General features: G+C 43.2%; 1 protein-coding gene across 1 annotated transcript; it reads right to left on the reverse strand.

Annotated features, from left to right (window-relative positions):
* Positions 1-12772: 12772 nt before the first annotated feature.
* Sesn (Sestrin) lies at positions 12773-72637 on the reverse strand. Its single transcript, XM_071583832.1, has 8 exons — positions 71853-72637; positions 17544-17714; positions 17243-17425; positions 16535-16877; positions 15880-16184; positions 15571-15761; positions 15309-15453; positions 12773-14967 (listed from the first exon to the last, which is right to left on the reverse strand). Exons 1-8 carry the CDS (start codon positions 71871-71873, stop codon positions 14881-14883), a joined length of 1446 nt encoding a protein of 481 aa, XP_071439933.1. The 5' UTR covers positions 71874-72637; the 3' UTR covers positions 12773-14880.
* Between the last annotated feature and the right edge of the window lie 71542 nt (positions 72638-144179).

The following is a 144179-nucleotide window of genomic DNA, read 5'->3' on the forward strand; positions in this document are numbered from 1 at the left end:
AGGGACCAGGAAAGGTAAGATTTGAAAAAGTATGTTACAGAGCTCCAATTGGAGTGCGGTGGGCAGGTTGGCACATTGCTAGGTCTAAGGCAGAATCATGAAATAAAATTATCAGGGATTAAACCAATGTCCATTATGTTGATGTTATAGAGCCCAAGAGAATATTTCCGATGCCTTATGGGGTGAGGGGGAGAACAAGAATTTAAAACTACCAGTACATACTGACTCTATTAAGAAGTGAGTTTGGTAGGTGGGAGGACTTAGTGAACCATACCAATAATGACCAACCGAGAATGGAGACCCGAAGTACAGTGGAACCTCGTAATACGAGTATGATCCATTCTGCGAGCTTTCTGGTAAAACAAAACACTCATTTAGTAAATCATTTTTTTCCATATTAAGTAAATGTAAAATACAATAATGCATTTATTTCATGCCAAAAAAAATAAATTTTGGGTAAGGTCTATTCAAAGAAAATTACATTGTCATTATTTAGGATCGTGGTTCACATTCACTTTTTCTTCTATTGTGGAATGAAACCACTAGGAATGCAAATTAGATTTGTAGATAACAAAAAATATTAAGAATAATTAGATTATTATTTCTCATACATTCATAATTCATTTTTACAAAAAACCTCCTGAGAGACATTTGTTTTTAAAGACTTCAAATTTTTTGAAAATGCAACATAGCATATCTTCACGTAAATTTTTAGCACTTATCTTATTAGGGTGATGCTTCTCAATATATGATGCAACAGAGAATTATAGTCTTCATCTCTTCCTCTGTCGCAGAACGAACCAACCTGGTATACAAATTTGATTTGTAAAAAAAATTAATAAAATAATTAGTTAATTATTTATGATATGCCTTATTCTTTTTCACTAGAAAACTGTCAAGATACATTTGTTTTTGCCGACTCTTCAAAATGTTGCAAAAATGCGACAGCGTTATCATCATACAAATTTGTTGTGCGCCTAACAACTTCCATATTAGGGTGATGCTTCTTAAAGTAAGTAGCAACACTTTCCCTCCACAACTTCCTACATACCACACGGCAACTTCATAAGCTCTACAGTATTCAGCTACTGGCTGTGCTCCTCAACAAGATCATTGATATTATTGCTAACCACCTTGAGTCCCATGAACTTGGTCAAAGACAAAATCTCGTTGCCTACAGTCCCCATATCTGCTGTCTAAAAACCCTTTTAGTCAATTTCATCAATGCTATCCGGCCAGGGCTTCTTCCAAGCAGCAGTAAGACATCTCTTGGCAATCCCTTCCCATGCCTTTTCAATCATCTTAAGGCAATCAACGATGCAACAATTTCAGAGTGTAAAAATCATTCACCTTGACCGGCATTCGAACCCGGATCCCTCAATGTCCAGTCGAGTGCTTTAGCCAGTTAAGCTATCGAGGCGTCCTGTTAAACTCTGAAATTTTGGTGGCTTTAAAGGAACAAGATGTTGTGACAAAATACCGTACACAATATCACAGGTATTTGCAGTCGTGCGCGATGCACCACAATCCGCGAGGTTAAAGCCAACTTTTAAACACTTATGCTGTTTATACTTTGACATATTTCAAAGAAACTGCGGGAGATGCCGCAACAGTAACTTTTAACGGAGTCATCCGCTAATGTGCATTTCAATGCACAATGGAAAAAAGCAATCAACGATGTTTAAATCATATCATCAAAACTCTCAGATTGAGATTGGTCCTTTCAGTCACCTCATAACTATGCTCAAAAAGTGTTTTAGTGTAGAGCTTCTTTAAGTTAGTAATAACCTGCTGGTCAAGAGGCTGGAGGTCATCTAGTAGGACAGGTGGATGAGCAGGAGCATTGTCCATAACAAACACGACATGAGAGTTGCAGATTCATCTCAAGCAAATATTTTTTCACACAAGGACCAAACACTCCATTGATCCAGTCAGTAAAAAGGTGATGTGTCGCCCAAGCCTTGCTGTTGGACCTCCAAATCACATTTAGCCTGTTCTCCAGGACTTTGCACTTCTTGAAAGTTCGTGGAAGTTTCTGAATGGTAAACAAGCATGGTTTTAATTTTCTAATTGCCACTTGAATTGGCACAAAAGTGTAAGGTCTTTCATTGGCTTGTGGTAGGACAATGCATTATCCTCTACTGTTATATACGCTAACTTTGGCATCTTTTTCCAGGAGAGACCCATCTCATCCCAATTAAAAACCTGTTCCAGCAGGTACCCTCAGAATCTATGAGTTTCTTGAATTTACCGATGAAGTTCTCCGCTAACTTTGAGTCTGAGCTTGCTGCTTCACCATGACTCACAATGCTGTGAATGCCGGTTCTTCTCTTTAACTTCTCAAACCACCCACAGCTTCCTTTTAACCTTACTTTTTCATCCTTTGATGATCTTGGTGTTTTGTTGACAAAGTTGGCAAAAATCACTTTTGCCCTCTCACAAATAATGTTCTCGTTAATAGCATTGCCTTGCAATTGTTTTTTGTTAATCCATATGAGAAGCAACCTTTCAAAATCGTTCAGAATAGATATTCAGACTTAGATATTCTCGTCACTCCCTTTGAAGCATCTATCCCCATAATTTTTTCCTTGTGTTAGAGGATAGTGCAAATCATTGATGTCAACTGATTGTATGTGTGTGATAGATTAGCTATGCTGACACCTCATTCTCGCTTTTGAATGTTTAAACTTTTCATTTCTATGGTTATTTTCATTACCTCTTGACTGTCTTCTTGCAGCTTTTTCTCGGGGACAATTTGGGGAGAGACTGGATAAGGGCAACTAACTAGTAATCACTGGTGCATGGACTGAAAAGGTAAGTAGTGAAAATTCTCTAGATAATACTTCCGTGCAGGTCAAAAGCGAAGGAGACAGCTTATCAAGTTGATTAAATTACATTATTTTGTATATAATAAATTTGAAACTCCAATAGCCGTAAACAGTTTACCTTTCTAAACAAAGTGAAAATGAAATTAATTGGCTAGCGCCAACAAGTCAAAAAGGGGTAAAGGTAAAAAAGGATAATGAGGTAGGTAAAAGGGGTAAAAGGTAAAAAAGGAGAGGATAAGAAAGGTGAATAAGAATATGCGTATTTCGGCCACAAAGTAGCCCTCTTCAGCGTACTGAAGGGTAATCGTCACTACAACACAAGTCGAAGTGAGAAAGGGTAAGGGCAATCCGAAGAATATATAGTGTTACATGTGTGGGGGAGGGGGGGGGGTTGGTGAAAAAGACAAGAGCCAATGGACGAGGCTGATAGTGGAGGAGTTTGAAACGATAGGTTATGTAGTGCGGGGGAATGCCCTTAGTTCTTTGTAAACCTACAGTCTCTTCAACATTTGTGCTTCTTTTCCTTTTTCCTTTCCCTTCACTAACCGCCATTTTTCCGTTCTTGTGGTATTCCCTTCCTCTGTAACGGTTTTCCCACTTCCTCAACGGTTATTTGTTGTAGGTTGCCTTTCACTTTTCCCTCCCCCTTCTACGTTCGCTTAACGGTTGTGTTAAGCTTCCCTTTCACTTTTTCCCCCTCTTTGCAACGGTCAATTCTTTGACCGTGTAATTCACCCTCCCCCGCACTACATAACCTATCGTTTCAAACTCCTCCACTATCAGCCTCGTCCATTGGCTCTTGTCTTTTTCACCAACCCCCCCCTCCCCCACACATGTAACACTATATATTCTTCGGATTGCCCTTACCCTTTCTCACTTCGACTTGTGTTGTAGTGACGATTACCCTTCAGTACGCTGAAGAGGGCTACTTTGTGGCCGAAATACGCGTATTCTTATTCACCTTTCTTATCCTCTCCTTTTTTACCTTTTACCCCTTTTACCTACCTCATTATCCTTTTTTACCTTTACCCCTTTTTGACTTGTTGGCGCTAGCCAATTAATTTCATTTTCACTTTGTTTAGAAAGGTAAACTGTTTACGGCTATTGGAGTTTCAAATTTATTATATATATTACTAGCCGTAAGAGCTCATTTCTATCAATATACATTATTTTGGGTTATATTTTCAGTTATAACCCATCTGAAGACTGGTTAGTAGAAGCTATCTAAACTATCCTGTTCCTCTTTATTTCCTCAGAACTCCTTACATTGACATAAAGTAGTAAGTATTAGAGAAGGCAATAGACAACCGAGCTTATTTGTAACCATGATATTTTCAATTACCTGTTTCTCATACCTGTAATACATCCTTGGCCTTCCTTTGCAATTCTTCCCTCTGGGTTTCCTTCAATTACGGTCTTCATTAAGCTATCATACCCTCTAATGCATCCACTCAATTATCTTCTTCTTCTTGTCAGCGCCCTCCATAAGGTTCTCTCCTAAAACTCTCTCCAAAGTACTTCTTCATAGTAGTTTTAGGGGAGACGACCAACAGCTGAGGTCATTTGCGATCTCCATTAAGGATGGAAAGAATGAAGGGTGGAGAGAAACCTGGTGTTGGCATTAGCCTAGTCTTATCAAAAGGTGCCCAGGGGTCAACAATTTAATGACCCATCCAACAGATAGCGAACTCATTCAAAGTGCCCTCCACAAAACAACTCAAGTAGAGATTGGAATACAACTGAAAAATACCTGCCACTTCTGGGATTTGAACCCAGGCCCTCTAGGTGGGAAGCCAGTACATGAGCCACCTCACAATCTCGATCCCCATACTTCTTCATGTATTATTAGATTTGTTGATGCTAGCGTATTAGTTAGCAACAGGACTACAGCACAAATTTTTGGACACATGAGATAAATTTCAAATGAAAATAATTCTCAAGATAAAGGAAATTTTTTTTGAAACATAAAATTAGAGTAAATAAATCAGAGCAGGATGAAGCCTAGGGTATCATAGTTTAAGGACAAGACGGGAATAATTGCATCAGTGAAAGAAGCATTTTCAAAGAGAATAGATGACAGAGACCTAAATAACGATGAAAATATAAAAAATTAGCAAAACTTTGCGCCAATCTTTTTCTTGGGAACAGTGATGTGCGGTTCTGAAGCATTTCCATTGATCATATAAGTGTGGTGTAGATTGGAGAGTTTTAAGACTGGTGTATGAGAAATGGAGATGATTAACTGGGCTGAAAGACAAGACAGCACAGAAAAGTAGTTAGACATGAAAGAGGAAGACAAAAAGTTTCTGGAAGAAATTGTTAGCTGGAAAGCAAAATGAATGAAAGAAATGCCTAGAAAAAATGGGATGTTCAAGGCTGTATAAGAAGGCAGAATGCAACATAAAAACAGAGATGGGAAAAGAATAGCAATTTTAAATGGAATGAAGTAAGCTACGTCAAGCCCAAGTTTTGTTGTAAAGGAAGTGTTCATCTATGCTATCAAGAGCTGGAGAGAAATAGTTTTTAAGACAACCACAACACTGTATTGTACCAAAAAGACCCATAAAGTCACTGGGCATCCTTATATCAATAAATGATTAAAATAATATTTACTGGGCTAAATAATTTTTTAAGAAAAGATGCTCATTCTATTAGTCACTGCTTCCCTCCAGAAATTTATAGCGCACCTGATGATAGAATTGTGGGTGGAGAGAAACCCAGTGTCGGCATTAGCCTATTCACAGGTGACAAGGGATCTGCAGGTTAACGTCCCATCTGATGGAGGGCGTACTCATGCAAAGTGCTCTTCACAAAACATCTCTAGTAGGGATTGGGATAACACTGAAAAATATCTGCGGTCTCCAGGATTCGAACCCAGGCCCTCTGGAGGAACTAATAGCAGGAAATTAGCATCGTGGAAGACAGTGTGAGAATATGGAATGTTTACAAAGGAAGAATGAGATGGGTGCACTCTACATAAAGGTGAGAGATATATCTGAAAGTGAGAAAAACATACATTCAAACAATCAAATTCAGGCCAGAATATTATCAAGAGAACCAAAAAATACACAGAAACTATATGGTGAAGGCATTAGGACAGCGACCTTATACATATAAAGAGAATATGATGTAGATGAGGATAGTTTAGGTCAAGGCATACTTGATGGCAAAATAGAAAGGACAGTACAGGAATCGAAATGAAATAAAAATGTGGGGATAGACAACATTCCTGCAGAACAACTAATGGGTTTAGAAAAACATGGGAGTATAAGTTTTTATGGACTGATTCATATTTATTATTGAATTTGGCCAAAGGGGGAGATCAGTTTTAGTTCTTATTTAAAACAAGGGAAAGGCAGCCACATGTGATACAATATTTTTGATTTTGCATACAGCTAAAGTGGTTCTCAGGATCATCAACAAGAGGATTCCGAGCAAGATTAGGGGTTGATCAGTTCAAGTTCAGGAAGGGGAGAGAGGCATGCGTGATTCCATTGCAGTAATGAGATCACTATAGAGAGGGATGAATTTCTCTGTTTTGTAGATTTTGGGTGTTTGATAGAGTGCATTAGTTAGAAGAAATGAATGTATTGCAGATAATAAGAGTAGATTGGAGGGACTTATGTACAAGCTGTTCATGTCTCAGATTGCTTCGGGGACACAGAGAATCCAGATGGGGATTGTTAGGAAGATGAGTAAGGCAGGGGTGTCCCTTATTACCTGTGCTCTTCATCGTCCATATATTAAACAATTAAGGGGAGGGAAAAGTAAGGGAAGAACCATAGGCAGGAATGAAATTCAGTGGGAATCCATAAAATCAGTTAGGTTTGTGGATGATCAAGCTTCAGTTTTTCAGGCAGCTGAGCGATTTCATGCATTGATGAGTGCATAGGAAGTTCAATAATAGACAGGTATAGGATAAGAATAAATGCTCACAACACAAAGGTAATGGATTCGAGGAAAGAGTAAAGCCGAGTTTAATATTTAAATAGAATTTCATAAACTGAAGTAGGTGGAAGTTTACCTATCTCTATAGTGAATATTTCTCTTGTCTTTTCTTAACAAGGGATGTTAAAAGAAGACTCATTAACTGGCATGGAGCATTGTTTTGCAGAGGGGAAACATGGTCGATCAAGAAAGAACTTAAGAAAGATGCTGAAGAAAGATAAGATATGAAAGTTGTGCTTACTCCAATGGTATGTGAAATTCACTCATCATGGTAGGAGAGCCAGTTCCTTTCCCTGTGCAGCCTATGATTTTTCTAGGATCTGGTACTTGAAAAATCATTCAGTTAATTAACTATTTTAACCCGTGTCTGCTATGCGCAAAGAGGATTTGTTTTCAATAAAATTGAGCATTCAGTTCATTGTAAAATAGAAAACCTGTTTGTTATGCAGAACCAATTAAAATAACTCGAGAACAATTTTGACACAATCTAAAAATGAGGAACAGATTTGCCAATATGCTAATAATCATTAAATTCGCCATTATTTTATTGATGCATACAGTCGATCTAACACTTATAGCATATTACACATAGGTAAGTATCTTGAGAGAATTTTTCTCTCATTTTAATTTTTGATTATAACTCACTGGAATTATTGAAGTTAAGAACGATTCTCTGAAAATATGTACGCAGATTACAGAAGAAATACATAAGTTGGATCACCTTATTGTAATTATTTTAACAAGTAACCAGAAATCACGAAAATTGATTAGCTGATTTTGCAGTACGTTTGAACCTCAAATACGCACCCATACTCATATAGGACAAACATTCTGCAATTAAAATTCTTTTGACAAATAACTATAATTAAAATGTATTCAGAATTGATAAATTGGTAATCATCTCACCATTTGAAGACCATGTTTACAAATACCAATCCAACCTCCTCCGAAACAGCAAACCACAATTAATGACTAAGGGGCACCTTTCACGATCATGATTAATTTTTCAAGTGCGTGCACTGGTGAAACAAACGCCCAAGTCACAATTTTATAATATTACGGTTACCACCCAAGAAAAGCAGTCTTGGGAGAAAAAGAATCTTCAAATTATGAACACTCACTTAGACTCAGATTGACGACCAGGACAAAGTAAGCAAACTGTGACCAGAACATTGAAATATTGTTGATAAATTATAAATAAGCTATCTTACGTGAGGAATAAAATTCCACAAATATTTAACAGCGAAATATATGCACCTTCCATTGCTCTAAATACCGTTCCAATTAAATGCTGAATTGCATGACACAATGGCGACCAATTATCACTTATTTAAGGTGTCGGTAAAACTTGATAAACAGTTAAATAGAGCCGAAGGAAAATGCTAACAAACTCAGGCAATAAGCTATATTACGCGTCTTTTAAATTTACTATTTTCCGCAGTCATAACACAGCAGCACAATAAAGTCATGTTGGTTCCACCTACGCCTACGACATTTCGTCGTTCATTTTTATACAGTCCGCCATGTTCAAATAGTAAATCTCTTCCGAGTTGTGGTGCAGTGGTTAGTTAATTAGTACAATAGTTCACATTAAAGGTTAAAGTAGAGAACTTTGATCAACAGGTAATTAGATAAAGCCACAATATTATACATAACAACATTTTTATGTAATATTCTCACCAAGGGAGCAAGTTTTGTACACCACAATATGGGTTATGTTTGGGAGATCAACAAATAAATAAGGTAAATTGCATTTCTACTCAGGAGTTGGCATTTAAGACAAATATCTATATCACGGGCCGATGAAAAACATAATTGAAATATGGAATTCTAATGGTAATAGTTGTGCTGTTCAATTAGTTTTATTATTGAAACCAAATTTTATTAATGCTATTTCTCATTTCTTTGCCATTGTTAACCCCAAGTATATGTCCCTGGACCATTTTTATGGTTTTGACCTATTTCCTTACGATTCGATTAGCATTAACATCTCTGCTACCAATCATTACCTTTCATTTGTCAGTTTTAATTTAAATATTCATTTCCCATGATATCTTATAGCTCTGATTATATTTCTGATTTTTCATATTTCTTATAATTCTTCTTCAGTCTGTTTCACTATCTCATCTGCAAATCTTAACCCTACTTCGCCCCTTTCATATGTTGAGTTCTATGGAATTAAATCAACCTATGGATCAATTAATATATTGGTGGGTTTAGCCCTTATCATATACAAGTTGGAAAGCATAGGTGACAAGGTCCTGTTTCACATTTTTCTATACAACTGCCTCCTATATGTTCGACATTTATCACCTTCAATTTCTTTACATATAACATTACAACCTCAATAACTTAGAATTAAAAAGCCTGGAGTTAAAAAAAATCATACATTAATTCAGACATTTTTCATACATTAATGAAGTGTGCAATAAAATGCAGTCATAAAATATTATTATTTTAGGTAATCTTCCAGTTTAGGAAGGTTTTGGATGAACACAACCACCAAAAAAAATTTTGTCTCTCCTAACAGAACACAACCCAACATCCTACTATGCAACAAAGTCCCTCTTCATCTTCGTGTACTTCCTCCCTTTATTCTGTTCAATATCCATATCCTATTTCTGCTCCTTCCTCATTTTCCTAACATTCTCCGCTTTATCACAGTTTTCAAAAGCCCATTGCCAATCATTATGCTTTGTTTACATTTTCCATGTCTCCTCATGATTTATCCCAACAATCCCATCTCCTCCCCCACCATCCCTAGCACCTTCTCATTTGTTTCCACCCACTTCACCTTTTCCATCCCTCTCCAAACCCACATTTCAAAATCCTCCAATCTACGCTTATCATCCTGCTTCAGTGATCATGTTTCCATAATTGTTGCCGGTCATATACTATATAACTACACTTTTCATCAACGTTTTAACAAGCCTTTTCTTAAAATCCAAACTCTAGGTCCACATCATCTCCCTTGCACTTGCAATTGCTCCTCTCCCTAACACTGCCCATCTTCCTAACACTACCCATGTACTCTCTGTGTCCCCCACTTGCATCTTAGTGGTCTGAGGGATGTACAGGTTGCTGATTAGTCTTCTATGCCTCCTATATATTCCTATTTTCTGCAATATATTCATTATTTTTTCCCAATTCACTCTATCAAACGCCTTTTCCAAATCTATGAAGTAGGCAAATATGTCCTGATTACATTCTATGTTCCTATCTATTAGTGCCCTCATTACTCCAATGGCATCACACCTCTGCCTCTCCTCTTCCTGAACCCAAACTGATCATCCTCCATGCAAAAATTTTCCCTGCTCTATATCCTTTGGTTGATGATCCTGAGAACCACTTAAGCTGTGTGCAATATCAAATTATTGACCTGTAATCCTCTCATGAGGTAGTCTTAATATTTTTTGGAATAGGAACTAACACTGATCTGACAAATTCTTCTGGCCAAATTCCTCTCTTATAAATGCCACCGATTAGTCCATAAAAACTTTTACTCTCACATTTTTCTAAACCTTTAAGTAGTTCCGCGGGAATGTTGTCCACTCCCATGGCCTTATTTGATTTCATATCTCTTAATGCCTTTTCCATCTCACCATCGAATAAACCTGCTGAGCTATCCTCATTTAGGTCATACTCTCTCCCAATATCTAACTGTACTTAACTAATGTTTTTACCACACAGTTCTTCTATATATTCCTTCCGTCTCTCTTGGTTCTTTCCTTGTTCAGCTAGTGATTTCCCTTAAGTATCTCTCATTGTCAACTCATATTGTTCCTTCTCACTTCCTGATAGTGTAGGATAGATCTTCTTATATAGCGCACCAATGTCACCCTTCCTCAGCAGACATTTCATATCCTCGCACTGTATCTTCTACCATGCTTTTTTGCTTTATTTGTTACCCATCTCAATTTATTTTTTAACTCTTTGTACTTCCTTTTGCCTAACACTGTGTTAACATTCTTCCATTTTCTTCTCTCATCTATCTTTCTAAACAACTTATCCGTGGTTTCCTTGGCCTTTTCCCATTAACAGTCCCTATAGTTTCTTTTGTGGCTTTTAATATCCCTTTTATGATAAATTTCTATTTTTTCTCTACAGTACTCAGCTCTTTTCCCTCATTCATGATTTTCTCTACAGCCTGCTGATACTCCTTCCTTGTCACTCCAGTTAATGCTTCTACATGCCATTTCCTAACCTACCGCCCCTGCCTTATCTTTTTGAAACAGACACTACACTTCATAACGACTAAATTGTAGTGAAAGTCTATATCCGCTCCTGGGTAGCTGTGCGAATCGATCACACCATACCTTTCTGAGTCACCTGGCATTTTCCATGTATACCTATACCTTTTGTGGTGTCTAAACCAAGTGTTATCAACAAGACCAATCTCCTGCAGAATTCATTGCTTTCTCCCCACGGTCATTTCTCATACCTAAAACATAATAATCCACCTCATCACCATCTCTTCCTTCATCTTAACTAATGGTATGCCATATCGATTACTTCCTCCTTACAATTGCTTGGTGGCGTGTATACCTGGAAAATTACAATTTTTTTCAGTTTTACTTCTATCAGTAATATTCTTATCCATCGCTTGCTCTATGTAGGCTATGCTTTTTCCTACTTTCATTTCCAATATTATGGCAACCCCTCACTGGCTCTCGTCCCCTCCACTGTATATTACTCAATCGCTTCAGTAGTACCCATTATCCTTCCATCTCACCTAGCTGTATAGTGCCTAAACAAATGCTTTTCTCAATAGTGTTTTTTAAGTAGCACCATCACTCCATGGCCACACCGCTGGGGTAAGTTGACTTTGCAGCCACCTCAGTGAGGAGCAGAAGGGTGACACTCTTTCATTTGGCTCCTAACCTTCCATCTATCAAACCAAGAACAATTATCATTACTCCTAGCCAGCACAGCTCTAGGGGTCATCAAAACGCCCAAGCCCTTCTGCCAAGTCAAGGCGGTAGTCCATGGGAGAATAAACAGTAAGTCCATGGCAGTAATAAACATATTTCCTTTACTCAGATTTTTATAATTAATGCCATTCCTTGTTCTAATCCAAATATTTTAACTGCCTAAAATAACATACCTTTTATGAAGATTTTCGTAACAGGTCAACTTATCCAAAAATTTTCAAAAACCCCAAATAATTTCGGTCCTATGTAGTGCTGAGTTTTTGATGCTGAACTGATTTTATTAAAAAAAAAATTGATAAACCTGAGGCTTGGCTATTTGTATATCTTATCCATAATAGAGTTCTCTTTAGAAACAAACCAGTTTTCATTTGCTTAATAAAAGTAATTTCATATTAAACCCCATTAACCATTTCAAACGGTTAAACTTTTGCTGAATATCGAATTTCTCTTTTATCCTTTTGTTATATTTGATAGCAGATAATTTTTTTGTTGGACTTTATGTAACAATTTTATTATCAGATCCTGCTATTTTAATCAAATGGTCCTGAAGGTAAGTTTCCTGTTTACTTCTAACCTTTCCAAAAAAGTAATCCCTCAAGTATTTTTTTTCAAAATTGCTGATATCCGATAGCTTTTCCTCTTTTTACCCCTTCTCCCAAGAAAGCAACATTTTATGAGACTTCAATTTTGTCTATGCACATTACATAATATCTGCACAACTACTTGCATAAGACTTTTTGTCTTTAATACTATTTGATTAGTTTAGGTGCTTCTTTCTAAGTGTTATCCCACCATAGATTATATCAAATGCCATTCATACTTCTTTTTTCAGCTCAACAACGCTCAAATTACTTCCCATTTTTCACTTAAATCTTCCCCCAAACAATTTGGTATATTGGTTCATACACCTTTCAGTTTAATTCATTGTAATATTAAAAAAGTGCTTTTGTAAACAACTCCATGATATAAAGCAGGAGCATTAAGGATGTTTCATATTCATATGCCTAACTAGCAAACCAAGCATTAGGGTATTAAAAATAAGCATGGGAATAAAAAAATACCAGATATTTCAAATTGGGATATTTATTAACTCACATTACTTTCACATAATTCAAGTTTCTATTCACACAAAAGCTTCGCTGAAGCAATATATGTGTTAAATAAATAGGCAAAGTAAAAAGCTCTGTAGATGAGGCAACTGGCAAATCCTACATGGAAGAGTCAGGACCCAAGTTTCTTGGCACAGGCATCGTCACAAAAACTTCCTCTATTTTAATGCTACACATTCCTTCACAGTTAAAGACTGTTTAAAGTCAAATTCAAACATCAAGGAGCATGGACAGCTTCATCATTCTACAAATGACCACTTGAGTCTGTTAATACTAATGATATTTTTAATAGACACTAGAAAATTCAGTTCCAAGTGGTTTACATACATATGTTTTGCTCATATATACACTCGTGAGGGTTGACTTTTCAAAAGCGATTTAAATTCTAGTTAGCATTAGGATAAAAAATTCAAGGGATTTTTTTTTGTTTCCAAAACCAATGGAATAATGAGATTACATTCCTGTATACTAAATTTTGACAATGCCAAATTGATAGGAATTTAAAATTTTCCACTTCTTGGCAGCAAATTTAGCTTCTGATTACATTTACACGAGTATATATATAGTCTAGTCCAGTTTTACAAAATACCAGCATGCAGTAATGCTACAAGTGAGAAGAAGTGTCCAAAAGACAGCCTACCGTGAAGCTTGGGAGCCAACAAAATCTAATGTAGCAACAAATCACAGTCATTCAACAGTTAAAAGTTTTGTGCCATAGAAACAAACCATAATAACATCACAATCTTTTCCCCCCAATTTAGGCAGGTGTTTACTAAATTTAAAGGCCAGTTTTTATGTAATATCAATATTCATTTTATTTTTTATCACACACAAAAGCAGTTCCCAGTACTTCCTGCATAGGGTAAAACATTTTTTTAATATATCTATATTTATATATATTTTATCTTTCTTTCTTATGGAGGTACATGGGTGTGTGTTTACTTGAGATGGATCACAGTTAAGCAGTCCTGTAATCACCATTCTGACCCTGCTTCCTTAGACACCAGCCTGGCAGTAGGAAAAAAAAATGCCATCCTAACCAACTACCTGCCAATGAGGTCAACCTTCTCGTCACACCCACAAAAAAATCACAATCGATGACCAGCAAAAAACTATACAGGGTCAGCATCTTCAGAATTTAACCACAGTAAAATTACATCCAGGGCCTTCTTAGAGTTTCCCCTCTTTTTTCTTTTCTTTCATACAGTACAGCCATTAAACTCACTTTCACAACAAAACACAACGTGCCAAGTCTTTTGGAGAGGTCCAATTTTTTTTTCACAGTTCAGTCAATACACACTGGTGGGGGAAATTAGGGAAAAAACCTTTCAGCAAGGAATCATTAAAAGTCTTTTCTTTTTTTTTCCACCATGCACAGAGTATTTCATTCATATACCAATAGGCATGAGAAAAAAAATGGCGGAAAATGGAAGAGTTTTACTTTCTGTAGGACAAAAACAGAAACAAAAACTCTATTTAAAAAAACCTAAAAATGTACATTATATACTCTTTGGGGAAGATGAAAAAAGCCAAGATTATGGAGGAGGACACGATGGTTGTCGATGGGAACAATGCTATCACAGGACAAAAGGATGCTATATGTAATATATAATATATATATATAAAAACAATTGGTGGAAGAGGATCATTTCTTTTTTTTTTCGGAGGAGTGACTTTGGGAAAATTTGAGGGTCTCTTCTCTGCAAATCACCCGAAAAAAACGTTCATTACTTTTTTCTTCTTTTTTTTAACCTCAAAAAGAACCGAGTGCACTGGGAAGTATGGGCAAAAACACTTAAGGGGTTCTCTCTTTCCTTATGTGCATTACAAGTCTTTTTTTTTGAGCCGCAGGGTTCTTGTGTGCTTCCTTTTTTTTCTTTCTTCCTTTAAAAGTTCAGTTGAGGTCATCATCACTTCCTTCAATTTCACATTCCGCGCACTGTCGACAACTTCCTTCCAAAAAAATCCATTGAAAGCCCAACTGTAAGCCCTCTTCTTCAGCGGGCTTCCCCCCTGCAACCAATGCACCCCCAACTTTTGACCCATTGGCCGCTTCTCCTAACTCTACGTCATGTATCGCATCACAGCCCTCAGAGCGTAAAGGAGCTCTGCCTGCATCCTAGCTTCTAGCACCATCAGATTAACATGCACCTATGAAACAAGAAAACACTCAATTAGTCATAATCATAGGACATGAAAACAACTTCAGCTTATTTGGGTGGGTGAACTTTTTGAAAAAATAAGAAATTGAAGAAAGTAGCATAGAATAGATTCACTAGAAGAATGTAGAATAGATTCATTATCCATTCTTTACTGCATTAATAGGTTGGTTAATATGATGGAAAAATATTAAAATTATATATTATGAAACTTGAAGAAAAAAAGTGTGCCTGAACCATTTATGGGTCACAGATTGTAATATAATGAGGAGTCAACTCCAGAGCAAAACTACAACACGGTGCTTAAAAGAAAACACTAAATTAATACCTCACCTTTTCACTATGCTTAAACTCCCTCAGCACACTGTCATAGTCTTTCTTTGTAACCCTCTCTGGGAAGCAGCAAGCAGACTTGATAAAAGCCTTAAGAGATCTTTCGAGCAACTGGTTCACTTCTCCATAGTCATAGTCATCATGCCTAAAGAAAATAAAGCAGATTAAAGAGTTGGTTAAACAATGAAAAAACACAAAAAAATTAAAGGCATTTTAAAAAGTTCCTTTCAATCTCATCAACCACAGCGTCGGCAATACATACCTTATTCCAAACATGCATTGGATGTAGTTCCAGATGGCTCGACGGAATCTTGAAGTGTCAACATCTTTCCGGCCTCCCATAGTATAATAGGTGAGATTATATGCAGTCTTAAATTTCTCATCCAAAAGGTTCCCAACATCATTATACAATCTATTGACTAGTGAGTATCCATGATCATCCCAGGAGTAATCCTATGAAAAGAATAACCAATATCCAATTAGTTAACACAATCTGAAAACTATGCATACCACAAAAATCCCTCTCCCCCCCATAATTCCTTAAGAGAACAGAAAATGAGACAATACCAACCTGAACCCTGAAAGTAGGGATGTCACCCATTTCTCCACGCCTTGCAAAATCCTGATAAAGGAAGGTGGGGTCATCAACAAACTGGCCAATATCAGCCTTTATTTGAGTCGTGGAGTTCATTCCGGCAGGGGAGAGGAGAAGTTCTGCACTCTGTGACTCTACATGCTCAAAACGCTTCGTTCGCTCCTCGGCTGAGAATTCCTCGGCCCTCTCAGAGAGTGACTTCATCCTTTGCATGAGAGTCTCCACGCCCACTGCCTCCAGCTCACCACTGCATACATTCCCACTCACAATGAGGACTTCCCCTAGAGGTGAAAAAGGGAATGACAAGGTTAAAAATATGCAACAAAGGGAAAAAGTTAAGTTCAAGTTGAGTCAGAAGTCAAAAGAGTCACTTCTTTTCTCAGGTGAACTGCTTTTACATCATGACTTGATCTTGCCCACATTGTACACCCACACTTAACAATCTTTTAAGAATAAATAAGTATTGTGATTTCTACTTTTGGACCAAGCCCATAAATGTGTAATATATTAGGAACGTATTCCCCACAAAGCCAAAAACCAATGCATGTAAGTTCGTGACTCACAGTATGCATTTTTTGATATTCCTTTTAGCCCATAAATGCTAATTGACATAAAGAAAAACTATGCTTACCATTGTGTGAGATCGGAGATCCAACTGGGCCATAGTGAGTTGATGCAGACAAAGAATGGGGAGAGCCAGCCCGCAATGGGGGAGATGATGTCCCCCGAGAACTCGCTGACGTTGAATTGACAATGGGTTCACTATTGGCAGTGGGTGTAGTAGGACTGCTCCTCCCTCCTGGATGTGCAGCTGCCGAGTTATTGGACGTGGGAGATGCCAGGATGGCACGGTCTACTTCCTCATTGACACCGCAGCCAAACACAAATGATGAGAGTGAGTGGAAGTGTGCAAGGAGGACGATGGCATGCACAACCTCAGCTAATGACCAGCTATCCTTCCCTTTTGTGAGCTTCTGCAAGGTAACAAATGAAAATACATACATTACTACTTAAATCGTCCAATGCTTAAAAACTGGTATTGTGGTTGATAGCTTAATTTTTTTATGCAGTCCAATCCAATGACACATTTACTACAGCATCCTTGAAACATTTATCTAATATTCATTTATCAGTTATTCTGGCTTACCAAAGTCAGTTACATGCGAAAAAGAAGAGATGGTAATAAAGAAATGTTCTGGATATCAACAAATAATTGGCATTAAAGTCAAACGATGATGCTTCTAGTAGTTTGTTTTGAAGTTTTGAAAGAGTCTTGACGATGCACTTACGGATGAATCAAATCAATATATGAAAAATTATCCATTAATCAGAAACTTACCTCAATATGTGACTTGTTGAGGAGCCAGGGCCTGTGGGCAAGAATCTTGTTGATCTCGTACAAGTCCCTGAGTTTCTGTGGTATTTGGGAAAGACCCTTCAGCCAGGTTTGATCGCCTCCTTGAAGAAGGAACTCCTGTTTTTGCAGATTGATGAGATAACTGCACTGATGCCTACCAGCAGCCTAGAGTGCAAAGAATTGAAAAGTGTCATGTAGATATAAATACTGAAATTCTGAATTTTTAACTTTAGATTGAAGGAAAAAGCTTTCGAATTTACTAACTACTTCAATGGTTTCTTACCATTATAGCAATGAAGTGGCGGTAGTCATAAGGAAGTGGCCCATCCCCCCTGAGAATGAAGTTCTGCGTGCGTAAGAAGACATCCAGGTATGTTGGATGATATCCAATTACTTGTGTAACGTGATCCAGTCTGTTGTTTTGCAGAAACGCATCTATGAACAGCATATGGGTCTGAAAAGAAAAAAAGAGAGAAATTCATGAGCAACTGTTGTCAAAAACTCAAAACAATTGTAAGAGACATTTGAGCACTATTACTGCTGAGCAATTATTTTATGATAGTATTATTAAAATTCACAAAATTTTAAAGTTAACACTATTACTCAATGTGTATATTGCAAAAACGGAATTAGTTGAATTCATAAGGGGTGACACAGCCTCACCCTCATTCAAATCCCTTCTTCATTCGATTTAGATATTAAAGAATTAATACATTATCAAAATTGATGAAAAATCTCAAGTGGATTACTGTTATGCAACCGGACGCCACCTATTAAACTAAATGATAACAATATCCATAGGGTTTACAGGTCTTGGAGATCTATCTCATCAAACTAACCAATGCTTTAAGCAGCTGTCTATCAGCATAAGGATGTCCTTGGCTAAAATTAAGTCCCCAAACTGCCCTACCTCAAGGTTGACCAATAAGAAAGAGGAAAGGGGGAGGGAGGACGCCTGCAGGAAGTATGGGCGGCAAGAAAGAGAGTGAGAGAGAGAGAGAGAGAGGGATAGGCCTTAACAATAGCTCAATCAAGGAGGGCACAACCGGTTGAGGCAACAACAAGGTGGATTACGTTCTCCCGCCCGCCACCGCGAGACCATCTCGTCGAGCAGCGGCCGCTGCCACATTTCTTCCAAGACCACTTCCAAAACATGCCAATCGATAATAACGAAGTGGTCGGCCAATGGGACCCTCCAAGTAAAGAAAACCACCCGTGGGAGGACACGAGCCTCGCCTCGTTTGAACCCTAAGAAACACTCTTCAAGAAGGAAAATGGTGACTCTCGAGAAAACGTGGAGGGATGGGGTACGGTCCGGGGCACGAGAGAGTGAAGGTAAGGGAGTTGAGAGAGAGGGGGGGGGGAAGGTTTTGGGAAATTTCCATCGAAACACGCACGGTGCGACACGGCCGTTGATGACACTCTTCTTCGCGGGGATAAGTTTGAACCAGGGCTGCCCAATCAAATTTGCGGTGCCCCAGTAAAAATCCAACCGGGATGGAGGGGTTGTGGGGGGGGGGGGAACTTTGAGGGGGATGGGAAGAAAGGTGTTCCGTGGAGCGTACGTCAGTCAGTCAGCGAGCGCAGCAGGCCAATAGGTGGAGGGGATGGAACGCGAGGTGTGCGAGCTGCTGGGCAAGGGTAAGAAGGGTAAGTTTGGTCTGGGAGGGGGAGGGAGGAGGGTTGTCGGGACAGGGAGAGAAGTAAACTGCACCCCACGTTGCGCAGGGTTTATTGGATGCGGGCAAGGCGGGTGCGGCAGCTGGCACTCCCCGACTTCCGCCCCTCCCCCCCTTCGCTCCCTCCCCACAGCTGGTCCTTTCAACACTTACCGACCCGAACTAAACAAAAGGTAAGAATGCGGCTTTCTGAGTCAAGGTGGTGAGCCCCTCCCCCCCATTTTCGCAGCGCCCTGGACGCAAATTTCCCCAACGTAAAAAAAATTAGTCCTGAGCGCACAAACCGCGTTCGGCTACTGGATGTATTGGAAAAATCGCATGGTTGCCAGATTCCGTTCGAGTTTTTTTTTCTGTCTTTAATCCGTTATTCGATCGAGTAATCAATAGGAACGAGAAATGACTAGCACTAAGGCATTTGATTCAACTCTCCAATAGCCTTCCTTCCGCACAAATTTGAATGGGAAACTCGCACCATCTTTCCGAGGAGGCCATTTTTTTAGGCTACTTGTTTGTTGTGCTAGTTCCATAGCTCTAGCCGCGCCTACTTTTCCCATACCACATTTACTACGGGGATGACAGAAGAGATGGATAAGAGAAAGGCAAAAGGCATGCCAAGAAAATTAACACTCCACGAGAAGTGGCTGAAGTGGGGGGGGGGGTTGGAAGAGGCTGCTAATATGAAGCTCAAGCGCCGCAAACCATTAAATAACAAAAAATCTTGAAATCCAAAAAGGCAAACGTAACACAATTGCTCAGAAACACACGATAAAAAGATACTCAGAAATTTCCGTATAAGAAATTGACATCCTTTTTTTCGTCATTTCTGATCTTGAAGATTACGATATGACGGATAATAATCGGCATTTAGGATTCTTATATATTTCCAAGTGTATCTAGATGCAGATCCATCGCCCTGAACAACAATGCATGAGCGCTGGTCCTTGGTGCGCGGAGGAATGGTTTATTAGGGAAAGAAATCAGGGCGACCCAATGCGGTGGCGAACGGCCGCATCTCGGGAGGAAGTTGACCGAGACGGCGAGAAAACTGATACGAGAATTGCAACTACCGGCAAGAGACTTGAGCGGAGGAGCGTAGACAGATAATGAGAGAAATCGGGGCATTGACCGCGCATGGAGATGTATTACAAGGGAAACCTCTAACGTCGCCCCGAAGCCATTAACCGCTTATAAAAGAACGTCCAGCAAATTTGTCCAGAGACAAAGGGGTCCTTTGTTATTCCCCAGGCTTTCCCACGTGCCAAGGGCTCCACCTACCTCTCTGCTATTCCTTGATTTTCTCTTGGCACGCGAGAGAGACCAAAGTTTTTCTATTTAAAATGTTTGAAAGAAAAATAATCGCCCGGGAGGTTATTTCTTTTTAATTTTTTCGGGGGCTTCGGTCAAACTCTCTCGAGAAGAAAAAAGGTAAGGGGTAGTAAAGCACTTAATTTCCGGAAAAGTACATCGGGATGGTGCCAAACCTCAAAAAGGTATGACAAGCACGGCAGGCATTAAATTATAGTAATGTTCCATTAAATTAAGTAAGTGTCTCCCATCTTACGGCTGATTCGTTCTTTTCCGATCCGGCCCAGAGCAAAAATCACGGCGAAAGTGGAAAAATTAGACGCGCGGCGATGGCAAATTACGAGTGGTTAACGTAGAACAAGATCACACGCACTCATGATAGAACCCCGGGCAAAAAAACACGCAAACCCCGTATATAGAGTAATCACCAAGCGAATATAGTATGTGTAGCGCCCAGCGGTCGTCGTTAATTTTAAAGGAAATACTACCTTGATCAAAAAGTTCCCGGAATAACCACCGTGTGGCGGTCCCATCGTTCCGATTTGAGTTCTGTTTTTTTTGTTAAATTGGTACATCTGTTGTTGATATTCCCTTTAAATCTTAGTGTCATAACTTGACATTTGCAAAAGTTACGGTCGGTTTTCGGTATGTCCATCAGTGCTTCCTGCGATTTTTCCATTACTTCCTCTCGGCTGCTAAAACGCGTTCCCCGTAATGGTTTTTTAACTCGATTGAACAGAAAGAAGTCACAGGGAGCCAAATCAGGTGAATTCGGTGGCTGTTGGATGGTATTTGTTGCATTTTTCGTCAAAAAATTACGAATAATGATAGCACTGTGCGACGGTGCGTTATCATTGGTGCAAAATCCACGAGTTTTCTGCCCACATTTCTGGTCTCTTTCGGCGAATTGCTTCACGCAAACGTCTCATAACGCCCAAATAATACTCTTTGTTTACTGTCTGGCCTTCTGGCAAAAATTCATGATGCACTACACCGTTGTAATCCATGAAAACCGTCAGCATTGCCTTCTTTTTTGACTGAAAACGACGTGGTTTTTTTGGTCTCGGCTCATTTGGTGAACGCCATTCACTTGCCTGATGTCTGGATTGCGTGTCGTACTCATAAACCCACGTCTCGTCTCCAGTAATGATCCTTTTGATGAATGTGGGATCGGATTCAGCCTCGCAAATCATGTCTTTTGCGACGTCAACACGGTCTCTTTTTTTGCATGAAATTGAGGTCTTTTGGTACCAACTTTGCTGCTACACGACGGAAACCCAAATCATTAACCACAATGTCTTGGGTGGATCCATAGGCAATGTTCAAGTCCTCCGCTATTTCTCTGATGGTTAATTTGCGGTTATTGACCAACATTTCTTTTACTTTATCAATTTTTTCACCGACTTTCGATGTCGATGGTCTGCCACTGCGTTCATCATCTTCGATTGACTCACGACCACTTCTGAACCGCTCGTGCCACTGGTAAACGACCGTTTTTTTTAGAGAATCGTTGCCGAAACACTTTTCCAACATTTCCAACGTCCGTGCGCCACTAAATCCGTTTTTTACGCAAAATTTAATACAAGTTCGTTGTTGCAAATTTAAATCCATTTCTGAAATTGTAAAAAATCGCCAACACACACAGAGATAGATGTACTCTTGGCTACGTAATTTTTGCAAATGTCAAGTTATGACACTAAGATTTAAAGGGAATATCAACAACAGATGTACCAATTTAACAAAAAAAACAGAACTCAAATCGGAACGATGGGAGCGCCACACAGTGGTTATTCCTGGAACTTTTTGATCAAGGTAGTATTCCCACCATTCTCCCACGGACCAAATAAAAACGCCCACACTAGAGAATTGCAACTACATCGCTCCCACCGATAGGCCGAAGAAATGACTATGTTTCCACACCGGATCCCATATGTACAATCCCTTCCGCTGCCACGACTAAAACGAGTTTTGCTGGATTCGAAAGCTTCCACGGGGAGTGTCGTCACCGACGAGAACGACAGAAAATGGGAGACGCGCCTCGGCCGCAGCCGCCTCGCATACAAGACGACTCGGAATACATACAAGTATCCCGACGGTTCAACCCGCCAAGAATTCTTCTACGGACGAGTCTTGGATCGGTAACTCGTATTGAATTCAACCAAGGTCGCACCTGTCCGTACTCGATGCTCCGGAAAAAATACATCTCTCCCGAGTGTCACCGGAGCTGTTCACCGTCTCCCGATGATTAACTGCAGATAGATACTTTTTGAACGGATCATGGGAATGCGGGCACGGAAACGCAATTGGCTAGAATCATGAACGCGTTTATGTTCCTAAGCGTATTTATTTCCGTTGCCGCCGCAGCAATTCGCATTCGGCACAGATAATTCTTCCGCCAAGAAGACTAGTGACAAGTCATTTGGGGCGGTTGGTTTCGTGATACCGAGCGTTGCATCAAGCCATAACATGGGTCATCTTCTCCCGCCCCCAAAGCATGTCAGGACGCCCACCAACAAAGTTTTTGTCAGGCACACCGATAAATCCTATGTGAGATCACCCATTCGTTATCGAAGTTTCCCGAAGCTTCCGGTTGGTTTCCGCGGCAACCTTCCCGGTTACCGAGCCGCCTCGCGCCTCTCACTCATTGAAAAAACAATTTCGTTTCTTTTTTTCAAATTTCAAAAGGCCTCGCTGGAAATAAACTTAGGGTTATGCTCGGGAAGGGAAAGAGGCTGCCTCTTTTCATGGGAGGTGTGGATGGGAGGTGAGATAACGCAACCGAAAACGGAATTAATTAGCAATGAGGGGGAGAGAGAGTTGCCCCCGATCGGCGAAAGACTGCGGACGCACCGCAGCGAGTGAAGGAACACGCGGAATCAAGGTGCTCTTCGCAATTACGGGGCAAATGATCCGCTATGAACACGTATATAATTGTACAAGTAACCTCACCTACGTATTCACCTGTATAAGTGTATAGTAACTGACACACGCGTCCGTGCATACCGTGAACGTATACGTATGCATACAGTGAGTGCATATGTACATATACATACACACAATTACACACCGCGAGTGGCCTTAAATGGTTTCCCTCAGTGCATAACAAAATCTCTATTCTCTCGCATTCCCTGAATCTCTGAAAGTCCTCTCCCTCAGCCGCCAAGTTAACATCAAGGGGCAACTTTTGAACTCGTTCCCAGCAAGGTGGTAGGCTGCAAGAAAATACCACGGGCACCTAAGCCGATGTTTAATCGGCACTTAACACGTCGTAAACACGCACCTTTTTATCTCGTATTCCACGTGAGTCACAGAAAATTCACCGCAATAAACATCGGCGTTCAACGCGACGAAAAAATCACGCGGTCCCCTCGACGCGACGTCGGAGAAGAAGAAACTTTAAAAATAAATAAATAAATAAAAAGGGATGGCGCAACTACAATCCATAACATCAGCAGTATCCTTAATTGCGGATCCAATTTACGCTCATTTGGGCGATAAAAAAAGTCGCTGAAATGCGACCTGCTGCCGGCCAACGATTTCCCCATCGTACAAATAATGAGCTCTCTAATTTTTACTAAGAATTCATGCACGGAGGAACTAGAACGACACCGTTGCGGGGAGAGGTAGTAATAAGGACGATGCAACGAAGGGAGCATATTTTCAATCCATGGTCTTTGGAAAGGCCTCGGACGGACTGAATCGGTGGGTGGGGGGGAGGGGTTATAAGAAGGGGTGGGTGGGAGGTGGAATAAAGGGGGAGGAGAGATTGCGGGTAAGAGCGTGGAGACCCATTAGGAGATGGGAAGAGTGGTCAAAATTGCGGTGTGACCTTCAAACTTTATATGCCTCACAAAAAAAGCAGCTCATCCACTTCCACGTCACCATTTTATATCGCCGAGGAGGGAGGAATGCTTGCCGCTGATTTATAGAAAACGACGAGATTGAATGGAAGAAAATTTGAATCTTCAGCAATTGCTATAACGCGGCACAAGATGCAAACAAAAAAAAAAAGACCATGGGAATAAGGGCGTGGCCCAATCATTAAGGTCAAGTAGCAAAACTTCATTCGGCTAGTTACCATTAGAGCAACCCTGCCTCTTCAACAAATTTACCATACTGCAAGCATGACCACCACATTTCTTTAAAAAGGTTCTGAATGGAAGAAAAAATTAAGGTGCAAAAGCTCCGATTAACTTATTTTTGACCCCACCCAAATACGCGTACAAAGGCCGCCGAAGCCCAGTATTGCTAATGAACACGAGATAGAGAGGCAGGTGCATTTTACAGGAAGTACCACCTTAATGAAACATAGATCGTGAACCGAGGAAAAGAACATGTATTGATCATATTTCGCAATCAGAGACAAAGAGAGCAGCATTGAATACGTAATCAATAGACAACATAGGACAACTCCTGGTGACAAAAGATTTTGTCTTTATCGGTAACCATAACGCGAGAATTGTCACAAAAATATCTTCTGATATCGCGCGTCAGAAGTATTGGCGGTGGGGGGGGGGGCAGACACGGTGACTGGAAGAGTCATTGGCGACCTCGGTAATATGAAAGCAAGACGGCTGCATTGAATTGCAATTACATTGCTCACCTCAAGTCAGTATAAGCACACCCAACTGGCGCATTGAATGGAGACCACGTTCCAAGAATGGATAGCTAAGCAGGAAATAAAGCGAGGATTAAATTGAGGCCGAAAAATACATGGGAAATCGGTGTTGAGAAAACACTACCGCAATAAAAACGGGTTGGACGGTTAACTTGGAATTTCACATCACGGCGATTTAATCTCTTTTACAAACAGCCTTCCGTATTCAGCGGTTCAATTTCCATTGCGCCCCGAAGTAATTGAAACGGCAACATTTTATGCGCTCGTCTGGCTTACAAATGTATCACCGAGATCAGCTCTTTACAGATTTACCACGTTCCAAGATGGCAGCCACGCGAATAGTGTTAACTTTGGTCGCAGGATATAAGGCCACACCGCAGCCAAACCAAGCGTCTTCAAGTTCCTCCTCTCTCGCGGATATAACTGCATCCAGGCAAGCAACCTCCTTTTACGTCTCTGTGCGTGCAATGGCGTGCTCTCAAAAGTTAACGGGCTGCAGGAAGCCGGGGGGGGGGGACGTTCCACCGGGATCCGAACATGGACCTTCGGCGTGACGATCCAACAGTTCTGCATCCAAAGTAGCCTTCGTAGGGCGGATTGGGTGCAAGGCTGCGCTCCCGAAAATGTTCACACAAATGTCATATGCGCGAATTGACCTCCCCACTACTCCACCCACGATCTAAGAGACGCATTAATTCCACCCAGGAAGGCATGAGGACGACACAATGACATGGCGAAGGCGGAAGAGTCATGTGTGCACACCCACGCAACAGGAAGTACTGCACTACGGGGCCACAAGCCCGAGCCGGAGCGAAATTTCGGAGGCGAACATGTTCCGGAAGAGCCTGCCGAGGTAAAAATAGTCGAAAGAATCCGCGTGTTTATTTGAACGAGAAAGGAAGGCCAGCTCTTCTTCTGGGTTTAGATAAAGGTGGACCCGGCAGGAGAAAGTGGGAAAATTGGGAGATATCTCGTGAACAAACAGAGGAAGCTTACATCATACGAGTACAACGAACTGGTGCTCCAGCACTCCTCTCCTACTTATGACCAGTCGGTCGGTCGTTCGATCAATATATATCGATAAATCCAACAATCGAAGTCGACGCATCCAGTTGATAGCGACATCTCACAAATACTTTCAAGGACTCGCGAGGTTTTTAAATATAACAGGAGAGAAGCATTCACTGGTTTGTGCGATCATAGGAAGTTTATAACAAGACTGGTGGATGAAGGTTGTTTTCGTAAGAGATTGAAAAGAGAGGGCCAGCAGCGAGCTTGCCTGATACATGCGTGCCACAGGGTAATTAAATGCGCACTATTATTATAAACCAACCCAGGCCGACAAAATTTCGAATGTGGATGCACGCGTGCATCTCTGTTCGAAGAACGCCCCAACTCCACCCCACACTGGTTCATTATCAATATTATTACTTCCCGCGGAAGAAGAGTTGGCAACCCCGTCCATCGAAAACGGTCTCGAAAAATCACCGGCTCACGGGTCGAGTCACAGGTGGCAACCGTGCCTCGCGAGGGTGAACAAGACGCACGAAAACGCGACGGAGGGAAAAGAGCGACATGGAAGGGCACAGGGGGGGCGAGGTGGAGGCTGGCGATGGGGGAGAGAGGAGGGGGCCGTTGTTAGTTCGAAGCAGGTTCGCTTCTGTTCGCCAAAATGGAGGAAGGAAACGATTGGGTGTACACACACACAGGAAGAGAAAAACCGACGCCTTGGAAGGAGACCCGAAATATTCTCCTCCGCTCAACGGACTCAAGGTGATCTGCCTCTCCTCGACCGGCATCCTCCCTGCTTCCACCTTCGGGAAAGGAACGGAGACACCGCTCTCCCGCCGACTCGGGCCGTATAGTGTTTAAGGACGAGGATTTCCTTTTCGATAACAGACGAGCGGTTAAAAAAGTAAGCCTTTAAACTCTTATGGTGCAAGAAACCGTGCTTTAACCCGTAACACCATCGCAGGAAAACAACTCATTCCAAATATCAACCGACTAGTGAACCTAAATTTATGCTGAGAATTCGATTTTAATGCGCGAGAAAATACTTGTGGGAAGCGACAGGAACTACAATTTGGCATCGTATCAATAATCCTCAAATAAAATATAATCTTGAAACGAAACTTTCCATCACGAGACTACTCCCTCAATTACACCGAAAGCTTTCAATGGCAAATTAATGGATTTGTGATGAGTAATTGTGCCACGACAGATATCGGCACGAAGCGAATTCAACTTTACGAGCATATTAATCTTATCCAACCTACTCTTTAATCCCTATTTCTTATCTAACCAACACCTGTTACTCAATGAACCGGGGGGGGGGGTCATTTCGAACTAGAAGTTACGATAAGGATAGGAGCAACGATTAAAATGTGTGCCGAACGAACGAAAGATTACTTCGGTGCCCTATGAGGTTTAGGTTTTTAGTTAAGTTGTTTCACACGATGTCTACTCCTGACAAAAAAGACAAGTGGAAGCCGGATTGCGAGGATTGAGCTGAAGACGTGAAGAAGACCACGACCGTTAAGATAACGCGGCAGAATTCGCGGAATATGACATGCTCTTCCAGGAGGGAGAAGAGATAGAAGGAAGGTCTTCGCAAGAAGAAACGACAAAATAACGAACGATCAAATGGGCAGTGATAATTAAACTAGACGAGTCTTTGGCTGAAATTTTTTTTAATCTAAACCAGACGCGAGGAAGTAACGAAGCGATATCGTACCCAGGATACATGAGGAGTTAATTTCGACATCACCGATTCAACTTACGGCCTCGTGAACGCAAACGCCGTTACGTATCTAAACTAACGCCGGGTAGAAGATATTTAGAGGGAAGAAAAGCCGAAGAGCCTACAAATGCATGCGTAAACTGAGGGGTTTCAACCATGGTTCGTGTGGAGCATGGTGTGTGATCCTCAAAAAAACCTTCCTCTCACTACGTAACAGATAGCGCCAAACAGGAGCAAATCCTAGGACCGCCAACCAACGAAGAGGGGAAGAATAATTAAGTCTACCGTTGCGATGAACAGTTTCGGGAGCTCTCAACACGGAATACACTCACGTTGAAGAACAGCCTTGAAAAAAGTGAAAAGGAACCTCCGAAAACAAAGGACGGAAGCGGTCGCCGCCGCGATCGGATTATAACTAACGCTACAAATGCGAAGCGGGATTGAAGGAAAAAAAGTGAAGGCTCGACTAGATAGAGACACTTATCGGCTTGGGGCGTCGGCATTGGCGGGAGCAATGAGGAAGGAATGACATGGCTCGATGAATTTGTACGTCTGTTTTATGTCGGAACAAAAAACGCTTGATTCTCCCTCCGTCCCGTTTTTTTAACCTTTCGCTTTTCCTTCGTAAGCTAATTGGACGTCGCGGTCGGATTTCTCCCGCCGACTTCACTTCCCTTGAGCCGAGTAAACTACGGTAGTACTGATTTCAGGTTGAAGATACGACGGTTTTTACCTCGAAAAATTGATCGCTTTCGTGGCGTTCCGACTGACTTCCCGACTCGCTCATGTCGCGAGGGATGACCCCGGGACGAGAGGTGGGTGGATCTGCGATGCAAATCCTCGGATAAAAAGCGCAACCCCGAGTGTGACACGGCGACTGATCATCGAAACTCACACATTCAAACCGTCGAGTTACATCAAGAGGCAAGGAACTTGTTAGTATTCGGCTGATATGGAAATTTTAATCATTTTTTACCCTCACACGTGATGCGGTTTTATGATAAATTCGAGCCGCGGTTGCATCCGCGATTCGCGTCTCAAGGGCGAAAAAAAAACCCGAGAGAGAAAGTTTTTGAATTGAGTATATTAACCCAAGGCAGCGGTGAAACATATTCGGTATAAAAACTCGTATTAAGATCAAAATTTTCCAGGCATTCTCAAAGGCAATCGGCATTCAGTCCACCAGCCTGTAAGGCGAGGCGAGAGCTACTGAGATAAGAAAAAACCGAGGAAGCCTAGTATTACTATGACGCTCGCTGAGATGAGTTACATATGCATACGGAGGAGACGCTTGAGCGATGTTTTTTACACATTCCCGTATCTAGTGGTGCACCAAGTGTCAAAAATTACCTGGGCCCTCCATGCCTAGGGTTGCAATCGTGAACGGTTACTTAAACATCTAAAAAAAAAAAACGTACTAAGTAGCGGCCCTGAAAGAAACTTTACAGACGCGAATGGTTACATAAAACAATATTGCATTCTTCTCTTTTTTAAAAAATATGCATTTACTGGCATATCGCAAGTCGCTGGTCGGAGACAATGGGATTTTCACACCGATTAAGAAAGCCCTATCTTTAGTCAAGGCTCCATGCCTCCGCTTTGGTAGACGGCCGGAGGCATTATATTAACACACAACCACACGCGAACAAGAGCACACTTCCTCTTCCAAAAGCCGGATGACAACGTCTTAAAAGTAAACTTTTTTCGCCTTCTAAAACATGTGAACTGTCAACCGAGGCTGAAAAAAAATATGATTTACACACCACACCGAAAGGATTTAACTAAGAGAGAATCCGCGGTTAAAAGTGAAGGCCGTGAGAGGATCGCAAATGGACGGTTTGATTAAAAATATGAGTGTGGGCCAAACACGTAATTTACGCTCTTGGGTCTTGAAATTCAGTCCCAACTCGCAACGACGACTGCGAAAGCGTTTAATATCACCGCACGATCTCCCCACTCGTGCAATTTCACTCGCACTTGCAAGTTTCAGGATTCGACACCCCCCCCTCCTCTACCATTCATTTCGACTTTCCTCTGCACAACTCGGGATTCCACATTTCGAGGACACTTTTCTGCAGATTTTCCTCCACAATGTGCAATGCTCGATTATATGAAAAACCTGCGTCGGAAGAATCGTTACGAAATCATTATCAAAACTCTTTAAAATCTCCGTTCCTTCACCCCGGACTAGCCTCTCTCCACCTCCCGCCCATCGAATGGGACCGAAAAGAGAGCTCTCTCCCTTTCCAAGCGCGCTCGCCTCCCTTTTTCCTCGGTTCCCCGAATGGAAAGTAATATAGGCGGCGAGAACGAATGCCTCGGATTGAAACGCGGTCAGGGAAAGAGGGAAGAAGGAGGGGGGGGGGGGAAATTAGGGAATTGTGATATCCGCGATGGTTTGTCGGGGAGGAGGAAATCTTTTACGAGTCGGGCTGCGCTCAGCGTACCGTGACTACGCCGGCCGGCACAGAAAGGCAGCCCAGTCTTCCCTTACGCAACCGAAAACCCGCCCACAATGCACGCGGTGAACCCCGCAGAAGAATTATATATGTACACACACACGCAAACAAAATGATACCACGTGTATCGCCTCGATTTGCGGCATTTTTAGTCCCCTTCGCGCCTGCCTACCCATAATTCACTCCCTATCGTATACCGTCGTCTTAAAAAGTCTCCCAAAAAAAGAAACCACGGGCCAATATTTCCAGGAATCTGAGACCCGGATTTGAGTGTCGCCCCCGCTTGAAGCGTGCTCCATACCCAATGGCAACGATCGTATACAGGTCCTACTTCCTTATACCGCAGACTAAAAAAGATACTGGAGGGGTATTCGGTTCGTCGCATCGCGGGGGCGGCGAGGTTTGTGTCTTTCACGCCGTGAAGTACAAAGGAGAATATTTCCCGGCCAAACGAAAGAGTGGCGCCCACAGGCAAATGAAACACCACTTGGTATTATATTTCTGGGTCCACAGTAAACCACTTCATGCGAAACTACCTCAGTGTGATACAATCTGAACCAAAAATTAATTTTCCATTCATCCGCGTTTGTATGGGTGCAGTAAATCGCTCCTCGTGACACCGCGAACGGCACACATACGGCGGGGTAATAAAATTCAAATAAATTCGGCGGAAATCAAGCTTTAATTTTCAAGGAAGGCGAGTTTGTAAATTTCTCTTCACTCATTGGTTAAGAAGGGATACGTCGTCCTCCAGGCCGTGAGAAGTCACCCGAAAACTGCTCTTTTTTATCGCCGAATGAGATCAGACCTTCATCCAAGACGTCACTCAACGTCTCAACGTCCCTACGGACTATCACCGTGTCACATCGGCGGCCTTTCGGTGGGGAGGAGGAATGGCCAAGGAGGGAAAAACCCCAGGCTCAAACCCACACACGCATTTTACACCCCTGCTGAGGTCATCTGGAGAAGTGGGCAAGCAGCCGTGTAAGTGAGAGGAGAGACAGACCGACCCCCCATCCGTCCACAATTTTATGTGAAGCAGTAGACAACAAAAACACGTCTGTCTGCTCGTCTAACTTACCGTGCCGGCAATAGTCTGTCGCGGCGGGGGCGAGACGGTCGCCGGGAGAAGGACGACGTCTGCCCGCCGCCTATTGTGCACGTGGGTGTCAAGGAGAGAGAGAGAGATTATTGTTCCGGGGCCTTTTTCACAAAATTCGGTCCCTCCTCTCGGGGTGGGCTCAGACAACCGACCGATGCACCTGCTTCGCGCCCCCGCACGACCCCGGGAGGAATGCGACCCGACCCGGCCGTCTCCATGTGGGCGATCGGAGGAGAAAAAAAATATTTTTTCCACCCCTCCCAAGGCTCCCGACCATCTACAAAATGCTCATTTGAGGGGGGGGTGTGTGTTCTGAGTGGTATACCCGGCGAATAACCCTAAAACCCGGTGGGGATGGCGGGTTGGAAAGGGTGTGCACGTCACGCAAAACCTCACTCCTCCGACCTGAAGTGACGTGTCCACGAATTCCCACTGCGTGCTGCTGCGCCCTAAGTTCATGATACAAAATATCACATAAAATTTTATTATAGCTAAGGGACCTGGTCTCGTCGTGTCTTTCTCTAAAGTGGAAAACGGGTCTTAACTCGCCGCGAGGGAGTGTGATGGTGGGGAAGAAAGCTAATCAAGACACGAGGTGGGCCACCAAAAAATTTGAGGAATCGATTGAAACCTTCAGGAAAAAAATTTTGGCGTTAAAAACTTCACGGACGTTATAATCCACAATCGCAAGGCAATATCATCTACACCTCGGGAGAAAGACAGCGAAATACGCCAAATTTATCATCACGTCCACTTCGAAAAATCATAATTTTTCAATAACGATAGGAAAAGAGATGTGCCATTGGAAGCCTGGCAACCCAAAGACAACAACACGGCTCTTAACCACGATGATTCAAAAGAGAATGAGAACGAGAATTAGGGACAAACGCTCACAAAGGCTTAGGCGCAAACGCCCCCACGAAAAGAATATATCATTTGTGAATGAAACTTACTTCAAAACCCGACGGGAAACAAGGGCAAAGAAATCCCAATCCCAACACCGGTTCGTGCGATATATCCTGAGCGTGTTTCCACGAAGATGGAAGTCACACTTCGCCCACCGTGGAAACAGCTGTTGGACAATGCCACACTTTTCCGGGGGAAGAAAGGGCATATGCCACATCTACGGCGGCGGGTGGGGAAGGGAGGTGGATTCCCGAACATACGTTCCACTCGGGAGATCAGCTGTTCCGAGAGACGGAAGGGGAGGGAGGAAGAGGGGGGGGGGGTGTTGTGTGCCACTGTGTGTGTGTGTGTGATGAGCGAATCGAGCCTCCTTTCAGGTTCCTCCTTTTCGAAGCGGGCGATACTCGCGGAAAAAAAAATTTCCCAACGAAATTACCGGCGGGGCGTAATATTGGAATTTCGCCCGCGTGGGTGGGGCCAGGCCCGTCCTACCCTTCGTCCCGCCACACCCCACCCCCCTTAGAGCCTCCCACATCCCCGAAGTACGGAGCTCCCCCCCTCCCCGCAACAATGGAACAATGAGGAGAAATGGCAAAGCAACAACAATGGCTCCCGCAAGATGACGGATAATCATCGCCGGGGTACAAAACGCACGCCCAGTTGGTCGCACGGCAATTCCCTGCCGACTCCCATTCCGCCGTCACTGCTCTTTTGAGCCAACCTAGATATATTTATAACGCAAGAGAGACGAGGGGCGAACACGCCTAGCAATAGTCGTGTGGCCAAATTTGTGACCCCACCCACTACGGCTAGGCCTTTTACAATAAACCCTCACGGGGATATCCCACTCTAAAACCTTTTCCCAGCGCCCGGGTAAAACAAATCAAAAACCACTCAGCAACCTTATTATCTTCACTTGTCCATGACTTCCCGGCGTCACGCAGGAATTGGCAGGGAAGTTTCGACCCGTTCGTTTCACTGGCCCCTCCAACTGCGGCGGTTTGGCCTTTAGAGAAGTCCTAGACATCACGATCTGTTTGGGATACGGTGGGGGAAATGAAAGAAGTACATTTTTTCACGCCTATGCCTTCAAAACAACCTATAAATTTAAACTATCGCCCGAAGCAATCGATCATTTTGTCAAAATTACTCCCCTTCTCCAAATCCCATGATGAACACACGCCGGACGCCATGAATCACCAAGCATTATAAAAATAAGGACTGTGCCTAAGCGAAGGATTTCATTTACTGATGGAAAAGGTGTGACGGCTCAATTTCCAAGTGGTAAAAATAAGAACTGCGCTTTCAATTAATCACCGTCGAAAGTCATTGGTCGAGGCCAACGAGGACATGTTTACCATTAAAAGGCCGCCGTTAGCCGTCCCGTACATTACCAACAGAACCAGTCTCGAGCCTACAGAATTGCCAAGTAGCCAAGAATATTTCGCCCCCCCGTGACTTATGACCAAAGCGTTGAGAACAGTAGTGAGAGGAGGAGAGGAGCCAGAGAGGAAATACAGTGAAAATTCGCCACCATAATCATTAGCGTAAAATATTTAACAAACGCAAATCAGGGGGCACCTTGAATACTTTACGTACTCCTCTTCCAAGTGAACAACGCACTGCTTTAACAGTAACCCACAGTGGTTATAAGCCTGCGACGCGGATGCACGGACTGATTTCAGGGAGCGCAAATTAGAAATTCCGGCTGAGGAGCCGGAAAACGTGAGACCCGATTCAAGTTCGATACACCACACCCATTTCTCGTCGTGCGCGAGTATTTTTTCGAGCAGAAAATACACCCATCGGTGAGGATTAATTGTATATTGGTAAGATAGTCAGAGGGGAAAATCTAGCATTGCTGGGTTGGTTCGACATGTCGCGCGGCTGTGAAGCAAGCGCGGTCTTTCAGACACGCGTGTCCATAGTAAAAACTCCTCCCCATCGCCTCCCTTCGAAATCCTGCGTCCCCCGCGACCTTTTTTTTTGAGTCGCTTCCAGCAAACGGCTGGGTGGGCGGGTGAGCCTGGGTAGGGTGGGTTAACGCTAACGGTCGTTTTGGAATGAATCCCTTGGAATGCATTTGAGGCCGAAAAGAACGACTGCCCGGAGGGAAAAATAATCAACTAAATACGGGTGACCCCCGTGCAGGGGGCAGCGTCACGAGTTCCCGGTTATAAATATATTTAAGTAGGGGGTGGGGAGGCTTCAACGAAATACGAACCCGACACGCTCTGATGGAGAAATTGGATATGGAATTCCACGGCCTAGATAAATGATCAACGAAGCAATGGAAACGTTCCTTATGATTGAAATTTTGAGGCCGGGGGACCGTTCCGTTTGGACGATTCCTACGCGGTCGACTGGTGACCATAATTTGTCTATGAGCCGACTCTAGATCCCACCCAACCGATCCCTTTGGACGGCGGCGAAAAAATAAAGGAGACATCGTACGACCCTTTGGAAAATGAGCGCATTCATAATGGTGACATAATGAAGGACGGTTTGTTCAATTGCTGTACAACGCACAAACTACTATACTATTTTGGTATGGCACGAATTCGCGAATGAAACTAAGGATGAGTGTGGGAAGGTAGGAGGTGAATTTAAGTTCGATGGTGTGACCACGGATGAACTTAAACTATTGAACGATTTGGTCTTATTGGTGAGATGGTTTACGTATGAACGTATGAACAATACCACACAGCCATAGTGTTTTCATATTCGTTGAATCTGGCAAGATCAGAGGAAATGAACTAGCGCTGTTTCCACAGAATACCAATCGGCATGTCGACAAGACGGTATTTGGCGATATGACTGCTGACGAGTGGAACAGTAAGTACAACGAAAGTACAACGAAGAGTCATACTCACCGTGGGTCATCGACCCACCATCCGGAGCATCCGAGAGGAGTGCTGGACATTCAAAGACTTAAGTCAAACGGACTAAAAAATGCGCCCCGAGTGAAATCAGGACGATGAACTGACGACGTCAGACCGCAGGTGAATGGATCACCACTCCATTCCGAGGGCCACAAGGGCGCGGGAAAACGCTCTCCTGCCACCTGGCGGACGAAGTTTGAACTAAAAGACCAAAGGGGAAAAAAAAGACGCGAAGGGAAAAGGCTCGCGGCAATTTTTAGCATGCCCATCGTTCGGACGACCAAGTGGGGAGGTAGGAGGTGAGAGGAGTAAAGGAAAGGGGGGTGGGAGAGATTTCCATATGCTAAGGGAGAGAGCGGACTGGCCGCAACCCCGAGACAAATCTTACATGGTGTTGCCTTAATGAGATACAGCGAAAATAATAAATATGTTGAAAAGATAGTTGAAAAAATAGAAAACAGATCCAGATTCTTAAAAGACGAGTATCCATGACGAAAATTTCCCTCAAAGAATTGCATTTATTTTTTTTTTCCAAGATCCCCCCCATGAACCCAGTCACCACCTACGTCCCATCCGCGATCGATCCAATTTATAGTACGCCATCACCCGAACGGTGGCGATCCCCCAACTCTTTTCCATTCTCCTTCACCCTCGCCTTCTCTCCCTCTCTCCTAATGCAGTCGGTTGGCGATCTATTTTTAAGAAGGCCGAGGAGGGAGAGCGGTGGCAATGAACGGTATATATACGACAGCTATCCGGACGAAGCCCGCCAAAGGAAGGCCACGGTATGTTAAAAAAAATAATAATAAGTTCGGTGGAGGTGATGACGGACGGGAGAGGGTCGCGGGAAGATACCAAAGCGGGAAAATATGTAGAAAAATCACTCCTTATACGTCGACTTACGACTAATGTGCAGCGCTGGATGTGCTTAGAAATTCGTACCGCCTCTATCCAGCCCTCCAACTCCCGCCTTATCTCGCCCCCCTCCATACCTCCCCGGGGAAACAAGGCTCTTAGGACCTCAGCCTCCCCCCCTATCCATCGCGCAACCATACAACTCTCCACACACCGGAAGTGGGTGGCTTAGATCGAAGCAGTGGGAGAGAGACGAAGAGACAGGAAGAGGAAGGGTGTACGTACACACTGGACCGTCGACTCATACCTCCCCCCGAAAACCTTCACAAACCCGATCTGTAGTGCGAATGACCCCGTCGCGAATAAGACGGAAAATGATTCCCGCTAAAACTTCTAGGACAAAAGATATCTGACTAAAAGAATGAAAATCTTAGGGCCGCTACGAAAGCAGTTTGGGTGGATAATCAGAACAAAATAGCGGATGGTGCGCAGTAAGGCGTAATTTGACAGCACAATTCTCCGCATCGGATGCTGTCAATTACGCCTTTCACCTCACAAGTTAATCTCCGACGAGAAGATAATTATCGCCAAATTACCCCCCGAAATGTAATCGAGTACTTTGGTGCTGCGAAGACGCATGATGGCTGCTCCCATGGTCGCGCGTACATTTCTAAAGGGCCGTGAAAAGAGAAAATTTATTAAGTGCGACAAGGAAACCGCCACAACTTTTCTTTCCTCACCCACCTTACCCACACACCATTTGAAAAACTTTTCTGTCTTAGAGCCGTACCGAGTCGGGAGAGCGGAGGAGACGCGACGACTACCCCTCTCTATCAACCGTGAGGCGAACGACAACGGGTCGGTAGACTCGGTGGACTCCACCCCGGCATCTCTCAACTCATTCCCCGGCATCTCTCAACTCATTCCCTCCCCTCCCCCCCATATTCAAATGAAGAGGAAAAACCTTCGGTAATCCGTTCACCCCCCCAATGCCCGATGTCGTCCTCACTCAAGGGCGGAATGCGAAACGGAGTCATAATCTCATGGCCGATGGTACAGACGCGACGGGAGACGCCACTGAGGAAAGGGGGGATGGGGTCCAAGAAGGTGTGGGGGGGTCACAATGGCAAAATCGCGCGGAGGGAGAGGGTAGGGTGGTGGTAGAGGTAAATGGATTGATGAATTGAATCCCCTCCCGCCGCACGTCTTCTCCCACGGAGTCCATCGACCAAAGGATCACGGACTCAGAATCTCATCGAGACGGCAGACGAGGAACGCTCGACAACGACTGATGGAAAAACACCCGAGAGCACGTGGAAATGACACCACCGGCCGACATGATTAATTGGGACAGACAAGACGTAAAATTAATAACAAAGCATCATCTACACAACCGTCCACTCGGGGGGCAACCCCTCGGATGATGAAATTCTCTTAAAAACCTCTTAAAAAAGTACCAAGGAGAAAGTAAAATATGGGAGAAGGCTACGCGTACCATCAGAAAAACAATGCACACCAACAATTGTTATTTTTGGGATTGCATGGATATCATCCACCGTCGAGTCAAAACCAAGGAGCGAAAGTGATATTAAAACTTCCACTTGAAAACTTTCATTACTCTTCACCGCGAGATACACAGGAAGAAAATCAACTAGGGGAGTACACATTAATCATTAAAAAAATTTTTCATTTTACGTTATCATACTGCGACAAATGCTACGACGAAAACCCGACGGACAGAATTGTACCACCATTAATAAGGGCACTATTACCGCGCTTTAGTCCTACGTTTTATGACTCAAAACGGAACCGAACCGCTCCATTTTTTTACATGGCTCGAGCATCCTGCTTACTTAAACCAGGACCGACCCACCCCCTTACCCTCCGAATTTACATCCCCTACACCGTTGGCGAACGAGTCACACCAATTGGGAGATCCTCCCGTAGAGTCCATTTTGCTGATTAGATCCAGGGAAGAGGCGAGGCACACGGGAGGGCGGATTAAGCCCTTAAGAAGAGAGGGAATGCCGATGCGTGTAAGACCCAACGAGCGGAGCATTGGGGAGGGTAACCGCGGAGGGAGCGAGGGTTGAACTAGGGAGGAGGGCCCAACTTTGGAATCCTTTTCGGGGGTTGAGGGAGGACCCGTGCTTAATCCGCTCGCTCGAAAGGGCTGAGAGGTTGAGGGAAGGGATTGGGGAAGAGGATGAAGATGGGCTCGAGCCAACAGCATCGCCATCCAAGGGAATAGCCAAATCTCGGGGATCAAGGGAGGCTGGGAGCGAATGGCGTTTCCCACTCATGCGACATAAAAAAGGGGGATCGTAAACAAATGTTAAGGCAGGGGAGATAGTAAACTAAGAATACAAATAGTCCGAAATATCCCAGTTGATGCGGCGTATACTATTTGCGCGCCTACAAGGGTTAGGGAATCCCTAAATGGACTTCGCACTCGGGAATGGAATTAGGGAAATACACATTGGACACGCTTTTATTGGATCACGTTTTAAGGGGACGGCAGCAGAATAATGCTGAGGGAAAAAAATGGTTTCACATCCTACACGGCATAGGAACATTTCACACTGCCGCTTGCCTGTCTAGGAAAAAAAAATTGTTTAGTGAAAACGAGAATCGCTTTGGCCAATTATCGACACAGAACGACTTCAGCAATACAACATCTACCTCTAAAAACATTAATAATGTAACATTCGTGAAAAATTCTGCCTCCTAAGGTCATGAACCGGAAGGTGGAAGTCAAGAACATGACCAATTACCTTGTCACTTCGCCAACATTTCTAACCCGCAACAGATCCCACCTGACTTGGCAGCTATGCTTATAAAAAAGGTAAGAAAGGCGCACGCGAAACCGCCTACGCCCCATCGAAGATATGAGAATTGAGAAACACTTTGATCGATGTACCAAAAAAAAAACCTAAGCAAATAATTCGGGTGGGAAGCATGAGAAAAACATTCTTCACCAACGGGAATCCTCATTCCCGTCTTACAAATCATCCCCCTCCCTCCTTAGCAGCTGCTCTTCCTAGCTGACGCAACCTTTCCCGAAAAGAAGTGTATGTGAACTCACTGACAATCCGTTAGACGGCAGCGCCAAAAGGGAAGGAAAAGTCACCCATCCTCCTCTTCCCGAGAATTGACTTCTTCGCGAGAGAGAGAAGCAAACAAAATCGCCAGGAGAGAAAAAGGAACGAGTTTAGGTTTGAAAATAACTATTAAAATAGGGAAAAAAAAGACGGGATTAGGAGGAGGATGGGGCGCCCCGTCCAAGATGGCCACGGGACCCACACGAGGACACAAACAGAACGACCAAGGCGCGCGCGAGAAGACGGTGCCCGTTCGGTGGGGCTACGATTTCTCCAACCCACATATCCACATTCTTTCCCGAGTCCCTCATCCCCTCGGCTAGTTCCCGATGTTGAACGGCCAATCGGCAGCGGTGGGAGGGAAGGGGCTTCCGAAAAGGTGGACACGGAACCTTTTTATTTTTTCGTGTTTACCCGCGACAGAGGGAACATTCATTCGCCTCCCCCCCAATCACACGTGGAATGAGAAAGGAGGGGGGGGGAGAGAGATGGCTTCCTCTGCTGATATCACGACTACCGACGGCACGGGACGACGGCAATCCGCGTCCTCTGGCCCCGTGACTTGGAAGACTCTCCACCGCCCGACGTCCATGCCCAACTAAAACCGCGAGGAGTCCGACGTTAAATCGCGCTAGTCCTCTTTTGAGCGAAACGAGTTGTTTCGAAACGTCCACGATTGGCGAGAGGGACTTCGCGGAGCACTTTTCCACCGTTTCCCGTCAAGTTTTATTAACTCCTCTGGGAGCAGACCGCCGAGACTCGTGCGACGGACAGCGGAGCAAAGAGTCGTCTCGGAGGAACGTGTGACCACCCGTAAAGGGGGCGGGGGAGGAGTAGGGGGCAAGACGAGTCTGGGCGAACGGGTCGTGGTCGCGCCAACGAGGTCGCGCTGTTCCCAGGAGGTAATATGTTTTCGCGGTTTATATTCCAGGCCCGAAAGGTCGCGCGCGAGCCAAAACTTCAAGTGTAATCTGCAGCACCTGCCACGATAGCATACTGCGATTAAGAGGATGAGAAAGGTAATTCCGGGCGACAAAAACTTGCGAGTATTACCTAGTTTTCGTATTTGGACGTTACGGTCGGTATGCGATTGATGCTTTCTATGAAGCCACCACGTTAACGTGCTGGTAAAGGTAAATCGTGTGCAGTTCCTAGGCAAATCGAAAACTTACAAGGATAAGCTAATATGAGAGCTAATATTAATAATATCTGCTTGATTAAAGTTCACAGTGATGACGGAATGCGACTTTTGCCATGTTCTGCGCTTTTTCTCACTAGCGTACCAAGCAACCACTCGTTAAAAAAATATACATATGAAAGTTTTCCAGTTCCTAAATTCACTGAGAATAAGCATTATTTGAGGGTAGCATCCTTTCAACAATAAAAACACTAAAGGGAAGACGCTGGTAAATTAGGTTCCCGTTCATCTACAACTGATGGAACACTCCGATTATGATAAAATATCTTTGAAAAATGCGCAAAAATTAATTTCTCGACTATTACAAGAAAACGGCTTGACGCATGAAAATGCCGTCCGCATTATTTTACACACAGAGAAATACGCAATTCAGAATCTGAACACTCCTTACTGAAATGAGTAAAATAACATTTCTCCTCTTCTCAAATTGCGGCGAAGTAAGGAGAGTGAGGATTGGGAGAGAGTCAAAAAGAAAGGTCCCAAGACCCGCGGCCCGGTGATTCTGGTTTCGGCAACGAAAACAAGAATTTATGTCGCGAGGAAAACGTAAACAAAACGAGACAAAGGCCATGGTGCAAAACGCGAAGGAAGGGCGTGGCCTTTTTCGCACCCGTAAGGGCCACAGGCTCCCCCCCCCCCCATAAAGCCTACTCACACAAGGAGAAAATCAGTACTAGACCGCGAGGGTACATAGAATATTCTTATCCCGTATGTATCACACTCTCTCTCCATAGCATAGGCACATAGCTGGGGGGAGAAAGGAGAGAAGGGACGCAGGAAACGGAATGAGAGATCAACGTACAAAAAAGCAACGAAAAAGAACTCTCTTGTGATAAGTCGTTCCACATCCTTCGGGGCTCGGGAAAACAAGCGATAAAAAAACCCAGACTCAGTGTCCCGCCCACAAAAACATATGACTTCGGCGACTAGCCGCGAGAGCTCTATGGAAGTGATGATGTGTCGCTGTCATGATTTATGACATTTAGAATCCTCATTTAGCACTGGATGAGGAAAACCATAAAGGCTGCATTAATGCCAGACCAGAATTTCAAGTCCACTGCCAATCCCGAGGCATTTAACACGTAAACTCATCGTCTCGGGCGTACAATTATGATCTATGACAACGACTATCAAAATTATATTAACAGACCACAAAGCAGGCAATATCTATACAGGAATGGAACGCATATTCCCAGAAACTGTACCGTATGGATTATGGTCGGATTCTTCAGAACTCAAAGGAGGTATTTGCGAAGGTTTTATGGAGAATATCCGCATTAAATGTGAAGAGCGTATTAAATAGGAACTTGAATAGGAACGAGCAAGGGACGACTGAGAACCTCCATCTTCCCCACAGGAACATCCACAATTTCAGGTCAAGAAACACCAAGAAGTGAATGACGAAGTCCAAAGGCCATTGACACGGGATTTGGATCTTTGGGTCCATGCTTCGTCATCACGATCGAAACAAATGAATGAAGTATGACGCAACTTTTAAGTGGACCAATGAAGAGCAGCAGTGGACCGTCTAGTAAGGTTACGGCAACAGCGCCACGAGCGAATGCGGCCGTTAAGGTAAAAAGGAGAGATATCCTAAAAATCGGAATCGCGTGGTCGAACCCGCAGAAAAAAAATACGGCTGTTACAGTCATAGTGAAGAAGGCGGTTGACCTAATTCCCGTGAAAAGAAAAACATATTGCGATAAAACAAACTACGTCAACGGTTGATTTCAGTTTGAAACTTGTACTAAAGAGAAGAGTGGCAAGTAAAAAACATTATAATCCCCCGGAAAAAGGAATGGGTTAAAAAACACGATTTCGGTCGATGGACATCGCCAGATTTATTCGAAAATGATACCATTGCGAAACTTGGTAATAATGGTGGGTCCGTAGATCTTAAAAAGTCGCTTGACTAACGTCTACGCGTAACGAAGTGAGTGTTTTTGGCTTCATGCGGGTTTTAAGGAGTTCTTCATAGCGGGTTACACTGAAGCCTGAATTCCGAGGATGCATCTTTCTCGAAAATAATTCCGAATTTATGTCTTGGCAGGACATTTAACGTCGAAAGAGTAATTTTTTTACATGCTTGGAACGCTCGGAATTTCTTGAAATGCTTTGGGCACCCCAATGTACTACACGAGAGCTGAACACAGATCAAAACATTCAACAAACGGAGCGAGAGAGAAAAACACGAGAGGTCGGTAGTTAATATTTTTATGGGTAAAAATTTTTTTAACTATCAAGAAAATGGAGCGAAGAATACAGGATGGTGGTAATTCACCGAGACGAAACCGATTGAAATCAACAAGGATAATTACGATGGAGCGTAATGAAATCGCATCTCAATGCGGTACTAAAAAACCGTCACCACTGTCCAGCACCGGAGGATGAGCGAGGTGATCGTTCTCTCTCTTCTCTGATAAAAAAAAGACCTAACGATGATACATGAATAGCTCGCCTCTATCGAGCTACGCCCACGAGATGTGGTGTATCGATTGGGCCGTTAACTGGGCCGCTGCGGAGTGACACGAGAAGGCTTCTTTTCCGCCTTAGAATACACGTTAAAATTCGATTGGCGCGGGGCGTTATTAGCGGAAACCATTCTATTTTATCCTAGGCCGAGTTAAAAGTGACTTGGCAGAGCCGTAATGAATAGGAGGAACATTATGGCCCGCAACACCCACGCGACCAGACTGCAAGAAAAACTTGTCGGGAAGTTCATGAACCAGCAGATGGTGGGGCGATTCCGGTAGCCGTTGAAATATGACGATATGGGTTCTTAAAGAACGCGATCGGGTATACCACACAAGTATAATTGTCGAAATTAATGCCAGAGTCGGTGAGAAGGAAAAACCGACCTATAGAACAATAATGCCGTAGAAACATAACCAATATTCTTTGGTCCTCCACCTGCAACGCACACACCACAGTACTACAGTAGTGGCGGACGGCGGTGTAGATACAATGCAGACCTACCAAGAACGCCATTTTATTATTGGGTCATGATTGATGAAATCCTTCAACTCGTCGGGAAATATTTTCGCCACCTGAGTAACGCAATTCGGCATTTCGCGCCATTCCACGCTAATCAACCGATTTGGCGAAATATTCATTGACTCTCGGGAGTTACCTTGAAATTTTTCCTACCAGTTCATTCGAAAATAAAATCCGCTCGAAATAGACCCGCTGAACAACGACGATCTTCAAACCGCCGACGTGACTCGCTCCTTCCACTCGGGGTGTTTTGGGCCGGGCGCCCACGAAGCAAGCGCGCCCAACTCACGCTCCCAGGCTTCGACCGAGAAGACTACGGAGACAGCCGAAAATAAATAGCCATCGGGCTCGGGAGATTTAAGAACAATAATTTGCACTCCCTGCCACACCGAACCAACCGCAGCCGAACCCGTTTAACACGTGAACACCGATGAATTTCAATGCGTGCGACCAGAATTAACAGTTTCTCCCCCCCCCCATTCGATCGGAATGAAAGACCACCGGAGGAATCTCCTCCTCGCATCCCCTTTTCCAGAAAACGCAGAGATTTACGAATTCCCGGGGGGACCGAAGAACGTTTTGCACGACCTAAAAATAAAAAGGGAGAAGAGAGGACCCAAAATCGAACGTTCCGAAAGGGACCCATAAACCCTCGCTACCCAGCACAAGCACACCTACCGGAAAATGCGAGGAATCCCCGAAATAAATTAGAGTAGTACGAACCAAGGCGAGGACTCAAAAGGGAGGAGGAGGGGGGCCAAAGGAGAAGTGGCACTGAAAGGCAGGACGATGGCGGGGAGAGTGGAATGGGAGGCGGTGGATTGCGTGAAGTGGAGGAAAGGGAGAATTACATAGGGGAGGCGGAGAAGGGGGGAGGAAGGGTTTGGGGGCTTAGGGAAGTTGTGAAGCAGCAGAGGCGGGCGTGGGTGGGGGCTACGGGGTGGGGGGCTGGGGAAAGAGTGGGGTAGGGGCGGCTGGGGACGAGGGGTAGGAGCGGAGAGGACGGTGATGGGGAGGAGCGGCTTCGAGGGGGGCGAGGAGGGGTAGCCAGGGAGGAAGGACGCGGTGACCCTGAAAACTCGTGGAAGGGCAAAGAGAGGGAACGAGAGGGATTTAGAGAGGGTTATGATGGGGACGAGAGCATACGAGGAGAGGGAGAGGTGGGGGGGGGGGAGGGAGGGGAGTGCGATGATGATTCTCGTTTTAGCCCTCTGTCGAAGGGAGATTCTAATACGAGAAGGGAAGAGAGGGAGAGGACGCAACGTGAGCAAGGGCGGAATGGGACAGAATGGGGAGAGAGAGAGAATGGGAGAGTGGGAGGGAGCGAAGGGTTTTGAAATATCAATAGCGCCCGGGAAGCAAGCTCGCCGGTTTTTCTGCGAAGCCGGTAGGGAACCGGCTGACGCGCACGCTGCTCTGGCTCTTCCAACACCGTTTCCACGGCGAAATGAATGGACATCGCCGTAGGCTACACACCGAGCCAATGAGGACCACCCCTGAAATACTCGCGTGGAAGTCTTACAGGCGTCTTAAACCCCAATTACGCTTATCCTTAAGAGGAAATTTCCGACCAGTAAATCCTAAAAATTTGAGCATCACACCTCATCCCTCGAAATTTTCTTCGCGAGTGGAATTTTGTTTGAGTGAGTGAGTTTTAGCGGTTTGGTAGAGACGAGAAACACGTCAGTAGTACTCCCGTTGTTTATGAGACGTGACCGCAGAGATACGTACTCGAAGCGACGGGAGGTAATTCAGCCTGATCATGTCAATGTACTCGTACATGTACGCACGCATTTGGTCACCATGATCTTCCGATGTGGCTTCCATACGTGCACCGTTTATGTTCGACCCCTTTTCTGGCTGCACATCCCTCTTCGGCGAGAGTGAGAGATCCCCCCGCCCCTAAAGCCCACCCCTGCTCCCCTCGTGAACTCGCCTCTCTCCCCCCCCCCCAGGGCGTTCACGCTGGAAAAGTGAGAGTGATGCTGAGAACATGGGGGGGAGTGGATTCACGAGTGCGCCAGTATTAAAGTGAGCCACACTGCCTTGGCAGGGAGAGTTCTTTTAAAGCGGATGGGACGTTATCTCACGCCAGACACATCGGTACGCTTACCAACGTTCTTGCGTTCAAAAAAACTTGAATCGGCGAGTCCTTTACAGACCATCGCGAACTATTATAGATTTATTTTTTTCTATCGATGGATAAAAGGTGACCTTCGTATAATGTATGTTCTCGATGCAATTGGACAGAGTGTGGGGTCACAATCAACAATAACGATTTTGTGATAAGAAAAGATTATTAAGTAATTGCCCCAAGGATCAGAATTGAAATTGCCATATTCTGACCATATTATCAGAAAATCATACGAAAAATATCTTCCATACGTTCCGGAACCAACAACCAATGCCATCGCGGTGTGGATTCAACCCACACCGCGATGGCATTTTCCGCTGAGGAATGGCTTTGAAATGCCTTCGAAAACATTCACACAATTCATTCCTCCAACGAAAATGCAGAGAATTCACGAAAAACGCTGTGAAACGGTCATTCAAACTCCATTACGACTTCTCTCTAATTCTCACATTACAAGGCACAAGTGCAGCCAAAAGCACGGGTAATTTCATGCCATTCGGGGCACACAATGGGCGCTTTATAAGAGAGGTGAAGGCACCAAAGCGAGCGGCTCACAGAGCTAAAGTACTCACTCCCACGGAGAACTCGAGACATGCCGATTAAAACACGTCGCTCAGACCGATCAGACGGGCAATAAAGCGGCACCATTCGGGGGAGAAAAAATTTAAAAAATCGAGAGGATCCGAATGGAAAAAAAGGGGAGAAAAAAGCCAATTCATCAATCGACGAGCAAGGCCATCCGTCAGACAAAAGAGGATGTGATGAATATGCCCTTTCACTTTCCTTGGCAACAGCAACGGTCGAGCACTCACAATCAGTAACGCGGCCGTAGACCGGCGTCGACCGCAGCGCCGCAACCGGCCGGCGCGGGGAAGAAATCAACCAGCGGGAGAGGGTATTATATCGATTCCTACACCACGCAACGAAACCTTCTAACTTACACACAGACCATCTCCTCTTCCAGGCCGGCTCTAGGCACCCCCCCCCCTCACATGCTTCCCTTAAAACACCCGATTACCCCCGCATGTGCAAGCAAGACTTCTCAAATTAAAAGAAAAACAAAAGAAGGCCGAAATGGGAGGGAGCGCGACGTCCGCACACATGACCAGGAGATAGGGCGATGGGAAAAACGTATTAAAAGGTCGAACGGAAAGCTCAGCGGGAGGAGGGGGATGATAAGTGGATTAGGGGATCGCATGAGGGGGAGGATGAGGGTTTTCCGCGGGTTTGGGGGGAGGGAATAAGAGAGATGAGGGAGGAATCGTATCGCAATGTGTATATCAGACGAGGTTGCGTGAGGGTAAACGCGTGTCAAACATTTTGGAAGGTCAAGGCCCACACACACACTTCCGGGGAGCCCGGGCCACTACTCTCAGAAGAACACCCCCCCCCCCGGGCACACTACTCAAACGACCCACAGGGCAAGAGCGAGAGAGTAAGGATGAAAGAAGGAAACGGGCAGGGCGATTCCGATCGGCGGGAATGAATGGGAATCCGGCGCACGCGCCACAAGAGGGTTGTCGTCGAAAACTCGCTACTTCAGAAAGTACGTGCGGGAAGGACGTGGGCACACCACTATTTAATACAACTGGCCGCGGTCCCCGTTCGTAACGATCCCCCAACGCCCTGCGATGAACCAACGAATATTCAACGCAAATTCTACCATGAGAGAGAGAGAGAGAATTTAAAAAAAAAAATACGGCAAAACCTAAACAAAAATGGTTAAGTTACAGCCGGAATCAAGCAGTTTTGAAGCCGAGAGAAACCGCGAAGGTATCCCAACCCGCGCGAACCGACTCCCAAACCTTTTGAAGAAGATTAGTCAAGGACTTGCTTGGGAAGGCTGCGAATCCTCGCAGGTCCATTTGAGATTTTTCCCCGCTCGCTCGCCACAGCCAACTTTTGAAAAAAAAACATGGCAGAGGAAGGATTTCGGGAGGCGGGGAGGAAAGCTGGCGTTCGCAAATTTGCTTGGCTGCCCCTGCTCCGGCCCGAGGTCGGACAACAAGGTCCTGCAAAAATATTTATATCCACACCCACTCAAACTTAAAAGGAAGCTATGCACAACGAAGCAACTTAATAGGATCCCAAGGCGCAGATGAGTTTCTGCCAACAGCCACGCGCTTGATGGCTAGGGGGGTGGGGCTAAATAGCGTGAAAATAAAAGAAACCTTGGAAAGACTTCGAAAAAAATTACCCCCTCGAGTTTTCCGAAAGAATCTTAGGATCCTTCCGACCACCTTCCGAAGTGCGGGCGAGGAGTTCGACTCCCCCGGATACCATCGTATTGGCGGTTGACGGGCACTCGCCCGCAAACCACCTTGTTTCGTGAGGGATATGAAGATTATACATACACAAGAGGAATCGAGGTGGAGGGCGAAGAGGGCGTAAGGAATCTGTAAGGGGGGAGGCAACTGAGAACGCGAATGCCCTCTTGGTACAGGGCCAACTATAAACCACAGAGAAGAGCCATCACTACTTTGAAAAATGGAAAAATCCAATAACCTTGGGGAATTCAAATAATTTCTCTTGCAAGAAAGATGAGACCACAGGGTACTAGGTAGCCTTCAGTAGAACTGCTCCTGATATCCACTTTAAAGAGCCAATTAACACTTCCATTTGTTAAATCCGACCATGAAAGAAGAAAGACCAAAAAAGATCCTTACTCAAGTTAGCAAATTCCATTTTGTACTGTAAGCCCGAGTATTGGACGATTCCCAGGTTAGATAATGGCATTCATGGACGAGGAGGGGGTTAAAATAACAACTGTCCGGGTTGTTTCAAGAATAAAGTTAAAATCACTGCGCAAATTCTCTGAAATTATGACTGCCATTATATTTATTGGCCAAGGCAAATTTACATTTTCACCATTAAAAAAATTCTCTGTCAAACATTAACCGCCGTTTTCTGGTCAAGCTATCTTACTAGAATGCGTTGAGGGTGAGGAATGATCGAATCATAAAAAAAAGGAGACACAGGTCTACATACGAGTACATACATCATTTGGTGGACGGGGGCCAAGGCGAGTGAATGAATGGAATCAGGAGATTTTTGTATAGATTTTGTAAAGCGATTAAAGCAAATTTGATAAAATAATTCCACTGAAAAGTTATCTCAGTAAAACACGAGTGAAACCGAAAAGGATTCAAGAAAAAAAACTAAAAATCACAATACGAACAAAAAATGCCCAAAACAGACACACAACCTTTTACCTAGAGTAAAACGAAACAAAGAAATACAAAAACAGAACATGATGGGTGGACGATTACGCGTGAAAACAGTGATTCCATCCCTTAAGCCCACCTTACCGCTCAGGGGCTTTCGACACTTTTCCACGAAATATTCACGGGGTGGACCGAAGGGAAGGAGGACGGATGGATAGTTTCAGCAGAGGGGTTTGGTAAAATATCTCGCACGTACTCAACACACACGGACGTAGTGAAAGAGCTGGGACGGGGGGGGGGGAGAAAGGGGAGAGGGGAAAAAAAGTCGTTGGCCATATTCGGCACGTTCCCGAGGAGGGTGAGGATTGTTTTTTTCGGGAGGGGAGGGAGGGTCGGAGGGTGGATAAAAGGGGTGAAAGTGACATTCGCGTGGAAAACTCCCAAGAGTACTTTACTAGAGGGGAAGGAGAGGGGAGGGGTAAGGGGAATAGAGGAGGGGAGGAGAGTAGTACGTCGAGGGTCGGGGAGAAAAATCGAAACCAGGCGCGAGGGAGGGAGAGTTGGCGCGGGGAAAGGGAGGGAAGGAGCTTAAGGGAGTTGACTGGTTGAGTGGGGGGGGGGAGCGTCAGGCCCCGGGGTTGGAAGAGGGGACCGTAGAGAAGCCAAGCACATCGCCGGTGGGGGTTGGGAAAAGAAAGATGAGCCGAACATGATCTGCAGTACAGCGAAATGCCTCACTGCTAAGGCTTTGGGTACTAACGGCATTACACTGTCGCCCAACGACGCACCGCGCTGTCACAGTCACGCCACCTTATTCATTCGGCTCTGATTTTTATGACAATATGCACACGAGAATCAATCCGTTTTTCCGACCGTATTCCAGTCGAGATATTAAAAATGTAGATAAAAATTAATTAATTAAACGAACGACACTACACTTTTTACAAAGCTACAATTACCGAATCGACAAAAATGAGGTTTTTAATCAAAAAATGAGAGTTAGAGAGATATTTCGAGTGTCCACACCGTTCCGTTTTGTGGAAGAGCAAACATTCTCTTCAAAGACCTCTTCTCTTGAGTTTGAAAGACCTCTTCTCTTGAGATTGAAAGACCTTGTAAAGAAAGTCTTCATTAATGTCAAAATATTGACTGCCTGGGCAATGCCACCAATCAAATACTGCTTTGCCTAGTGTCGCAGGGTGATCGTCAAAGTGATTATCCTTGGGTGGTGGCTCCAGGAAAGGGACAAACGAAAACGCGAAACCAGATCGTGAACACGTTGTCACAAGGAATAATATCTACGTGAAAAGATAACAGAAACGGATAATGACCACACTACCCCCCCCCCCGGAGCACACGAGCCAAAATGCCGAGGGAAGACACGGATCTTGCCGAAGAGGAGGATTGCTTCACGGCGATTTATTTATCAGTCGGGAATAACCCGGATTAAGCCACCTCACTCACTTCCGGCCAGCAAATGGGATCAGGACAAAATAATAACTTTGGCACTAGAACGCCTTTGTACATTTATTTTTGTGTTCACTCACTCATTTTCCCTCCTCGTGGGGAACAGGAGGTTATTCCGCCGGGCAAGGAAGGAGGAGGAGGAGGGAAGGAGACGAGTCGGCAGGGAGTGGGGGGTTGAAACGACCCGCGTCCGAACTGGCTGCCCGCGATTAATCACGCCGGCTTCGCACTAAAATAGACCGGGCGAGCGTGGTGTGATTCTTTGGGGATGAAACCGCCAGGAGGTGGGGGGGATGGGGGCCTCGTCCACCTGCCCGCACAGAACAAGGTCGCCCCCCGTCTTAATGAAACGGAAGGCGGGGACGCTGCGGGAGAAATATACCATCGAGTGGGTGGGAGGGGGGGTATATACCTCTCCATCCCACATAAATTTAGGGCTAGTGGCATTGAACCCCCACCACCCCGCGTGGCGACGAAAACCCGAGGAGATCCCAGCCATGCCCCCGGAGACCGCGGGGCCCAGGAGGTGGGGGTGATACTGCGCGCGGCCGCATGCATTCGCGGGAAGAGAAAAAAAAATTACACAGTCCGACGCGAAATCCGAGGACGACGAATGTAGAAAAAAAGGGAGTGAAGTTACGCAACTGAGTTCAAGGGCTAGACGGGAAAGGAAAGGTGGGAAAGGCGGTGCGGGGAGTCGATTCGGTCACGAAATCATCTCCATGCGATTGAAAAACACCTTGCCGAGGGTTAGTACACGGATTGCATTAAAAAAAAAATTAGATCGAACTTGCAGACGAAGCTAATACGTTCAAAGGGTCGTTTCTGTTGCATCCAAACCAATTTTCGCGATCTGTGTCAAATACATTGCCAAGTCTCCATGAGCAATGTAAAATGATTTGCGAATAAAATACACTCATAACCTGGCTCTGAGACGACATAAATCCCGACAAGTGTTTCCCGAGAAGAGATACCGAATGGCCGCGCCTAAGAATGGTTACAAGCTGCTACGTGGAGCAAGTTCTCGCTGCTGATCAGGCTTTCAACGCTACGCTGTACGCCTAGCGCGTTTTTCGTGCGTTAGTTGCATCGGATGGTAAGCATGAGTGAATGAGAGAGACGCTTGGCCTGCTACGATGCACGCCGCCAGGAGGGCGACTTACGGGCCGAAAAAGGCTTCTCCCTACGCCGAGGAACTCGAAAGTTTTCACGGGATTAATTAACCGATCCGAATGCCTACGATCCATTAATGTTTTGCTCTTGGTCAAACGCTTTCTTCTCGATACTCCCGGGATCGAGAGCCAATTTCCAGGCGACTGCAGCATTCCTAGGGGCTTTTTTTCGGATCAGACGAGACCAATCCCTCTGGAAACCGTTTCACTGCAGTGATTTTCACTTGCGCCAGCTTCATGAGAGCGTAAGTAGTTAACGAGACTGTGCTTTTAACCGATTGGATTGGAGGGGGGACAACACACACGAGGGTGGAAGGCACAATGAAAGCGACTAAATTTCTAACCTCCTTCTGCAGTCAACTCTTTCGGTCACAATCTTAAACGTACCCTTACGTGAGGTATGTCTATAGCGCGTACTTGGCCTGGCTGGGGAGTATAATAACGTGAACTCATCACTCCTTGAATGCACCTCGACCGGGCGTTAAGCCGAGATAGCGCGCTTTAAGCCACGTTGCCGACTGCATTTGTGAAGTCGGCGCTCAGTATAGGACCGGCCGCAAGCGTCACAACATGCCTGCACGAGCAATGCAATAAAAAAAACGTTCGGCAGTCTGCTCTCCCCTAATACGACACTAATTTGCGTCAGCAGCCGTCAACGAATTAGAGAGTCCACGCAAATGCGAGTGTCCTCGCGGCAAGTAAAATAAAACATCGCCTTCATCCCCTTCATCCCAATTGGCATGGGCGCGAAAACAAAACGACATCGTATGACGGACGGAGCCGACCAATGGGAAGTCGCCATTCAGTGGGCGCGTCCTAATGATATGTACACCACACCCCGGCGAGTTAGGCGCGCCGTGGCTACAGACCCCAAGTCACGACTCGGAAGAGTTTCCATAATAAATAAATAAAACATGAGTAAAATAGCAAATGAGATCAAAAATATACAGAGGGCAGGTTTGTTCGACGACGACGACCAAAACTCGCAGAGGCTCAAAATCCGTATATAGAGACAAATGCATTCTCTTTTGTGAATGGTGGCACGTCAAATCGGCAGAATCTTTAGTCCGGGGACGGATTCAATGAGAAAACGGTGTGGAGTATTGGACGGTTAAATGGGACGTTTTTTATCATAGCTCCGCGATGACCACACCACGTCCACCGTCAGGACGTTTCGATCAGTTAAAATATCCCCCTCATCCAGCGCCTGGCAAGAGTGACCACCGCGGCTTATTCCACAATCAAAATCGAGGCGTTAGGTCACCAACGGACAGACGAACTATCAATGCACCCCGAGATTCAAAGCGACTAAGGACTACCAAAACCATTACGAGGATTATTTCAAAGAGGAGGGCACGCGGCAATGAGTTGAACCTCAAGGCAAAATGAATTAGCTAAGTTCGACGAACTTTCCCAAGTCCGCGAAATGAGGAGCTACTACTAGAACGCCCTCGATGAGGAGAGAAGGAAGAAGTTGGCACGCGAGGCAAGCCTACCAGAAAGAAGGGCAGTGCGGTACGCTAGGCGTCTGACGCAATCGACACCCAACAACGTTCTTAAGTTGAAAAAAACAAGGTAAACGTATTCATGTACATGTTGAAAAGAGATACGGAAAGTGATAACTGATAAGGTCGTAGAGACGCTAAAAAAAAACACTAAGGTAATTGATACGAATTACCTTTCACATCCTTGACATGAAAATTACGGCTAACGGATTAATAAATTTCCCAGCAAAAAAATGTACACCATCTCAAAAATCAGCAACTCGTCCATAATAGCGAGAAACTGTTAATTTATGAATGATTGACTACAAGAATAATATTAGGGAAGTGTTCTGCCACCTCGTAGGTCAAAATCCAACAACGTTTATCAATATTCAAGAGCAAACTTTCGCACAAGTACATTGAGCGCGAGGGTAAAAATTGCCATTTCCTCTACTAATACTCGTTTTGTTTCAAGGAGCACTCAAATCATCTTAGAAAAACAAATGCAATGAGTAAACGATTTTTTTTACCAGGAACGATGTAGTGTTTATAATGAAAGAAACGTCCACAGTTAATAACAAATAGGATTTCCCACGGTAACTCGGTCATGTGGATGACATGAGCTAGTGAATTTGGTTCCTTTTTACCAAGCAGCGATAATTGCGGGCAATCATGACACCTCGACGAAATACAGCAATTAGAGGCAAATCTCGAAACATCCGCGTTCACAGTTCGTAAAAAGACTCGTTGAACGCACCTCCCGCGGTCGGTAATTAAAAGCGAATCCCTTCTACCCATTCCACCCTCTCACAATCTTTACAAAATAAAAAAAGTATTTGAGCCAGGGCGACCGATGCATTTGTCCTCCACAACTGCGAACCAACAATCGGATAACGACAATTGAACGACCACTTAGAAGAGGCAAAAGAGGTGGAAGATAGGTCACGGACACTTCCACGAAGTGGACTTATATTTTCCACAGGGGGCATCCACCTCGTGGCCTCTCAAGCCAGCCACCGAGGACTGACGCAACAGCGAGGAGAGGAAAAAAAAGGGGGGGAGACCAACATGCAATAGACCGCGAAGGAAACTGATGGCTGGACATGGTGGGAGGGAGTAGGAGTACCAAAAAATTTTTTTCCACCTACGAAAATAGCCGACGAAATTCTGAGAGAAAAATCACTCCGCTAAGAAATATAAAACCAGGACGTCACAATTCCTACAAACTCTCTTGAAAGAGTTTCACGCTTCCACCACTCACGGCGCCACCCTCTCGGCGAAAGAAGAATTTTTCCTGAGGACGTACAGAGGGCATCACCACCTACCTCCACTATGTCTTTGGAGGAGCTGTTCCTATCTCCCGCCCGCCTGAGAATGATGGGTAATAAAGCCTAAGTGCGGAGTGAAAGAAGAATGAGACTTCTTTCCTCCCCTCCCCCCCTCCTCTTACAGTGGTGATGATTGAGAGAAATCGCTCAAGACAAAATGGCGCTTTTAATAATTCCATTCCGAGCGACAAGAGGCCGGCCGGTCCGGTGACCCACATTCAAGTCCTCGGGCTATGGCACAGCGCGCTGTAGGCTAGGGAGGAGGGAGTCGCTTACTATGCAAGGGAGTGAGAAAGAGGGAGGTGTCGGGGGAAGTGGGGGTGGGGAGGAAGTAGTGCCGGGGTGGAAGACCGTGAAGGGTGGGGTGGGGGAGGAAATGAGAGGGGGAGGGGGGAGCCGTCGGGGATATCGAAGTGTGTGCGTGCGTGTTGATTGTGTGAAGGCTCTGAAATTAGGGAAAAATGTTTTCAATTGTCCAGGATAAACGGGATGTGACCAAGAGTGAGGAATACAAAATCTCACTATATAGTTTCTAAAAGCAACTTGCTCCCAATCTGGTGGGGTAAGTGGGATGAAATTCACCAAAGCACGAACTGCGGGAATTTCGCGATAAAATTATTAAAATTTAAGACAAGTTTGTTTTCGCACAATTAATATCGCCCCCTCCACCCCCCCCAAATTTCGCTGGTACTTGTTCGTACGATGTTCTTGTACGATGAGGACTCGCTGAAACATTTCCAGGAACAGAGTTATGTTAACGCAAAGATATGATTCAGCGGAAATTCGAAAGAAAAAACTTAACTAGGTACGTTATCGTATTAACTTTATACGGGGATCTAATTTTGTCGGAATCATTTTTATCCTTCCGATCACTTCATCACCTTCGGAAAAGACAGTTGAAAATGGCAACGCAAGCATTCCATTTTTTTTAAACACTTCCACGCGTCACCGAGGACACAACCGTCGCGCAGCAAACTTGAAAGCACTCGCACTCCTCCCAGTATAAATTAAGGAGTCGATGGAAGAAGTGTACTCACTCCGCCGTGAAAAATATTTAATAGGTCAGCCCAAAAACTCGCGTCCCTCAAGGTCTCCCGGCTGGTCAGAAGCTGTCCCCGGTCTCCCCTCCTTCTGGTGCCCTTATAGGACGGACGATAAAAAAAAGGTAGAAGAAAAAAGACCGTTTCTTATTTCATTCTTGGTGACGAATGTAATGACGAAACATCCAACGTAAAACGCCCGATTCACCCCCGACGAAATGGCGAGAACGCACTCAAATGAGTCATTTTAACGAATACTGCAACCTGACGCAAAACGCGAGACTTGGTGGGCGGCGGGGGGGGGGGGGGGGAAATGGGGGGGCAGGGGCGATGAGAATTCGGTTGCGTCAGAAAGGGAAAATTAGGGAACGGAGCGCAGTCCAAAACTCGAACGCGAAGCTTCGGTCCGAGAGAGTAAGTCAGAAAGAATGACCGAACCCAACCACCAAGATGTGCAGATCGGCTTGGACGGAGGAGGAATTCAAATGGACGGGGGACTACAGGGCACGCGGGATGCACGACTTGGCAAATACAACATTCACGCACCGCGCAGAGGAAAGAGAAATCCCCCCGTGCCCCGCTACGAGAGGTGCAGCCAGCGGTCGATGAACCCGTCCTCGACCCGAAGAAGTTTTGAGGTACTCGAACGAACTATTCGAGATGTAGCGCACAAAGTAGAGAAGAGGACGTGCCTAGAATGATGAAGGCCCCCCCCCCCCGCCCCTACCAAATGGGAGAGTCACCGTGAACATCCACCTAAACCGATCATTGGTGCCAATCAACCAGTCTCACGAAGGGGCAGAGGTCCTATTATATAAACTGAGGCATAGGTTCTTAATCAGTGCCGTTTCAAAGCTGTCGCACACAATTCATGGGTTTGTGGCTTACGAATGGGAGGATGCTTTTAGTATCTTTGTGCGCTGGCTTGAGAGGCACTATTATTGGAGATATATTTTTTGAGAGCAGAGAAAAGTTTTCGGTAGCCATGTTCGATTCGGTAAACCTATAGCGTCCCATATATGCTCCCATTTGATGACAACGCATTAACAGACAACGCCGCGATCCAGAAAACGGTCTCGACTTCATGCAACTTCTTAAAAACTTTTCAGCAAAACAAAAGCAGAGAAATAGTGCAGTGAGGATGAAATTCGGGTGTGACGAATTTGATATGCACATTCCTCGATCCGCGAAAACTAATTTTATAATGATAATGTACGAAAATTATCGGTTAACTCTTTTTAAAGCTACGATCACTCCTGGGATTTCAATGCCACACTCGCAATATATATCATCCGAACTATGGCGACGCCGAATTTGGTAAATCAGTGGAATGGAAAATTTTAAACAAAACAACAAAAACTGGCTGTATCTCCAAACGAAACCCACCGCCACCCGGGCCCCAGATTTGCCCTTGTACTAAATTCAGAAATGGGCCCCGCCTTCGGGAACGTCGGACACGAGCTAATGGGTCAAACAAAACCTGCCCGATTTCCTACTGCCCCACACGACTCCCCTTTCAACGACGACCACGGCTGGAAGGCGGGAAAAAGGATTCTGAAGGAGAAAAAAGTTAAATGTTCCATGAAGAACAACGGCGGGAATGGGACGAATAAAAAAGACCCGTAGCTTAGAAATAATAGTGAATAGGCATGAGAGGGGAAGAGTCGATGATACATTTGACGCACTGAGGGGGGAAAAAATAATTAAGAACACCAGTTGCAACTCCCACCACCTAGCCGGCTGTGACGACGTCCGAACGAGAAATCGTCCCTTTTCACTGGCGTGTGGGGGTTAGATGAAGTAGGTGCCTTTCCAAGCAACCCCTACCCCCGCCAACGGGGTATCGTCGCCTGGTTGCCATGGCGGGCGCGGTGCACGACACGCAACTATAACCGGCGGACGACTCGGTCGCTCAGGTCGACATTCCTCCTCACCGCCTTTGGAAGGCTCCGGAGGAGAGGGGGGAGGGAACCAACCGACTTCAGGGAACTACGTCACGCGTCACGGAAGATATAGGGGAAGGGGACGGGTGTGCACCCAATGAGAGAAAGAGAGAACTAATTATTACAAAAACCTTTTCACCGGCAAGACGTTTCGCTTTCCCGTGTCTCCGATGCCTACTCCCCCCCCCCTCCCAAGCTTCCACGGCGAATTAGTCAACCGAACACAAAACCGACCAAGGTTTTCTATTATTTAGCACGTTATTAGGAACGAAGAAAATAGGAATAAAACTTCACCACTTTCCTCGTGACGTTAGTTTTATGATCACGGGAATCGACGAAATGTAGCCCAGAAATTAAAATGGGAGTCACAGAACATTACTCATTGCAGTATTTCTTCATACGTTTTCGGCCAGGGATGTCAACCCTTGGAATTTCAACGGGAAAATACATACATGTATAATTACAACGGGACGGGACATTCTGGACGCAATTTCAGCAATTACTTGTAGCATTGCATCATTAGGATTGTTTTTTTACTACCTTACCATTGAACACTAAACATTTCCAATTGAATTTTAAAACCAAATTATTATTGTCGAGGCAAACAACATACTACGCGAAACTTCAAAATACGATTTTAACACAGAAATGTTAATCGTCGCGGCACGAGAGTTTCGCGGAACTACTGTAAGCTAGCATCAACATTCAAATCCTGGTTAAGATTGGAAAATTGAGAATACATATATATCCACTCGCTCCCAGCACCAATTAAACTCTCCTACGCTCTCTAACCCCGGAGAAACGTCCAAAGTCATGTGAAAGGTCATTTCTGGCGGAAAATTCAAGTCGATCTAAAAGATAATAACAATCATCCTATTTACTAGAGCGGGGCCGGGGGGCCTGCGCCCATCAGCCATGATGGAAAGAAACCACAGGCCGCCTAGTTTTGCCGCTCCAAACGGGTGGACAAAACCTGAATGCCGATCCCACCATTCCATGAACCTGGAAACGGGGTTATTTTGTAGGGGGGGGGCACTACGAACTGAAGCGAATTTTTCCGCCAAAGCACTGTTTTTTTTGTCCTTGGAACGAAACAATCCTACATTTCCACGAAAGAAAAAAACTGTAACCGTCCTGTTCCAAGAAAATCAACAGAAATCAGTCACGCATCGTGAGAAAATACGCTTCGCCGGTAATCACGCAAATCCCACTTACACACGCACTACAATGTACGCAAAAATATCAATTCAAGGTTTCCGAATTGCATTTTTTTTCGACTTGGTCCTCACTCTCCGCCACAAAACTTACGAATCTGCGGAGGCGATCGCGGAGCTACTGTCAACGGACGCTCGGACAAACCGATGTCAGCCTGCACGAGGCGCAGTGGCTATGAATGAAGAAGGAATCGCGGAGGAGGAGCTATGGCGAGACAGCAAACAGTCTGAACAAACTGCTCCGAAAAGTGTTTTGGGTTCGAAGGAAGGGAAAGATGAAAGATGGGGTGGGAGTCCTTTGGTGGAGGGAAAGGGTCAAATCAAACTATCCTCATAATCCCTCTCCCCTGAAATAGCTGGCCTATCTATTCGGGTCTGACGGCGCCACCGTCGCATTTAGAGATAACAAAAGAAATCCCTCATCTCCGCGAATAGAACCCCGCGGAGGTAGGGAGGGCAATGGCCCAATACTCTCTCTCAGTGTTCTTGTGTCTACATAACGGATTCCCATTTGGGTTGGGAACTACTTTCCAAGCCACCCTGTGCAAATATACGCCCGCTGCGGGGCTTCTGCCATTCAAAGACTGTCACAGACAGAGTCGACTCCTCTCGCACGACGCCGATGTGCCCTCCGTCGGCGGAGAGAGGAGGGCACGAAAGTTGGAAACATCAAAATGGAAACTTGAGGCAAATTACACCCAACCTCCCCCCCTCCTCACGTACACATCATAAAGCGCATGCATTACACAAAACACTCATTGCATATGAAATGATAAAATGACAACGATTCAAAAAAATGACGGTTGGCGACTTGGTGCAGAGAAACTTAAGCATCAATCAAAAAGTGCTAAAAAAAACCACGGTACAATGAAATATGGATAAATTGACGACCAAAAGGCACATTTGTATGCTTGCCAAGTTAAATCCTACGAGGAGGCCACCGAAATTGGGGCAATCCACCGAATCGCATGTAAATATGTATTATGCAAACTCATAATGGAATGAGCGACTGGATGGCTGAGGGGAGATGGGACGTTTCTTCTTCCGACGACGGACAAAAATATACGATTCAATAATCCAAAAATCGCCTTCAATGCCCATTTTGTACCCAGTTACTCACCTGCCCGTCACCCTGCCCCCCAAAACAAAATCCCCGTCTCAAACAACCCCGAGGTACGCAGAAATATCCTCTGCATTCGCGGAACCACCCCCGAGAGCCCCCCCCCCTGCAGGATTCAACACTCCTGCTCCCGCACCCCCTTCCACCATCCCCCTCAATAAACCTCGTCTTATCTCGGAGCAAACAAGACTGACACAATTTCTCACCGTCAAGTGGAGCGCTCTCGACTAAAATAAGCAAGCCGAGAAAAAAAACGAAGCAGAATGAAAAAAAAATTAAAAGTGCAAAACGCGAGCGCAAAAGCATCTGCAACATCTCACACGAAGTTTTTTTCTGTGCGCGAACGGCCTATCGCAAACCGTGCACACAAATATAGGAAGGAGTACGTACGCGAAGGGACGCCGTCGGTGGAAATTTCCATGACGAAAGGACCCCCCTCCACTCACTCTCTCTCTCCCGTGTTTCCGTGGTACCCATCCCCCCCAGGCATTCCGATGCAAGTACGAATTATATCGATCGTCTGGCTACCTGGAAGGACCCCGGCTCCCACCCCGGATGCCATCATCTCTCCCGAGGTGACTCATCGACCAACTACCAAAGCCAACGACCAAAGAGGAGGACTATTACAAGGTGACAGCGGCGATCACTCGGGAGGTGGAAAAAACGAATAAATCGGAGAGACCGGAGGCCGGTTTGAACGCCAATGGGTGGAAGCCGAGCGGTGTAACAATTCGCCACTGGTGTGGATAGATAAATCGTACGCGTAACTGACGGCAAATAGAATAGCACTCGAACGACGAGTTGCCTGCGGAATAATACACCACCACCAACCCATTACGCTTAAACAAAAATATGCACTCCCGATTTGCTTCACTCAATCTCTATCAGTATCAAATTAATACACTTCCCAATGGCGAATTCCTGAAATACACGTCGCAGTAAGTGGTCACAACAAAGATCGCCAGGTATGGTTAACAAATGGCGGAAATTCGAAGTAGAAAGAAAATTTGGTAGGGGAGAGATCTCGAGAGCCGGTGAACTATTACTACCACGATAAAGATTACACGTTAGATTCGTAAGTAATTAAAAAAATTGGTAATTACAAAACGGACAGTGGGGAGAAAGGGAGGAATATGAGGGGGGGAGGAGAACCGTATGGAAAATGTTAATTACGGGCAATATCGCTGTACTAGTTAACATCGTCACGATCCACACCATGAAAAAAACCAGAGTCACATAGCAGACCAACTAGTAAAGATCTAATTTCGCATTGAGCAATTTGCAGATAGGTGGATGGCGGCGACCTTCTCGGCACGGGGTCAACGAACAGAATGACGCCTCCGGAAAGGGAAAACCGACAAAGGAAGAACTCGAATCTGCAGTTGAAACTTAAATATGATTTTAAAACACCTGCGGATGAGATATCTTCTCACGATCATAGACATTCACGAAAATCCTGAGGTTCGTATCGGCGAGCCGCCACAAATGACTCGAGCGAACGATTTCCCCGGGTTAGTTCGCCAAGGACGAAACGGAACCGGAAGGACCACTCCCCCCCTGGAATAAAAGTTAATTATTGTCCCGTAAAAGACTTCCGTCAACATTTTCCGCGAAACGAAGAGAGATTATTACTACAACAGGTCACCCTTGGCAAAAAAGAACCGGCATGCCCCTCGCAAAAGATTATTTAAAAAAAGTTTCTAAGTGCAAAATACGGACGGATACGGCAACACTTAAAACGTCTTGGCTCAACGAAAAATTGCTTCCGCGAAAAGAACAAATCAAAATCTGACTCTTTCTCATTCCGGGGAGGAGGATGACAAAGGCAGACCGGGAATATTCCACGCACCAAGAGAGTAATGCACCCCCCTTCTCCTCGGGATGACGAAACCACTGAAAATGCCATGACTCAGGAATGGCGTAGACGAGCGCTCGACGACGTCTGGTATGAAAACCGGAGGAAATTCCAGATGGCTACAGGAAGAGTGCACAGGAAAAAGGATTTAACGTCCGAGCGATAGGGCAGCTTTCCCCACCCACTCACCCCACCACATCCTTCCCCCCCCTTTATGTAACCGCGGATTATAGCTAGGGGCTGATGAGTGGAATAAATTCGTCAACCGACTCAAAAACAGTGACAGAACTTGGTCGGATTCAGGGGACTCCCACATTTGACGTTTGAACAGTCGAGCAGAGCACTGCTGCAAAATGTACGATCCAACGAGTCTTAATATTTCACCTCTCACCATAGGTAGGTTTCCCGTCTCCAACCGCGGGCATAAATACTTTAATATTAATTATTACAAGAGTTTCAACAGCTAATGATCTTAGGGTTTGGAAAATACATATGAAGGAGAAAACGTTGACCTCACTCTTAGTCGCTTCTTAAATCTCCCAATACATAATTACCACAAGTATCCCAAGATCGGTGAACATAACCAACGAGTTATTACTAGATAAAACTTTACACCTAGGGAAACCAATGCGTGATAAACACTTTCCATACGCTGTAACGTAACAAAATTGCTGAGGTCTCAAAATTCATAAAGATACCATCGCGGATCCTCTCAACAAATTAGATACATCAAATGATAGGCGTTGCTCCTATTTTCGGATCTAGGAATCCCCAATCCCAAATCTTGCTAGGGCGCACGAAATTAGGACCGAATACCTACCAGCAGCCTAGTCGTGAGGATAATGCGCCGGGAATATCGCTGAGGAAGCAAATCGAATGCTGCGGCAAACATCCGCCAAACTCAGAAAAATGCGTACGAACTATTAAGGAAAAATAATCCATCACAAAGGACTACCTACATAAATATATTACTAGCGAGAATGATATGAGGTCGGGACATTTTTAAGTGACCCTCCAAAGACATGAATGAATCCCCGGAACTAATAAAACATTTATTTAAGGGAGGGGAGGAATAAACCCATGGGGGGCGATAGGCCATGAGGAAGGGGGGGAAGGGGTTTCTTAGGCTTTCGAGCGACTTCATACCGGTATAACAAGGTCCTCGGACCCCTCTCTCTTCCCCAATCCCAGCCGACGGGGCCAACAAGGAAAAGAGAGTCCATTCCTAAAAACCGTCCTAAACCCTAGGTCAGTTAAAACCGCCCTATGACCCTCTCTCTCTCCACCGACATCCCTATACCACACCCCTGCTACCCTTTATTGATCCTGAAGGGGTTGCGGCGAGGGAGAGGGGGAGAAACGAACCATATAAACACATATGTATGCGTGCGTGCGAGTACATATGTACCCGAGATCGAATAAAGGGGAATGAGTAAACGGGCACGCACCATCCTCCCTTGGCTGAACGCATGAAAACCATCCTCAAGCCGAAAGCCATTAGGGCGGAAAGCAAGAGATATGTGCGGGGGAGGAAGAGGCGCCGGAGGCGTCTTCTGCAGCGAGTTTGCCCGCGTGCGCTTGGCCAACCCGAGGTGAGGTTACCAAGGGGAGGGCCGAGGTGAAATGCCGGGGAAATTCGAAGTCCCCCTAAAATGTTCACACTCGATTGATACTAACCAAAATGGAGGATCATCCATCCGAGAGTATGATTTCAAAGGCGCAATTAAATCTGAACGGGATGAAGATAGTGAATATTGCTTCCGGAAAGTGATGACAACGCCCTCGGCTGGTCTCTCTGAAAATGACGCGGTCTCATTGCAAATCATGACTTCCATAAAAAATTTAAGTTTTCCAGAAGAAAATCAACTGAAGGTTATCATAAACCCAAATGTTGGCTCCGATACTCGCGTGGATAGAGTTCACACGTATTTTTGCAGCGTGCTGAATGATATTCACGAATCCGAGGTCTTCGGGCCAATTCGGATCAATTTCCCTCCTGCACCAGCGCTACTGATTCCCACGAGGTTGTTTGCCAAAACATCGCATCGTATTTTATTTCGATAATATAATCTCGTGGACCCTCCGGTGAGAAACTGATATCTCCACACATTTACTCGACCAACTACATATAATAAGGAACTCCTACAATTAGGGACGCGATTTCCGTAATGGTCACCACAAAACAAGCACTAAGCAAGACAAATCAAAACTTTGTGAAAGTGGCATTATAAACCTAACAAGACTAGCATTGGGAAGACTTTCTCGAAAGAATTCACAACAATGGGCCAATGCAAGGGAAAAAAACCTGGATCGCGACGAAGGAGTAAAACTGTTTAAAGAAGCTTCGACATTGCGAGGAGCGAAGGAAAGTAAAAATTTTAAAACACCAAAAAAGTGAAAAAACAAACCTAAGCGAACCAACCCGAAAATCCCGTCGTGCCTTTATCGCACATCAGGACTGGGGAAGGGAGGGAGGGGGGAAAGGAGTCTCACGACGTAGGACAGGCGCGAAGCGTGATATTTTATTGGGGAACGAACGGCAACGCTGTCCGCCTATGAAAGAAAGAATAATACCAAGGGACCTAAGCGTCCGAGGTAAATCTTTCGTAATGGGCAGGACATAATACACGATGCCAACCCGTGGGCAGTGCTGGAGGGAGAGCATTTCTAACCTCCAGCCTTGGGAGTCATAGCTCGCGAGTACGACGACGGGTGGAATAACAATTCAGAGAGATGTCCCGAGGAGGTAAGGGCAAGAAGGAAGGGAGAGCCCGGCAACAGACCGCTGGTCTCTTCTTGGAGAAAGCTGGAGTGAGAGGATCTTCGATCGGCGACTTCGAAGCATAGAGCGAGGAAGTGTGAAGAAATAAGTGATCCTGCCCGACTTTGAAGGCATTCTATGAAATTTTAATTGACAATAATCCCACGACCGATAAAAAACGCCAACGCATGCAGAGATGTTAACACTATCATGCTGGGGGGAGGAGCTTGCGACTGTCTATGAAAAAAAAGTAGTTTGCGCACAAACTCACGAAAATGGATATTTCCGTTCTATTGGGTCTATGCAGGTGTGCGTGCCTACACACGTCAGAAAAAACAAGTACCAAGATCATGTACTCAGTCGTTAATGACACCTCAAATCTTGGAAACCGCGCGAGCGTACAGATAGTACATCAATTGCCGAGTTCGGTGGCTCCCGCAACTAACTTGCATACCATAAACTCGGCCGACCAGAGAGAATAATTTTGACAACCATGGAACAAGGCTGGAGAGGGGGGTGGGAGGAAAGGGGGGTAGAGGGCAGGGGGAGATGGGAGAGAAGGGAGTGGTTCCCAGCGAACGGAGGGGACGTGAGGCAGATACGAAAAAAATTATTATGGTTTGTTTGCAACGTTGCCAAGATTACTAATGAATCTCGCATCCCGCGGGCACGCTCTTGCGGAACTTTCGCGACGGACGGGGAATGAGAATGGCCTCCTCGTTAAAGGCTGCCGGTGACAATTCAACACGGAACAATTTTGACAATCACCGAGAACGGAAATTCCGGGATGACAAATTAAGATAGTTAATTGACAAGGTCCTCCGGGGAATGGCGACTGAACAGACCTCTCTCTTCATTACACATGTACTACACGTGGATTGGGGGCTACTCAGTGCATTCGAGTGGCACGTGAAGGAAAACAAAAGTGGAAATTAATCCTATAACATGCAATATAACAACTTCAGACTTTCCTCTTTTCAGTCAAAAACTACATTTGAAAAAATACGACAGCGTCCGGGGAATATATTGCTGCGGCAAAAAAACAGTAACTTTGACATATTTAAAAAAAACAGGAGGCTCTATAACCCCTCGGAACTTTCTAAGAAACGCGACAAAACGAAAAAAATCCTAATTTCCCCTCATAAAAAGGGCTAATACGATAACCAGCAAATTCGTTGATGGCATTATCAATTAAATTACAAAAAACATCCACACAAAAAACAAACGTCCGAGGAGGGTCCCCGGGATGCGGCCCGCGGGCGACAGCGAATAAAAAAGCCTAACCCTCCCGCGACATGAATAAAACATCACACATCCTCACTCCCTACTCCATTTGACCTTCGATCACTGGTTCCTCGGTCATCATCGATTGGCTGAGAGCGAACACGAGAGGGGAGAGTAGGGAACCCCTCCCGCCCGCGCTCGACTCCCCGACCACACTAGACTATACTGGGTTCGCCTAGCGTCACGAAGCGATCACCGAAATTCCTCATCTCACGGCAGCGTGGGTCCCCCCTTGGAGTTGAAGGGGAGTTAGGAGAGGAGGTATGGGAGAGGGGAAGGGGTATGGGAGGTGGTGGCGTGCATGAGAGTTAGGGGGTTTAGGGGGGCGCCATAAACGAAGGCCCGACCAAGCACTTCACGTGGGAGGGATGAACTAGCAGCCTGGGTTATTGGGAACTTCCTCGGCTGACACGAGTAGGGGAAAAGGCAGAGGGATGGGCAGGATTTTGTGGGCGGGCGAGTGAGAAAAGGGTCCATTTTTTGCGTGAATTAACTCCCAGACCCTCGCAAAATATCATACCATTACCCTATTACAACGCCTCTTAGTCCGGATGGCATTATAACACAATGAAGAAAATCTCACAACGGGCAATCCATAAAAAGAATTTTTTACTCAATTCACAATTAATCGATGGGGCTACAGAATATCGGATTTCCCCATTTTAAAATCGCAATGCAACGTTAAAAAAAAACCATTTTGAAAAACGATTTTTTTAAAATCCGGCTTAATTTCACGGATCACCTATCATGGATTCTGGTATTTCCTCTCATCCAAAAAAAATGGAAAAAAAAATAATCCCACACACACACACTCTTCGACCCCCAAGGAGTTCTTAAAAACGGAGATGTTTCCATTTACAGAAACGTAAAAACGCACTTTCCCCTACCACATCTCTCCGTTCCTTATTTACACACCAGCGTCTCGACGCATCAAAACATACACTTCCAACGGCCAAGCGGAATTCGGAGGAAAAGAGACAGATAGGGGAGGGAGATAATTAAAATAAAAATAAAAGGCCACGGCGAAATTCCTCCCCATCCGACCGACGACCATCTTAATTCCATAGTTTCTACTGCAACCCCGAGCTCCGTGGGCAGGCAGCTGCCTGTCCCGCGGAGCTAGGGAGGAATCCGCATCTTCCGACACTGCCACAGCGACGGACCGCATCCCCGGGAGAAACTCAAGTGGCAATAAAGATGGGAGAAAAACAGAGCCTAGGGGGAAAGGAGAAGGGGAGGAGGAAAGGCGAGGAAGATTAGGAACTTTTTTTGCAAACACTCTCCGGCCGACCGTACGGCGAGGGCGAGAGCGTGGTGGTGGAGAACGCGGAGAACATCTGCGAGAAAATTCGGCGGCGTTCCCTCATCCTATACAACCAACACCACTAAGGACTACTACACTATGGTTGGGAAGCGATATCGCCTTACGCATTTGCGTGAGCAAGTTTTATTTCGATAGTTTCCAAAGTTTTTTCCTCTCTCTCTCTCTCTCGACTAGAAACTAAAAAATATAACTTACGAGCTCGGGGGGGGGGGGGGGGGAGGATGGAGTGGAGGGAGTGGGAGAAGGAGTAGTTTCGCTCGCCCACAGTCCGGGAAGCAACGCCACAACGGAGAGGGCTGGAATCAACCGGTCGTAGTTACTAGAGAAAGAGACGGGAACATCCACTAAACATTTTCCAGCGAAGGTTGAGGGAAGAATATCGACGTCTCGGAATTATAACAGTATTTTTTCACCCCTGCCTCAGTATCGTTCTGCGACTCCTTATCTCAAGAACTAATAATTTTGTTTTGCGGCTACAGACATAATTCGAAACATAATTATTTCATTCTGATACGAGAATGAAAACGGAGCCGAGGCAATGAGGGCCTAATCTCTCGACACCACCGAAGCTATTCAAATCAGGCCCTAGAGGAAACAAAAAAACAAGGGAAGGATATGACACCTAAAATAACACCAAAAGGATCATTTGCGCGGCTAATTTTGGCAAAACATGAATTAACAAAACCATATCACGAAATTAAACAAGGACATTCCCGAAAACTACTTGAACGTCGGGTGGCGACCTGGGTAATCTGACGCTTTCCGATTCAAGTTTTGTTTGATCGAGCGAAAAGTCATTAATGAGGCATTACAAAGAGTAATCCCCATCCAATCAATCATTCCAGCAGTGTAAAGGCAAGAATTTTCTACAGTAAAATCCAAACTACCCTTTTACACCCTACCAACAGATAATCGAGTAATCATTTTCATGTGATAAACTTCAGATCAAATACCTATACCTATACCGGGGCCACTCTTAAGAGAACGATTAGCGTCCTGAGATGTACCCAAGAAAAATCAAGAAATAAAATTATCTATTCCCTCGACATCAGAAATTTTACAAAACCGTTTAAAAATATTTTTTGTAAAACAGAGAGATAAAACATAAAAACCCATGTTTTCGGCTCGATTTACAGAAGGATTTTACCAAATACCGATCTTCGACATTGCCGGGCCATCACAGAATGCATCACACGCCGAAAATTGTGCGGGCGCTATCATTCCAAGATGCCGTGAAGTGCAAGATCGGTGAGTGAACGACGTGTGGCAGGGTCGGGTAAAAGTAACTCGCAGGAGAGAGCAGACCGTGCCGCAGGTTTCACAAAGCACCCAGAGCGCCCCAGTCGGGGGAATCTCGGGTGCATTTGTGTGTTTATCACGGTAGTCGCGGTCACGTCGTCAATTGCAGTCGGTATGGAAAAGCCAGTGAACCGTAATGTCCATCGCGGCCGCCTAGAAACCCTCCTACCCCCATACCCTTCCAATGCCAATGAACTTACATACATAGCTATCCGAGTATACGTATTCATGTACATATTACTCCTTTCCCATCTTAGCGAGATGCCCTCCTCCTCCCTCGCTGACTGCTACACCTCGAGACCTCTCGTTTCTTGGCAGCGAACCAAAAAACCTTCGAACCACTTCACATCCCTCCCCCCAACGCCCCCTCCTCCCCCCGCTGGTTGGCCAGCTCACCATGGCGACGAATGCTCTTCACGTCTCGCATCTCATTACTCAAAGCCGTGCGAAAGGGGGGGAGGTGCAGGGGATGGGTGGGGTACCCCTCGAATGCCAAAGTGCCGAGGACCACGAAACATCTCCCACCGATGGAAATCACGGTGAATAAGTAAGAGCGTGATGAGGGGATATATTTGACGTGAAGAATACTCTGAGATAAGGTTTTGGAAGTAGGGATGATTGGGGCGGGGGAGATGTCACCAAGGCTGAAAAGTGAACTTGCAAATGCCTTTAGCCTAAAAATTAGCAATGGATGATGGGATGTTCATTGGGGCGAGGATGGAAGAAAAATGAAATATGCGACCAGGCGTTAGGACGCAAAACATGCGGTCAGACCTCGACCACTCTCCGCTTCCTTGGCTTGGTGGTGACTGAAAAACAACGCATATTGCACATGAAATGACAATTCACAAACGCGAGATACCATGGAATCAAAAAGACAAGGAACCACTAGGTGAAGTGATAGCATTTCGAAGTGCCACTTAACACTCCTGAAAGACAAAAAAACTACCCTCGAAAAACAAACAAAAATCGTTAATTCGGAATAATTAGACCAATCACTACATAACAAGGCAAGTTTCAGATGAAACAACACCAAACGATTGAAACATTCAATACTTTCGAGGCAACATTAGGGTATATAACACGTAATCCGACCCCCATTAACGTCAGATAGCCAAACCACACAAACATTTTACAATTGGTAACGTTGATGGCCGATGAAAAGAGGAAAAGTGCCTACTAAAATGAATGCAATTAAAATTAATACCCGTAATACATAACCATCCTTTCATAGCACCCTTTCATTTCGGGACGGTGATGGAATTGCCATCGGGGAAAACTTCAAATAGCATCAATAAATCTGACCGATGAAGGAGAAATGATAGAATCAGTGGGTGTGCAAAAAACGCCGGACGCCGAGCGTATATGCGGCGGCATGCGACGAGGGCATAGGAGCGTCTAAATGGGGTCGGATCAACTTAAAAGACGAGGGGTCAGCATCAACAAGGGGAAAACCATAAAGTGATTGATTTATCGTTGAAACCGTCTCTCGAAACCATTGAGCTACAACTCGGGTCGACGGGGCCGGTGGCCAAGAGTTGATTGCGAACCAAGGCTACGGTGAGGAGTTTCCACGGCGGCAGCGCAGGTCGCGAGCGACATCGAGATGAGGAACGAAACGGTCCAGGGCAAAAATGATACAGCCAAAGGGGTATAGAAGTCATAAAGAGACTGGATTAATAGGCGACTTTGCGACAGTGTACGGGTAAGTTGCTCGTTTACTGGTAATCAACGATGGCTTTTCCCTTCGCATATAACACACCTACTAGTCGTTCGAACCTCAAATGACTCCCCTAAGACATCAACAGAGCTAAAACCCCTAACATTTATTATTGTTCTCGTCACAAGGAGCACGCCTCGCATTCCCATGGAGCCAGCCCTAGCCTGGCGTCCAGGTATTTTTTGCATAAGACTGCTATCATGTGAATTCTTTCATATATAAAGCTATAATGTGAATTATATCATATATGTATTTGTGATGAGAAAACTAACTTGCTGATGATGTTGCATACCTGGGGCGGAATTACCCCCTGTCACGCACCCTATCTGAGACTACACAAAAAGGAGCTCATTCCGAAATGATTGAGCATTGCACCTAGCACTACAGACGGGAGATCCCCAGTAACGACTTGTACTTCTCCACTCAAGTCCACGCGACATATGCGGTCTTCCAGGCCCTTTTGAGACTCTTATTGGGCTAATCTGAAAATGGCATCAGGATTCGAAGAATCGATTCACTATAAAGAATGCGATTTCACGATTGAGAGTTTATGAGGCCCGTATGCTGTGATCATGACGGTGGCGGTGAACACTGTGGAAGATAGACACGGCGTGAACCACCCCCCGTTGTGTATTCTTGGGAGATAGAAACGGCTCGCCGTGAAGCAACGAGTGAATTACTCCCGGAGTTGGTTGAGTGGGCGCAAGGGAATCGCGGCGATGAGTGCACGAGAGCGGAAGCGAGTGTTTCAAAAGGAGAGAGGCGAATAGAATGAGGAAGTGGAATATTTGAGGAGGGCCCAAGGACCACCGATGGGTGACGTATGACGGGCAAAACGGCCGGCTTAACTTAAAAATGTGAGTCACGAGGGTCAGATCAAAGGAGTCCACCACCCCGCCGGCGATAAACCGTCAGTTATTCGTCCGTCGGCCCGACAATGAAGCCAACCGGCCGGATACATGCGAGCGACTAATGTGGTAGTAATTACCCCGATTGTTATGCAGCTGACTTAACGGTCCGCTTCTATCGGCGATAATGATACATAGTAGCATGCACTCACTTCAGTCGATTTGAAGTGTTTCCATAACTAAAGGATTCAGTGTACCGGAGAAACTTTACCCATACCTTGCTTACATATTAATTCACAATCAACTTATCGACTCGGGCGCAGCCAATAGATCGGAGGAGGAAAAAACACAGTGAATATTACATATACAGTATATATTAGAAGGCAAAAACAGGTATTCTCAGAAGTCCTGTCCAGACACGATTCATTCCATTCCGTAAACAACTTCGATTACGAGCGACGTTCCCTCTCACTCCCTCAAAATGGGTAAACAACCTCATAAATCACCGGCAAAATTGCATACCTTCGGGGTACTATCATCCCACTATGGGAGCTGGTACCAGCACATTACTAAAAAAAGAAGCTAGATAGAGAAGGGGCGAATTTTATGTTCATCTATTACCAAACGCAGGCGATAAAAAGTCTTTGGCACCGCTGACACCGCTTTGGGACCCTGTCACGAATTCGTGTGCGACGACACCAAGCAAGAAGCTGTAAATGCAACAGTCCTAAGAAACATGGAAAACAAAAAAGAACAATGCCCAAAATAATAGATATATATATATATATAATGGCTTGTTTTCGGTCTTACCTTTTCCGTTCGAATTGCAGATAGTGTATGTCTCCCATTCTCTCTCTCAAATGTGCGCCGCCTTAACTCCCTCTTCAGAAAACATTTGCAGACTGATTTGCCTGATTACCCTCCAAGTGATCACATAAACACACTAACTCCTCCACAAATTTTGAAATACGTCAACAACAACAGACAACAACCGCCGAAACGTCGGTTTGGGGGGGGGGGGAATTGCATAGAAAAACAAAAGATGAGGACCACGGTTTGGTTAGACATCGGGGAAGAATCGCCGTGAGATTATTGGAGGAAGGGGCCAGTTTCAAGTACCAGGGTTCGACGTCCATATCGACAGAGGTTATGTGTACAAAACTGTACCAACCAAACTAACGAGATGCAACCAACCAAAGGGATACTCGGAAATATACACCAACAATCGTTTCGATTTCGTAAATTATCACAAACGATACACACCTTAGATACTCATTTCGCATGAACTTAATACCGAAGCGATTTGATCGAATTTCATCCTCTCGACACTCGCCGAAACGGGCATTACAGCTGCGCTGTGGCAAACTCGTCTGGGCTTCCTACACACTGAGAACGTTGCGATGCGACAAACGGACATCCACGGGAAGAAAATTTCGTTTCTGGCATCGAAATCACCGGTGGGAAGGGGAGATGAGTGAAGAGGGAAGGCGGAGACTATATAAACGCCGAACTTTTCTTTCCTTCCCACCCGCTAGACCGCATCAATCTCCTCCAAGCACACTTTCCACCCTCCACAATTCGCAAACGACTACTCACATCATGGCCAATTTGCCCCATGTTCTCCGGCCGGTGTTCAAGCGGCGTTATTCCCGGCGGCAGGGGCGGCAGCGATTCGGGTTCGGACACGTTTGAGACCGGAATCTTGGCGGATTCCCTCCTCCGGTTCCTTCTTCCGCCGTTGCCCGCAGGCGCGACGACCAGGGCCCTCGGACGCCTGTGCTGGAACGGCTGACAGCAGCCGCAACCGGCGGACGGGTACGGGACCGCGGCCAGGCGAGTCTCATCACCGTCCGGCGGACGGTGGGCTACCGTTGCTGGGGATTGAGCCGGGTGCCTCGTGGTCGCTGCGGAACCGATGCCCCCGGGTTCAATTCCCACTATTCTCTCCACGGAGACCGCCGTGTTTACAGAGTGGTGGCAAAAGATGGGCGACGAGGGAGCGTCGCGGCGGTCACGGACTGGGGGGAAAAGTGATGCCGGGAGGAAGCCGGCGGCGAAATCGGCTGACGGAAGACTTCTTCCTTCCTTCGGAAAGTTTCCCCCGAAGACGTTCTCTCCTCCTTGTGTTCCTCGCGCCGCTTGTCAATCGACGGTTGGTTCGCGACCGCTGCTGCTCAAAAGTCTTCCTTGTCCCGCTCAGAAAATTCTCCTTCCTTTCACCGGTCTTCGTTTCGATAAAAAGCGCTTTACTTTAGACTGTTATGTACAAAAAGTCTTTTAACTTTCAACGAAGAAAACCGGGCGTGCGAACAGAGAACTTAAACAGACGGTTTACAAATGGGAAGAGAGCAGAAGAAACTCCAGCTGATCTCTCTGGCCAGCCCTCGAACCCAACTGAGGAGAAATAGTAGAGGCAAGGCAATCATCTGTTCAATTCCCTCCCCTCCGGTCCCCCATCCCCTCCATCAACACTCCCCTTACGCCCCTCCAGAACGGGTCGGGAGTAGACTCGGGGTGGGACGCGGAGGGGGCTGCGGAAAGGGAGAGAGGGGGGAGTGGAGTGGGAAAGAGGGGGAAGAGGCGAGAGGATGGAGGGAGGGGGGGCACGTTGGGCGAGAGAGCAGGAGGAGTGTGAGGGAACGGAGGCGAGGCCGGGTTGGCCACGAGGGGCTCGGGAGGGGAGAGGGTCCCACCATTGGTGCGCTGGAAATTCGCCGTGCGGGTTGCATCAGCGTAGGAGAGGAGGGAGAATGGAAGAGGAAAGTGAAGAGGTGGAAAAAGAAGGGGATGGAAGAAAGATGCGAGAGAAACGTGGGGTGGAGGTGAGAAGTGAAGTCGAGGGAAGTGGAGGGGGGGCCTTTTTGATGAGGGGGGAGGGGGAAGGGGAGGCACGGTAGGCGCCTAGCAACGAAAGCGCCCCAGGGAAGTTTGTCCCTCCCCTCCTGCCCTTGCCGCTCCTCCACCAGAACCCCCACCCCACCTCAACTCGGCGGGGTACTCTTGCCGATGGGCTAGCGACTTCCCCATTCCGCCGCCGCGCGCGCTGGGATCGTCATCTAGCGTCACATGATCCAGCGATGGCCGTGCATTGCGTTGGAGGCACGCGTGATTTTGTGTACTCAGCCCGCATTTACGTATCTATGATGCACGCCGTAGGTGAACGCATACTTGTTCGATGTAGGGTCGATGCGTGTGAAAGGTAAGGAAAACAGGGATTGATTCATTCGTTTCTTAGCGGTGTCGAGTTTATTTTTCTTTGGCTGCTCCTTCCCTCTTCGGTCGAAGGGTGAGAGAGATGGGAACAAAGCCTTTAAGGTCGTCTTCCTTTATCTCACCACCATCTCTCGTCTCTTCCGTTTTTATCATACCTCCCATGCGAAGCTTGTCTTTTCTCCCTTTGCCTCCTCCTTCCCCATGCGCGTTCACACAAGTCGGCCGGCACAGAGCACAGTGTCTCCTGCTCCTTGGTAAGATTTCATTCCTCTTCCCGTCTTCTTCCTCTCCCCGCCTCCCACGGCTTCTTCCGCCTTTGTTGCCAGGTGAAAAGGACTGACGTAACTCGGGGACGGATGAGTTTTTTGTGTTGGTGTGTGTGTGTTCTCGGAGGGTTCCAGTGAAGCATTTATACAATAAAACCTTCCATTCTTCTACCCGCCCTCTCCTCGTCGTATATTTCGACTTCATTCCTTCCCATTCCCGTCTTTCATCTCCCTCCGTCTCTTCTGCCTCCTTCGGACCGTTTCTCGTTTCTTCCAAGCGGAGACCAACCGTCTCTCTCCCTCCTTTAAGACTTTCTGCTTTCTTCCAACCTAGGTCTCCTATCCCTGTGTAAGGGTCGTCTTCTACCCTCCTTCACTCAATAAAATTGGGTCCTCCCCATCTTTCGCTCTATTAATCGTGACTGGGGCAGCTCTTCGTCCCGGAAATTATTTTTATCATCGGAAGGGTCAACCTCTGTGCTCTTGTGGTTCTCTCAGAGCTGGACAGTCGTAGGTATGCCATCGAAGGCGAGCGCCGTTAATTTTAGGAATCATGACAAGGATAGCCCGGGAATTCGTCATTTCTTTTGTGGATCTCCATTGGGACAACAAACCCATTCGTGTCCCAAAGTTACCATGTGTCACGACGGGAAGCCGTAGGAAAAATCCCGATCGGCGTAGCAGTGATCCGGTCGGGGGCGCGTGAAGGTTATGCATCGGTCGCGACCCACGCCCCCGTTAACAATGGGGAAGTAAGTGCAACGGAAATCGGGTGATTCTTGGAGCTTATATTCGTATCGGAGAGGGTAAATTGGGGCGTAATCACACGGTTGTTGCGCAATCAATAACGGCTCGACAATGAATTCGGGAAATTCTCTGTTGGCTTTCAAAATTCGATCCAACGAACTTTTACACCCGGAGATGAGAGTCTCATTGTGGGCGGGATGAGAGGAGGTTCGCGATTCGGAAGTCGAAGTCGCTCTTGAAGGCAAGTCTCCGTCCTAACGCTTCGAGAAGGGCCCGTACTCATCCCGATTACGAGTTTTAAACATTTGAAAGTGAGAAACGAGTTCCGGCGTGCATGCGTGCACATGCTTGCTTAGCAGTGAACGCTCCCTAAATCACGCTCGCAAGCCTTCAAGCTTCAAAGCCTACCTTACCCCACCCCCGTCGTCTAACCCCTTGCCAGGGAACTCACCCCTATTCCACCCTCCATCCTCACTCGGGACCTCCTCAGTGCCGCGATCCGCCGCGTTAACGGAAAGGCAGCACCGTCGACCCAACGAAAGGGTTTCCTTCTCTGAGAGCTCGCTTCCCATAATGCCTCACTCGCTTCGGGGCGCCTCACACGGTACGGGGAGGTGGTGGTTGTGGTTGTTGCGAGTCGTTTAATTTTATCACTGCTTTTTCGGTTCCTTGGGCACTTGGTCCCAGGAGGTCAACGAGACGAGAAAGTGGATTGAAAACCCTCGGGCAGGATTTAGGAAGGTTTAGAATTCTGATGTGCCTATTGGAGTTTTCAAAGTTCCTCCTTTAAGTGAGGGACGGGGATGTACTTCAAGGGATAACTGTTGAGTTTCTGCCGCTTTCTGAGAATTCCGGAACCAAGAGACGACAAATGATGTCATGTATATGAATAAATATTGGTTAAGGATGAAATATTTTGCGCTAAATTATGAGAGAGTACATACAAGTTACAGTACAAGACAGCAAAAACACGTCTGCCTCTCCCACGAATGGTACTCACAGTGAGTACGAGGGCAAAAGACAATTATTTTATGCACTATTGTATATCGTACCCTGCTGACCCCTAACAAAGCGTGTCAGGGGATTCACATCAGCCCATGAAGTATAACTACATATTTTAACGACTAGACGATAATTTCGTCGTTATTGACGAAAATACCTGGCAAAATCACCAAAGAAGACAAATGAAGAATGGGGATACCTTGGAATGGGAAACGATGGGTATGGCAATAACATTTAAGTTACAATTAAACAATATTTCTGCATTTAATTTAAGGCTTTAATGGAAACAAAATATTAAATATTTCTTATATCTATGGATCTAACCATTGGGTCCCAAACCTTTGATTTAAACCTCCTTGATCATAGAACAATTTCATACGTGCACCGTTTTCGGAGAAACATTGTATTGAATGAACCGTTGAAATAAAAATTCTAACGTTTTGACCATTGTAGAAGTAAATCAAGACGTAAGAAATGATCGTGAGGAAATCTTAAAAACCAAAATCGCAAAAGTTAAACATTTTAAAAGGTTTGAAAAATAAATAGTTCAATGCCAATGAATTATGCAACACATTTTATCATTTAAATATTTGTATAAACAAACTGAATTGCCTGGGATTTTTCAAGTTTTTATAGTTGCAGAACATCTGCCTTGCTGTAATGGAGCATCACCCATTAGAGCTATGAAGCACAGGCTGTGGATTCCACGATTAAATTGTAATTTATTTGAAACGAGTGCAGTTTCGGAAATAATATCTCGACCAAGGCATTCAGAACAAAAACGTTTCCCTCTTCCCTGACTCGCCTGTTGCTGGGCGCAAACGAAAGAATCTCGAAGTAAAAACGCACGGAAGTAGGACTCTGCCACAACTACTCAATGATTCGACGTTTAAACCTTTGAGAGAGGCCAAACGAATTTTCTAACCGCACGATTGAAACATGCAATCACATTAGACTGATCGGCGATTGAAATTCTTTTCTACTTTACCGGAATTATCCCTCATTGATGAGCAATTGATACAAGGCGGCGGAATCTTAAACATGATTGAACGTATACTATGTCTACAGCGCCGAACTCATAATAATGTTATTGCAAGGCAACAAAATAGTGATACTCACCAATGTATTTTTATTGATAAATAAACAATGGAAATTCATTTAAGTAATGCAAATAGGTCCGGATCATATAAGTAGCTCCCCTTTAACATTCAACATCATAAAACACTTAGGCATACCTCATTAATATGTGGCTGACGCCACCAAACATTTTACAAATAAATGACCTTGAAAAATTCGTGGACAGCTAATTCTTTGAGCCGCTAACAATGATTCATTGTTACTTCTACCCTTGTCAACCATAATGCGCTCCTTCGTAAAAGAGACCTAGTTAAGTATAAAAAATATCTATGAGGCTGGAAGCGGGAGATGGCATGAAAGCGTAGGAGGGCGCTTGGAACATAAAAAAGCGAGTCCTAGTTTGAAAGCTTTTTTATAAGGGCTGAGGAGTGCATCTGCAACGGTTTAGAGGACAGACGCCATTGGAGACATCACGCTTTTTGCCTCGCATGTTGAAAGAGCTAGGCCATCGACAATTATTACGGTTAAGGGTTTCAAGCTCACAAAATGTGATTGCACCGACCCAGTGAATGATGCTTAATAACGGTACATAAAAGCAACTCCAATTAACGACAAAAATGCATGTAGTAACATTAGTTCTATGAACGTATCTCGATAAGTTATCGTTCGAGAGTTCCAGTCACAATCTTAATGGGATACCTGTCTTCATTTCACACAAACCGTTATTTAATTCATATTCAAACTGTAACAATGTCATTCTCTGGGGAGCGTCTAGAAATTTTTGTTGCGGTAACAATTATTTGATTTTTAATGACAAAGCCTGGGCAGCATACCGTTTCTCTTTATTAATTAATGAATTAAATTAAACATCAATTATAATAACCGTCTAAATCCCAACCGTCGTTTGAGGAAGCTCTTCAAAGGTGAATACGAAGGACGATAATGCGTGAAACGAAAATTATTTCTCTATATTTATTAAAAGTGTTTTGATCGTAACATTAATTTTTAATCTTTTATGTACCTTGCACTTCTTATTCGATGAGAAAAGCAATTTTCTAATAATTTCTTACCTCTTTCACAAATAAGTATTCACGAAAAAAACCTCAAAAACAATTTACTATGAATACAGTGCTCTATCGAAAAGGTCGGTTGGAAATTTGCGGGGAACCCAGGATTAAACAGTACTTGTATCTGTAGCCTCGTAGTGAATTTATTATACCCTTTTATCATCCTAAATGTAAAAAGCATTGTTAAACTTTTGCGACGTTCCGGGCACCGAAAAACCCATCTTAAAACGGCTATTGTAGGATAAGACGTAGAAATTTTTCTCTTTTCTAGTAGTAACATAAAACCAAACCACAGCCTTCGCTCTGAAGGTCGCTTAGTCGGCAAGGGTAGATCTAACATGGCTCCTGGTTCTAAGCCAGAGCCACCCTAGAATACTCGGGATGACGTGAGCAGCACGTGATTGCCCGGTGGTGAGCCCATGAATTCTGGGTGGCTTCGGTTGAGCTCTATGACGTGTGAAATCCACACATTCAAGGTAGGATAAAGGGGTGGGTCAATTAACATCCCAAAGTCGTCCTCGCTTTCCGAAAAAGTTCTGGTGTCTAGAAAATACACAATATGACCCTGGGTGGAGTAGCCCGGACACTCCGATCGGATGTGCAGTCCGATTCCTCTATATACCCGTAGTAGCCTAATGCCAAATTAGAACTGTAACTATCTATAGGGCTAATGACCATAATTAAGCCTACAACAATACCATGACGGTTAACTTATCTGCTCAGTTTGTGACGAACGAATGGTAATTTCGAATTGAATTCAACAATGATCAAAATAATCATACGATCATATTCCTACAGTCGCACTTCACGCAGCAGTCGTTTGAACATTTGAAAGGGATCACAAGTGAATGCCGAGCTCTTTAACGGGCTATTAATATGAACTGTTGATAATCCACCAGTTATATTTTATCTGAAGTTGTAAATACTTGGTGGATGTCGTTATCCACCGTCGGCCTCAGCTATAAATGTCCGCTGCCACTTAAGGAACACTAGACACCCGAAAAAATATGAACCTTATGACAACACCCACGCGGTAACTGCTTCAGCGGCGAACTCGTTCCCTCGTCAACAGAAGAAAAACTCTTCTTCCATGTTTCGAAATCTAATACATTACTCTTGTCCGTGTGCATAGTGACTCAAGAGTTTATACATGAATGTACAGTGGGCTCCTCTTGAATGCTACGGAAACTAATGAATGTGGCGATGTAAAACATTTAAAACATCAGGCGTTATGCACACAAAAACTTAATACAGAGTAACGCGCAATTAAATAAAGAAAACCCCGTTTTTAAAACGTGAATTACATTTTTTAAAGTAAAAACGGTGGAATGTTCTTTTACCGCTCCGTGTTTTATGGAGCTTACATTTTCGTTTCTCTCTCTTTTTTCATTTTCTTCTCCTGGCGAATGTTAACGCCTGCTTCTTTGAGTATGATATGCATACCGCAATTTTCGTAAGTGCGAAATCATAACACGCCCTAATCTCCCACACGTCCCCGTAGCTAATATTAAAGGCGTCACTTTTCGTGATCCCTCTCTTGAGAATCTTGAGCTGAGTTCACGTATTCTCTTTCTACCCTTAAAAACCTCTCCCGAAGGGAAAGATAAAAAAAAACACACACACAAACGCACGCATAGAGGACCGAAGGGGTGGGTGGGGGGTGGGATGAGCTATGGAGCACCTCACAGATATTTTTATGTCTCATAATTCAGGCGGTCCACTTGTCCTTAAAAAAAACCCCATCCCATGACTCACGAATGGGAAGTTAAAAGATGCGGAGTGAGGGTGGGTCATGTGGTCAACGTCATGCCATCCACCCATTCCTCTCTCTCTCGCACTGAAAACGAGAAAAAATAGGATAGACGAGGAGGAATAGGGAGGAGTCCGGAGAGGGCATATGGATGAGCTTGCGTACACATGCGCGTAGGAGTGAGTTGAATCTTGAGAGCCGAATAGCAGCGCTGCAGTGTAACAAAGAGAGAGATGGTTATCTGACCCCTTGCACCCGGATCGCAATTTATCGCTCCGAGAATATCGGAATTTTACGTATAAAATTGCATTATTACTTTCTCCATGCGTGGTTTAAGGGGGTAAAAAAGTGTCGCGTACTCGAATTGCAACAGATAAGCTTCATTATCTCGAATGAAATTTTTTTTAAAATTTCCCTCCGAAGAGCCTATTTTTTCATTTTTAACGATGATTCGTCATGTGTATATTCCCGCGTTTGGGATTTTTTTCAGGCCCGAATGGTTAAAAACTAGATATCGGTGCATCACAAAAAAATTACATCTCATTTTTTCATTAAAACTATAAAGAGTTGATTATGTTTTTAAAGATTCCACCCGAAGTGGTGTCACTTGGAAAATAAATGAAAATTCACAATTGTGAAAAAAAACTAGTTCGCAAAATTTCGGTTTCGGATGTGCCATTTTTAAATGCATCGCTCGAAAAATATTATCCCGTTCCGAAATTTCTTAACCCTATGGCTTTAGAATGATTTGATGGTGGGTATAATATTCGCAGGAAATAAAACTCTACACGACTTTTATTGCAGAAAAATAATTATTTTGATTTGGATAATTTCTGATTTGAGGTAATGAGTTTTTTCGAGAAGAGACAGTGATGAATACAGGTGAGCATTGAACAAATAGAGATGCCCTTGAGGTGAATTTTGGATCTAATGTAACATCTACGTAATTATACCCAGAGTAACCAAAAAGGTGTGTTGTAGCGGGCGCAAGCACCAGGTGGGATAAACAAGAGCTAGGGGGGGGATGGGTGTTTATTAAATGGTCCTGGAAAAGGGAAAAAACATTCACTGAAAACCCCGAAAAGACTTAGAAATCTATATCAGGGTACGTTCCAAAAGTAATGCAATTTAATTGCCCGCGCCGCTCCTATTGGCTGGTTTGGGAACGAACCACTCGCAGTAGGTGGAGGGCACTAAGCTTTGCCAGGAAACTAGTCTCAGTGCTCTCCAAGCCGTAAAAGCGACAGGACGTCAGTTATTGTAAACCTCTGCGCGCCGACCGTGTCACGAAAAAAATGGAATCGTTGATCAAGCAACGTTACACGATTACTAAGTTTTTTGCGAAACTGAAAAAATCTTTTGAGGAGGGACAAAATGATTCCTAAGACTTACGGGGACTCTGCTCTGACCTACTCACAAGTTTCGAGGGGGTTAGAGGCCTTTTAGGAGGGTCTGGAAGAGGCTCATACGGACAACACTCTGGGCGGCCGTCAACCAGCAAAACTGACAACGTGGCCCGTTTTCGACAATTTTTGGACTCTGACCGTCAATTGAGTATCCAGATGGTTACTTAACTTGTCGTCTACTGTTGTGCTTCACATTGCTACTTGTTAAAAGGGTCATCAGGACGAGGAAAGACATCTCCGCTACATGGCAACTCCATCACGACAACGCGCCTTGCCACAACGCATTACGAGTCCGCGAGTTCCTGACCAAATACCAGGTACCAACGCTGCCCTATCCCCCTATAGTCCTGACGTCGCCCCAGCAGGCTTCTTTTTGTTCTTTCGGAATTAGGAAACCCTGAAAGGAACCCGTTTTTCGTCCATAGAAGAGATCCAATCAGCCGTGACGCAGATCTTGCGAGAGGTCGCCGAAGACGCCTTCCAGGGGGCGCTTGCCGGTCATGGCAGAGTCGCTGGAAAAAATGAGTAGAGGCCCCAGGACATTGTTTTGAAGAATTTTAAGTGTTTGGGCAAATATGTCCAATAAATTACTTTAAAAAATAATTGTATTTCTTTCGGAACTCACCCTGTATGTACATGCTAGTGGAAAACAGTTCGAAACAAGTGTTAATTTCATCCACTGCAGAAGTTATCGGGTATGCGAAAACGGAGGGAATGAAAATGAACCGCAACCACTTATGAGTATGAGTATACGATAGACCACCGCACTAAGATGGTTGATGCAGAACTGGAATGTAGGAAGGGGAACGAGAGCTTGAGAATTAATAAGCGTACCCCATCTCTCGCCTCTCTGGCAAATAATCCGCTTTTGTTCCAGGAATAAATATCTAATTATATTTCATTTTTCCGTCTAAATTCATTTCAGAACTCCGTCTCGGTGCAGTGGGTTGTACGGAGTACCTCAGGGTACTATGCTAGTCCCAACCTCAGTTATGGGAGGATGGTTGATGAGTGAGGCCAGATGAGGAGTGTAGCTACACCTCAAAAAGACACCGTTTCAAAGAACTGATAGAATACGACGGAACAAGACTGCTAGCACGATAACGACGTGACTCACATACGATATTTGTGTAACATAATTGAGCCACTAAGATAGATAAGAATAGGAACGCCGTCATTAAAGAATAATATAGCCAGCCGACATGAGCATATTGTTTTGAGTTCTAGGGTGACGACTCCCCGAAGGCCGACACACACCTCTGACTCAGGTTAAATTGATAAACAATAACACGCCACTAATGCACAACATGGATTTCCCGTCCGTGGACACATAGGAGATTTGACCTTTAAAATACTGAAACGAATAACTTTTCAATCTGACTGCGAGCTATTATTTTCCATGGAATCCTTATCAGACGGTAAAGGATGGTTAAGTAATCATTTGGCAAAGACACTCTATTTCGAGTTCGGAAGTCACAGCTCGGGGAACACATGGCGACTCGATGATTTAGGAATATATCAGCAAATATAAATTATAGATTCCGGTGTGATGCGGCGGGATTGTTCCATAGTAACAGAGGCGAAGACTATTAAAATTTTCTACTAAAAAATTGGAAATACTTAATAAGTGGAAAACTGTAATAGTCTACATCTCTGTTATTATATCAGCAAATATCTAACTCATCATATCCACAATACAAGTTGAGGATAGCTTTAACAAATACAATACCTTGGACGAGAGTGAGATGCTGAAGGTTGTCACAGAAGTGAGAATGTTGGTTAGAGCAAGGTGGAGTGAAGGCTTTTCAGACACAATGAGGGCAGGCAATAGGTACGAATAAATAAACAAAGGAGTAATGTAGCGGAAACAAAACGAAGTTCTCTCTCATTGGGAACCGTCCAAAAACTAAATTTAACAGTTAGAATACCTTGAATGATGAAAACCTGAGAGTTGTTGGATTCTCTCAAATAAATGGTAAATTCCCCACGCCAAGGCCTGGACATTTACCAGCAGCGTATTTGTCTGTTGTATCCCGACAGCACTTGGGTGTGAGATGAAAAGCTACCAGGGCGCAGTACTCCGTCCGCCAGATGAGAAGTGGTGAACCGATGTGGTCACACAGGCGTCTTTCATTGAGATTAGGCTGTTGTCCACCGCGAGAATTTCTCCATACTTCCTCATAAACTCTAGCACACAATCGTGTCTTTAACATTTTTCAACGGCGCAAATGATCGAGGAAGTTGAAACTCACTTCAAATAGTAGCATCTACGAATACAGCATGGAGTTCGTCGTTAACATGGCCATTATTATTTATTTAATTCGTGATAAGCAGTTTTAATGAGGAGATATTTTATGTGATGACGTGGTGATATATCGAAAACTTAATATCGTCTATTGTCAGTGATTAGGTTAAAAACATTAAGCGACTCCTCCGCAAAATAGTTATGAGTTCTTCAAGACAGGCATAAAATTGTAAGTTAGATAATGAGGCAACTCGATAGCCAAGGGTTAAAGATGAATAACCAGGAAGGTCCCGATGGTAGATCCTGCGAGACAAAATTTTCCCTTTTGTTCACGATGTTTTGGGTGCGGGAGAAAATGATGTTCCAGTGGCCTCGGTTTTTTTAGACTTTAAAAAAAAGCCTTCGACGAACTGTCTCATAATCAACTACTTACTAAACCATATCAAAAATATCCTCGGCTGGAATAAAAACTAGCTGAATGGTTGCGTGCAAAGGGGAGTCATCGATGGTGTTAATTCAAACAATGCACTAGAAGTCACTTTAGGTAATCTCCAGAGAAGAGTTATCTTACCCCTTCAATCCTTCTTTACATTAACGACCTTAAATTCGTTGTTAATGTTAAGATATTATTATTTTCCGACAATGGAGTGGTTTATGTACAGAGATATCCCTAGTCCTTTGGGTAGCTTTAGCAGATTACCTTAATGCTTAAACAGCGTTGGTACGACACTTGGCAATTAGAGTTAAACTTTGAAAAAAAGGTTAGCGATGAATTTTCGGAATGAAAGCAGTTACCTTCCGAACGCCTACTGCATTAGGGATACCGAAATAGAAATTTTGGCTGGAATAAATACTTAAATATTACCATTACCCACAATCACTCCTGGGTGAAACATTTACCGGGCATTTGCGGACCAAATTAGCATTTATTTGAAGATCAATGGGGAAATGTGATGAAAAGGTTACAGAGAAATGTCATCTTTCGCTAATAAGACTTCATTTAGAATATATATGCTGCTGCTAGTATATGAGAAGTATATCTCACTTAGATAACGTAATACATTTACCTTTAGTAATCATTATCTAAATCATCTGAATTTTTTATAAAAACGTATACTGCAACTAAAAATCAAAAAACATTTCATTTTTGATGCTGCATGCCAGGTGTGTAATCAACCCCCCCTGCCACACATCCTAGACGCGTCTTGCGGGCTACCATGTAGAAGTAAAATATTACAAAGCTAACCTCGAATGCAACGGTAATGGATTTGTACCCAATGAAGAATAATGTTCCCATAATTAATATAACCTGCTTGAAATTTTCCACCGTTTTATAATTTTTTAGGGAAATTCCTAATGTATCAAAAAAATATAAATATTTATCAGTGACAGACTGAATAGATTCAAGTTTCTAATATTGAATGACTTAACACATAAAATATACAAAAACTTCACTATTAAGTAAAGAAAAAAGTATTAGCGATTAATTCATAATTATATGATTTTCCTCCATGCATGCAGCCAGAATGCCTTATTCTACTGATAAAAACAAATACGGTAATCCTAATGCCACGCTCAAATGCGTATGCTGGCTGCCAATTAATTTGGTTCTCCTTTAGTGCGCAAGCATTAGAAAAATAATTACCCCCACCATTATGTACGAATTAAAACATAAAAGGCGGTCAGGTTTTTATTAAGGTACTTACCAACGGCTCCGCATGCCATTGTGCAGGACGACCTTGGTCGAATGGAAAGGGATACGACGGTTGGATCACGTGATCTCCTCCAAAACAGCGCATGGGTTGTCCGAAACTGAAGTGGGGGGAGGTGGTGGTGGGGGGGGGGCGTTCAGTCATTCAATGGGGTACATCTTCATTTGAGGGTCAGCCAGCAAATAATATGACAATCGCCCCTCGCACTAAGCTGAGTGACGTCAATGGGGCGCAAATCCACAGGGGGGAAGGGGGTGTTGAACTGTGCCGGAGGGAGGCGGAATCTTTCTTTTGGGGTGGAGAACTTTTTTATTAAAGGAATGCTTAATTATGACCTCACAATATATCTATTTTTTGGCCGCGTGATGTTCACGAGATATAACGATTACTTTCGATATTACTATCTAGGGTATTTTTCATACGATATATCGATTTATTTTGACTTACTATGACGTGCACGCGATATATCGACATCTTATGAATTATCCACTCTTATCGAGACCTATGCGATACATCGATATGAAGAAAAAATATTATGTTGCTAGGCGTGGTAGCGATTGATCGACTGCCATATCAATGAGATATTGATGTGCAAAGCAATGTGATTGTATGATGTCAGATATTCCCAATATCGAATTATTTGGTCAATATCTATAAATTAGTGACAAAATAAATTGGGTAGTTCGAGTATACCGAGAGGCTGTTCATCGATATCGCATCATTAGTCAACAAGAGGATGAGCGGAAGCAATGCAGCTAGACATGCGATAAATGCCAAGGAGAAATCAAATGAAAATCCTGCTGTGATAGCATTAAAATGTGAAAAGATATGCTGTCCATCAAAATCGCAGGGTCAATAAACTGATGGAAGGTAAATTGGACCGAAAGGAAAACAAGCGAAGAAGTGCTTGGCATGGTGGGTGAGGAGAGGGGATTATTGGGAGAAATCATAAGGAAGCAGGAAAATTGGCTGAGATCGGCAGTGGGCTGTTGAAGAATGTAATAGAGGAGAAAATATTAGGCAGATGAGGAAAGGGCACGAATAAGATAGTAATGTTGGACGGGATGAAGGGAGGGAGGAAGTACACAGAGATGAAGAGGGACTTGTCGAAGAGTAGGATGCTGGATTGTGTTTTGTTAGGAGATATTTATTTAGTAGTTGTATCCATCCAAAACCTACTTCAACCGTAAGTTATCTTCAAGAAAATAAAGAGATGAATTTATTTTATGAATAGATAAATTGAAGAAACGCGTTTTTATTAGTGGTGGGATGCATTCAGAAGACTGAGATAGAGGTAAGAGCGATAGGCAAACGAAGAAGGGGTAGGAATCGTGGACGGAATGAAGGGAGGAGGTAAACGAAATTGAAGAAGAGTTTATTGTAGTGTCGGATGTCAGGTTGCGTTTTGTTAGGGGAGGCAGAGGAAATGTATCGTTGTTCAGCTTGTGCCCATCTAAAACGTTAAATATTAGACGGTTTAGTACCAATAAAAACAATTATAAATGCGTACGTTAACGTGAAGAAGCCTGTATTGTCATCCATCCATCGAGCCACCTCTGCTTCCAGATGTTGGAAGACTTGTACCAGGATTGACCATTGGTCGCGGGAATTATTTCAGACGTGGCAGACGCGTACACGTATAAATGCAGTTGAAATAAGTTACCAACCAAATGTATAATGTTTCTCACTCGCGTATGAACATTAATTAAACAAAAGAAAGTTTCAGTCCCATTAGAATACTAATAAATTGTCAAATTCGGTTGACACCTTAGAGAGGAAATAGCTAGCACCTTAGTATGCTGAACGAGCTTTTTACCGTTCTTCGGATCGATTCATGGTATTTATTACATGTATTCTAAAGAAAGAAAATTTTGGGGAGGTATGCACGTATCTTTTCATTTAAGAAACCGGTTTCAAAAAAAGATTGTCATCATCAGGTGACCCGTCTTGGGACCAATGTCTTGACACATACTGATGAGAATGTTTTGTTGACACCCTGTTGCGAAATAAAGCGATATTAGTGGAAATGGACACGAAGTCATTTTCACCCAATATTTGTTCGTCATTTCCACCGAGTGGCGGCCAATTTTGTTTCGTAAACCGGTAATCTATCAGTGTACGTAGTCCTTGAATGAATGAAGACACATACTCGGACAAAAGTCATTGTTTTTGAACTAATGTTTGCGATGCGATATTTTCATATTCGTGTAAATATTATTCAGAGAAGGTCAATCAATGATGCTATAAACAATTTATGTTTCGTTTTTCTTCCCAATCGTTATCCATGTTTATTTCCACCATGTCACTGACGCGAGTAACCTTGATTCACTTCGACCGTGCACTCCGCAGCAATTTCCATTCCCTAGTTTACGGTGCACTTAATATGGTTGTAAGATTATTATTTTATATGCTTTTGTCGTCTCCGGTCATTTCCAGCCGTAAACAAGCAATGCGATGAAGTCGTAAAAAAACTGCACAAGGTTTTTCCGTCGGTGCACACAAATCTGAAGTGAATGTGCAGGGGTAAGGTGCGCTTCTTTGTAGCATTGTCTCAGATACGGTATCAATCAAAACTTCTTCGTGATATCCACCGTCCATTTGTAATATATATTTATTTAACCGAAAATTATGCTACGCACGGTATCAATGATCACCCATTAAATATTATGTTAGTAAGTTTTACCGATTTGGTCTCATCTAAGTAAATTTATTGAGTAATTTAAAGAAAAACATACGCACCCTTTACAGCGAACCACCTGAGGGCATGTTCAGGGGGGAAAAAACAATTTTTAGGTTACGACAAAAAATAACCCCATTTCATTATTTGTTTTTTTTACAGACATGTCATTAGATATGTCATTTACCCTCTGACATATTCATACATTTCTTTCGTTATTCACAAATATAATATTCCTTGTATTTAGCATCCATTTAACCACTTTTAAACATCACTTCGACCAAAATATCGGAGTGTAAGACGACGCCTCCGTAGCTTAACTGGCTCGAGCACTCGGCAGGACACCGAGGGACCCGGGTTCTAATCCCCGGTCAACGCGAATAACTTTTACGCACTCAAATTGTTGCATTGTAATGCGCATACGTAGCGGATGACTCCATTAAAAGTTACCGTCGCGGCATCTTCCGCAGTTTCTTGGAATTCAACCATCACTATCTCGATCTATCCTTACCTCTCAATCGTTCACGGGGATCTTCATGGGCGGTGGCTAGTGCGCTTGACTTTCTCCTTAGAGGGCCCGGGTTCGAATCCTGTACACGGCAGCTCTTTCTTATTGGTATTCGGATCCCTTCTTGAGGTGGAGAGCACTATAAGTGAGTACGCCGTCCGTCGGATGGGACGTTAACTTGGGGACCCCTTGGTGGATTTCGATATGAGTAGGCTAATGTCGACGCCGGGTTTCTCTCCTCCTTTCACATACATCCCTAATGGCGCAAATTGCCACTGCTGTCGGTCACCTCCCTCAAAGTTTCTGCTACTACTACTACTCACTCAATCATTTACGCTGAACTCACATCTCTGCTTTGTGATTCACTTCTTAATCCATTGATTCAACGTGATCAAGCATATATTACTTGTTTCATATTTTTATTATATTTCCCTTAAATTTGCACCTATCGCATATTCTTTAATAAGTCACTTACCTTTCCAATTTTTATCACCGGCACTTTTCCAGTAATTCACTCCAAATGCATTCGGTCAACATTTATGCATATCCGGGAATGCCCAAGTAACTACCAGTGAGCATTACGGATTACAATGAAAAATAAAAGTACATTTTCACGTGCTGCGATTTTGCAAATGCAGGGAGAAAAAATGCAAAATATTATTTCAAATTTCTACACAAAGAACGGTATTAATTCAAAAGACGTCTGCAGCCGATGTTTTCGGTAGGAGTTGTTGAAATTCGAGACTGAGGACGGAGCTTGATTTTCGTTCGCAGATAGTTGAACTGCAGAGAGCAAAAAAAAACATTTCCTCCTGGATTATTTTTTTCTTCCTCTCGAGATATATAACCACAAGTGCAAGTTGAGGGGAGGGAAAGGGAAAGGGAGGGGGAGAAACCAAACTCCTCGGGTCGCACGGGTCCAAGGATGTGGGAAGAAGATGACCTCGGTTCCTCCCGCTCGAAAGTCTGTAAACAAATCGATCCCGAAAAGAAGATACGACGAAGGGGAGGCGAAACAGTGCTATTTTAAATACCCCGGATTGACCATTGGCATAAAATAAATAACGAAGTGGCGAAAATCTTTCCAAGCCACGATAATTATCGCGCGTGTATCGAATAAAATCGACCACACGGGGCATATCAACCATGTACGAAAGAATGGTGTATCGAAAATATCACACAGTCACGATCAAATCGTTCATATAGGCAATGATATCGATGCACCCAATTCAAAGTTATGTTTTGGGCAGTGCCAAACGACCATTACTTCGAAGTATTGTGAAAATAGGACGTTTTCACAATACTTCAAAGTTTTCGTTTGAACTACAATTTCTTTCCACCTTTCCTCGTAACTTCTACCTGCCTTTGTCCAGTCTAAAAGAAGAAGTCTTCCTTCCTCTACCCCGCTATCCAAACGTTATCCTCTCTATGACAACCTTCAACATAACGCTACCCGTCAACGTCTCATATTTTCTCTGCCTTTTTCGTATTTCCACCAGCAACTTCATCCCTTCGTCCGTTCCATTTAGAGCCTCAGCGTTAGTCTTCTCTGCCCAAATTATTATCTCCTCCTCCATTCTCCGCCACATTCACATCTCAAAATTCGAATCGAGAAGAATATCCACAGAGATTCGATATTTCGCGCAGGCCTCCGGCGGAAGGACGTGCTCGTCGGAAAGAGGGGAATTGTGGGCCCCTATCTCCCGCACACGTGTGCTAATTAAATCACTGCTTTGATATGATTGCTTTGGAAGCAAGGGGAAAGAAGGTGGAGATGAACAAAGTCGTTTTAACCCCCCCGGGCCGGTAATTAAAACAATGGAGCCACGTTATCGGGCACGGAGCCCCGTCGCTGGAACTAGGAATCTCCTCGCGCGCTCCCCCCCCCCCACACTTCTCGATAGCTGCCAAGCAAACCAAATGAAACGCGACGTTAAAAGATTCGATCTCGGGACGTTTTGCTACCGACGGAGTCGTTAACCCTCTCTCTGCGGCGTGGAAAAAGAGAGGTAACGTATTACTACGGCGTTGGGAGTATACATTCTGGAACGCGAGAGGGTGGAAAAGAGAATGATGGAATGAAGTTGGGGGATGGGGTGGGTTCTGGACGAAGGGGAAGCATATTCGCTCGGAGGAATAGGAGGCCGAGAGGCTTAAATGGAAAGAAATGTTGCCAGTTACATTGTCACCCACACATCGAACTTTCATGAGTTTTGGGGAATAATGAACTGCTAGAATAATTTCCAACAAAATTGAAAGGCAAGAGTTTTAGCAGTAGTCTTCGGTGTTAGCGGAGGTTTTTAATGGAGCCAGGCATTAAGTAATACTATTCTCCTCATACCTAACTTACTTGTCGCAAAGTATTCTTAAACCCCTTAATACATATTACAATCACTCGTTCTTTAGTCCTGCATAATTTTTCCCTCCAGAAATTCGATGCAAAATGCCTATTCTTTTCCTCCCTCTATCTCGCTTTTCCAGAATTCTCCCCTCTATTGTCGTCTTCAGCATCCAATTTCCTGCAATTGTAAACATATATTCCTCCATCCTCTTGCCCTGCCTTCTAATATCCCCCAACAACCGTCTCCCTCTTCCCCTCCACACCGAGAACTTCATCGTTTGTTTCCCTTTTCGTCAATTTTATTTTCTCCATCCTTCTCCACACTCATCTCTCAAAATTCTCCACTCTATGCTCGCCCTCTATCCTCAACAACCATGTTTCCGAGCCACACAAAATTGCATTCCATGCTATGTTTCCACTAGTCTTTTATTTCCTATTATTTATTATTGCCTCTTCTTCAGCACACTCAAAGCCCTCCAATCAATGCTCATCCTACTGCCTCAACGACCAAGTTTCTGAACCATAAAAAACTACGTTCCATATTAAAATTCTTGCTACTCTTGTCTTTAGATATTTATAAATAAATGAAAGGACTATTTACATAAAGTGCCTATGATCAACTCCAACCTCTTCGTAAAAGCTTCTTTACCTACCGCAATCCTTCTTTTTATGTTCTTGAAACTTCGTCCATCTTCTTCAACACTTCCTAAATGGGAGTATGTCTCTACCTTTTTCTAGTTTACGACTATATATTCCCTATTTTAATACTTGCCTTTACCTACCTACTTCTGGAGAATCCCATTACTTCTCTTTTCTCATAACTAATTCATCAATGCTAATCACACTAGCTAGCGACACTGTCCTACTCTTAGTTAATCACAATTATTAGTCAAGACTATGATAACGTAAATATAAGGCAATAGGCATTGTTAGAAATTTCCACTGGACCCTCTCATAAGATCTTTTATTAACGGATTTTATTTATTGTTCATTAATATATATTTACATATACTGCGCCTTTTAGAGTGTGATCGGAGTGTCTTTCTGTCAGATGAATTATCTATTTAACTGTTTTCTTAATTTTACCACAATCGAAAGACATATACAACAAAGTATTAATCTAGTACAATGTGTTGCAATTCCATGAACATGTTGCTGTGCCATTAACTACGATATTATGCTATCCCGGCATCAAGAGTGCCGAAGGGTATTCTAATCCAGAATTAGAGTTCAATGAGAGAATCGGCAGCTTTATACACAATTGAAAGGGTTTTCTTGATGAAACTAAGCGACAAAGTTAGATTCAATTACGACTATCTTCCAGAGCTTTAAAGGGAGTGGTTGTGCGAGTTTCCCAACGCATAAAATGCTCGACAAAAATTACCCGACGTGTGGCACTTTATTCTTTAATCTGCGTAAGTCGACTTTAGAGCTTATACGGATTGCATCACACCGATGCAATACGATGGTTCCCTCCCGAACACAAAATAATGTCCGAGCCCTCCAAGCCTTTGACAGGAAAACACGTTAAATAAAAATGCCAGGTGCCCAAAAACCTTCGGAGGGGTGACAGTACCTATAACGGTTATTTCTGTATTTACGCATCTGTCACTCCGCTTGCATGTGCACCGTCGTCATCCTAGAATGGGTGCGCCCATCTAACATGCGCCGAGTAAAAATATCGTGAGTCGACTCGCATCTCCCCCAACAACAAGTTGGGAGGAGTGGGGTGTCTCTCCCACGAATAAATAGGTTGTACCCGCGCCCAAATCCCGGCTACGCCCAACACGCCCGAGAACGTACTGTATGTGCACGGGAAAAAAGAGAGAGGGGTGACGAAGGGGGAGTGGGGGGTCGTGGGGTGGAATGGGCGGTGTTGGGGAACTCCGCATGGAGAAAATAAGTCGGGGGACCCGAAACGTGATGGCGATGAATGCAGAAAAAAAGAAGGTAGAGAGAGGATTTGCCTTTTTTTCGATCCGTCCATTTTATTTATCTATCGACTTCCCATCCATTGGAAAGAACGACTTCTCTCGCCATTCCCTCACTCCCTCTCTGAGCACCCTTATTCCATCCTCTCTCTCGCTCTCATTCTATTCGTCGCATCCATCACTCTTGATCCACGGGCGCATTAGCCCGCGTACGCACGCTCGGGCACGCACAATGTCGTGCCCTCGACGGGATTCGAACCGGGGAGCCTTTCCGTTGGGCGGAGGGAGGAGAGGTACGAGGGGGGGATGGGTGGGGGGGGAGGAGGATACCGGTCACGGCGGTGGCGGACCCTGCACCGGTCTAACAGATGCACTGAGATGCGACGACCCCCCCCCCTGCCCCGTATGAGTGAAGGGATTGGGACGCGTAAGAGGATGGATTGAAAGATTGGTGGGGTTTGGGGGAGCGTGGGACGTGGGTTAGGGGGAGATTCGCAATCTCTAAGGAGGGCCGCCGCCTCCTATCGCTCTACTCTCCTAACTTGGTACGAGAGGAGGATCGTTACACGAGGGATGTTTGAATTTTTGCTCATCGTGGTCCCATTGCGATTCTTATCGCCAAAGAGTCGACGCATTGCAGTCACCATAATATTTCTTTTAAAAAAATGCATTTATCCACGGCAAAATGCTCTAACCTCTACATGGTACCCTGAAGGTCACCTCGATGGTGCGTGGCAGAGGGTGAGTCTACACCAACCAAGCAAATTTACACTTAAATAATTGCGAAGGTAATAGTTTAATGGTTTCAACATTCACATGCAACGCGATACACAGTTTTACTGGGAAATGAAAGCTCTTGGGCAACTGTAGTTTTTTTTATAGGTAATCTACCGGTTGAAGCAGGTTTTGGATGGGCGTATCGACCAAATAATCTCTTGTGTCTCCCAACAAAACACAATCCAAATATCCTGCTCTACAACAAGCCCCTCTTCATCTCCGCATACTTCCTTCCTCCCTTAATTCAATCCAACATCCCTATCCTCTTCCTGCCGCTTCCTCGTTTACCCAACATCATTCCCTCCATCACAGTCTTCAACATCCCATTGCCAAACAGTATCCTTTGCATCTATTTTTCCTCTCTCTTGGTGATTTCACCCCAACAAATCCGTCTCCTTTGCCACCCCCATCACTTCCTCATTTGTTTTCCTCTCTGTCTAGTTCACCTTCTCCATCCTTCAACAAATAAATGCATTGCTGGATAAAATACATTTGGCATTATAAGAGCTAAGTAAAGTACGAAATCAAGTACAAAAGTTTAATTATAATGTTGACTAAATGATAATTAAAACAAAAAATGAAAAATGATTATATAAGTTTATAGCTACAGCTTACATGCTCAATAGTAAGTGAAAAATCCTTCTCCACGCATGTGAGGTGAGCTGCTAAAGCGAGGTACCCAATAAAATCAAAAAAATATCAATCAAAATCTGATAAAATAATGACAACATGCACTATGACCGATGGCGTCGTACACACAGAAACGACAGGTCACGACCATTAACGCAATTCGAAATTTCGAAGAATATAATATCACCCGATATTTCCCGAAGCCGTTCGTACGCTCTAAGCAAACTTTACTGTGGGAAAATACATTGTTTAAAAAAATAAACGTATAAACTATCTTTTGAGAGATCATTACACCAAGTTATGGCATCCTCAATGAGTCATACCATGGGAATTCCCTCGAAAGATGGAATTTTACACGTAATCTTCCTCTCATTCGTATTTGATTTTTAGGGAGGCAGAGAGATACTACCCAATTCTTTAAGAATCGTTATTTTACAACGCAGAAATCGTTACAGTATCAATTGAAAATCACGTTCGTAGCCTCTGGGGGTACGGCAAGAATTTAAGCACAGCTTACGCCAATAGATTAATACAATTCCTAATAGCTAAAAGCTGACAAAGGATAAATAATTTGAGCCCCAAATTACATGGGTAGGTGAGAACACGAGAAAATGAGGGAAATATTTTGGCGAAATGATCGACTTGTGAAATATTTTTTCCATGATTCGCCACTGCAACAATAAAAACATTACGCAGGGGTATTCGAATTGTCAAAAAAATAAAATTAACTCTAATGTTAAAAATTGTCGTTTTCGCTAATGGTTGACGGCCTAAAACTCCCTGCCCCAGACACCCTCGGGGTGGCTGGCAGGGTACCATGCAGATGTGCTTGGATGAAATAACCGCCGATGTGACGCCAAAACTTTAGTCGACGTGTCGACTTTCACCTAAGTCCCATCGACGTCATATGTGCATACAATATCGCTATATCGATATTGTATGCACATATCATGACATGCGATATAATAAGTATCGATTTATCGATATTTACAGGATATTCATGTTGTCAATACACCATTTTCACATGCTCCTCCCTTGAAATCGTTTATATTTAGGGTAAATATTGAAAATGGAATATTGCATATACCGCACATGGACCTCATCGCAATTATATGGTAGGGGATGATCAGAATGGTATGGCGGCTAATGTACTGGTTTCCCACCCTGAGAGCCAGGGTTCGGATACAGGAGGCGGCAGGAGTCTTCAGCGGTGTCTCAATGCATACTTGAGGTGGCATGTGGAGAGCACTTTAAGTGGTACGCCGTTCGTTGAGAGAAGGCTAATGCCGACGCTGGGTTTCTCTACACTCGTACTCCCATTCCCTGAATGCCCTACCCCTACGAAATTACCCATACCTAACGGCGACAATGACCTTAGCCGTCGGGCGTCTCCCTTAATAACTACTACTGCCACAGTTGTAGGGCTGTGTGCCAAGCAAAGCGAAATTGTGAGATGTGTTCCTTGGTGAACAGCAAGGGAAGAAAAGGCGAGGTGGAGTCTAGGAATCGATTCCTATTCAATGGATGGAACTAAAAACTCGAGGAGAGATAGGATAAGGTTCAAACTAATATTTTGTAATTCCGCACTTTCCTATTATTACTCATTATTCACAAGGAGGAAGGTGTTGATGACAGGGACGTTGAGTAAGGATGTTAAGAAAAGGCTCGTGAAAACTTTGATATGGCCCTTAGTCTTGTACGGCGCGGAAACATGGTCAATGAAGCAAGATGATAGACGTAGATGGATGCTTTAGAAATGTGGAAGAAGAAGAGAAGGATGGAGAAGGTGAAATGGACCGAAAGGAAACAAAAATGAGGAAGTGCTGGGTATGGTTGGCGAGGAGAGGGGATTGTTGAGAGAAATCATAAGAAGGCAGGAAAAGTGGTTGAAGGGGGTATTGTCCGGCAGTGGGATGCTGAAGACTGTAATAGAGGGGAGAATGTTAGGCAAACGAGGGAAGGGAAGGAACAGGATAGGGATGTTGGACGGGATGAAGGGAGGAGGAAGTATTCAGAGATGAAGAGGGACCTGATTAAGAGTAGGATACTGGATTTTTTGTTTTGTTAGGAGTCACAAAATAATAATTTAGTGGTTGTGTCCATCCAAAACCTACCTTGAACGGTAGATTACCTTAAAAAAAGATATATATATATATATATATATATATATATATATATATATATATATATATATATATATATATATAAACTGTTGGATGGCATGAGGTCATATTAGCCAGCGGCATGAAATCCAATTACTCCACTCGAGAAGTGAATTCTGAAGAAGCGGGCGGGCGCCCATGGATCTTGCGATTGACTGTGGCATTATTCTTTATTCGACACGGTGCCTATTGCAACCAAATGAGTCTCACCTTCACCATAGCGTATCAATAACTCGAGTCAATGAAAGTCATTAGTTGACTGGAAGTTAATAATGCACCATGTGCAACTATCGACATTGCAATCACATTCGCGAGCGATTTTCATATCGTACTCCATCTATCCCGCACTTTTTCGTCGATGCGCCTCTCGTATCGACGATGACACAGAGCGAAACAGTTCCCCTCGCACGCAAAGTCACGTGCAATAGAATTACTATAAATAACACTCGTGGGAGCAGAAACACTCGGATGCTTCACGCTGTTGGAAATTTTAAAAAGTGATATTTGTAATTAATTGAAAACCGCAGTCGAGAAGAGTGATTGTTTGGGTAGTCGCACCGAGGTCCAAGATTAAGGGCAAATGGGTTGGAGGGGGGGGTACCGAGGTCTTCGTGTGGGCAAACAGAACGCCCACCAGTATTTCTCAACAATTCCCAGCAGGGTGACTCAGGGGCGTGCTGTGAGTAAACGGTTGCAGCTTGTATATTGAAAAAAGCAAAAGGAAACCAATCATTTGAGCAAACGTGACGAAAAATTTCGAGTGCCGCGCGGGTCTCGCGAGGGACACCGAGGGGGGAGAGGGACGAGGTGGAAGGGATGGCGTGTCGGGATTGGCGGGGCGTGGGAGTTTTGGCGTGGAGGGCGAATCGGCAAGGAGGGAGGCGGGCGGTGTTTCCGAAGGGAGCGAAGGACGACTGGTTTGGCATTTGTCTGGAGGCTGGCGTGCCTCTAGGCTTATTTCTCACAATCTCTCTCTCTCTCTCAATCCTGAGTGATAAAGTTTCATTATTCATTGCCGAGGCCATGGACCCAGGAAGAGTTTACGAAAAAAGTCTAAAGAGAGTGACGGAGAGAAGGAATGAGAATGATAAACGCGGATACATGTTGGGAAGTGCCTTCGATTTTGATATGACGATACGGGAACTTTGACTAGAAGCGTACGAAGAGGGACTAAAGGTGTATCTATAATCCTCCAGTCTTCCTGGCCCAGTGGTGCTCCAGCTATCTCTTTGTCATCATAATCGAGGAGAGCAAACAAAACTAAGAATATTAGAAAGACAAGTACAAAAAATCCCCGAGTTCACTTGCGATAACACTGGCGGGATCAATGGCTCGTCCTTCCCTCGCGCTGTATCGACACGATCGTATCAAATCAAACCTAAACACCCCTGAATTTTTAATTCAAAAAGCTAACTATCAAGCTCAACTCGAACGCACCCAATATTTCATGATTTAGATAGGCTTGTGTGTAAATGTACCTGTGTTAGTGAACATGTGCACATTTATTTGCAAATTAAATTCACGAGTGCATATTTCTTAAAAAATAACTGCCGCCCTGACAACCCCCCCCCCCCCCGGCTACATGCGAAAACGGTGGCTCTGCGGGTACATGCACGTAATCCCTCTCGCTCTCCCTTCTGTAATTCCTCATTTGATCTGCTTCTTTGTCTTCTTCTCTTAGATCTTTCCTCTTAATTTTTCCCTTTCATAATGTTCCTAATTAATCCATTCAGTCCCAGTGTGTCCGATCCTTCTGGCTCTCCTTTTCTGTTTAATACTTCATTAGGTCTTCACCGCAACTCAACAAGCTTCCGAATCCCTCATTTAATTGCTCTTAAGCACAATGCTACAGCACAAAAGTTTCGTGGGCTATTATTCCTCTTTGGTCCAATTTTCCCTTGGCCACTGCCCTTGATCCATAGGTGAGACAAGAAAGCTCGAACAAATGAACTCGTATTTACGCATTGCTCATTTGTTTGTAACTGCATCTTCTCATCTACGTAGCATCTACACGATGCGCCACAAAAGGGATTTGGCAGAGGTGTTTAGGACAGCAGCCATGAAAATGCATAGCGAGAGAATATCGCAAAAGGGAGATCGGCATTGATTTTTCAGTCCGTCGTCATTTGTGCTACGGGGATGAAATCTACGAGGTTAAAGTGAATTCGTAAATCCATCTGTTCAGTATATGTCTAATGCTGTCATTACAGTTGGATCTTACGAATAAGAGCGGGACTTGGGATTATTTCCTCGCCTTCTTACCCGGAAATGACGCAACTGATCCCTTTGAAATAGTCATAATAAGCAGTCTGTGGCTTCTTCATCATCAACACCTTCTTGGTTTGAAATTATCCGCGATTAATATTCAGCGTAAGAGTAATGGAAGGCCTCGTGCGTTGCACACGGATAGATTACCCTAAATCCGCATACGCACACAGCGATGAGGCGTGCACTCCTTGGGAAAGGACAAACGTGTTTGACGTTGCATCATTTCTAAAGAGGAAAAATATCGCGGGACAGGACCCCACGCATGCAGGCAGCACGCGGAAGGATAGGTACTCCCGGGAATCAACCGCGACCGGTCACGAGTTGCGGTGCCGGACGTGTGTGGGCCGTGCTATCAGGCACGCGGGAGGATACCTGGGCCCGCGTGAGATGAAAGCCTGCGTCAAAACGGCTGACTTGACGGAAAAGACACGAACGGGTTGAGACGATTACGTCGCGGGCCCCTCGGGTGAGGACAGGAGAGCTTTGGCCGCGGCGGGTTTCCGTAAAACATGTGCGGTCAAGAATTTACCCCAGCCGTGCTTGATAAAAAAAAAAGGAACAGAAATCACGAAACGCGATGATTCAACATGTCGCGGATAACGAGAGAGAAAAACACATCCGTACTGACGGTACATCATTTCCGGTGGCTAGGCGCTCCAATGTATCCCGAATCGAACAATATTGTTACATGGTCGTGCGACGTAATTTCCACGGGGTTGACCACGTTACGTTGGCAGTCTGAGATCTTCGTAAAACTAAGTGTTACAACAGTAATACTAGCTCTTCTCGTTCATGAGAGGGCAAATCATATGGACTTTCCCAGAATCGACGAGGGAGAGCAATTGGCTGCAAATTACACCAACGTGCGTCTGGTCCAGCAAGACGCCACGATGGCGTGCGGCAGGGGATGCTAGGTCACCGGGCAATCGAGTGATTAATAGTGATATCAAATAGTGATTAACCCATTCGGGAGGTTCAATTGGCCGTAATGTTTCCTACTTCAGTGCAAAGAATTTGTTGGAGGTAAAAATGATTCGTTATCGCGATCGGTTCTACAGTCAATTTCCCTCATTTAATCACTCACGCTGTTCTCCCCAACCGAGTAATGCGTCGATTGGATTATTACTTCTGTGTGGGCGTTGAACTCAAAACTCGCTATTTACCTCTACAAAAGGCAAAGTCGCCCAGGGAATATTCGCGCCTCCATTGCCTCCCAAACGAAAACTTTTCATTAATAATTGACGCTATTTGCTCGCTCACTTTCTACATTCCGAATGGGTAGCCTTTCTTTGTATCCTGTTTAATTCCGAAATTAAGTCCTCCTGGACAGGGCCGAAAACACTCAACGCGTAAATACGGCAGCAACCTTTGATAACTTTAACTAATGCTAAGGGAAGATATTCCGCAGTAGATCTACATATACGCTACACTCTGAAAGTCGCCGAGGCCTGATATCAATTTATATTAAGTGAGTGATTCGGTGACCATATCTTCAATTAGCAAAAGAGGCTTTAATTTCAACAAGAGGTCTATGTCAAAGTAAGACTATAAGTCAATTGAATTCATATTCAGTTGACTTTGCCAATAGAGGATGGGCACCTGTAGACCAAAATACTAGGAAGTGTTTGTGTATTCCCCCAATAAACTATATTGAGAAAGGGGTACTTTAAATCAATATTAAGCACCATCCAAAACCAGAATTCATACTTTTAATAGTTATTTCAAGCCATTATAAAACGTATTGCAATTTTCAGACGAGTACACCCACTGCCACACATCCTTTCCGCGGTTCGCAGGGTAATTCGTGCACATGCACAAAACCTAGGTCCCCACGGTTTTGCCGGATTAAAGAATTGCCCTTCAATTAAAATGTCGGTTATGGTACTGCGCCAAATATGGGTGAACAGGTTACATTTTGGCATGATACAATCATTTCGCATGTGAACATTGCCTTGGTCACCTAACGATAAGCCTTGCCATTTAATATGGCGAGAACAATTTAGCGTTCCCATCTCCTATTTGTTCAGCGTGATTCACGCGCCTGCCTTTAATATAAGTATGAATATATATCTTCATGACACTCCCCGAGGCCACTTCCGTCATTTTGGAGGACAACGCCTTAAATGGGCTAAGATGCGTCGTTTGTTCACAAGACGGAGTCAGCTAAAGAAGGAGGGCTCGCGGGAAGAACAAGCGTATTCAAATATCGCATTTTAAACTTTTCATGCGACATTATGGATTAGATGGATTGGATACATCTTGAAGCAGAATGGATTAGACGGAATAAGTGGGAAAATTGAAGGAAAAACCCCCAAAGAAGACCAGGGCAGAAGGAATACAGAGGACAAATTAACAAGGATGTAAAACAGGGAAGCTATCATGGGTTGAGGGAATTAAAACTGAATAGATATGAGATTGAAGGGCTGCAGTAAACTAATCTTAGGATTGAAATTCTGATGATAGGTTGGATATATCAATGTAAACAAAACAAAGCCTATGAGATTTTCTTGGAAGAGGAGAGCTAATTTAAAATTAAAATATTAAAGTGATGCGGATGCTCATTTTCAGGGACATTTACAAAATACTCAACTTGAACACAATTATTTTTGGCACGGTAGAATCTCCATTCTCCCGGTCCAAGATATTTTTGCTCTAAGAATCTAACACGTTTTCAGAATTTTCTTGGTTGCGCTGGGTTTATGGATACAGTAAATATTTTAACCAAACCGCACTGCCGAAGAGTATTGTTTATTATAATTATACATAACGAACGATTAGCTGTTTAAAAATAATCAATTTAGAGGGTCTTAAGCAGTGGTAGTCCAGGGTCAGAGCTTTGAACTACAGGCCGAAGGGATCGGGTTCGATTCCCGGGCACGCCTCTCTGGGCACGCTCAGCTTCACCCCAGCTGTGTGATTTTTCGGGTACCAGAACTTCTTGGGAAACCATGAGCGGCACAGGGAAAGGAACTGGCCCCCCACCCTAACGTGTGAATTCCACACGACGTTGGGCGTAGTATTGGGTGACTTCTACCGACACCTACGGTACAAAACCGACTTTCGGGTTGATTAATGTGATTATGGTTTATAGGGAAGTGCGATTCTGCCAAAATGTTCTCAAAAAAACGTCAATATATACGTCATTTATCCGGTGAAATGTAAGCTCAGAACACATAATTTTTCTCCGGAAATTATAAGGAATACCGGTGATGTCTGAAAAACTGAAAAACTCTACAATAACCAATCACACTCTTTCTTATTGGCTACCTATCACTTTGACACCTGATCCATCAATCGCTCGCAGAAAAGCGTTTTCAGCTCTTCATTGTTCGTCACCAGCATTCGGCACGTCGCCTTTCTCTTTGATGAATACCGTCGTGCAGATTTTACGTTGGTTGACGTCTTAGAGATTTATTTCTTAGAAATGGAACCGCGTTTGTTCAAGTAATGACGACTTACTACAGAGAGAAACATAAAGCTACCCTTTGTTCGAGTTCCTAGCTTCTTGCGATGGCATACTAAGAAATATTGGTAATATTACGGCACGGTGGTACTTCACTAGTCGTAGGTGCGTAATCCCGTTAGACAGGTATCAATATCGATTTAATCAAGGTAATAATCTCCAGAAAATTAAATGAGACAATTATTGTGTGGGAAAACCAGCTAAAACCGAGATTTACGTAAAACATTTCTCAATAAATTCGCCACGTACTCGTTAGAACAATTAGTAAAATCACCAACACGAGACAAGGGCATGATCGGCATAATTGGTACTAATATGCCAGAGATTGTCATATATAGATTGGGATAACTGAAGGAATTAGCGACTATAAACGCTATTTTCGTAAAAATTAAAACTAAGTTCGCGAAAGTAGTCAAGGATAAACGTTCAACATATCTATGCAATAAAGGAATACTAAATTGGCTTCGGGATGATTTGAAAACGAATTGATATTATTCAGGTTCACGTCGGGTATAGAATATAATCGTTACAGTACACATGTGGAATGCATTGAACGAAAACTACCCATTTATTTTCCATTTAAAATTTTTAAATGTCGGCCGCGATCTCAACGCTGTCGTGTCACAATCAACACAGACCCTTCCACAAAGTTAAGATAACTAACTACCTTTGTGGATTAGGCGTGGATTGTACTTCGATACGGGCGGGAAAGGTGGACGGCTAAAGCGAAAGAGAAAGGAAGAGTGACGGGGATGAAATGGACGAGTATGGTAATCACTTAAAAATATTTGCAAATAGGATCCGAGGAAGGTGGCATATGCATATAACGATATAGAAGAAATGATCGACTCATGACCTTTATCATAATGTAGTACTGGATACAAAGATTGTTAGAAAAGGAAAGCAAATGAGAATCCTAGACTGAGATATCTATATTGAAACTGGTGAAGGGAGACTTAGCAGGTGGTAGAATGGAACGAGGAACTACTTCGAGCCAATCCTAGGATTGGTGACTGATGGCGATCGAGGAGTTAACGATGCCTTGCCCCACGGCCTCCCTTGACTCGAGCCCTTTCTTTAGGCCGTCGTGAGCCAGACCTCGCGACAAGGACGGACAAATAAATTGGACTGCCGCGTCGATCTGCATAAATTTTTCCTCCCAAAGGAACGGCAACGACAGTATTCGACCCAGCCCTCTTCCACAATGCTCCCCGCTGCGAAGCTCCCTGCAAGGATATCCTTCACGTGACGCCTTTATGAAAATCCTTCTTAAATCTTCCCATCGCTCCGCCCGTCAATCGCCTACCCGTCGATCCTCTTATCTGCGGGCGCTATTTCGAACGCTCATGGCCCTCCCAAGGACGCTAAGGGCGCCTTGTCATCTCATGGGCATTTATCAATAAATGTTGCGCCGGAGTACGGCTCCGATGCTAAATAAATTAACTCGGTGATGTGACGCTATCAACATTATGTTGATATATTTATCATAACGATATTTTTTGAGAAACCCGTATAGATCGACTGTCGATAAATATAATCCATAGGACGGTACGGATAGTCGATATCCCTAGATATACCCAATATGGATGGAACTTACTCATCGTCTATTATTACTAGTCGTCTATGAATGCTGGAAAATGAATGTCGCACATCCATAGATAAAGAGTTAAGTTAGCTGTAGAGTATTTCATGTTCGAGACGTATCATGTTTTATGATTTTCGAATAATAAATGCTTTTTAATGCATTATTAAAGATAGACGTAACACATACCGGTAAATAAGGTCTCTTAAAGATTATTGGGTATATTTACTGAATAATTAAAAATTCCTGTGGGCAAAACTTTCTTTCGTCTCACACTAGTACCTTCCCTCCCTAATTTTCTAGTGATTTTCAGCCCCTTTTTACCGCCCTAAATGTTTACCGCTCCCTGCTCCTGGCTACACACTTCTCATTATTTCATTTCAACATTCTACTAAATCTTAATATCCTCTCAATCCACTTTTCTTGCTGAAATTAATGCATTAATTTCCTGTCTTCCCATACAGTTGGCTCCATGTTTTTGCATTTTTCTTCCTCTCTCTACGGCTATTTTTAGCCATCCTTCTGCAACATACTCGCATCCTATTATCTTAAAGGCCAAGTTTTCGAAGATCAAAAAACACTACGCCCCAGAAATAAAGACATCACTAATGATTTTTTAAGTCTCTGCTCTTCTCGCCCAGGCCATTAATTCACCCCTTTCGATATATTAGTACTCCTTTTACTAATACGATTCCTCTCTTTGTATACAATATGGTGCCTATTATCGCCCGGAGATATCCTTTGATTTATACCCACCTATATACGAGGGCATACCCAAAAGTACCCGACCCAACAAAGAAAACAAAGATTTTGGAAAAAAATATTTTTTTTTTCAACATAAATATCCTTTCATCTATATACGAGTAAAAGTTTATTTTAGGACTAAGCCCCAGGGAGACTCATTACTTTCGTTTTCTAGAGACTATCTCATTTTGCACGCGCCATGGAATTGATATCATAAATATATCGAAATATTTTTATGATCATCCTGCGACACTCTCTATAAAGGATGTTATCTGCCGGCTGCTGATTGGCCAACTTTATTATCCACGGAGCTGATATTAGCCCTGAGCCCACTCTCATTGTGACCTGTAGTCCTTCCAATAGCCCATCCCACTGCCTCTCTACATATCTCTCACCCACTTTCTCTGCCTAGTTCGAATTTCAACCAACATCTTCCTCTCTTCCCTAATATTATAAAAACTAAGTCGTTAGTCTTCCCCTCTACCCAAGTCATTTTCTTCATTCTGCTCAATGCCCAAAATGTCATAACCCTCTAGCCAAAGTCAATACTCTTGCCTCAAAGTCCATTACTCAAAGCTGTAAGTAGATTTGCAAGGCCCCTGAAAATTAGAGCATTAAAATTTCAAATTGTAATTGCTAGTACGTAATCTACCGGTTAACTTAGGTTTAAATGGACACAACCACCAAATAAATATCTCCCAACAAGACACAATCCAGTATCCTACTCTACGTACAGGTCCCTCCTCATCTCTGTGTACTTCCTCCCTTCATCCCGTCCAACACCCCTCTCCTATTGCTGCCCTTTCCTCGTTTGCCGAGCATTTTCCCCTCTATTACAGTCTTCAAATTGGAATGCTGAGTAACAAGTGCTGTACTTTTTATTGCCATCAAGAGACTCCGTGAAGACAAGTTTAAGGACTTAAAAACTGATTTGTAGCTTTGAGAATAGACTAAAAAGAGACGTTTTAGGCGTGATATGGTGGAATATCATGATTAATTAAAAATTGGAAATTTTCCACAAAATAAAATTTAATGCGACCTGTTTCAATGTAACTACAACATCATCTGATGATTTTTTCATCTGCCAATTTTTAATTAATAATTGAGAATAGACGCCACAGGTTTCGGAGCCATCACTCGCCACGCTCCATAGTGTAGGATTTATTAATCTATTTCTTACGAATTTACACCTATGACCAATTCCCTCCTCCTTGCTGATGCCTCTTTGTCCAACAACATTTTCTCTCTCATTTCCCATCTTCCTAAAAAAAAATTCTGTTCAAACAGACGGAATACGTGGGGAAATAAAGCTTGAGAGAGTTGAAACGCGACACTCCGCGTGGAACGATGGCTTCTCAGCCGGAGTAGTACTGTCAGTGTCACTCGTGCATTGACCGTCGAGCATTCCCATCGATCACAACGGCCGAAAGCACCCACCTTTTCCGTGTCCAATCCCCGGGGTCCCTCCATGCCTCCCACCTCGACACCGGAGCAACACCAGAGAAGACAGGCAATTACACGAGGCGCTCCGGGTATTGGAAAGGCGACTCCCCCCCTCTCCTCTACTGTCCACTCTCGCTCATGTCCAACTGCGAGTCAAACTCAAAGTAAAGGAGCCGAAGTAATACTTTCTTTCGAAATTATCGGTGAGGAGAGGATAAGGCAAAAAGAAATACATATCGAGTGGGTCCGCACGTGTGTTTGTGGGGGGGGGGGGACCCACTGGATATGTTGGGGGGTGGGGTCGTAGTGCGAGGGTGATCTAATTATTGTGAGCACGTGAGGGCCTCAAGGGCACTTTCATCAATGCGCGGGATGGATTCGAAGCGGCGCTCGCCTCTTGGTGCGTGACGCAACGGCATCGCTGGCAGAGTTCCTGGACGCGTGCGGGGGTGAGTGTGCGGCCCACAGACTTGAGGGGGCCGCACGTGCGACATTTGAGTAATCCCGAATTTTTGCATAATGGGTCCCCAAGAGGACTGGAACTTGGTTCGCCCGTGAAGAGCGACCGTGAAATGGAAACCACTAGCCATTTTGAGGGTCGCACCAGTGTGGTAAAGGGTTGGACAAGGTCATTTTCTTTTATCGCCAAGCCTTGTAATACAGGTACGCTAAATTAAATATGTTACATTTCTTAAATTTTTGAAAAATATTAAAACTCGGAAAAACGTGCCGCATTACCTGTATAATTAATATTTGCAGTTTTCTAACGAGATGAGATAGGAGGACGAGATGGACCCGACCAAACGATTACAATGCGAGCAGTAGCAGTGGTACTCTCAGGAACTCAGCAACTCTAAAACAATGATGAACATCTTACTTAATAAACAGACCGCTTGCATTAAAATATGTCGCACTTCTGATAATAAGTATTCTTCAGAATTCGTTTTATTATTCAAAGTTATTCTCCCTATAATTATCATTAATTCACAAATTCAAGGAATTTACTTCCGAATTCGACTTTAACAGTCGAATTCGGAAGTAAATTCCTTGAATTTGTGAATTAATCCATATTGATATTTACAATACATAAGAGTTTCGGGCGAAAACAACGGTATCGATCAGACATTCCACAATGAGCATTAGCTGGCCAAACTCCTATATGGAGACACCTTTTCTAACGAAAAGAGGATTTTAATAAAAGGACTCAGCCGCCACTGCGTAGAACTTGAATCATTAGGAATTACAATAGATTATATTTATTTCCGAAATGGTGTTTCGGAAATCATCATATTTTGGAAAACGCGGATTACTTGGTTTCAGTAAATTGAGAGAAAAGGCATCCAGAATTGTTACAATGGAAATAATCCAATTAAATTCGGCGAGAGTCAGCGTCAACTTCAACTTTGAGCATAAAAATCGATAGATGCTTGGGGAGGCAACCTAACACTTTAATTACTTAAGTATCTTCAAAACACGTTCGATATTAAAGTGCACGTTTTGACTGACCAAGTGGTGACTCCTAACGATTCAATGCAAATACGTATAGCTGCCGCAGCACGTAAAAGTCTGCATGAGAGAGTTCCGAGAAAGTGAGGGTAGGGGGGAGGGGGGGAGCGAGAGAGGGAGAGGGGGGGGGGGAAGCGATGGTGGGAGAGAAGGAAAAGCTAGGGAAAGCATATATCCTGACGTGAGACGGAGGTGTACGTACAATAGAGCGTGACGCACGGAAGGTGTCAACTGGTGTGCCCTTTCAGCAGCACCACCTACATACGAGTGCGTAATTGTGGGAATGAGTGATGGGGCAAAGAGCACAGAGACACGAATGGACCACCACTTTCATTTTACACCCTTTGTCTTTTTGTCCAACAGTAGGCAAATGTTCACTAAAATTAAAGAATTGAAAACTTCGTCAATGTCGATTGAACTCGATATTTGATGTGGCAACGTACTTTGCATAGTTAATAAAATTATTTAAAAAAAATTGAGGAATTTGAATGCTTAAAATCACAATATACTCCGTATTGATATACAAGGGGACGAGGTATTCCAGTGGACAGAGCTTTGGATTACTGACCAGATGACCCGTGTTCGATTCCCGGACAAGCCTCTCCGGGCACCTGTAGCTCCACCCAAGCTGTGTCATTTTTCGGGTACCAGATCTTCCTGGGTAACCATAACCGGCAGAGGGAAAGGAACTGGACCCCCTACCTAGATGTGAGAATTACACACGCCGTTGCAATTAGACGTACAAGTAGGTGTGATCTATCGCGCATGACTCTGTTCCCCTCACCTATGAAAACCGAACTTCCGGTTGATAACTGTGATATGGATAACTATGATATGGTGGTGGGTTGATAATATACACCAATAGAGACCAAGCAATTACGGTTAAATCCTAGGGAGATGAGCTGAATGCGGTTAACGCTACATTGATAATTGAATCCGTCGGAAAATTTAAATATTTTGTAAAGTCATCGGGCGTACTGTTATCCAATTAATGACCCAAAGCCAATTGATTTATGGAATTATTACGAAATGAAAACACACATAAGAATTATGGAATGAAAAATTCTTGAGGTTGCATTAAGAGGAGACCTCGCTTTCGTCTCAAATGCACGTAGTTGTGTGCAAGTGCTTTTGAATGTTGGTTGATAACCATACCGGCTATAATGGACAAAAGATAAGACGCTTATGTATGTATCTTATTTAATAAGATACGTAAGCAGTGGACAAATGGATTCAGTTTTGCTTTGGCTTTAGGGAAGATGAGCGTAAAAATAAGAGAGAAGAATTTTGTGCTTCCATGATGGATCATTAACGATGATTAACTGCTTCCACAGGTACACCCCCTTCGCATGAAAGATAATAAATACTATCACAACTTGTCAACTTCGAAGGCGAAGAAATAAATGAAACAGTTTCTGGCGTCACTTGGTGGAAATTCTTCATATTTAAATTAAATTTAAAATACTATGCTTTAAAATACTTTGCCTTTCCACATAAAGTAGTAATAAAAGTGATTTATGTGGAAAGGCAAAGTATTTTAAATTTAATTTCAATGCGAAGAAATAGTTAATAATATAAACAAGGCGCAAGGATAGCACCGTTCCCATAGTTGCGTTTGTTCAAAGGTTCTCTTTTAATTCGAGGGACTTTATGTCGAAACGTTAGTTAATTGTTATAAAATTCCACGAATAAACTTCTGTTTAGCGTTTTTCCATGGAAATTTAAAATGATTGGATTTACGCGTAGTCGACGTTAAACCGAAAACTGTCGAAGGGCCGATTGGATTCAGTCAGCTGGGCAGCGAGGAGCCACGTCAGGAAACAATTTTTTTTCTTTTCTGTGAGCCACGGATGTGGGTCACGGTATGTGAGACCACACCTTCATAGGCGGGAGATAATTTTTTTCGTAATTAAAATTTTAAAAGAACACATTTTTCCGTAATCGAATGTGATACGTGACGTTTCTTTGGCGGAAGGCGTGGGAAGAGTGTGTGGAGCGTGCGGTACTAATTCTTCCCCCTTCCCATCTCCTTGATTGGTAACTGAAATAGTTTCTTTAGCAGGGCAGAGAACCCTTCAACTGCAGAGGGGTTTATGATAAGCGTCGCCCGACTGCTGGCGACGGGAACCCTTTTACCACTTAGCACTGCGCACAATCTAAAAGCCGCGTTATAGCACGCGATGAAAGTGAATTCGAACGAGAAGTATCGCACAAAACGTTCCCGAAGTCTTTCTCAACCTCGTATCGCACGAAGGCAAAAAATGAGGAAGGTGCGAAGTCTCTGGCACAACATGGATTCAACGCGAAAGAAAAACTAAAACAAAAAACAGCTGAAATGTTTGAAAGATGGAATAAAATTAACTCCCATGTGTAAATGCAAAAGAAATCAGTAAACAGTATCGCCTTTTTAAGACCATATTTGGAAATCATATTTATATATGAATTGCTGATGCCATAAAATCCCCGCCACACACCATTGCAGCGGCTTGCGGTATATAATGTAGATGTATTAAATAGAATGCATTAAGTTCAATTAGAAAGCTTTGAAGATAGTTCGGTGACATTCGCGTCAATGTGTACCTCAACCCCAGTAAACATCGTATAAACGCATACAGTCACAATAAAACCGTGCGTATTGCTTTCATAATTGACCATGTATATAACATACTACAAGGCCTTCCGGCATCCTTCGCAAAATTTCTACAGGGTAATAGAAGAGCAAAAAAAAATATTATAGATGATATCAAAGAAAATAAAAGCATATACATGCAATTCATCCATGTGGCATAAAGAGCCAACAGAAAAATTGATCGTACGTAATTGAATGGGGAAAAAATGGGTCATTCAATCCAGGAGTGTGCGATTAAAATATCATCGGAAGAAGAAGCAAGCTGCCATCGATGGGATAGAGAAAATAGGAGTAAGGGCATTCATTTTAAATCAAAGATGAGGAATCATGCGTGATGATTTCTGCAGGTAACAACGGGTTCCGCAAGCCAAAGTTTCCCGAGTGTCTGCCCTGGTCTTCGGTGATTTTCGAGAGCGAGGACATACGCATCGGCCAGAGTCGGCAACCTCTCGCGTGCCCCGCGAAGGGAAAGAGGTGACCGCATAATTGGGTCACCGAGATGGATTTTGAACGAGAAAGGGCAGAATTACAATTGCACGCGATTGTCGCGGGAGAGGGTGAGCGGTGACGACTCATGCCGTAAGCCCAAAAATAAAAACGGCGACGAAAAAAATGAAGTTGCGTATGCGACGTGATATTGGAAAATTGTTTTACAGCCGACGGATTACAATCGAAGTGAGTGGTGTCCTTCGGTTAACCCAAATGCAGTTTGCGCGTAGATTAGAACGGACCTTTGACCTTAAACGTATATTTTATACAATATTCATCAAATAAGCCTGTACTACGAAGTGAATGACTCACAAAATAACATAATTCATATCTATCCATGGTTTAAAAAATCCCAAGTAAGATCTAGAGTGCAGACATGATGTTCAGTGAAATCCAACGAAGAGGTATTGACCCCTCTGTTCTTACTTCCCAAGAATGACTTAAGTTTCCAAATAATCACGAAAATTAGATAATTTGCTAACGACAAATAACATGACAAAGAAATGAGGTGCTGAGCGAATGGGTTGCTCCCCCATGATGTGTCAAATTTCAGATGGGCTTTTGAAATGGGATTAGAATCCTGCATCTACTACCACATAATACCCCGAGGGCCACTACCAGGACGTGCGGCGGGGAGTGTTAGGGCGCCAACCATGCATGCAGATATTAGTTTACACATTCACTTTGATATATGACACCTCATATGCAAAATATAACGCTCATATACATGCCTATATACACCATGCAATAACTGTTTCATTTACGTAATCATTATATTTTTTATTGAAGTTTTTTGAGCTCATGAGTCCGATATAGTGAGGATTGCGAAGAACGAGTACTTGAATCTATCTCTGATGGTGCCTATTTGTTTTCATATTTTCGAATTAAACCTTAATAAATGCACATGAATGAATCTTGGTGAGGCTTTAAATAATTGGGAAACACGTAAGAGTAATTAAAATAGACGGAACTGAATTAACTCAAGAATAGCCAAACGCCTACGAGTTCTTGGAGAATGTAGGAGAACATTTAAGGCCGCCTTAAAGAAACTTCACTTCATTAAGCGTTTGGACGTATATGTAACTAAAAAATAATGGAGAGGCGGATTTCACCTTAATTAAGTCACACTTAGATATGTCGTAAGTGTCTGGAAAAGAGTCCACATTAAGAAATAGGATTAAATTCAATGGTCTTCTATTTTTGCTAATGATTGCCATGAAAAGAAAGTGGCATGACAGGTTAATAAGAGAAACTAAATAGGGAGCCCCTCCGTTCAGGAAAAAAGTAAGTGAGATCAAAGCTTTTAGAAATTTATAACCCACTTTAAAAAGTAAAATATAAATTGCACACTAGACTCAAGGATATTTCCTATTCTCTTTGATACACCAAAAATCTAAACCCTAATGCTAGAACATATTCTTTTCCATGTATTTTATTGTTGTGGGAACTAAAAATTGGTATAAATATTTTTATTGATGAAATTCTTACTGAATTTAATGAATTAATGAAGTAAATTCATTAATTCAAATTCAAATGAGTTTAATGCAGGTTATAAAATATATAAACAAAAAAGGCGTCTTGTTTACGAAAGAGAGGACCGCATAATATAAAATACATAAATATTAATCACTGAATTTAAAATCGAGAGGAGAACATTTTTTATGGTCAGTTAGACACTGCATAGACAGACTGTAACTCAATCAGCGTTTCTATAAATGAAATGACAAGATTCAATAACAGGACTTAGACGCTCGGACTCTTGGCCCACAAAAAGAAGAATCTCAAACTAGTAATTGGACGTGAGTGAAAAACAAGTGCTCAGGTGATAAAAGCAAACTGTTCCCATAGATAAAACCATAGGTATTCTCCGTGATAACAAAAACCCACAGTTTATACGCTCCACGTTTGTCCTCTCGATACTTTCGGGGAGGAAGATGATGTGTGCACACTGATTCAGTGGATCCACGCAGTAGACTGCGTCTCAACCATAATTTGAAATTATTTATGGGCGAGTTATTTTGGAAATAAAGTAAACTCGAGATAAAAACGCCACGAGCATTAAAAAGGACGTTAGTATTATCCTCAATCGATTAGGTTGGAAGAGATATGCGATATATATCACTCATATCTTCATTTCTACATATATATATATATATATATATATATATATATATATATATATATATATTATATATATAGTGTGGTTTATAGTTATACATGTATACTATATATACATTAAAATATTACAATTTGAAATTTATTCTGTTTTATGGATATTAACCTGTTTTCCCATTCCAACATTAAGAAGACTCGAAGGATAAATTTCATCTCAAAATGTAAATTTCAAAGGAAAATATGAACGAATAAACCTATGCATAAAATACGTATCTCCTGTCGAATTATTATTAAATTCACGACAACCAACTAAACGACTACTTCATTGAAAATCAACTTGTCGAAAATAAATATTAAAGTTCGTGGTTGATTCGCTTTAAGGAATAAACGTGGAGGAAACGGAAAAAGGACAGATGGCTATTTGTCGCCATCATATATCTGCTTTACCAAGCAAATTAAATCAAGCAAATTCGGTCACTACGTATTTCCACCAGGTGGTCCGGGCGACGTCGCAGGCCATTTCAACCCCATTTTAAGACATCACCCTGCTTAACATTTCTTCGGCGGAAATGGGGGAGTAAGGGAAAATCAAGCCTCGAATTTTTGCCAACAGCAACAGCGTGTGGCATAAATCGTCAAAGGAAAAATATATATCTAAAGCCAACTTTCATCTCTGCACGATTTTCACACACGTCAAAGTGGGAGCAGGGAGGGGGGAGGAGAGGGGGACAGGCCTGCATCCGACGGAATACCCCCCTCCCTGCCAACCCATCCTCCCGGCTCCCGTGATGCGACTTGCGCGCTCCGATTGATATTCATTGGGACATCATTCATTGTCAAACAGCTAAACCACACGAGGCAAAACGTAACATTTTTTTCCCACCGGTCAATTTAAAGCGAGCCATTTAAAAAGTCGAAAAGGGAGCCGGTGTGGGAGGGGGGTGATGGGTTTGGTGGGGGATTGTTAGGAGGAGAGGGACGGAGGGACGAGGATGGGGGGCAGAGGAGATCGCGGGGAAGGTGGAGAGAGGAAGGGAAACCCAGGAGTCGAACCGTGGACCTCGCGGGGACCATAAAACCCCTTCCGTCGGACAGGTGACGCAATGAAAAAAACCGAGTGAACCGGAGGCTGGGGAGGGGAGGGAGGGAGAGAGAGAGAGAGAGCAAAAGATCTCAAAGCGCTCTGGGGATTGTGGCATGGGTGGTGGGGTGGGAGAGCCCAAAGGTAGGGAAGGGGACTATTTTGAAGACCTATTGAAAAATAGACTTGCCCCAACCACATTCTTTCAAACGAGCATAGAAGGTCCACTTCCTCCACATCTGTGTTATGGGTTAAATAGTACGAGAAAAGTTTGGGCGGGGGGTTGGGGAGGGGGGAGGCCAAGGGTTTGGACGGTGGACTATTGCTTGTAACCCGAAGCTTCGCCAATGGACCCACCCCGACGTCCCTCCCTTTCTCTCACCGCGCCAGGGCGGGAGGGAGGAAGCGGCGGCGGGTAATGGACCTCGCGGCGGAGGTCATGGAGGACGGTCGGACTACCCCCGGCGGGGAGCGAGGGAGGAGGAGGGCTCTCCACTCTCTCCGCTGGGATAAAAAGGAGACCCCGCCTCCATGGGGGGTCTTCTATGCGGGGATAGAAGAGGGAAACCCAGGGGGGGGGGATAGGTGAGTGCAGTGAGCGAGAGGAGAAAAAGGGGGAGGAGAGCGGATGGGGAAGGAAGAAGTGCATTGAAGGAAACCGGTCCGCAACACCCTCCTCTTGGATGCGAGCTCGCGGGACACTTGGCTCTTGAGGGAATATGGTCGGATGCGCCCGCTGAACGACTTGGCCGGGGACTTACGGCGATGATCTTCAAAGGCCAAGTCTAATGGACTCTACCCATTTTTCCGATCACGTTGGATAGCTCCGTATACCAGATGGAGAAACGCGTAAATGTTTCCTTAGGGAGAAGTGGGAAAAAAATGTATGGGAAAAAATCATGAGACCTAGAACAAGTCCTTGGGATACGCTGGGGAAGACTGAATATTTTTTTACTCCATCCCTCTCTCTCTTTCTCTCTCCTCACGTCATCCTGCTTCCTTCGTAGAGATTTCCTCGTGATTTATTTTCATGACAGTTGATCAAATCACAGAAATCACGGAACCGAAGATAATTGCTTGCATGCTCCATCCAAACCAAAGTGAAATGCATCCCAGCGCTCAAAAACAAGCAAAGAGTGAAACTTGTGAAAATTCCAGGGAGAAAAAAATGCATCCGGTGTCGCTTTATTCTTCTAGCGATTCTGGGGTGCCAAAACCTACTATCGGGTTCACCACCTGCAAGGAAAAGTAGGCCAGTGACTAGGGTGGTCGCAACGAGTTATATTTAAGGGGAGAGATGGGAGACAAGTTGCTGTACAATACAGATTGTCCCTCAAATTGCAAGCTATGGATCTCAATGCATTACCTCCATGCACCAACGGAATATTCCAGGTTTTGTAGTGGAGCAGGTTACAAGAGAAACACATTGATTTAACCTAACAGGTTTCCATCTTTGAATATTCATGTTAGTGTCATTGGCAAGAATTGATTCACTATTTGCAGCATGTTAATTTTTAGAAGACTGAATAATTCTCCAAAAACATTCTATCTCAGTATGGGTACAAATTCTTCAGGCACTGGCCCAAGTTATAATGGCAAACAATTGAAAGTAATAATCACCTGAGATTTTTTTGTGTTGTTAATAAATGCTTGCGTTAGAGCTAAAGCTATTGCACATAAAGTAATTATAAATTGTGACATGTATGTCTTTGAAGTCCTTTACTAAGGCACGAAAGGCACTACTTTCTTCCTGAGGATAGTTCTAGTGAGTTACATGTAATCATGTTCCTTACTATAATAATTCATGTAGAGAATAGGTACTCAATGAAATTGGAAGTTCTTAAACCTCGGAGTATAATACAGCTCAGGAATGCTTGGAGGGATTGGAAGGAGGAAGACTATTTATTAGGGAAGGGACTTTAATTTTCAGATATTAAGAGATTGTCAACATTCTTTGACTTATTTAATTTCACAAAAATTTTAAATTCCATACATAATTAATTATTCTGACACCAATCACAAACTTTTCATTAGGTAACATACACACAATCCTTGAGGAATGACAAAAATAGCCAACGCTGTGTTAAAACGAAAAAAATGTGGTGTAATGAAAAAATGTTTCAGCATGGCGTTTTATTTAGTGAATCGAATTAAAAATATTAAGTAACGCTTTAACTTGCAACGCACTACCCAATACACTGTTTGAATATTATTCAAGCATATTGTTGAGGAAATAGCATGAATAAAAAGGAGCAAATTTGTTAAAAGCCTTTACAAACTACTTATACTCGTTTATTCCAAATGCATTAGATGATCATTAGGAATTGGGCTTCTGGACCATGAGACATGAAAATTTATAGCAATCAATGCAAAATTTATTAAGTAAATTTTGGCGTAAATTTATAATTACGGACCCAAAAGGACCGCTACTGGTAAAAAAATGGAATAAAATGTTCGTTAGTAAGTGTGTCGGTATCACACGAGTATGGTAAGAATCCGGATAACAGATGGTGAGTTTTTTTAGTGCCATTTGAGGGGTAGGATGGTGTCTCCTAAGTAAATATAAGGTCCGTCGGATGGGATGTTAATCCGTGTTCCAAGAGGACCCACATCTTCGACCATCTTTGGTTCCTACTTCTACAGGTATTTTACTTTCTACTTCTCCTGTATTTGGTACCCTACAAGCCAGCACGAAGAGCGTATGGAAGGCGGTATTACGTCTATACAATTTGAGTAAATGATTATTTGTGTTTATGGCCATTAGAGAAGATTATTCAAAATGCCGTAAACTATGCTTCCACTTTTGTAATCTCTATTTTTTTGAGGGAAAAATGATTCCTTATATCGATCGGGACCGCAGTCAATTTCCCATCTCGCGGCGGTCCCGCCTACCAATTTAATGCGATGCTAGAATTCTACTGGGTCCTTCTGTGCCTGTGATGATACTCAAATGATTTGTATTGAAGTCGTGCATTTGATCCCCGGCAGGTAATGAATGTCTCCCCACTCAATCTATCCAATAAATAATGTGACGCTTTCCATTCCTTCGTCACGATTCTTCACGAAACGGGTAGCTTTTCTCTCCGTCCTGTTTGATTCCGAAGTTAAGTCCTTCTGCGTAGAGTCCCAAACGGCATTTAAAGTAAGGCCTAATCAACGCAAAACAACATCTCTCCTTTACTTTTTCATTCGTATCTTTCTCTGCGTTATTCATTGGATGAACTTTATTCGACATAATGCTGCTCCGCAGATGTTCTTACTGTGCTTTCCCCACGTTGCATTAAATCAAATAGTCTATTCAGTGTACTTGATTTCTTCTCCCCCAATTTTATTCCTTTGCTTACCGTCCTTATCCGATGCAAATATCCTCATAACTCGTGCGCAACCAATAATTATAAAGTGATTCGTAAAATTGCCAATCCTTATATATATCTTTAAAGTCTTTTTGCTCGTTCCTAACATAATTCTAAGCGATTTCTTGGATATTAACGAAATTTTGCAGTATTACCTTTCAAAACTATTTGGACATTAATGCCGGCATGAAACACTAGTTGCCCTATTCCAATGACAACAGTTACCTTAAAATCAACGGAACAAAAAATTTCGAAGTTTTACTGGAAAGATCGGACGCAGATCATTTTAGGTGTATCAATGGGATGGACATAATTCTTTTAAGTTCGATAAAAAGAGATGTTTCAGGCGTGATATGGTGGAATATCATGATTAATTAAAAACTGCCCATTTTTAATTAATCTTTTAAGTCCTTCTTAAGACATCGGAAACCATGTTTCGAGGCCCTCGGATACGTCCATAGCATGCATGAAATTTGCCCCACATTAGGTATTGAATTCATTAGATATTAAAAAATATAGATATATTATATATAGATATATAGATTAACATATAGATATTTAATACCTGGTTTTACGAATAAGTTACGTTAAATTTCCCAAATTTTAGAAATAATAATTTCGAGAATTAAAGCGAGCAGACAGTTTATAACTACCAAACCCCTCTCGCTTGCAGTGGAAATAATTCGTTGAAACCAGACCTAAAAGATAACGCATACATATTTCTCGATGATTGGTCCCTGAAGATGAAAGAAGTCTAACGAATCGAGTCCAGTAAAAATGATGAAATCGACGGTAATGTTTCGCAGATTCCTTCCTGTCCCCATTCACTCATGACTGCGTGAGACTACCTGAAACATCACGTTGGAATTCCTAAAACGGCGGATATCTACCAGACAAATTTTAAAGTTAACTATAATATCATCGCATTCGTAGAATTCAATCGGCGCCGCGTGCGCTACGCAAAGAAAATCGCCGGAAAATCGGTCCAGGTTTTCATTGCCGCTCGATACGGGGAAATCCTTCGTAGCGCCCAGGGATGGGAGTGAAAGAACGTTTCTCGTTGAAACTCGGTCCGCCGATTGCGTCAGATTTTTGCGAGACGAATTGCAGCGACGCTCGGCGCCTCACTGCAGTGGTCACGGGGCGGGTAGGTGACAAAAACGTTTCGGGGTAGAATGGACGCGAAACACTCACGACACGGAAGGCGCTGGGTGGACGGCATGACGTCACTCGCGGGGCAATTTCCAACGTTAACTTTCTCAAAGGATTGCATAATTTCTACACGTTAAAACGGTCGTTCAACAATTGAGCTCTTTTCCACTAGTAAGTTTTGCGTCACTTCCACACTTGTCGTCTTTCAAAAAATTTTACAAAACATATTCGCTTTAACATGTCATTTCATCATTGTAAACTTTGAGAGACGTTAAACAGTTCAACCTCCGGTGTCGCCGGATGTGACGCCAGAAGCTTTTCAATTCCGAGAAATCTGCTTGTAAAATACATCAACTGTCTGGGACTCGTCTCTCAAAGCTACAAGTCCTCGTGATTTGCAAAATACGAATTAGAACTTGCTACTCGCCCACATTACACAACATGCGATTTCGAAAATTTTTCATGACATTCGAGACTGTGTAGAAGACTTATAAATAGACTTGTAGCTTAGATTAATGGGGCCCCAGGTTTTGCATTAATTGAAAAACAATTGTTGGTTTTCCATGCATATTTATTATAGTACTTGACCGGTTTAGACATTAAACACAGACATCATTACGAAAAATTACAATGTCATGCAAACGTCGATACAGGCAAACACGCTAAGTATTTCAATAAATTAGTCTGGAAAATTACCTTGTGTTTTTCAAATCAACGTGGATCGATTCAACCCCGACACAGCGCCCACAGCTGAGCCTACCCAGCGGTTACTTCTGTTTCTCAATAAATCTAATAAGCTTAGTTAAAAAGTGAAGTCAAACTAATTCTAGGAGGTCATTTTGTCACATAAAAATAACACGATTTCACCGCATAGAACGGGGTGAAAACGCTCATCGGAAATAAATGGAATTCATACGTAGACCCAATGTATACTCCTTATAATTGATACATCGACAAAAGAATCACGCAATGAATGACGTAGTTATAGCCTAGGGCGAATTGATGCAGCATTCCCAATTGTTAGTATCTGTTAATAGAGTTGAAATTTTAAACCCGGAAAGGTACGTTAAGTTACACTTTAATATCATGAAATGCATCAAATATAGGTATGCAAACTGACTGATAACCGCAAATATGAACATTAATACTTTTTCAACTACTAATTACGTCGGCTATGCACATTTGATGGTGAAGGAAAAGATATCTCAACTACAGTATATTTAAGGAAATTCAGTGTCGATTACTTTTTGGTCTGAGAACTCTTACTCGGTGAGTTTCATTGATCATGCCTCAAAAAGAGGTAAATAGTGTCGCGCGCAAGAAAGAGACAAAAGGCATGGTGAAATTCGCACATTTTGGACCACCATATACTTGCTAATATGGCGATAACCGGTATGAGGATGTTGAGCAGATATAAATGGGCCCTGGACGAATTATTCACGAGAGTGGGAGGAAACATTTGTGGATTCTTATCTCTAATGTCCTCGCGCAAATTTATTTGAATCCTAGAGATTTCTAAATAGTATCTCATAGACCTGATCAGTGAATAAAATATAAATATAAGTGTATAAACTTTCATATTTAAGAATGACAACGCGATGAAATACTGTTTAAATCTTTATTTTCATTGAGCGAAATACACGTCAGACCCCTTATATTTCGACTGGCACTTTACTTATCCTTACTTTACCGAAAAGTCACCAAGGTTTTCTCTTTTGAGAAGAAAAAACAGTACCTGGGCACTACCGATGAATCAGCATGCATACCTTACCTAAATATCGATTTTCAAGTACCTTTTGCGATGACATGGCGTCATGGTGAGTGGGAGAAAAAAATAAGTGGCGCCGACTTTTGAAGAAAGCGGATGCCGTGATAACACGGGAAAGTGATCGATACTATTTTGCACGGGACTAACTTCATAAACCGCGGCGAAAGTCGGTCATAAGCATTTTTAAAGGTGAGCATTTATTTGCTGACCGCACAAAATAGCGGTTTCACAAGTGCTAAATATACTGACCGAAGGTCTACTAAATAAATACTCCGAATGGTTTGTCCCCGAGACACTTTCCATTGGTGTAGACAATGGCCTTCTACACGAGAAAAAAAAATATTTCTCTTGTGCATTACCCTCGTCCCCGCCCACCCGTCCGCCATAACTGTCACTTCCTGCTCCGTCATCATCTGCTGAAGTCACAGTTCTGTTATCGGATGCATAATTTCAGAAGAGAGAGATGTTCCGCATTGCATTGATACCGCGATAACATTATCAAAAAGGCCTCAGGTGGACTGCTATTAGTCAGCTATCAACGATGAAGAAGCGAATCTGAGTTGAAATGGCACGATTCATTCTCGACACATTCATGAATCATTTTCCCTTGAAGTATTCTCGAGCGCTGACTTGGACAAAAATGCGGATAACGTGCTCGTGCCTTTCCGCTAAGGTTGCGGCTTCGTATCCCATCCGTGTCGTAGCCGTTGATGCTTTTAAACATTATGAAGCTTCAGCGGTCGAGCCCGTGGTACAACTGAGACCTGTACTACACACCGGAGTATTGCTCTCTTTTAGTAACGAGGCATGGGCAAGAAAAACAGTGGAAAAAAACATGATTGGAAGTACTTAATGGACGTGTGATGACACAGGAGAGTAATGAGGATGGAATTAGCACTCTGAATAAAAAGGAAAGAGAGTATGAAGAGATAATAAGAAGGAAATTCCATTGAAAACGACGGAAATATATAAAAAAGGAAATCAAATCGGACACAACTGGAGAGACTAAATAGTACGAATGATAAAGATAGTCGTCTGGGGAAAGGTGAGCGGAAAGAAATACTAAGGATGACACAAACGGAAAAAGTAATGTCTGACGACAAGGTTAGACATATTCAGATCTGTGAATGAGGCAAGTCAATTGAAGAAATGAGATGAGAGATATGTGTCGTATTAATTTTACCATTGAAAAATATTGGTCACGTTGACAACAATTAAGCCTTTGGCGTACTTAAACAACCGAAATGGATGAATAAAAACCCGTTCCCGGGTTAATTCGTGGTGTTCCATGTTAAAATAATTGATTTTTTCCCCAAATCTCACAAATTTATTAAAACAGACCAAAACTCACGATCGAAATCTCCAAGACTAAATTAACCAAGCGGTGAAATCATTGGAAATGTGACGATTCAGAAAAATGACGAAGATGAAGCGGAACAAATGACAAACGAAGATGAGGATCTTTCACTGTAACCCGGGTCGTGAGCTTTATTTTTTTCCCATTTACGTGGTGTTTTCTCACAGTTCTTGAAACCATAAATTATCCTAAAATGATGGCATCCACAACCAGACTGGACGGTTGATTCTCTTCATTTTTTCTCGGAGCGACGAGATAAATCACACTCGCCGTTCAGGGGTGGAAGCATCGTCGGACGAATCCGACCTGGCCGCCAACGCCGAAGGTCTCGGAGCTCCACTTCTGATTTCTTTTTCTGGGTTTCCACTGACGGGCAGCGGGTGACGGTGCCGGGTTTCTCTCCATCCTGATCCACATCAGTGATTATGCAATCAGGCCGGCACCAAGTCCATGCGAAAGGGAAAACAACCCACCTCTGAATCTCTCCAATTGGAAAGCGCATTTATGGCATTCGCTTTTAGTCACCTTCCACCGGTGATTGCATTGGGGGGGGATACAAGTAGCGGTGAGTCCCAACAACCGACCGGCCAGGTGTTCCAAACGGAAATTATCCTTAAAGGAGTTGAGGCGGCGAATTGAGTTTGATGACGCGAAAGTGCATGCATAATCGGACGCATGGCACTGTCATTGAGTGCTTGGCATGCATTGGCAATGTACAAGTACCATGCTCACTCCGATTTTTATTTTTCGATAAGGAGTATTAGGTCGAACGCGGTAGTCCGATAGCTGCAGTGCTAATGCTGGCCGAATAGCCTTCAAGTCGCCAGTTCAAATCACATCTACAACATTCGTTACGACAGAAAACGAATTTTACATGACTTGAGTTTTCAGTACAACCGGAAATTTGTCATCGACATTCTTAAAAGCTAAATTAGTTATAATAAAAGTGTTTAGTTTTTTTATTTCAAGCTCACTGTGAATCATTTAAATGTATTATGCTTAAGAAAAACCATTGGCATTGATTACTCATAGAGCTAATAACTGTGAACTTGGATTTAAACAAGCGATTAATGACAAAATATATTAAGCTGACCAAATAGCTTATTGGCTTAGCTCGGAAACTTCAGTATGATTACCACCAGAAATTGATGAATGATTATTTATGGCTTTTATGGCAAAAGAACACACAAGCTTTCCAAAGATGCACGAGTTAATTTCCGTTTACTGGGATAGAGATACAGAATGAGAAAAATACAATTGAAAATGTAAATAATATTAACCTAAAGCGATCGTAATCATCTGGAGTATTATTTTGCGCTGTTATCTAATTTTTAAATTTATTTTTTCAAGTCCACAATTGCATTATTTTGGCTAACAATAATTTTTCAAACGAAAACCACTATAGTGTTGTCCATATCAAAATATCGTCCCATTCATTTGATTTAAACAAATTATTATTTTTTCTAAAAAGGTTCCTTGAGTGCACAATTCTTCGCGGTCTCCCTTTTGAAGAACGGCAAAAACTTTTCGACCAAGGCCGGGGACTCAACTATTGCCGAACCTTGGTGTCTACTTAATAGCTCGCCTCAATCACCGGAGTCTCAAGGCAATGAGTTAGTCCCTGGGATATTTCGAATTACAAACAAATTAAATTTTAAATGAATTTAATGTCTAGCAGGAACAACAACTAATTTTTAAACATAATTCCTGATGCGATATTCAACAATAATAATCAAACTGAAATGCCATCAAATATTTTCTTCAAAATATCACCAAAATTCAATGTTGAGCGATAAATATGTACTTTTGAAAAAGTATATATGAGCACTACGTTGTCAATTTCTTTCCTAAAATGTTGAGAACTTCAAAAATGAAGAGCGGAAAATATAAATAATTTTATATGCATCGCTCAAAATGCATTAAAATGGCAATAAAACCATGTTCCAAGAACACGCAACTCTCCACCAACTCAACTCTATAGGAAAAAAAATGAATTTGCGACGAGACGCATCTGCATCACGTTCGTATTAAAAAAGTCAGGGCGCAGTTTTTTTATTTCTATTTTTGTTGTGGTCCACAAGCAACCAATTTAGTTTTATTCAATTTACGGTTTCCAGCTTATGGGAAAACGAATAAAATAATTAGCCAAGGAGAGAAGGCTATCCAATATTTTAAAGATCGGTTTCATGTATTTTAATCATACATAATAGACTTATGACTTAAAAACAGTGAATTTTGTTCTGTTATAGATTGATTAAGTTTAGGAACACTAAAGTTGAGCCTCCTTTTAACAAAGTCGTCGTCCTTAGAGCAGCTCTAAGTTGAGTTAGAAACGTATCTGTAAATTAATCTTCATCGATTCACGCCTTTGTGAAAATGCTTTTCCAAGTGATTTAAAATTTAAATACTACCATGGGACTTGAGCAGTTGTGTGCATAAAAATGTTAGGTTTCATTTTTTTTGGAACGGAGTTTTTAAAAAGTATTTCAGCGACGAAAAATTCCACTGGGATATTTTATATGTTTCAAAATTTCGATGCTAGCAAATTTTTTACGCTGATTCAAGACTAGATCAATCAAAAGCAGGAATAAATTGAGATTAGATTAATTTTATTTAATAATTTAAAATCACAATGAGCCTCTGACGGGGTGATTGGCTCGTCTATCTACTGACCGAGGCGTGTGAGTACGACCCTACTTCGGCCAAAGGTTTTTTGGAAGTAACCTATGGAAAAGTAATAAAAATTCAAATTTTGCTGGTCGTGCCCCCATGTTACACGCCCATGCGATGACGGGCGTGTTATTCAGTGCAGATGTAAAGGATGGGCTGCTGCTCATGATTTTTTGTTCCTCCGGAGCGAGAACCATCGGATCCGTGCACAAAAAGCAAATAGAACAACACCCCGACGTATCACCAGCACTTCATCAGGCCCTTAAGCCTCTGGTCGCACCACAATCACGGCCAGCTGTGTTGAATCCTTCCCCGCACGGTCGGGCCGAGCGAGGCGTGAAAGCTCGATCCCCAAGAAGAAACTCCCTCCCCCCCTCTCTCCCGAAAAAAAACTAAGATGCATTATGGGATAGCGCATGGAAGACTTAAATATGGTTGTTGGTGAGGGCGTAAAAACCTTTTAAAAATATTCGACCCCTCTTCCGAACTGAGTAAAATTAACGAGGCTGCCGCGTCGAACGCGCCGGCGACGTTAATACTACTCAAGACGGTGGCGCTGGTTTTCGGGACCCCATGGCGTGATCGGATTGATGACTGCGAGTGAAGTGAGCAACGAGGGACTGGGAGAAAACGAGCTGCATCTAATTATCACCCGTGTCATCGTCCCCATGAGATCCAGAGACCCGAGGGACCAACGGGGAAAATTTGCTTCCAGACAAACAGAACAAAGTAGGATTTATTAAAAGAAGAAATGCGAAGGCAAGGCAACAGAAACGAGATGTTATTTTTCATCAGTTTGACCTAAAAGTGGGAATGATGCCAGCTGGTAATTGGAATCATTACCGTGCCAGTTCGATTCATAAATTAGATATCAGAGCAGAGAAAAGAGGAGTAAAGATTTATAACAATTGATGAGGCGTGATTACAGCGCTAGAAGGACTAAGCAGGTTGGGAATCGTTCAGAGACCGAAGGCTCAAATAGTAGGATTGCGTAGTTCTGTAAAATACCGGAGTTTTTGTCTTCGAAGTCGTCTTCGAGATAATTATTAGATTATTGAGCATAGTTTATTTTAGCATCTCTTGTGAATAAATAAATCTTAATGTATTGTAGCCCCCACTAGATAAAATAAACACGAAAGAAACTTAAAATTAAATGTTTTGATGTGTGTTAATTTATTTTAACCGACGTTATTTCCATTGATTGGATAAAAATAATTCTCCAGTAGTGCCTATCCACGTACCTATTTGTGATGCGGATGGGATTACCCTCGTTAGGCATGCTTTCGGGGGATTATGAGTCCAGCTGCCCGAAAGGCTCCCGGGAGATAGGGGAGTGGCATCTGAGTAGATCGTTATTGAAAGAATCGACATTTAGAAAATCATTACTTCGGAGGGAGATCTTCTCGTTAGATGGTATGCTTTCCTCGATGGTTGACACTAGAAAAATACAAAGTAAATCACTGCATTTCTATGGGCTGATAAGCTATGCTGAGCGTAACTTTTACTATTAATCGCTACTAAGTAACGGTGAAGCAAGACGGTCAAATACACGACATACTTTGGGCTGTCATTGAAATTCGAGGAGGATACTTACTGTCTAAAGGCAATAAAAGCGCAATTATATGTACTTTCATTATCATAGACAATGAATATACTCTAGTTGCTATTAGTCATTTTCAGAACCAAGCACCTCATCCATATTGCGCAAAATTATATTTTTTTCCAAGGAAGTAACAAAAATATTTGTCATTTTGAAAATAATTTGGGATAAAGACAGATAATCCGCTTAAATAATGTCCTTTGTTGAGTTAAAATGTACATTACTACAGGTAACGCAAACAGTGGAAAATAGAAAAAAAATACTGTTTTACTAGCATTAAGAACTTTTTCAGCCACTTCAAACAATATCGTGATTGGCTGGCATATTAATTTGCTTTGGAAAACAGTTTGGTGTCGTTTTAAACAAACCACCATGTAATAAGAATTTTCTCAAAGAACGGCTACCATTTTCCAGAAAAACCTATAGCGTTCATTTTTAGTTTAGGAGCATTATACCTGTACGTCTAGCCATTCTTGCGAAATGGTAAGATTTTAACGTTTTCCGTATAGGTCTCGGAATAAAGGTCGAATTCTCTGATAACTGAATACGAATCTTGCTCGTGACTGCGGTGCACATGGACGGTGGTCTCTCGCGAGGAAACTAGTCGGAATCTTACTTTTTATCCGTTTTCTTCTTGCTCGGAGTGGATTTCTTGAGTGACCGAAAGGAGGAACTAACGGGAAGGGAGTGGCAGCGGAGACGAGATAAGATGTGTGTTCCCTTACATGAGGGTCAACGCACGGCGAGCCGACGCGGTGCGTGGTGTCTAGTCTCCGGCTCCAACACCAATCTATGCCTGCTTAGCACCATGCAAGCCGCTTCATGGGCGGAAGAAGCTATGGTATGATGGAGTGTTATAATAGGACGTCAGCGTTTGAAGGAATTTTGGTGACATTATTACTAAGCCTTGAGGGCAAAAAAAGTAGTTCAATAAATGATCATTTTGACTCGACTCGTCTTATTTAGTGGCTATACGATACCGTGTTTGTCGTATACCGTGGTGTCGCGGCAGACAAGGGTACCACTAAACATAAAGATGGCCACCTTCATGATAACGCATCCTAAGTAAAATAAAGCGATGTAGCCGCAAAATTATAAAATATGTAATTAATTTATATTCATTTTATTGTAACTACATGACGTAAACTCCCTCCCAATCGACAACAATCTTGACGATGGGGGTTTGTGCTTTCCGATGACCCCTAGAGCTGTGCTGGGGGTAGCGAGAGCAATTATATTTGCTCTTAGTAGGGTCACCCATGTCAAATAGGACAAAGGGTAGGAGCCAGACGAAAGGTAGTTCTCGCAGCGTCCGTTCCTCAGTGAGGCGGCTGCAAAAGACCTCTGACCCCAGTGGGAGCGTCCATTTCAGCGATAGCTTCACGTTAAAAACACTATTGAGGAAGGAAATCGGAAACCACCTCAATTATTTAACCCAAGATTATGGGAATGAAAAATTGTGTCCAACCAAAGCCTATTATAACGGCAGACTGCATAATAAAAGAAGAACGCAAACTAATTAATGAGTATCATAAATAACATCGCATAGCTGGAAGGGGAGTAGGGGAGAGGGGAGGTTGGTGGGAGAAATTCAAAGCAGGCTGGATGCAGGGGATACCGAGAGACAATGGGACTCCGAATACGGTAATAGAGAGGAGAATATTGGGAAAGCGATGCCGAGGGAGGCAAAGAATAGGCAATCCAAATTTAATAAAGGGAATTTAGAAAGTATGCAGAACCTATTGAACGAGTATTTGTAATAAAGGTATGAAATTTCTTTTTTGTAATATTAGTCAGTGCCAGAGTCCATCAAAAACCTACCGTAACCCTACAGGCTACTACTAATAACAATATCAAAGAGCGCAAAATTGAGTGGCAATGGAATGTTGAAAGAGAGGATAATGTTGGGTGGACGAAACAGGGAAAGGCAAAGAAAAAGCACACTGGGAGGAATGAACGGAGATAGGAAGTATTCTGGGCTGAAGATTAGTTTATTGCAATTCAAGTTGTTGAATATTTGTTTAATTCTCGTTATGTGGAGCTTAGAAACGTATTAGTGCTTAGGTAATGGGATTAATTCTGATTAATTAGAAAACTACTTTGGTCCTTAGACTACCCATGATAAAAAGGGAGTCACGTTGTGCCGTCAAAAATACAAGGTGTGATCAAAAAAAGACCGGACTGATTTTATTCTACACAAACCGTTCAACGGAACGAAACGAGACACAGTGCGCCGTCTAGCGACACTTCTGGCGACTAAATTGAGAGGTGTTGCGTTTTTTTACGTCAAGTCGTTTCACATCAGCAGCGGTACGTGTCTTAAGCTGTTCGCCGCCGCGTGCAGCGGCAGCAGCAGGAGCTAGAGGAACAGCGTGTGCGTGAAATTTTTTTTCAAACTTGGCAAAAGTGATACGGAGACATTTGGAATGATTCAGCAAGCCTTTGTCAATGAAGCTATGAGTCGAAGCCAGTGTTTTGAGTGGTATAGTCGTTTTAAATCGGGTAGAACCTCGACAGATGAAGATTCGCGAACGGCTTGCGGCTTGTAAGCCTAGGAAATGTAGTACTGCTTAGTCAGTACGTCCATCTAAGACCTACCTTAACTGTTAGGTTACCAGTAATAAGAACAACTAGTAGAATATTATATGTAATCTACCGGTTAAGGTAGGTTTTAGATAGACACTAGCTGTCTCTTCTGACAAAGAACAATCCAACATCCTACTCTACAACAACAAGCCCCTCTTAATCTCTGTATACTTTACTCCTCCCTTCATTCTGCCCAACATCCCTATCCAATTCCTGCCCCTTCCTCGTTTGCCTAACATTCTCCCCTATCACAGTCTTTAACATGTTATTGCCAATAAATAATAGTATGCAAAATTATAAAAATAAACAGGGTTGTCGCCAGAAAAAATTAAGAAGCTGTGGGTGCCACCATTAAATCAAAATTCAATGAGAAATTGAAAAACGAAGGTCAAAGTAATCTCAAGCAAAGTCGTATGCTGACTCATTCGTCACATTATTTTCCTTAGATCTTTACTGTACTTACAATTGTGATCCTATATATTCCTGAACTGCCACATTTTTATTCTTAAAATTTGTTCCCTGGCCACCTCTTACACCAAATCTCCGTGCATTGTTCAGATCCCACCCGTTCAGAGTTTGCCAAAAATATTTTTAATAACTTGCGTTTTCCGTTCCTCCGTGACAACTTTTAAGTAAATGGTCAAATATTTTTCTCGAAATTCGATCAAAAATTCGAATTTTAGTATTCGATCAAAAGAGACTGATACACAAGGAATTAATTAAGTGTATTACATTCTTACTCCGCCTTTCAAGACTTTATTCGATAGTAGCAACAATAATATTTTTTTAAGTGGGGGAGGGGATATGGATTATTCAGAACTGACCGAATTTTGTGTAAAAGTTGACCCTCATCTTTGTGGAAATGCTATCTTTATCAAAGAAAGTGGACTGCATTTTATCAGAAGGTTGTACACCTATGTCAATCCCATGATGTGCGATTATCTCAAGGAAATCAAATCTATAACAAAGGTGAACGATCCTAATTTGGTTTAGTGCGGAATTAAATATCGTGACAACCTAAAAATACGTACCACTAAGCATGATGCGATAAGATTAAAGCAGTAGTAATCATTCCCAACAGCTTAGCACAAGCGATTTTGGCAATGCTCACCCTGGAGTTTGCTCACCGAGAATTTTATTTGCGTTTAATAAACATCGTCACATAGTGCGAATGACGAAGTTATTGAAAAAAATTGATTGAATTCTTTTGCATCTCGGCATAACGTTTGCAAAAGATGGTTATGATAAGCGAAGGTACTAGAATGAGCGCGATACCGGCAGAGACCATGCTATTAAGAAGTGAAACACATCAATAAATGCTTATCAGAGGCAGAAAAATTGATGACAGTGCACAAAAGTGCACTTCTTACCACGTTAATGCGCGTGAATGAGACTTGGGCGCGACAGGGAAAGCATAAATACCGAATAAATGTGGTGGGTATAAATTACACGAAGAGCGTTTACGGAAAAAAAATTAGGAGTGAGAGGGTGAGGAAGAAGTGGGTTATAAATGTAATCGAATAGAACGCACCGGTAATGAGATGAGTACGAAATAAATGCCATTCGCTGATTTATTAATTTTCGGATAATCGAGATTTGAATCATCGGGTGGACGCGGAAGAAAATAGTAAATGACACGGGAGGAAGTGGTAGGCCGAAAAATTCAACCGCGAATGAGGTCGATCAGACTTTTCAGAGATGAGGACTATTAGGAGTCTGAAGAATAGATAAACGTGCATGAAACAATGTATTTGAGAGTGTATGGAGACAAAAGAAGCATGCAAATTCTAGGCAAATGAAAGAAGACATCGAAAAAAGGGAGAGATAACGTAAATATCCTAAAATTTGGTATACCGACTTTGTCTATGGGAAGGGCGTGTACGGCACGTAAAGTAATTGTCAACATGTTAAATTATTTCGGCATCTGGACGCTTCTGGTGGCTTGTGTACTCTCGAGATCATGTTAGCCCTTTTAATTTTTTTCCTCAAATCTACCCGGAGTCGACAAACCACAGTTTGCAGAAAAATGCTCGCTTTATGTCTCTAAATCTCGGACTTTGAAATAGCCGGCGTACGACGGGTTGACCATCAAATTTGAAAACCTCAGAGGGGAAATTGAACGCTACGTAGAAATCATCCGTATTCCGCTGTTTGCGCCTGCCTAATAGCTATTGCTTACATACATTGCCCGAGAACTTAGTTGGATGCAACCATACTGGGCATTTCATCAGCATTTTAAATCCTATACGATGACTGTTGCAATATGTTGCAATATCCGACGGAAAGCGAATCACAATAAACTCATCGACCGCCAGTAACTTTGACCTCGTCGCGGAACTTCATCTTCGAAATAAAACTTTAAAATGGCATGATTTAAATAATTTAAAAAAAATTCGTTTTCATACTAAACGCAGAGAAAAGGAATACGGAATCATATTTCAATGCTGAATATTTTTTTGCCCACATGTCTACACCGAATATTCGACGAGATTTTCTTCGGCACGAGACAAGAAGAGTGATACATTTGTGATATAACTGTGGCTTAAATCGATAGAATCAATGATAAAAATAAAATGATTGGAACTATTATGGTATTTCACAAGGCGTCGTATTCCATCAAACGTTTTATAGACGTGATTACATGCCATAAAGAATAACCGAGCTGTGGAGTCCAACTCACGACCTTTGGATCATTCGGAGAGTGGTTGACTTACTGTACTAGTTCCATGCTGATAGTCAATTGATTGGTTTCTTAGAAAAAAAACATCCTATACATTTCCTTTTTTCAAGGCTAGCCTTCAAACAAGGTAGGTTAATAATTTGGTTTTGAAGATATCCCTTGCCAAACTTTGTGTATGAAATCACATACTAATTTATTCACTCTGTGCATGCAACTTGGAGCTAAATTCTACATTTGGAATACGTATGCTTATGGACTTGACCGCTCTACAAACTCTTTATTACTAAAATAAGAACGAAATTATGGCTAAAAATATAAAATAAATGGATACCGTATTTGCTTCGCGTGTTGTCTCATGGGCAGCTACGTGCATGTTCAAACTTATTCGTAGCATTCCGGGTTTCTTAGCTTTTAAGCGTGACAAGATAAATACTTTCACAAAGTAAGCAGAAGAGGCAATCGGAGACTGAAGATAAGGCAAGGTATTTCACAACGAGGAACATTTTCTATTTCTGATGGATAATGTCTACATTGTGAAAATACTTTAGGTACTGTTGCTGATGATGAGTGTCCGAAGTGGTTGGCATCGGAAAGAATAGGGAGGAATGTTTTTCATTAATATGTCTGCTATTTTAATAGTATGGCGGGTGAGTGAATTCTAAGAAATCCAAGAAAAATTCATGAAATATTACGAGGTCACAATCGTAAGTTACCTCGAGAATCTGAGACAAAGAGCATTTCATTTTGACCTCAATCCAATGAGATCTGACTTTCTCGAATGGTCTTTGAATCCTCAGAAATTCTGTGAAAAGAAGAATGGGACGCTCGAAGCACATTATACGAAAGAATTCTTGGCGAAAACTTCACGCCATGAACAAGAAAATGCCAAAGTTGTGATCAAAAACAAGGTTGTGACACAAGACGTTTGCCATTTCTCTGGCGAAGGCTTTTTCACCAAAAAAACCTCACTCCGAATAAAGAAAACCCTTTTGCTTCAATGCGGTAATTAAAAAAAAATAATTCGCTACAGTTTCCGATAGAAATCGGATAGATGAAACAACGAGGGAACCACCGCAAAAAAATCGCGAGCAAACTTCACGAGGAGCAAATATTTTTACGACATTTTTTTATTGCTCTCGCTCGCGAAACCAGAAAGGAACGCGATCCAGATATCGGTCGGGCACGTGGTGCCCATTGGAGTAATCACCCCCGTTGGATCTCCTGAACGTCGAGAGAGCGAAAGTATCGTTTTCCCTCCCGTCGAATAACGTCTATGCGTACCACACCCCAATTGATTCTTCTCGAACACTGGTGCCCATTATGAGACAGATTTACGGTGCAACAGCCGACTCCGGCTCTCCTCAAAGTTTCATTTTTTTTCGTGGCAGAGCATTATCCGCGATTCGACGTTTCGATCAAGCCCGCGGGGGACTAGGACCGGCGCAAGGCGTTTCCGGCGAAGCGGTCCCATGGACAGGTGAACGGGGATAACCTGCCCCCTACTCCATCATCATAGGAAGAGTACCAATTATAAATGAATTTGAGACGGTCCCGAAACATTGTTAAGGAATCGCGTGGGATGTCTTCTCGCAAAACTCTTGTTTGCCATTCATTATTCTCATCTTCAGTTCTTCGTACTTTCTTCCAGATGCCATGCCGTTCAATATACCCCATTCCTCCGCCTCCTTCCTCTCCCCACTAACACAAAGTACCCTCACCCCATGTTACGTCCCGTCACCTCTCAATATCCCCAGCCATTGACGTTTTCTGCCTTATTCGAATTTCCCACGTCAACTTCCTCTCATCCCCCATACTTTGTTACAGTAATACTTTTAGGGGAGGCAACCGACACCAGAGGCTATTTGCGCCATTAGGGATAGAGGGAAAGGAAGGATGGAGTGAAACCCGGCGTCAGCTAGCCTACTCTTATCGAAAGCGCCAAGGAGTCCGCAGTTTAACGTCCCATCCGACGGACGGCGTACTCACTCAAAGTGCTCTCCACAAAGCATATCAAGTAGAGATCGGGATACAACTGAAAAATATCTGCCGCCTCTGGGATTCGAACCCGGGCCCTAACGGTGGGAAGCCTGACGTTAGCCACCAAACCATGCCGATCCCCTAACTTTAATGCTCCCTTCATCTATATCTGAGCTATTTTCTCGCATGAATTTTGTAATCTTCTTATAAATCTCATCCTCTCGCAGTAGGGATCGAATTTCGGATCGATACAGCCCTACGCTCAGCATTCAAGTTTTGACTTCTTAAATTATATAATAATCAAATTTAGAGTACCATTTAGCCCCGGGCTGAGGGGCGGGGGGGAAGAGGTCAACAGCTGTCTCACCCAACCTAGGCAAAAGAAATATATCCACAGTAATGTTTGGTTTACGTGATCGCTCATCGTACCTGTCATCATTTACTCCCTCATTATGAATTCTTCTTTCGTCAACACAAGTCTTCCCTCGATGTCCTCACGACCGCGTCCATTTTCAGAATACTGCCCAAGCATGCAAACTTCCCCCCTCCCACTCTCCCCTTTCTCAACTTGGGGAAAATAAAACAACTTTTTTTTCCTGACCAAAAAAAAAGAGGGATTTTTCAGGAACACGCTCGAATTGGTTCCGTCCTGAGCGGAGAGGATCGAGAATGAATACAAGAGATATTTCACGAATGTTTGGAAACGCACGCATTTTTTTTTCACCTCCCCTCCTCCACAAACTCGGAAACGCGGAAGAAGAATTTCGGGCTCATCTGCTCCGCGCTCCCTCTATCTCTCTCTCTCTCCTCCTCCTCTCAAACCCTTTCCTTTTTTTCCCAAACCCCTCCCTTTTGCGTGCGAGCGAAAGGAGGCTAAAGAAAACAGGTGGAAAAAAAGGGGAGCGGAAGATAAACAGCCGTGTGCTGGAGGAGACGGAAGAGAGTGGCGATCCGAGGACGATGCCAGCGGGAGAAATATGGAAATGCGACGTTCGTCGGGGTATTCTAAGAAGGCGCGCGGCTAGGCGATGATAAACAAAAGGGTCGGAGGCGACGAGGGGAGGGAGGGCGGAGGGTAAGCGTGAGAAGAGTTCGAAATACCTTCCCTTCTCGGCATAGGGTACTCGCCGGTGTTCCCTAGGTCGAAGGCGCCGTCGCCGCATAGTGAAAAGCACCCGATGAGCGGCAATAAAACATCGAGTTTAACCACGCATTGGTCGTTCTTACATTTATGAAACCCCTTATCCATATAAGTACCTTATACAATAAACACGCGAACTGGTGCAATCTGGCGGCCATGACGCGGACTATAGTCCCGCCCGGTAGCGGCGCTAGTTGCCTGAGACCCAATGAGCCGTCTGTGCTTGGCGGATCGTCGAGCTGTGCGTATGGTGCCAATTATGTTAGTTTCTGTTGTTCTTGTTTTTACTGTTTGCCGAAAATGGAAATTTGCGAAATCACGGAGCAAAGAATCAACATCAAGGTTTTGATGAAGTGCGGTAAAAGTTACCGAGAAATTACTGAAATGTTGACAGCTGTTTACGGTGATAATGCTCTGCAGAAAACATCCGTTTTCATTCAAGTGGATTAACCGTTTTACAGATGGCCGACAAGACTCCACGGAAGATGCAAGGCTGGGACGACCTTCAACCACCTGTGTTGACGACAACATTGATCGCGTGCGGTCCCTTGTTCTTACTGATCGTCGAAAACTGTCGGAATGATAGCTGATGAACTGAATTTAGGAAAATTGACAGTGCACACTATTTCAACCGAACATGATGGATGGATCTTTCTCCACGACAATGCACGAGCACATTCTTCATTGATTGTTCGCCAGTTTCTGTCAAAAAATTCAATCACCATTCTTGATCATCCTCCTTATTCGCCAGATCGCCCCCTACGACATTTTCCTATTCCCAAAATACAAATATTTGATGAGGGGACATCACTGGGAAGATGTGGACATAATAAAGCAAGAAACGTCAAGGAAACTAAAAAGCCTAACTGCCGAGGACTTCCAAGGATGCTTTAAAAAGTGGAAAAGAAGTTGGAATAAGTGCATAGCAAACGAATTGAGAGTGATTTGAAGGGGACAAAAGCGATGTAGACTAAATTTTGCAGTCAATTCCCGTCGACTGATACACTCCATCGCTCAAGATCATCAGGATACTCATCATCTTCAGATAAGGAGCGAAAGCAGTCCCACTAAAAATTTTAAACTGGTTCATTAAAATATGTGTAACCACGCTTTCCGATTCGGACCACGGGATGCACTCACATCTATTTGTGGGTTGAGTAATATTTTCGACGTTTGTTAAGATTTATTCTTCGAGAGCCAATTTGTTTTATCGTCTTGTTTTTAATTTCTGCTCCTTCGCGCACCAACTCCAAAATAGACTGGTGACGGAGGGATTAAACGGAGTATGGCAGTCATCGACCCGAGTTACCGAGAAGTTTAGACTACGGGGGTCGTACTCATAAGATATTATAATACTTCTCTTGATGACTATATTTTTAGTTCATCGTTTGTATAAAAGAAAGGTATGTACCTAGTTACTCACATGATAGCCTCAAAAAAACCTCGGGGATTGGGGCGTAGAGGAGAATTCAAGGGGAAATACCACCATAAACATGATTGAAATGAAATAAAGAGGGTGAAGGGCTAATTGACCGAGGGGATGTTACAATGGCTTCTTTGAGTGACTTCCATCATCGAAACTTATGTTTTTGATTTAACGCAATTTAACACGCGATACAGACCTTTTTTTAGTGGTTCTGTCGTGCAAGGAAAATGTAACTCATCGTGAAATGAATCGCCCATTCTAATAGTAAGCGACATGTCATAGGAAATTCAAGCTAGCATTGCTCGTGCGTCATACGTCTACGTTGACGTCAGAAGAGCCATGCGTACCTACGTGGTCAGTCATCCGATGGCGTTAACTCTACCTTTCCAGAACAGCACGGAACTATTAATTCTTTGGGGTTATTTCTTAAAACCTGGACAATTGATACGTTTATGACGTGTTTACGTGCATGATATGTTTTCCACATAAAATCAATCGCTGTTTCCCGAAGGATATTTGGAGTGAAAATAATTTTAATATTTTTTTATTTTCTTTAGAGTACGGAGAAAACTTATTTAATGTCATATTATACGTTTTTTTAAACACAAGTGCTAACATATTTTCGGGCACCTGAGGCAAAAATTCTATCTTAACAGAATTCGAAGCTTTGGCCTCGGGTTAGCTATCAGGAGCAGTAATCCGGGCTGGCAGTACCACTTGGGCCGGCAGCAATTCACTAAGCAAGACGCCGCGAGAGCATGTGGCGGGGTTTTTAACTTGCCATATTTTTTTTATCAGATAATCTACCGGTTAAGGTAGGTTTTTGGATGGACACAGCTCCTAAATAAATATTTTGTGACTCCTAGCAAAACATCTACGTCAGGTCCCTCTTCATCTCTGAGTTCCTTCTTCCTCCCTTCATCCCGTCCAACATCCCTATAAATAGTAAGCCTGTTAAAAATAGCTATAGTGAACATTTACAATCTTCAGTAATAAAATCATAAAAATTAATCGCGATGATATAGTGCCCATCTGATTGATATGGCAGAGTTGCGATTAAGCATGTCGGAAAATAACATTAAAATAAGAACATGTGATAAGAATAAAATAATAATCTAGCAAATCACAATAAAATAAGCAAGTCATCCGACCAGGTCACGGTAGGAACAGCAAACCTTTTGACCATTTATCTTTGGTATTTTAAGTAATTGGGAAATTAGTTCATATTTTCCTGAGGAGAGATATACTATTAAAAACCTTAGGCCTTCGTAACGATGGTTTACAAGAAATTAGAAAGCCGGGTTCGAACTTGGGCGGGAATGCATAAGATGCCGAGAGAATAATATCCAAGATTGTAACATAAAAGAATGCATTAAAAACAAAGAATGGAAGGGATTGCAATAAAATTTAAAATAAAATGACACAAGGATGAATTCTGGATATGTCGATGAAATGATAAAACCGTTTAATAGAAATCACTTATTTGAAATGGATGAGAGTAATTTACTTGAAAATTTGAGTTCCTGTATGTTTTATCGTTATCACTGGTGTCCGGGTTTAACTCTTGAAAGCGGTTTTTGGTCTTAACGCCTTGAAAGCACTCATTCCAATGGCGGAAATGAGAAACTTTCTATTGGAGAAAATTCAGCCGTTAACAGCGATTTGAAGATAGAATGCCGTCCGTCATTGAATGGAAAATATCTCTCCAATATAAGTCATTAAAGTTCAGGTTGTGCATTCTTCGCCGAGAAATTGACTTTCACGCACAAACTTCCCAAGATGTAAAGACTCCGAATGAATCATTTTTAGTATTAATGCTCAATAAATCATGTTCCGAAAGAGTAGGAACAAAAAGGTTATATTGAATTTTCCTTTAAATTGCAGCCATTTACACGCATTTCGAGGCAAGGGCTTTGGTACAAATTACACCGGACGGAGGAGTTATATTTCCTGTTAGATTGGCGTGGCATTTAACAGAGTGGCGATGACCAATATATTTTTTTACCTCCGGGTTATATGAATGCTTTAAAATTGTTGATGGTACTGAATAGAACTGCAGCGTAAATTGGACGAAAACTTAATAAGTTAATATTTACTCTTCTAAAAGCAACAAACATATAGTTGAAAGGAAAACTCGTATAAATGGTTAAAAAAAATGAAAGCAAGAAAATATCACAACCGGTTTCCATGAATTACTTGCTGATGAAGATAATTCGTCAGAACCGGTCTTAATTTTTTAAATATATACATACAGGTACCTGTATACCCCCATATATGCATGCATACAAATTTTAAAAAGGCAAAAGTTAAAATGTTGAATTTCACATAGTAAGCTGCCCTCTCAGGGGGTTTAACCTTCGTGGGTATATAAAAATACGAAATATTGAATATTATTGTTAAATTCGAATTCATTAGCTTCTTTTCGGCAATAGCATGTTGAATTTGTTTAGAAATCACTTGAACGCCTGAAAGTAAAATCCCATCATATATTTTGTCTCCCCGGCATCCTTTCGCGGGCCGCACCGAAGGACTTGCCTGGGTATATTGGGGAAGAAGACAATTGATGGGGCACCACTGAACCAAAGCAGAGCTTCCCAACCAGTGCTTTGCGACGCATTGGCGTGGGGTGGGTAAGACCATGCCTGGCTGCGAATTCAAGTGCAAATGAGCTGAGCCACGTAGCAAGTGACTCCGCGAAATTAGTCGGCTAAACCTTTGATGTGTCGTAGATTTCATTGTATTGAGATTGAAAAAAATTTCAATTGAATTAAGAAACATGAAAAATGTTGAGTATGTACTTAGGAGTCACTCTAAACCTCACGAGGGAAGTACGCATTAAAAGAAAACATGCATGTACGCTTTAGAGAAATGCCGCTTCATTAGACGGGCAGCAATTGGAGGTAATGGGAAATTAAAGGAGAGATGTTACTGCAATTTAGTTACGAAAAATGTAAAACGTATTATGTGGACTCATCAGGTGGAAAATACAAAGGAGATACGCTACATTTGTGATTTTTAAAAAAAAGTAGAAAGAAATAGCAACAGGATTATGAAAGAATATAGGTTGAGAATCCTTTCAGGAACTAAGAGAGAACGGCAAGATAATTGCATGACATTTATAAATGTCCAGGACAGTTGAATATATTTTTTTTACCGAGAGAATTTTATTAGCATGCACTACATTGAATTTTGTTTTTTATGGCTAATATTGTGTTAACATTTTGTACGACATAAACAAGCTTTTCATGAGCTATAAGTCTTATTAGTTTTGTAGAATCACATGCTGCTGGGAGAGGTACATTTGGCTGTCGGTAACGAGAGATTGCACTCCAATATAATATTTATTACATTTATTTTTCAAATTCTAATTGAATTACTCGTAAACATGAGGAATATGAATTCCTAAGTGAAGATCTTTTCCATAGCTATAAAGGAAGGACTAAATCTATATATACAGGTAGACCTGTAGTAGATCAGCACTCATGAGAACAATTAAGAAAAGATTCTCCCATGGATCGCAATGAAAACTCGATTTTCTATCACAATTCTCGAGCACCATATAATCAAGTTTAAAACAACGGAATCTTTTCATTTTTTTTGTATTTTACTTTATTAACCGATTGCCAAGGTCCATTGTCAATAGAAATTATCTTCCATACTGTAAATGGATTATTCCCCGCAAATTAATTCTCAAAAGCGGGTAACCGAACACCCCCTGCCAAAAGCCAATATGGTATTCAGCAAGGTATGACGCAGATGTAAATGAAATATTAGTCTTCAGCAAATTCACAGCTGAGCACAAATAAATTGTACTAGGGTGGTCTGAAAAGTTTCCGACCTCAGAAAAAATGTCTTCAGACCACCCTCGTACACAAATCAGTTCCTAGGGATAAATAAAGAATTACTCTTTAAACATTCATTATATTAAAGATACTGTGTACCACGACATGATAGTATTTATGTACCTGTAGTAAACAAGAGAAATACCGCGAGCCATCAAATACGATGACATTTGCTTATTTGATTTGGTGTTCTTACAAGACCAGAGTGTGCTCCTATGTTTATTAAAGACTGAGAAACGTTAACAACCAACTTACGAATACAAGAATCCATGATTCCGGACACCCTAGGGCATATCCAGGATGTGAACCTTTTACCAATGTCAAATGTATTTCGGTAACGAGGGTGGGATGGAACACAGGGGGAACTTGCCCCCCTTGAAGGTGTTTTCTTTAGCAGCTTAGCACGAAGTGAGTTTCCTATTCAAGTAATCACCTGATATGACTCTGAGAATTGGTTTTTAGCAGTTCTCCAAACTATCCTGTTCCCTGCCAAATCCCCCCATAGCTCCTTGCAGTGGCGTTTTCCATTACCTGCTTCTGAAAGCTCAACCTAGACCTTGTTCTGTAACTCTTCATATCCAAGTTTCCTTCAGTCATGGTCTTCATTGATACATGGTTATCCTTTCTCTCTTCTTATTTCAAGCATCCTCCAGAGGATTCCCTCTTCACCCGCTCTTCGAAGTACTCCAGTCGTTTCTCAGTCAATCCATTTCATTTTCAGTATTATTCTGCAGCACGATGTTTCCATCGCCTCCAATCTTCTTTCCAGCTATGAAATAATCCTCCGGGCTGACAACAAAATTATTTTTAACTCCTCCAACGCTTTATGCCAATAGGACGTAAGAGATTAAATTTTGTGGAAACTCATTAGCAGCTCTTATGCGTGGCATACAGTTGGGCAAATTATGATTGTTAAAAATTTCTAAGGTTGATACTCCTCTGCATATCTGGAGTACACTTCGCCGCGCTGGTGAGGCCTGAAAAATTAGCATTAGCAGAAAAAAGACGACTAGGGACCTTGGAAATATTGTATTACACGGTGAAGAGCAAGCAGATGAATCATGTAATATATAAATAGGTTATTAGAATGGGATAAGAAAGTAATTAAATGGAAAATCTGAAAAATTTGGATGGGAAAATAAATGTAAAGAATTGCAGGCATCTTCATCTAAATGGATCCGCAAAAGCCACGACCAGGATGCGTGGCAGGAGGAAAGATCCTGAGTGCGGAGGCAGAGACCGGATGAGATATGTAGAGCAAGTAATGACAAGCAATTAAAGAGAAGATACTCCAAGGGAATACTTTCTAATGAGCATCAAAGTAATAGTATAGACCTATCGTCCCCATTCCTTTCCGTTTGTGCTTTTATCCTCATAACAATATACAGCTATCTAGGGTATCTGCCATAACTTAGGTACTAGGCACTAGGCTCTGTGAATAATATTAGTTTCACTTTTACTCCACATTTGGATGTAGAATAAAGGGTGGAGCTGAAATGGAACAAGGGGGAAGAAGGGAGCAAGATACTGGAGGGGACCGAGATCTGAGGTTCAGAATGTGAGCGAACTTCGAAATGGAATCTATCGAAAAACTGAAGAGGGAGACAGAATGAAAGATGGACGAGTCCAAAATATGAAAAGAAAACTCTCGCAATTCGAAAAAAGAAGCGAAGGACGATAGAAAGACATAAAGCTGTTAGTTCAGGGGATAAATAATATCCATTTTTATTCAAAGTGTGAAGAGAAACAGAAATCATAAATCTTCCGCAGTACGTATAGGGAAACACACCATTTCTTCGCGCGCGACATACAGGACTGTTTGAGTGAATAAATAAATAAATCAAGTACAAACCCAAACAAATATGTTTTTAGTTTATACACACGCACATATATATATATATTGAAATATGCATATGTATTTATATGCGTGTATAAATATATAAATATATATATATATATATATATATATATATATATATATATATATATATATATATATATATATATATATGATTACAAAGATGGATGAGCGGCGAAAATGGAAGAATATAAATACAGGATTAGGCAAAATGAAGTACAAAGAATTGAACAATAAATTGAGGCGGGCAACAAATAAGGCAAAAGACGCATGGTGGAAGACGCAGTGCGAGGATATGGAAAGTCTCCAGAGGAAGGGTGAAATCGGTGCGCTGTACAGCAAAGTTAAATCGTTATCGGGAAGTAAGAAAGGAAGAGCTATGCTAACAGTTAGAGATAAGGCGGGTAAGGTAATAGTTGACGCAGGAAAGATCCAAGAGAGATGGAAGGAGTATATAGAAGAACTGTATAGTAAAGAACTCAGACCATCACAGTTAGACATTGAAAAAGAAAATGACGTAGAGGAAGACAGCTTAGGTCCAGGCATACTAGACAATGAGATAGAAAGGGCATTAAGGGAGATGAAACTAAATAAGACCGTGGGGGTAGATAACATTCCCGTGGAACTTTTAAAATGCTTAGGAAAATGTGGGAGGAAGAGGCTATATGGGCTGATCCGTAGCATTTATGAGGAGGGAATCTGGCCGGAAGACTTTGTGAGAGCAGTTTTAGTTCCGATTCCGAAAAAGGTAAAGGCCACGTCATGTGAGGACTATAGGACAATTAGTTTGATATCCCACGCAGCTAAAGTTGTTCTCAGGATCATAAACAAAAGGATAGAGAGTAGGGCAAATGATTACTTAGGGGATGATCAGTTTGGGTTTAGGAAGGGGAGAGGTACGCGTGATGCCATTGCAGTAATGAGATTATTAATCGAGAGGAATATAGAACACAACCAGGAGGTATTTGCCTGTTTCGTAGATTTCGAAAAAGCGTTTGATAGAGTGAATTGGGAAAAACTAATGAGTATTCTGCAGAAAATAGGAATAGATTGGAGGGAAAGGAGGCTAATCCGCAACCTGTACATGTCTCAGACTGCTCAGGTGCGGGTGGGAAACGGGGAGTCAGGATGGGCAGTGTTAGGAAGGGGTGTAAGGCAGGGTTGCCCATTATCACCGTTGCTGTTCAACCTGTATGCAGAGGAAATGATCAAAGAGGCATGGGAAGAACTAGAGGTAGGAATGAAAGTGGGCGGGGAATTCGTAAAATCAGTTAGGTTTGCTGATGACCAAGCTTTAGTTTGTCAGTCAGCCAAGGGGCTGCAAGCATTGCTGAGTGAATTGGAAATTCAGTGCGACAGGTATGGGATGAGAATCAACATTAATAAAACAAAGGTTATGCGATTCTCTAGAAAGAAAAAGGGCAAGCTTAACATTAAAATAGGAGGGCAAAAACTAGAGCAGGTAGAACAGTTTACGTATCTCGGTAGTGTTTTGGACCAACACGGTCAAAGTAGTAGGGACGTAAGGAGAAGAATTGCGCTAGGCAAAGAGGCTTTCACGAGGAGGAGGGAGTTGATGACGGGGACTTTGAGTAAGGATGTTAAGAAAAGACTCGTAAAAACTTTGATATGGAGCGTAGCTATGTACGGCGCGGAAACGTGGTCATTGAAGCAGGAGGATAGACGTAGACTGGAGGCTTTTGAAATGTGGGTGTGGAGAAGAATGGAGAAGGTGAAATGGACAGAGAAGAAAACAAATGAGGAAGTACTTGGTATGGTGGGCGAAGAGAGGGGTTTGTTGGGAGCAATCCTATGGAGGCAGGAAAAGTGGATGAAGGGGGTGTTGACCGGCAGTGGGATGTTGAAGACTGTGATAGAGGGTAGAATGTTGGGCAAAAGAGGAAAGGGAAGGAACAGGATAGGGATGTTGGACGGGATGAAGGGCGGAAGAAAGTACTCAGAGATGAAGAGGGACCTGGTGTAGAGTAGAATTTAGGGTTGTGTTTTGTTAGTAGCCACAAAATATTTGTTTGGTAGTTGTGTCCATCGAAAAACCTACCTTAACCGGTAGATTACCTTAAAAAAAAATATATATATATATATATATATATATACATATACATATATATATATATATATATATATATATATATATATATATATATATACATACATACTTTTTCATGTGTGTATGTACTTTATTAAATTATTCACACGCGTATGTTTGTGTATAAATGCGAAAAAAAACAAATTCATCTTAGTTTTAGTATCCCCAGTTCCATACAAAGACAAAACATGAAAGAAGGGAAACAATAAAAAATGCACCGGTGCTGAAAAAATAACGGAATAGCTCGCCAAAGCCTGTTCATAATGAAAAATGTAATATTTATGCTAGCATAATCTGGATGGCGCGCGCAGGTTCGCGTTAGTACGAAGTTTCTCGAGCTGGGGCAGCGTTGACTGTTACAGTTATCATGTGATATTAGGGGTGTAATCACTGAGGTGAAACTCGATAAACGGCAAAAAGGTTCGGTATTCGGACGACTGGACAGGTATAGTATGATGTAAACTGTGCGTGGCACAGGGAAATAACCAAATGGACATCAGCGAGTGAACGGTGCCGATGCAGGGAGCACGGCGAGGGAAGGTTTTCACGGCTGGGTCTTAATTAGCGGCAGGACTTTCTATCTAAATACTTGCACAAATCCTTAAAGCAGGCTTATATGCTATGATAAACAATAAGCAGCATTGTGGGAACCTATTCATGAAGATCAGGTTGACGATAGTAGGAAATTGAAACTTTTCCTCATAACGGGGGATCCAATTCTTTCACGATCCACTTTCTAATGGAAATTCTTTCCTGATTCACTCATTCCTCACCCTTCATTTCATAGTTTTACTATAAAAAATCCTTAAATATCCCGTGACCTGCCCTTCCATACCCATGCTCCAGGAAAATTTCATGCAGTACATTATTAAAAAGTACATGGAGGTTGAATATTACCCTTTCATCTGCAGTCGTATTACCTCGGTGTCGCGCTACTGGCTACAGAAAACATAAGTCAACTGGAAGAAACGTTTTCCTAAAACACCAATCAAATACCAAGCAGATAAATAAATCATTCATGTTGATTGTTGAGGTCGGCATACGATACCCTTCTAATCCGATTGAAGTGGTGATGGAGAATCATCCGTGTCGCAACTTATGGAAATAAATCAATAGTATTATTATTTTCAGGAAATAAAGGACTTAGTTCTGTAGCTACTGCCTTAAAATGAAGTCGTAGTTCATGTGGACTAAATATTCTATCACATTATATTATTTTTATTTAGATTTCAACGCATCTGCTGCTCAAAATTCATCACACTACTCGTGTAATTTCAGAATGTTCCTGATTTTATCAATATATTGATTGATCGCATTAGTTTTGCATTGGAGCATAAAATACTTGATGAAATTACATGTTTGCATGCACAATAATTTTTCAATAAAAAAAGTCAATAATAAAATTATTTATATGATGACGCACGAGTCGCGCGCCTATTTCAATATAAATAACGACACGAAGGAACACCACCACGCAACGTAGGTAGAGGAAACGGGCTGGATAAGATACGAACCATCAAAGTGACAGGGTGGTATTCTACGCATGATGCTTCGCCCCCTTTTACGCGTTCAATA

Source organism: Hetaerina americana, unplaced genomic scaffold (genome assembly GCF_022747635.1).
Source record: "Hetaerina americana unplaced genomic scaffold, ioHetAmer1.1.p SCAF_15, whole genome shotgun sequence".
Lineage (NCBI taxonomy): Eukaryota > Metazoa > Arthropoda > Insecta > Odonata > Calopterygidae > Hetaerina > Hetaerina americana.

What these genes read in the sequence shown, in the direction of transcription:
- Sesn (XM_071583832.1), bottom strand. Translation starts at nt 71,873, where the DNA reads ATGGGGCAAATTGGCCATGAT. An exon ending in TCCCTACTTTCAGGGTTCAG is followed by an intron (nt 15,762 to 15,879) that starts GTTGGTATTGTC and finishes TTCTTTTCATAG; the next exon opens with GATTACTCCTGGGATGATCA. An exon ending in AGTTTAAGCATAGTGAAAAG is followed by an intron (nt 14,968 to 15,308) that starts GTGAGGTATTAA and finishes CTTGTTTCATAG; the next exon opens with GTGCATGTTAATCTGATGGT.